Genomic DNA, 144,179 nt, shown 5'->3' on the forward strand with positions numbered 1-144,179 from the left:
GTTCGCTGAAACCAAGTTTCAGCGGACAGTTTTTCGGAATTTCCGAAAAACTTTGTTCAGCAGACTGTTCGCTGAAACTGTCCGCTGAAAGCCCACACACGGGCGGACTGTCCGCCGAAACACTGTTCAGCGGACAAAGTTGGGCGAACAGTCCCCGCGTGTGTACGCGGCCTTAAAGTGGTAGCAAAGGAGCTTTTGTTGATTTATACCTACAGGTAAGCTTATATAAGGCTTAACTGTGGGTACAGTAAATATCTCCTAAACGTGCGCCATTTAGAAGATGCTCGGCTGTCCACCGAGAGCAATGCGTGGGAGTGACGACATTGTGGCTTGGCCAATCAGATGGTCGTAGCTCGCAAACCCTGAAGGAAGACCAAGTGAGGATGGAAGCCTTGTCAGCAGTGACAGTGCGCCGCTGGAGGGCTTTGTTTTCAGGTAATTCTTTCATACTCTGCCAGTATGCATATGTATTATGAAATTAACTTGCAGGGACAAGATTTTTTATTTTTTTTGCAGTTTACTACCGCTTTAATCACAGGCTGATGGGTGCTACTGTACCCATCAAGTTGTGCTCCGTTTATTTAACCAGCTCTCAGCTTCAAAGTGAAACTGATGTGATGGCTGTATAGCCGCTGATCACTTTCACAGAGTGAGCAGCGTGGTGACAAAACACATTTATTTTACGACACTACACTCATCAAAATTTTTTTTTTTTTAAACATTCTCCCAAAATCTCAAGGAGAAAGTTTGATTTCTTTTTTTACAGCAAATGAGTTTAACACCTCTTATAATTATATCTTCCCCAGTATGCATTATTGCACCATTGGAAATAACCCTCCTAGTGATTTGCCAGGGAGACATATGTAACCATAAAACCCAATCTTAATGCTTGTATCTTAGGTTGGTTAGGTTAGTAAAGGGAAGAGGGAGGGCTGCCGATATGGCAGTAGAGTCAGCCTCCCTTTACCCTGCCTGGTGCCCATCAGTTCCGACTTATATCAATCCTCTGGGGCAGACCAGGACTTTATTTAATTGTTGGGAGATGCAGCATTGAGGATTTCTCTGCCCACTTGTAAGAGGGCAAACGGGTGGTACCTCTTCTATGTTCCCCTCCTTGTTGGGCACCAAGTAAGGGTCACATAAGAGGTCTACACCGGGGTGGGTTCTTCTGGGCTACTCTAGGTACGTTGGATAGGGTCACTGCTTTACACATGAGGTACCTTTACTTGAACAGATGACTGAACTTTAGGTAACTTCCTTGATGTTAAGATACAGAACCACAGTCAGTGTTGCATTTAGGGGGGGACACGCAGAGCTATAGCCCTCTCCACCTGCCTAGCATATTTCTGCTACCTCACTCCCAGTAATGGAATGGGGTCCCACCCTGCACCTAGCGTGGACTCCATGCATGCACTTCACGTAACACTTATTCTTCCATAGCTGTGCACAGGCTGAGGACCTCTGTGGTGCTGATCTGCTCTCGATGTTATGGGAACTCACACAAAGAGCCAACAACAACCCCTTCTGCAAGAGGCTGTCCTACCTGGCACATGTACACGTTTACAACAAGCTGCTAGAGAAACTTTTGTTACTCTTTGTAACCACTTGTATTTTCATACTGTAATAACTCTTGTACTGCTGTCTTCATACCCCAATGTGTTTAAAGTGGTTGTAAACGTTCAATTTATTTTTTACTTTAAAAAAAAAAAAAACATGCCTATACTTGCTATGTATAATAGTTTTGCACAGAGCAGCCCCGATCCTCTGGGGTTCCTCTCTGGTGCTCCTGGCCCCTCTTCATTGGATGCCCCTATGGAAAGCTGCTTTCCATGGGGGCACCTATGCAGACTTACTCCCGAATCTCGCAGCCCCGTCCATTGACGCAAACAGCGGGACTCCGCCCTGTCCCCCACTCCTGTGTCACAGTTTTTGATTGACAGCAGCAGGAGCCAATGGATCCTGTTGCTATCAATCTTTGCAATGAGGACAGCAACAGCGGCAGGAGCCGCTGCGCTTGTGCACATCGCTGGATCAGATCGGGAACAGGTAAGAAAAGGGGGGGGGGTCAGGAGGGCAGCTGCAGCACGGAAGGTTTTTCACCTTAAGGCTTTACAACCACTCTAACTGACCCAAGCTGTAGACTAAGTGCCCCTTTCAGGCAGGCTGTATGGGGGGCCCTGTCAAGCATGCTGTTTGGGGCCACACAATTTTTAATGATGACCCTGGAAAAAGGCATAGTTGTAGCCACCCATGGTAGCAAACTGTGCTTGGAAATCAGACACTGGAAGATGATAAGTCTTTAAAATTTTTATTGAAGTAGCCACCAAGGCTAACAAACCAGCTGCTGGCAATTTGTTGGAATCGCTAGCAGCAGGATAGCTAAGAGGTTGCTTGTTTGTCCCTATGGAATCACTCCGTCTGTAGCTGAGGCAGCAAGATGTTGCTTCTATTGAGATCAAGATTTAGCAGTGTTTGGGCCAATAACAGAGCAGCATCTTACTAGAGAGCGAGTGATTCCATAGACACACACAGACAGCCTCTTTAGTGATTCTGCTGCTGGCAATTTCTCTCTAGCAAGAAAGGTTGATTGCTGGGCCCTCGGTTGGCAATCAGGACACCCCAATTAAGGTGCCGCATCCTATTAATAGATTTGAAATGTGAATAGAAAAATGTACTTTTCAGGCACATAAAAAAAATATCAAAAATGCTTTAATAGTTCTCAATATAGAATATACACATCAAAATACAGATTAATTAGACAATAAAAAAATTATAATAACGAAAGAAAAATTTAAAAATAAAGAGGACCCATTGATCAACCCAAAAGAGGATAAAGCCACTTAATTATGCTTCCTGTGGGGTATTAGTATTTGAATCAAAGACACCTCCACTAGGGTGTGACATAGGTTGATGGGATGTTCATCGGTCCTAATGGTTAAACGACAGATGGATGCTCGACATGTTTCGCGATTTGCATATTATCGCTTCCTCAGGAACGTCTGTTTAATTGAGAATTTAAATTTTTTTTTTATTAAAAAACAAATACCAACAATATAGATATCACACATACAATGTACAACGTCAAGGTACATTTTTGTGTGCTTCTGGTGTTAACTGACCACACTTAGTGTTTAAAAAAGGCTCAACTTTACCCAGTCGACAAAATACTATCGCTACCACACCACAAGTCCTCCAGATGGACCAAAGGGGGTGACCTCAAGGATACGTGGGGTGCCCCCAAAAAATGTGTTTCTAGCAACAGAATCACCTGTCTGACATCAGCCTAACAGTGCTCCAGCTGCCCACTGAATCTTAGGCCTGATTCACATTTATGCTTTTTTAGTGCTTTTTGCATTTTGCAGATTTGCACTACAGTCCATTTAACATGGTTTCCTACGGAACACGTTCTGTAGTGCAAATCTGCAAAATGCAAAATGCACTAAAAATGCATAGGTGTGAATCCAGCCTTACATGACAAAATATTGACCTTTCATAACTTTTCAACAGGTAAAACATTTTTTTATTTTTTGTAACAGCACTTTGCTACATCAAACTACTAACAGTTTACAACCTTGTTATCAGGTCAACCCTAAGGAACTTGTGCACAATCTGCTAGACCATACATGGAACGAAATTCAGCCGCTCTCTGCAGAACCTACCAAATTCCGATCCATGTATGGCTTGCTTTACAAATATGCTTGATAATCAAAGTAAACATCAGGATATCTATGGTCACCTTGTGTTCTTGGTAAACTCCCTGGCTAATCAGTTGGGTAAGGGGCTTGTCTGTCAGCAGGTCTGGATTTACCTGATTGCTGTTCTGATAAATGTCTAAACCAGCTTACTCTCCATGTGTTGATGCTTGGAATACAATTCCAGCAGAGATAGTGAGTCAGTGAACAGTAAGTGGTTTAAAAAAATGCTTGGGAACAACATAGATCCAGGGGCGGACTGACAACTCACGGGGCCCCCGGGCAATAGGAGATTATGGGGGCCCCCAGGCAATCAGACATTATGGGGCCACACAGTATACACAAAGACACACACACAGTATACAATCACACAGTATACACAAACATGTTTCTATTGGCTGAGAGGGTACTGGAGAGGTGGGACAGCTATAATCTCGGGATTTTTAGACCAAAAGGATGTCGGTAAGGGACATTTCAGAGACAGATGTAAAAAAAAACAAAAAAATGATTTTTACATACTTTCCCTGGTTTTACTGAGGCTGGCAACCCTGATGGGGTCCCCTAGTGGCAGTGCCCGAGTGGCCCAATGGTCAGTCCGCCCATGCATAGATCTATACTCAAAAAAAATAAAAAAAAGGAATCATACATAACTGAAAAAAATGGGGAAGGGCTCGATGGACCACTTTGTCTTTTTTCTGCCGTCACTTTTCTATGTTTTTTATTTTCTCATAGAAGATACTCTGGTTGTCAAAATTTGAAACCACAAGTTGATAAAGACAGCTAGATTATGAAAAAAAATAATCCTTTATTGTAATCTTTTTAAAAGTAATGCAAGGCAGGTAAAAAAAATGAGGTGTTTCAACCGCCAAGTTTTTATAAAATCCATTGTTAACAACAAACAAATTAGGATAGGCACATCACCCGTATGGTACCATGTCCTGCTGTTTGAACCAGCCTATGAAAAATGCTAAAACATAGTAAACACGGTTCTGGCACCTCCATCACTGAATGTATGTAATGGCAAGAGGTGCTGAAGTGTGCTAGATGGTCTATTGATGTTAGCTGCTGGTGGTACAATCTATTATTGCTGGTGAGGGATCTATTGTTTATTGGGGGGGTCATTTTGCTAGGGGGATCTACTGTTGAGGGAGAGGTCTGTTGCAGGCTACTGGAGGGCTATTATTTCTGGCTGTTCGGTGATCTATTGTTGCTGGTGGACAAATCCTCTTGGAGGGTGTTTTTTGCTGGGGCTTGTTTTGTTGCAGGGGGTCTTTTATTTCTGGTGGTTATTTTGTTGCCCGGGGTCTATTGTTGCTGGGGTGGGTCTATTGCTGCTGGTGGAGAAATCCTCTTGGGGGTGTATTTTTTGTTGTGGTGTATCTGTTGTTGCTTGGGGGGGTTCTATTGTTACTGATGGGGTCTATTGTTGCTGGGGGAATCTAATGTTGATTGGGGATCTATTGTATCTGTTGCTGAGGGGTATTTTGTTGCAAGTAAAGCCGCGTACACACGGGCGGATTGTATGGCCTACTTAGTCCGTCATACAATCCGACGGACAGTCCGTCATACTTTCGAATGAACGGACTTGACCACACACGGATGCACAAACAGTCTGTCGAAAGCTTGCGCAATGACGTGTACAGCACGTACGACGGGACTAGAAATAGGAAGTCCAATACACAGCAATGCAACCTTCCGCCGTGTAAATCCTTTCTGAGCATGCGCCATTCTTAGTCCGTCGAACTAGCCTACTCACGAGCGGATTGTCCGCTGAAACCAAAGTATGACGGACAGAATTACGGAAATTCCGAAATACTTAGTACGCCAGACTGCACGCTGAAAAAGTCAGCTGAAGCCCACACACGAGCGGACTGTCCGCTGAAATGTGTTTCGGCGGACTAAGTAGGCCATACAGTCCGCCCGTGTGTACGCGGCCTAAGGCTTTTGTTGCGGGGGGGGGGGGCTATTGTTGTTGGCTATAGAGAATTTATTGTACTGCTTTTCTTGTTATCATTAACAAATTCAATACAAAGAACCACAAAATGATACTTGATTCTGTATTCTCTAAATGGGGCGATATTGGAAGGTGGACCAAGGAACGGTTCTTGGAGGTGGGTAGGAGGTGGAGACAATGGGTGACTCAGAAGGAGGGAGTACCTGCATTTATTCCTTGAGAAAAAAAGCCCTGGTAAATAGTAAACAAAGCAAGGAAGGACACTGGGGTTTTAAAACAAAACCCCGGGACTTTTAAGGTGCTAAACTGTAAAGTTAATTAAGGTCACATAAGCAATATGCTCAAACTAAAAAAAAGTTTTTTATTTACAAACATAAAAACAATAATATTATCTACATAATGAATACAGTCCATAATTTCACTAAAATGGTGAAACCATAAAACAACTGATCATTCCATAATATACCACTCTACATGTTTCGCTTGTTGAGCTTCTTCAGGAGTATTTACGGTATATGAATGAACTAGAAAATACATAAAAAAAAATTATAATCAATAAATATGATTACATTCATGCATACAAAGACATATGGGCAGTGTGTCAAGTACATAAATTGAATTATTAACACATAGAAAAATGATTACATCAACCACAAACAATACTACATAGAGAAATCTTTTTTGATATATTCATTAACAATTACTGTATAAACCCCACAAAAAATGGGTCAAGAGAAGACTACATATGTAGTAAATCTGCAAGGAATCTTACCAAAAATTGCCGCTGGCTAATTTTAACCAATGATCTGAACCAGCAAAAATGGTGGTCAGCAGATGGAATCCCAGTAACGGAGTCCCCAAACTAAAGTGCACGCTCACAAAGGTGGACCAATACCCAAGATGGCGCTTCTGGTGTTGAGAACTTGTGTTTTCTTCCTCTGACCTTTTGATGAGTCACTTCCTGTGTTGATTGACCCTGTAACAGCGTCATTTCCTGTGGGACTTGGCCACAGGAAGTGGGGGTGGTCATGTGGTGTTTATCCGCCCTTTTTTGCACCCGCAGTTCCAGTGGTGATGTCAGACACCACCTGACTGGGAGGGCTATATAAGTGCGGCTCATTTGCCGCTTGCTTTCTGGCCGGTCTGACAGCTATTCTGTTGGAGGGAACTTTTGTACTCCAGCAGCTCTTTGGTATCAAATGGACTCTATTCTGATTTAAAGGTATGTAGTGGGCTACACCTCTTCCGTTTGATCAACATTTGACTAGGAATATATTTTCATGTTTTTTTTTCTTTCCTCATTAGATTTTCATCTACAATTTGTCTATGATGCTGTTATCGGTACAAATCTGAGGATTTTATATCCTCATGAGTTTGATCTTTCTGATTCAATTCATACTATTCGGGGAATGTGAGGTAATTGTATGCCTCAGTTATACTCCAATAATTTTTATTTTGTTCCGTTGTTCGTTGGTTTTTATCCACTATTTTTCCTTCACTAGGTCTATTTATGTATCCATCTTATTAGCCCTCCTGTGGTCCACCTTTGTGAGTGTGCAATTTAGTTTGGGGATTCCGTTACTGGGATTCCATCTGCTGACCACCATTTTTGCTGGCTCAGATCATTGGTTAACATTAGCCAGCGGCAATTTTTGGTAAGATTCCTTGCAGATTTATTACATATGTAGTCTTCTCTTGACCAATTTTTTTGTGGGGTTTATACAGTAATTGTTAATGAATATATCAAAAAAGATTTCTCTATGTAGTATTGTTTGTGGTTGATGTAATCATTTTTCTATGTGTTAATAATTGAATGTATGTACTTTACACACTGTCCATATATCTTTGTATACATGAATGTAATCATATTTATTGATTATAAATTTTCTTATGTATTGTCTAGTTCATTCATATACCGTAAATACTCCTGAAGAAGCTGAACAAGCGAAACATGTAGAGTGGTATATTATGGAATGATCAGTTGTTTTATGGTTTCACCATTCTAGTGAAATTAGGAACTGTATTCATTATGTAGATAATATTATTGTTTTTATTGTTTGTAAATAAAAAAAATGTTTTTACTTTGAGCATATTGCTTATGTGACCTTAATTAACTTTACAGTTTAGCACCTTAAAAGTCCAGGGGTTTTGTTTTAAAACCCCAGTGTCCTTCCTTGCTTTGTTTAGTTTCTGGGATGTGGTGCTTTTTTGTCAGAGCTCTCCTCTCATTCCCTGGTAAATAGTGTTCAAACAGATGAACAGGAGGGGGAACCAATGTATCCCTGATTAACCCTTTAAAAATTGCTACAAAAGCAAATAAAATACATTTGAAAAAACTACCATAAGGAAAAGTACAAACAACATCAAACATAATAGTATCACCCTGTAATGAGACAACACCTGCTATTCCCAGGCAATCTCCAATCAACTAACCAGGCCCAACCCTGCTCTGCTTCCAAGCAGTGATGAGCGTAGGCATATTCTGACAAGCTGTCAAAGCCGACAGCCAATTATAGGTGGCAGAGGCATGCCACAACCAGCAGCCACATATACACACTCCCCTTGCATATCTTCGGTTGTGGGTTGGGAAATGCCTCCGCTGCCTATGATTGGCTGTTGGCTTTGACAGCCTCCAAGTAGGATAACTCACAGGGGTCCACATGGCTTAGCTTATCCCTGCTACCAAGATCAAATGAGATTTGACACCATCAGGGTAATATGCCCACTGAAACAAACCTCTTTGCTGGAAATGACTTAAAATGCATGCAAATATATATATCTAAACAGTCTTAGTGAAAATCAGGAAATGATTAACATCCTATTTGAAATTTAGTCTTTCTGGTTACTTTGTTTCAAAGCAAAAATTAAATACGTTTCTTGGCTAAATGTTTTTTGGCTCTGATATCGTCCCCTCTAGAATCCCTAACTACTTACATACCTCAGTACATTTTTCAATGGCGGATCAGTGGCCCTTTACTTACCCAGTGCCATTTATGAACAGCACTGAATAAAGAGCCATCAAGCGGCTGATCCGCTGAGTGATTGATGTGTGACCAATCGTCATTAGACAGCCGGGTACAGAGCGACACTGTACCCAGGCTGGATACCATGTGATGGCTGTGATTGGTCATCACAGTCATTACATGGTACTATTTACAGTGCTGATCCCATTCCCTTCCCATTTTAACAGGGAAAGAAGAGTGATTCAGTGTTTATGGGCACAGAATGAATGAATCAGTGGCTGCGGCTGCTGATCCATTTATTCTGTTGTAGTGACACAGGCTCTTTTTTTTAACCCTTTCCTGCCCCCTTCCTCTCATACACATACTATATATAATACTCCCCCCCATAATCAGTTAAATAACCCCTTACCTCCCTTATCCTGCCCGTCTCAACATTAACTCCTTCACCTCCACCCTGCCATGCCACTGTATGATTTCAGTACAGTAACCTATACATTAATGTATTACTTGCACCACTCTCAAGCTCCATGTTTAAACCAATCAGTACTCGCATGTTTCCTCATTTTCTGTGGCAAAAAATTAGACCACCTTGGGATGTCTTCTTTCCAGAAAAGGATAACTTCAGTTTTTTGTTTTTTTTACTATTCTGTTTTGTTTTTTTTTCAACATTTTTGTTCTATGTTTTTATAGGAAAGAATTATAGGAAAACAATTATAGGAAAAAAATAAAAAACCCAGAGGGTATTAAATAACACCAAAAGAATGGGACGTCTGTCTCGAAAAAGGATATAAAACGTATTTGGGTACAGTGTTGCATGACAGAATAATTGCCCGTCAAACTATCATAGTGCTGATAATGTTAAAATGGCCTGATAATGAAGAGGTACTACAGGCTGTTACTTAAAGCAGTATTAAACCCAAAAGCAAAATCGTTAGTGTTTTAAAGACCCACCCCTCCAGAATGAGAGTTCTCCTGTCACACCCAGCATGGCAAGTCTGTTTATGGCAAAATGGGAAGATGAAGTCGTTTTTACAAATACACCCACAGAACTTGTAATTTTTAAACGCTACATAGACAATATTTTTATCTTGTAGAAAGGAAACGAAACACTTTTGGCCCAATTTTTTGAAAATTTAAATATAAATAATAGGAACATTATGTTAACATGGGATATCAGCAAATATAATGTTACTTCTTTAGATCTAGGAAATTATACAGGAGGACCAAATGATTTGTACTAGAACACATTTTAAAAATGTGGACAAAACAGTTATTTATCTGTGGATAGCTGTCACCATCTGAATTGGCTCTGCAATATCCCAAAGGGACAATTGATGAGGTTACGAAGGAATTGCACAAAAAATCAAGACTTCCTCTCCGAAGAAGAAAAGATAAGCCAAAGATTTATTAATAAAGGCTACAAACAAAAATGTATTAAAGAAATAATACACGAAGTGGAAAGAATGGATAGAGCGACACTCATCAAGGACAAAGAGCAAGAAGCCACCAGAACAAACCTAGTACCAATTGTTCTTGATTATAATGCTCAATACAAAAATGTTGAGAAGATAATAAAACGCCATTGGTACATCCTATTGACCGACACACATCTAAGCCCTTGTACACATGGTCGGACATTCTGACAGCCAAATCGGTTGGATTTTGTCCGAAACTGTTGCATACACATGGTCGGACAAAGTTGTCGGAAAATCCGATTGTACATAACGTGATCACATTATTTCGTTACGACGGGACTACGTTCAGGCTAGTAGCCAATAGCTTTGGTCTAGGAATTTGATCTGAGCATGCGTGGCACTTTGTCTGTCGGAGTAGGCTACACATGATCGGAGTATGTCTGATTGGAGCATTTTGTCAGAAAACTTAACCGGCAAGTTGGAAAAGTTGGTCCGTCGGATATTCCGACGGAAACAGTCCGATGGAGACCACACACAGTCGGAATATCCGACAAAACGTTCCGATAGGACACATTCCGTCAGAATCTCCAACCGTGTGTATAAGGGCTAAGACATCTCCTTCCGCCAGTAGCTAAATTCGTATACAAAAGAGCCCCAACACTTAGGGATAAATTAGTCAAAAACATCCCAGACTCCCAAAAATAGGCCACGCATTCTTCACAGGAAAAGGGTTGTACCCATACAGAAGATGCTACGCCTGTACCAAATCCAAAAAACCAGCAGAAAAAATATTAAAGTTTTCTTCACCACAACCAGCAACACATATGAAATGAAGGACTTCATTTTCTGCAACACAGAGGGAGCCGTGTATGTCCTTGAGTGTAGCTGTGGTCTACAATATGTTGGACGAACAAAGGACCACTGAAAGTACGGATAAAGGAGCGCATACAAAATATTATTAAAGGCTTTGATAAGCACAGTGTTTCTAAACATTTCACTATATACACAAACAAGACCCCACACATTTGCGATTTTGGGGTATTGAACCATATAAAAAAAAACACTGGAGAGGCGGGCATAAAGTCAGAACTTTGAGTCAGCTCGAGTCCAAATGAATATTTGTTTTAGACACCTTTGCGCCCCATGGCCTGAATATAGAATTCGATCTTAATTGTTTTATCAGTGACTTTTAGATGTTTACTTAATTTTAGAATCATTCTCATTATACTCTATTTTTTTAGGCCAATTTAACTTTCCGTATCCTCCTACTTCACGCACAATAGTTATTGCCTACATGCCACAAGTTTGCATCAATTTATTTTATTGCTTTTATTTACAGTTTATAAGCTTTCTCCTCCAACATCCTTTCCAGAGTCCAGCATCATCCAAAATGTTTTTTATTCTTTATTTTTACTTGCTATAAATACTGTCTAAAACATCCTCATATCTTTGTATTCTCGTTTTAAGATTTTTAAATGTATGCATTTTTTACATTTGAGTTTTTTATTTGCATTGCACATTCCATTTATTCAAGATTTCCACCTTTTATATGTTCCGCAATACACTTTGATGCCTATCTGTCTTCATTTCACCACAACAAAATGGCCGCGGTTGTAGCCCATGAGGTAATCTCAGGAAAAATGGCCGCTGCTATTCTGACAATAGGCAGCCTCCGGAAAATGGCCGACTGCTGTTTTCTTAATAGACTATTTAAGACACTTCCTCTGTTATGTATCTCTGAAGAAGTCACGTGACAGTGGCGATACGTGTTAGACACCGGAAGTGACGTTCTTACCATCCAAGCTCGCTGCTCATTTGTGTACAATGCACTGTTGCTAGTTTTAAATGTGAATACCCTATTTTTTGCTTTATGTTGAATAAACTTACATTGATTGTTAAACATACTACACCAGAGAGCCTCTCCTATGTTTCTCTACTTTACCTGCTTGACACACTGGGAGCAAACCACTCTGCTGAGTACCTGTCCCTGGAAACAAGCTGTGAACCTTTAGGTGATCTACAACTGAGAAGAAAGGAAAGAGGCTCCTTCCTCTCTGCCCCAGAGTGACCCACTGGCTTTACTATATGCTGCTTACCTTGCAGCTGTAAGGTAATAAGTTAGTACACCTGTGGGTGACATTTCTCACCGAAGATTCAACTATAGTCATTGTGTCACCCTACTGATGCTACCCCACATCCTGCACCTTGCACTATAATACTAAGTGGAATCTATACCACTTGTTGCACCTTTGCACATTTGGACATTCTGAAGCTTCCCTATATTTATGGGGTGATTATTATTGGTTTATGAGTTGTAAAGGACTTTCAGCCATTTTATTTTGATGGCTTGCACCTTAATTTGTTTGTTTGCGCTTTGCATTATGTTGCACATTTGGACATTCTGAAGCTTCATTGTTATATTTATGCCATTTTTTATTATTTATTTCACTGTATTTATGCTAGATGTTAAGTACACTTTATTGTACTTAGCCCATTTTCACTCCTATTTTGCTTTTTTGCACATTATTGATCACGGTTTTTACTATTTTACCTATATATTTTTTTGTTCCATATCCGTGTCCATGTTGTAAGTGGGTATTTATATTATCACAGTTCCCATTGGAGCGCAACACCATCCCTTGATTGTTTCTGCAAATCTGCTGTCTGCTGCGCCCTCTGTGCTGCCTCATACGGAGTGGGGGGACTTTTGTAAAGGAAGTGTATTAATGGCCAGATCACCAGGTGAAAACAGGGGAAAAAAGGCATAAAAAATAAATAAATAAAATGAATGCAGCCACTGCATCTAATGATTGGTAAGCTGCAATATATTACATCATTATTTTGGGGTTTAATAATGCTTTAAAGCATTCATTTGAATCTGTGCCTACAGGTAAGCCTATAATAAGGCTAACATGTAGGTAACGTACAGTGAATGTCTCCTAAACTGGCAGTGTTTAGGAGATATTCACACTAGAGGAAGCCGGTTACGTCACTGATTCATGCGCTCTAAAGTGACAGCATGCTTGTGCCGTCCCTCCAGAGCTCTATGCTGTAAACAGTGACTCTGGTGCACATGTGCAGGAGTGACGTCATCGTGGCTTAGCCATTCAAAGGACCAGAGCCAGTGGACCTGGAAAGGAAGACCAGGAGAAGAAGGAAGCCCTGTTAGTGGTGACAGCGGGCCACTGAAAGGCTTTGTTCTAAGGTATGTTTTTCATAATGTGCTAGCACATGATGTCATTTTTTCTTTTTGAAAGGCCGTGGTTTAGTACCACCTAAAGTGGTTGAAACTCTGTCAATAAACCAACCTCTAAATGATGTCCAATCCCCACCATGTTCCACCAAAAGTGTTTTGAAACATTGGAAGTATTAGCTGATAGCTGCTAAACTCCCATAATAACAGAGGCACCAGAGACTTGTGCTAAGAACATCTTTATGCATTAATCTGATGAGGGACGAAACTGTTTAGTATGCACAATCCAAATGCTGTATAATGTCTATGATTATAGAGGAAGTAAACCCTGATGAGTTTACTTCCTCTTTCATTCCCTGCAAAGGTAAAGCATAATGGACTACTATGCATCGCATAGTAGTCCATTATGTGTCACTTACCTGACACAGGAGCCAGCGATGTCACCGCTGTCCCCTGTAGCCTGGCGCATCCATCTTCTCGTGGGTCTCGCTGCGCCGCCGCTGTCATTCGGCGAAGCTGCGATGACGTCACTCCCGCGCATGCGCACGGGAGCCGCCACGCGAGGCATATCGCCGTTGACGGATGCCGCGCTCAGTGCGCCTGCGCACCGCTGTCTACGGCGCATGCGCCATAGACAGCAGTGCCTGTCTTTCGCCAAATATCTCCTAAACCATGTAGGTTTAGGAGATATTTCTTGGACCTACAGGTAAGCCTTAATCTAGGCTTACCTGTAGGTCAAAGTGTGTTGTAAGGGTTTACAACCACTTTAATATAGGCTTACCTGTAGGTCAAAGTGGTCTGTAAGGGTTTACAACCACTTTAAGCTTAATTATTGCATTTGACATGACAACAATTTACGATATAATGTGATCTAATGTTAAATGCAGAAAATAATTGTTGTTCTTGTGTTATAGGGATTGCTTGAGGAATTGTCACCCAATCTAGCCTAGTGTCTCTATGGATAGATTTTCTTACCTGCCTTTTTGGATAAAACAGTCTCCATATACAGAAAGATATTATTGTCACAGCTACATTTCTATGGTGCATCATAGTATGGGGATACTATTGTCAACATATATAGCTTTCAGATGGTCTGCAATTACTTATGCCATCCAATGTGTGTCTTTAAACAGATATATGGATATAACCCAGAACATGGGGAGATCACTTGACATAAACAGAATAGTGGATCTACAAGATGGGTAAACAGGTATTAGTTCTGAATGATCAGCTCCCTGCGTGGATGGCCAGTCTTACATATGAGAGTCTAATAAAATAATCTGGCACGTTGCATACAAGAGAGGAATGTGGGATGTGTTAACTGTGTCAAGCAGCTTGGCTTGCTACTTATATAGACCAATAACAAATATTGAGGTATGTTTTGAGTTAATTATCATTTTTCCTTGCTACCTCACAGGAAGGGAGCAATTAGATAGGAATTTAAGATGATGCTGATGGTTCTGCGATCAACACACAAATAACGTATAATTACGGTAAGTATATCTGAATAGTGCCTTCAAGCCAAGCATTGTTAAATAAGGTAAAAGTACTGCATCACTGTGCTCCAAATACGTTGTAGGAATCTGAACTTAAAGCCCTACTTTGTGCAAACATAAAATGATCACAATTGCTTGTTAATGTTTAAGGGCCACAGCGGCCGAAACGCGTCCATGAGTTGCCGGCTTATATCTATCAAATATAAATCAGTGCAGCGCTTAAAGGCACCTATCTCAATAAGTGAAAATATATGTTTCAAGCGAACAAACAAATAGTAGTGATAAAAAAGTCCACTAGATATGTGTAAACAGTCCCAAAATTAATCATTCTGGTGCATCTGGAGCTTTGTTGGAGTCGTCAGATGGTATTCCAGGCTGAATAACTCGCAACGTTCTCAGACCTCAGAACCTCTTAAAAATTGATTTTAAGCAAGTTAAAGAAGGTAGGTACTCTTACCAGATGGGTTAGACACATCCACCTTATAGTTGTGTGTCTTACGAGCTTATGGGGGGGCTCCAGCCACTCACCCTATGCCTATGTACTCGCATATACCCCAGTCAAATTTTTTTTAATTTTGCTTTTTTGGTTTTATTATATATTTTTCTAGTTTTATTACACAACTTTTTGGGTCTTTACGTTGGTACACTTCCCATGTGGATGGGGAATTTTTTTCACAGGTTATCACAATTTGGGATATAATTTTGCACTATTCGCATACTGGTATATATAGAAAATTCACCTTACGTTATTCTTAGAAAAATAGGGGGAATAAGCTTTCCCCCTTGATATATAATAATTTTTGGGTTGAGGTTCACATAGAAACCACTCATTTGTGGATTGATGATTAAGGGATTGATTAAGTTAATCCACACTAGTTGATAGGGGTTGTGTTATGTACACATAGATATGGTCACTGGAATGTATAGAATAACTATATGATGTCTTTTTTGGAAATCAGCTAGTTCACACTTGTGAGGGGAAATTTGCACAACTGAGTGGAATCAAACATATTTAGTGTATTTACAGATTTTGTTTAAATTTATTATTGTTCCCTCTTATATCCAATTTTTGACTCAAAGTCCCCGATAGAATATATCACCCAATAATAGAGGCTACTACCTATGTGGATGGATATATATCAGTGAAGCCATCAATCTATGCATATAGGCAGTAGGGAAAGGGATACATCACTAATATAGATATACTTTAAGCCTGGGACTAACGGTATTTTTAATAATCTTAATAGTTTGAACATATATATTGGAGGTAGCGCCAATAGCCCATATTATTTATATATATATATATATATATATATATATATATATATATATATATATATATATATATATATATTTCATGCAGCTCGCCATACTGAAACCCCTGGATTCCTGAATTAGAGTGAATATAGGCTGCTAATGGTTCAATAGCGAGAGCAAACAAAAGAGGCGATAGAGGGCATCCGTGTCTTGTGCCTCTGAATAGGCTATAGTATGGAGATACTCTCCCTGATTGCTGCTCTGCGATATATTCCTTCCCTAGCCCAAATTTGTGAAGGATTGCCCAGAGATATGACCATTCAATACTATCAAAGGCCTCGTGGGTGTCAAGAGAGAGCAAGGCCCTATCCCCATGTTATCAGGCCTGGACTGTATATTGATAAATAGCCTGCGTAGTTTTATAGCCATAGATTTCTGAGGCATAAATCCTACTTGATCAGAATGAATTATGGAGGATATTACCTTGTTCAATCTTATGGCCAACATCTTCGCCAATATTTTCACATGTTTGAAAAGGGATATCGGCCTATAGGAGCTGGGTCCAAGGGGTCCTTTCTGGGCTTAAGGAGTAAGACTATAATGACTTTAGTCATAGAGGGTGGGAAGCCCCCATTTTTTTGGCTTCGTTGAACACCTCAAACAATTTAGGCAATAGGGTCTCGTCATGTTGCTTATACATTTCTGCAGGAATACCATCCTCCCCCAGTGCTTTAGAGCTAAGGAACATTCCGATCGCCACTTGAAGCTCCTCCAATGTCAGAGGGGCATCTAGTTGTTGCCTAGCATTATCCGACAAAGTCGGTAGCTCCACTTCTCCAAGATATGTGTGTAAGGAATCTTCCATGTAAGTCGGCTGAGATCGCAAAAAATCTGAGTAATAGGACACAAGCACCAACATAATTTCATCGGGTGAGTTTGTGGCTATACCAGTGGAAGTCCGTAGAGCTCCAATGGATTGGGATGTCTGCTGTGAGTGGGTAATTTTTGCTAAAAGGTGACTGGTATGCTCTCCCTCCTCTAAGAATGCTAGTTTGCTAAAAAATCGTTTCCCTTCTGCCGTAGTGGAAGTGAGACGACAGAGAGCATCCTGAGCTGACAGCCATGCCTCCCTTCATTACTCCATGGAATTAGAAATAAACTCAGCCTCCAGGACATTAACTAAACGTTCTACCAACCTCCCTTTGTACATTAGATGTCCTCTTAAAAGCTTTAATTTCCCTAATAAACAGGCCCATAGAAAGGCCTTGAAATCTTTCCACACCACCCCTGCGTCTGGATGCCCCACCTGATCCTGCCAAAAATCTGCAGTTTTCTTCAATATCTGTGTTTGAGCTGGAAAGAGATTAAGCCAAAAGGCATTCAGTTTCCATGGGACCCTAGAAAGTGTAGAGAGCGGGCACACCTCAAGAGTGAGAACCACTGGGGAGTAGTCTGAAATCCAAGGCACAGATCTATGCGTGATAATGATAAGTGGGACTTTGAAAAGCATGAAAATTGTCTTTCCCCAGGGTTTTTACTCCTCCATGGATCACACCATCCAACTTCCTCAACCAATTTTTTCAAGGCCGTGTGGCACACTCCTCTCCCATGCACCACCCGGGCGTGCTTGTATAATAAGGGGTCTAGGTAGCAATTGAAGTCACCCAGGATATACATTGGCACATTTGGATGACCCAGTGTACCACCCTCAACACCTGATGGCCATATGGAGGTGGAATATAAACAAATGCAAGAACACATTTCAAGGAAAATACAGTACAAGATGACATATCTCCCCTCCTCGTCCACCACACCGTCAAATTCCTGCTATTCAAGTGACTCGTGTATCAAAACACACACCCCTTGAGAAAAGGAGGTGTGGGGGGAGTGATAGATCTTAGCCACCCACCTATAATTCAGGCAAGACAGGGAATCAGGTGCAGTGGTGGCTGGTGCTCAAAATCTTTGGGGGAGGTGCAACCAAATTGAAAAATTCTGAAAAACCCTATCAATTGCAGCCTCACTGTGCCCATCAAATGCAGCCACTGTGCCATCAAACTCAGCCACTGTGCCATCACATGTCACCACTGTGCCCATCAAACACCGCCAATGTGCCATCAAATGCAGCCACTGTGCCATCAAACGCTGCCACTGTGCCATCAAATGCTGCCACTGTGCCCATCAATTGCTCCCACTGTTCCATCAAATGCTGCCACTGTGCCCATCAAATGCTGCACTGTGCCATTAAATGCTCCCACTGTGCCCATCGAATGCTCCCACTGTGCCCATCAAATTCTGCCACTGTGCCCATCAAATGCTGCCACTGTGCCCCCCACAGTCTGCCTGCCACTTACCCTATCTCGGTGGGGCAGCGGGTGACGGTGGCGGATGGCGAGCGGTGTCCTCCATGCAGGCTCCTCCATGTCCTCAATGTCTTCTCCTGTCCTCTCCTCCCATCCTCTTCTATGATTGGACTTTTGTTTTAGCCAATTAGGTGACGGGTAACAGACCCGAGCACCTGATTGTTGGAGAGGCGGTTCAGTGTTAGGAAAGTGAATATTCATTCGCTTTTCTAACACAGCTGGGTGAACTGCGAGCGCCAACCATGATGTTCATTTTTTTAATTTTTGGACGCCTATTAAAGCCCATGGCTTTTATCAGGTGCTTGAAAAACACCCCCGCTGCTGTAATTCAGGAGCCAATGACCTAAAAGGGGCCGAGCGCCTGAATAGGGGGTGGCAGCGGTGGCCATGGATAGATTCATGCAATGGATGAATCTATCTATTGGTGATAGAGGGGGTGGCTGGAGAGAGGGGGCGGCGCCCATGCGCCCTTATGGATGCATCACCACTGATCAGGTGTGGGGTGAGTCTACTGCAAAGCACAGATAGCAGGGAGATATTTGCGTAGAGACGTAATTACCATAGCCCGCTTGAGGGGGTTACCCAACCCTCTAACATTCCAATATACCACAGTTATTGTATTCTTTATCCCACATGAAAAATATGTACATCAGGATATATATTAGGCATCACATTGCATAGTACCAAATGCCATTCCCTCCCTCCCCAGTTTCACCAGCCTAGTGGCAGCAAGGTTGAGAGTATGCTGTGAAAAGCTCAAAGTGATTGTAGCGCTTTCAAAGAAATGGGCCTGACCTCTTGCAGTGATCTGAAGCCTTGCAGGGAATAGCATCTCATAAGGTGCCTGCAATTTCTGCAGCCTTTTTTTTCACCTCAGTGAAGCAGGCCTGGCGTTTCTGGACATCAGAGGAAAAGTCAGGGTAAGAGGAGATATATGCCCCATTGAACCATATATTTTGCCTCTCCTGGGCCAGGTGCAGGATGATCTCTCTACCTCTGTAATCTAGGTATCGGGTGAACATGTATACAAATCCTTTGAATCCTGAAATGTATTTATTTTGTGTATTTAAATGATTGCCTAGAGTTCAGCTTTAAAAACATCAAGGTGGAATTGCCCTACAAAGCCACTAAGTTGACGAACAAAGTAAAAATAACATAATGGCTGTCATAGGTGCTAATGGCAGGGTTATGATAATACTGGCATAATAACTATTCAGCTTTGCACTATTTGCATCCTAAATGAGAACATAACCACAGAGCAGTTAAAAAAAAAAAAAAATTCTGACAAAAAAACACTATTTATGGTGACTGTATGGCAACAGTCATACTCACAGGAAACATTTCTTACATCTATTGGGCAGTTCCCAGGCCTGCCCTTGCTACAGTCATTAAATGTTAGTTTAGCTTCAGAGTAACATAATCACACTTTACAACAGAATTATTCTCTTGCTTGCACTAAACCATGTAAAACCATTACTTCCATGTCAAGAAGTAAAGCTGGAACACCTAAATGGAAGAACTAGCAACTTTATGCCTTAACTTTCCAACCTACCACCAATCAAAAATGTCAATGTCGATAATGTTAGCAAAAAAAAGTAATTCAGCATTTGAAGGACTTCCAGAAATTGCTTTATAGGTGGACACCTGTATCCCATAACCATGACTGAATGCTTAGGCTGGCACTTGGCACTGTCTGCAACAATAAAGAACAAAATGATGAAAAATGAATGAATAATTGTATCTGTTAAAATTGCAAATTTTAGACAAACAGCATGAATGTAAGGAAAAAAGGGGGAAAGACGATAAAACGGAAGAAGAGAGGAGGAGATCTATAATAAAGCCATTTAACAATTGGCTTCAAGCATTTTGCATTTACTCTACTATATTATGTGAAAATGTCTGGAAAAAAACATGGGACTTTTCCAACATATAGATATCATCTTTGAGGCTTACCACGGTTTTGGAGGATTTGCATGGGTTTCATATGACAAGTCCTTCAGACAAAAACTGAACGTTCATCCTTCACTTAAATGGGGGATAAAGAATGTTGGGCTTTAGCTTAATATGTTTTTGCCCCCCAGACAGATTCCGATTAGTGATTAAGGATTGCAGGGTGTACAAACATAAAACAAACATGATAATCAACTTTTCCTCGTTATCTACCCCATACCCATGGTCCACCTACAGCTTTAAAACTCACACGAAACGTTGTTACAGTTTCAATTTGTTTTCAACTTATAGTAATACTACAGTTGAAAACAGTTCAAGGTAAAACTATCAGGTCCTGATATGAGGAAGATTCCCCTCCTCAGGGGACTAGCTTCGCTCACCACACTATGCGTGGCTCGTATATTCCAAGGGGGGAAAATTGGGATCAATAAACAAATATACCCGCAACCCATATGAGATTTATCATTTTGAGATAGTAGCAATAGTAGAAGATCGAGAAGAGATGGAGAGAGAAAAGAAGATAAAGACTAGAGAAAAGGTAGGGAAGGTGGTTCATAGGGAGAGGATGGGGGGGGAGGGGTGGTTGCAGGACTCCAGAAGGGCTGACGAGCCCACTCCCCAGAGTGATGTAAGACAGGGAATCAGGAGTAATTTGGCCTAGTATTTGAGTATCGGAAGAGACTCCATTGCATCCAGCAGGCACTGTGCTCCTCCTCTCGCTCTCTCGAGGCAGCTGTAGGTTGCTCCATCTGTTGTATGTCGCAAAAACCCTTGCAAACCACTGGGACACTGCCGGGGGGGACTGCTGTTTCCATGCACTAGGGACGCACGCTCTGCCCGTGCTCAGGAGGTGCCTCAACAATGATTTATGATACCATTTTCCCGATAGGGGAGTCAAGTTCAAGAGCACTGCGGTGGGGTTGTCCTGGAGAGCCACGTCAGTGAGTTTGTGAATGATCTGGAGAACTTGTCTCCAAAAAGGAGTCAAGAAGGGATATTCCCAGAAGATGTGCAGCAGGGTGCCTTTCTGTGTTCCACATCTCCAGCATAGTGGGCTGTGTCCCGGGAACATAACTGCCAACACCGTAAGCGTCCTATACCAGCGTGTCAATATTTTATAAGCGATCTCCTGGTATTTGCTACGATGAGAGGACTTATGAACGGAAGTAAGTATGCAGTGTTTTTGCTTCTCGTTAAACGTAATATTGAGATCTTGCTCCTACTTTCTCAAATAAGGTGGATCGTGGCAGGATGCATGATTAAGCAAAATGCTATGTGCAAAGGACAGGGACCTTCGCACAGGCCCCTCCCCAGGCACATCCCCTCAAACAAAGTCGGCTGTCTCTGAAAGCCCTCAACTTCTGGGAGGGACCTGAGGAAGTGACCAAGCTGCAACAATCTCCATCTAACCATGGTGGAGGCTCCAAGCCCAGGGTACATGTCTGAAGTATCACTCCATCTGGAGGTACTTAAAAAGGAAGAGGCTCTGATTAAATTCTGGTCCTGTTGGATCCTGAATGACCTGTCGGAGATGCCCGGCAAGAAGTTTGGATGGCCAATTATAGGAGTTAATGGTGAGGGGAAGTTAGGTGTGCCTGCCAATTTAAAGTATCTGTTCACTTCCTGTAGGGTGAGCTCGATTAACGGATGTTGTAAGGAAAATCTGGTGAAGCTGACTCCACTCCAAGGCAGCCCCTCCAAGGGGAATGGAATTGATTCTCGCTCCAAGCGGACCCACAATTTATAGGGTTGGTGTTTGCACCAGTCCACTACTCTAGTCATATGGGCTGCCATATAGTAGAGAGCTGGATCGGGGAGGCCCACCCCCCCTGGCATTAGATCACTGCAATAGGGATCTTCCAAGTCGTGGGGACTTGCCCTTCCATATGTATTTAGTGAAAGTTGCGCACAGTTCCCTAAAGAAAGTCTGTGGGATTCTGATTGGTAAGGCTTGTAAGAGGTAAAGCAACCTCAGCATGACATTCATTTTTAGCACGTTGCATCTACCGAACCATGACACCGCTAGGCCTCCCCACCTCTCCAGATCCGATGAGAAGACTCTCAAAAGGGGCTGAAAGTTCAGTTGATAGATAAGGTGCGGGTCTGCGGGAATCTTGGTACTTAAGTAATGGAAGGCTTGGGGCGCCCACCGGAAAGGGAAATTACTCCCAAGACGTTTCTGAAAACTGGGAGCAAGGGAAACATTCAGCGCCTCAGATTTCTGCAAGTTGATTTTAAAATCTGATAGGTCGCCATATTGGTGTATCACTGCCAGGAGGATTGGAAGGGATGTATGTGGTTCCGAAATATAGAACAATAAGTCATTTGCATACGCAGCAACTTTGTGGTGATATGAGTTGGACTCCAGTCCTCGAATATCCGGATGAAGCCTGATGTGTTGCAGAAGGGGCTCTAAAGTAAGGATAAAGAGAAGCGGGGAGAGCGGGCATCCCTGCCTCGTACCATTCCCAATCTTGAAGGGGCTGGATGCCACTCCGTTAACTCTGACCGAGGCAGTAGGGGATGAGTAAATGGAAAGTTACATTCCAGGATATAAATTTTAAAGACATGTCGAGTAAGTAGGGCCAAGGCGCCCAGCCCCACTAGAGCACCCACTGAGGAAGGATAAGGGGGATGGAAGGGGAGGGGGAAGAGGTTCGAGGTGGAAAGTAAAAATGAGACTGTAGGAAGCCGAAAAGGAGTAGAGTAGGAGAAAGAGGAGACTAGGAAAACAAGGGGGTGATTATTCTAGGGCTCCAATCGGAGGATTACTGTCAACCTGGGCAGTTGTGGCCTAATTGGGGAAGGGGTAAGGCACTTCAGAGGTCAGACCCCTGAGGTGCTGCGCCCCCCAGACAGCTCCCTGTCAAGTAAAGTCCCCTAAGGGGCCATATTGTAAATGTGTGTTTCCCATCAACCTGTAACATTAAATATACCATGTACAACTTAAACATTTAACTGCTCTATAGAAAAGAAGAATGATGCATTTGACAAGTAACATAACAATAGCGAAGAGACTGTCGTAAACCACAGTCTTGCAGAATTATAACATTTTCAATTAGTCCCGGTGCGCTTTCCCTTGGGGACAGAGCCCCTATCTGCCACATTCCCCAATGAATTCTTAGAACAACTATTATAACTGTAAAGCAGCCACTCTCAGCCACCTCCTCCGGGCACGCCCCCGGAGATCACTGCAAGCCCCAAGGGGTCCTATCTGGGTAATGATAAGGGCTGTATGTGGTTAGTAATAATTAATGTTTTTTCCAATGGTTTCATGCTGCCACAATTTGATGATAGTGGCTGCGTTACTATAGACAATCTTCCTTCGGTTACAAATTTGCCATTAATTGTTGAAGAAAAATTAAATAAAGAAATATCTTTGGGTAGAATAGCAGGCCCATTCTCAAGCCCCTCCACTTGATAATTTACGCATTTCCCCAATTGGTATAATACCAAAGAAAGACCCTAATGAATATAGATTAATTCAACACCTGTGTTATCCTTAAGGCACCTCGCTTAACGACCAAATTGATCCTTCAGTAACATCAGTGTCTTATGCCTCCTTTGAGACTGTGATTTTAAAACTTAGAATATTGGGTAGGGGATCTTTGTTGGCAAAAGCTGACATACGGTCAGCTTACCGGCTTCTCCCCATTCACCCCTATTGTTTCAATTCATTAGGCATTTATTTTAATAATAAATATAATGTGGATAAATGCTTACCAATGGGTTGCTCTTTAGCATGCTATTACTTTGAACAATTTTCAACATTCATAGAATGGGTAATTTCTAATGCCACACACACATGATCGAACTTTCCAGCAGACTAGGTCCGACGGACTTTCGGCGGGGGTCCGACAGACTTTATGAAGGAGTGGACTTGCGCACACACAAACAGACTTTACGGCAGACTAGGTCTGACGGACTTCCCGACGGACTTTCGGCGGAGTTCCGACAGACTTTCAGAATGAACGGACTTGCCCACACAAGGACTAAAGTCTGTTCATTTTGAATGTGACTCCAGGTATGACGGGACTACAAAGGGAAGTTAATCTCGCAGCTTTCATCCGCAAGATTGACACCCTCCGAGCTCTGTCGCCTGGTATGGATTTTAAGGGGAATCCCCTACACCAAAACATGGGGGGCTGGGTGCTTTGGGAAGCACCTTGTCCCCATGTTGATGAGGGCAAAGGCCTCTTCCCAACAACCCTGGCCGTTGGTTGTCGGGGTATGTGGGCAGGGGGCTTATCGGAATCTGGGAGCTCCTTTTAATAAGGGGGCCCCCATATCCCGGCCCCCCACCCTATATGAATAACTATGGGGTACATAGTACCCCAACCCATTCACCTGGGGGAAAAAGTGTCAATAAAAAAACACACTACACAGGTAGTTTTTTAAGCAGCTCCGGGGGTCTTCTTCTGACTTCGGTGGTCTCTTCCGACTTCTCATCGCTTTTCAGTTCTTCTCCCGCTCTCTGGCCTCTTCTCCCACCCTCTGGTTCTTCTGCTGGGGTCCTCTGCTATCTTCTGCTCTTTTGCCGCTCTTTTGCTAGCGGTGACCCGGCTTTCTACTTCGTCGTCGCCGTCTTCTTCTTCTTCCTTCTTCTGTTCTTTTGATATTGACACAACGCTCTCTCCCGCTGTCATGCCGTGGACACGGTGCTCAATGACTTATATAGGCATAAGAGGCGAGGTCACCGGGTGACACCCGGCGACCCCGTCCCTTATGCCTATATAAGTCCACAGCATTACAGCGGGAGAGAGCGTTGTGTCAACATCAGAAGTACAGAAGAAGGAAGAAGAAGAAGGCGGCGACGGCAACGACGAAGGAGAATGCCAGGCCACCGCTAGCAAAAGAGCGGTAAAGGAGCAGAAGATAGTGGAGGAGCTTGGCAGAAGAACCGGAGAGTGGGAGAAGAGGCCAGAGAGCGGGAGAAGAACCGGAAAGCACGGAGAAGTCGGAAAAGACCCCTGAAGTCAGAAGAAGACCCCAGGAGCTGCCTAATAAACTACTTTAAAAACCTGTGTAGTGTGTTTTTTTTATTGACACTCTTTCCCCCAGGTGAATTGGTAGGGGTATGATGTACCCCATACTTATCCACATAGGGTGGGGGGCTGGGATCTGGGGGCCCCCTTATTAAAGGGGGCTCCCGGATTCCGATAAGCCCCCCGCCCACAGACCCCGATAACCAATGGCCAGGGTTGTCAGGAAGAGGACCTTGTCCTCATCAACATGGGGACAAGGTGCTTTGGGGTGGGGGGCCGCAGGGCGACCCCTTCCCCAAAGCACCCAACCCCCCATGTTGGGGGCATGTGGCCTGGTATGGTTCAGGAGGGGGGCACTCGCTCGTCCCCATCCCCTTTCCTGACCAGCCTGGCTGCGTGCTCAGATAAGGGTCTGGTATGGATTTTGGGGGACCTCCACGCCATTTTTTTTCGGCGTAGAGGATTCCCCTTAAAATCCATACCAGACCTAAGGGACATTGCCACCTATCTCTCGCGCTCACTGCAATAGGAAAATGTGTTTTTCCTATTGCAGCAAGCGCGAGATGTACAGTATCCTGCAGCTGAGAACCAGATAGGATCGCGCTGGAAACATTCTCGCGTCGGACCAGCATACAGACGCACGGGCTTTCCGATAGGAACTGGGTCCGGCGGACTTCTAGCTGGAAGATTTAAAACATGTTTTATTTCTAGGTCCATCTGCCTTTTGGGAAGAAAAAGTCTGACGGAGCTCACACACGATCGAATTGTCCGACGGATTCCGGTCCACCAGACCAAGTCTGCTGGAAAGTCTGATCGTGTGTACGCGGCATTAAGAAACAGGTTCTAATTTTTTTTTACATTACTTGGGCGACTTTTTATTTTTGGGCCCTATGAATTCAGATCGCATTAATATGTTACATAATTTTAATAATATTTGCTCTTATTTGGAATACCATTAGCGAAGGGAAAAACTATAGGCCCCTGAACTTGCCTTGAATTTTTGGGTATAACCATAGACACAATGCACATGGAATTTAGGTTGCCTTTGGAACAAATGAATAAAATTTGGAAGTTATTGCCTACCTTTTTATCAGGAAAAAAAGTGACACCTAAAGAAATTCAGTCATTATTGGGTCTATTGGTTTTGCCACTAGGGTGCTTCCAATAGGAAGGGTTTTTTTCTAGACGTTTGTACTCCCTCATTTCAGGTTTAAAAAAATCCTTCCTCTCATCATGTTCAATTGGTGAGTGACATAAAGGAAGACTTATTAGTATGGCTGGATTTCCTTGAGCACTATAATGGTTGCACCATATGGCAAAGAGAATTCACAACAACAGAGGAGTTATATTTGTTCAGTAATACAGCTGGGTCTATAGGCTTTGCAGCAATATGGAAGAGACATTTGTGTACAGATCATTGGCCAAAAAAGTGGTACTTTAGGGGACTTTGTAAGAATGTAGTATTGTTGAAGCTATTTCCAATTATAGTAGCTGTTGAAATTTGGGGCAATGTTTTGAATAGGCGTTTACTGGTAAGTACAGATAACAAAGGAGTGCTATTCTCGATTAATTGCCTTTCATCAAAGTCCAACCCAGTTATTACGTTTTTGAGATACTTTGTTTTTTAAATGTTTATCATTAAACATTTGGTTAAAGGCTTGTTATGTTCCAGGAAAAGAGAATTTGTTGGCAGATTCACTTTCTCGCTTCCAGGTGGATCGATTCTTTTCTCTGATGCCAGAGGCAGATTTATGTGGAGTGCCTTGCCCTCAACATTTGTGGGAGCTGATTTAGTGTTGGCTAATATACAATGATCTATAGCTAAATCTACTTGGTTAAGTTACATATCTTCATGGTGGTTATAGTTATAATTTTTAAGAGATGATAACGTGGATGTTTATTTTTCAGAACACATAGTTTTACTGGTTCTTAATAGTTGAATTGCTAAAAGTTATTCCTGGTCTCACATTAATAAGACATTGGCCGGAGTTTCTTTCTTCCTCAGATTAAATTCCATGCCGGCTTGTTTAAAGCGGACCTCCACCCTAAAGTGGAAGGTCCGCTCATTGGAACCCTCCCCCCCTCCGGTGCCACAATTGGCACCTTTCAGGTGGGAGGGGGTGCAGATACCTGTATAAACCAGGTATCTGCACCCACTTCCGGAACAAGCTAGCCGCAGATAGCCGCAGATGCCCCGCCCCCCGTTGTGTTCTGGGAAACACACAGTTCCCAGGACACAGCAGGGACCAGTGGAGACGCGCAGCGCAACTCGCGCATGCGCAGTAGGGAACCAGGCAGTGAAGCCGCAATGCTTCACTTCCCGATTCTCTGACCGAAGATGGCGGTGGGGGCAGCCGAGAGATGAGCGATTGCTCGTCATCTGCTGCCGACATCGCTGGACCCTGGAACAGGTAAGTGTTCATTTATTAAAAGTCAGCAGCTGCAGTATTTGTAGCTGCTGACTTTTACATTTTTTTTGAAAGGTGCAGCTCCTCTTTAAGTTTATTTTCTGTTAAACAGGCTATGAAGGGTTTAAGGCTAACCTCTCACTTGATAACAAAGCCCCCATTACACCTGATATTTTAACAAAATTGTGCGTTATTACTCAAACAGTTTGTTTTTACGCTTTTGATTCAGTTATGTTCAGAGCAGTGTTCTCTTTATTATTTTTTGCGGCATTTTGATATGCTATATCATATTAGGGATATCATATCCCTAATAATTACAAAAATAATTATTAGGGATGGACAACTTAGAATATTCCTTCCCAAAAGTAAGAACCATTGATTTGGCAGAGGGTAACGGATTTCATTGAACTCTTGCCCCAATTCCAATATTTGCCCTGTTTTTCTGTTGCAACAATACTTGCTCAGTAGACCAACTACTCAGGAATTATTGTTTATCCACGAAAATGGATCACCGCTGACTAGATTCCAATTTAATTGCGGTTTGAAGAAATGTCTATCAGCATTAAACTGTCATCACATTCTTTTAGAATAGGTGCGGCTACTGAAGCAGCACAATTAGGATTTAGGGAGGAGAATATTAAGAAAATAGGTAGATGGAGATTGAATTTGTATAAGTTATATATTCATTCTAACCAGTTTGTTTAATATTTGCAGGTAATCTGTTTATAGCATGGATTCTCGGCCACTCTTACGTATTTTTGGGCTAAAAAGAGAGCAACTGCAAGAGTTTATACATCAAGCTTGAGTCTGGATCCTTCTTTGTTTCAAGTATTATGGAGTGGCCGGAGAGGAATGAGTTGGGATGACCTGAATTTTGAATTCAGCCTGATATTATCATTATTCATCTAGGTGGTAATGATATTGGTCAAGTTATGACATTAGATCTGATATTTAGTATCCAACATTCGATTCAACAGATACATTTATTGTCTCCTAACACAGTGATTATACAAAGACTTCCCTGGCTAGATTCATTCCATTTGAGACCTTTTGAAATTCAAAAGATAATCAATTGGAATGTTCATATATTTTTAGTCCCACAGGTAGGGTTTTCTTTTAGATATATGGAGCTGGAAGGAAGTCTGCCCGGTCTCTATCGAGATGATGGGGTAGACTTATCCAACAGAGAATTAGCTATCCTTATTACTAATTTTCATACTGCATTGAACAGGCCATGGGCTGGAGGCTAGGTGCCAGGCATTATGTTAATCATTCTGCCTGTCTTATGGGGGAAAGAAATAACGCTTGTTAAAAGTAATGAATTATTAGGCCTGATCCGTAGTGGCTGGGTCGTGTTGAAATATTCGGCACTTTAATAGGAGACTATTAAAAGTATTTATTGCTTATTTTTTTGGTAAATTGCAAAAAACAAATAATAAAGCCACTGCCGTTATTCATCCATTTCAGTGGTGTGGTTTTAAATTAATATATGGTAATTAAAGTTTTAATATTAGAGTTATTGTTGCCTACCGCTTACTATCCCATACATATATTTTTAAAGTGACTCTGCCAGTAAAAAAAAAGACATGCTGGTAGGTATAAAACATATACACCTAAAGGTGCCCACATAAGCAAAACAGAGAGTGCAAAGGTCTAATGCATTACCATGTTAATTTATTGAATAAAACAAATGTGTGCATACTCTCAAAAGCCAAGGTATAAAAGTGTAGAACAAATCCCAGGAAACAAAGGTGAGCTCCCTCCCTCCGGGGGGGGGGGGGGGGGGTTCAGAAAAGTTCTGTATTTAAAGCAGAGCTCCAGGCACCTGAGACATGTCATTAACCTTGTTAATCAATGCGAATTTCAGGAGGGTTGGTGGTTGGTGACAGCAGATGTCACCTCGCTGTACACCATTATACCTCCATTATACCACCAGTTGGGCTTCTCTGCATGTCATATTACCTGGACAAACAATCTGATTTGCTATCTACACAAAAGGGATTTATTTTGGACTTTGTGAACTTTGCAGCCACCCATATCTATTTCTGGTTTGGGGGAACTTTTTGCCATAGGTGTGGCTAAACATGCCCCCAGCTTGGCCAATTTATTTATGGCCAAGTGGGAGAAAGATGTCGTTTATGCTCAGTGTAGACCCGAATTGATTTTATGGGCTCGCTACATAGATGGCATCCTTCTCTTATGAAAAGATGATTCATTGCCCTTGCAAGAATATCAGGTATGTGGACTTATTAAATGCCGGGATAGGAACATTTTGGAGTTCTCTTCTAAGGTGACCTCCAAAATTTATACTATCAGACCCAGAATCACATGTACCTCCATACATGTGGTATATCTATTACAATGCCCCTGTGGGCTTCAATAAGTGGGCCGGACCATCCACGCATTGTAAGGTTAAAGAAGCGCATAAATAATATTACAAAAGATTTTAAAAATAATATGGCATTATGATGCAGAGCATGGAAGAGATCCGCTAGGGACCCTCGTTATAGGCATAGATAAGTTTATACCCCAAGTGCTGAAACTAGGGAGGTATCCAAAGAGACTAAGTTGATCTTTTTGCTCATATGGGTTAAATATAGACTGTGATGTTAATGCATTTATAGACAACTCTTGATTTTTTTTATACCCATGTGGTTTTATTGCTTCGATTTATGTTGATTTTCTGTATTTTTCTGTATTTTTTTTATAGATTTTGGTAATATTTGTTTTTATGCCAATTTTGTACCTAGCCTTGTGAATATCTCGATGCGCATGGTAGTTTTTCTCTTAGTTAGTAACGTTTACTTTGACTATGCCCAAAGTTATAACCGGAACTTGAATTTTTTCCCAGTACGGTGTTACAACCTGTGTTTTTCTCGTTGTGGGAGGAAGTGAGGCTAGAGAACACTATACAGGAAATTCAGTTTGCTACTTCTGCCATGGTGAACGAGGCCTGGTTGTCAAATATGCCCGCATTGATGGATTATGAAAGAATGGCTTGGAAGCATTGAGTGACATCGAGATCCAAACAAGGCATGGTTTTGATAATGGGTATTTAAGCGATGAGGTGACTTGGCGTCCTATAGTGATAAAATGTGTAGGGAAGAATGGCTTGGTCACATCATTGCCTCACCCGGAGGTGGAGGCATACACAATTTTTCTTGCCCGGGATTGAGTTTTCTCTTGATACATGTGCATGCATTTTTTACTAAATGTGAGTAGCATTTGTTTTTAATAAAGGATCTATCATAGGGTTTTACACTATCGAGTGGTTTTTATCCATTTGCATCTTTGGAGTCTGTGATTCCTTTCCTGAGACATATGCTGAGATACTGTTCGTATGACTGGTCATTATTGTCTGGAACATTTACACAGAGAGAAAGCCCCCAAATGGCTGTTTGACACACCTGCCCTCAGGGGGTCCAGGTGCTCTGGTAAGGAAGGAATTTCACCCATCTTTGCTTCCTAGATCACCTTTTTTTCCAACTTCAATTACAAGGGACTGATTTTATTTTTATTATCAGTATTATTATTATGAATTTTCATTGAATATGGTTGGAAGCGCAACACGTTGTATTTATATATAATGTTTAGTGAAAAATATCTCACTGGTGTGTTTGCAGCATTTTTTTAAATAAAATGTGACACAAACGCAAATTTTTGGGTGTATATTTTCCTCATCAGTGCTGTCAGTGTTGCCTATCAGTGTCCATCAGTGCTACCTATTAGTGTCTTTCAGTGCTGCATATTAGTGCCCACCAGTGCTGCCTCTCTGTGCCCATCAGTGGCACATATCAGTGCAGCCTCATCAGTGGACATCAGTTAAGGAGAAAAATTACCTGTTTGCAAAATTTTATAACAGAAATTTAGAACATTTTTGGTCTTTTTTCATTTGTTTAGCAAAAAAGAAAAAAAATTCAGTGATGATTAAATACCCTCAAAAGAAAGCTCCTTTTGTGTGAAAAAAAATTATAAAAAAGATCATATTGGTACAGTACTGCATGCCTGGCAATTGTCATTCAAAGTGTTACAGCGCTGAAAACTGAGAATTGGCCTGGGGAGGAAGGGGGTGAAAGTGCCCAGTAGGAAAGTGGTTAAAGGATAAATCATCCAACAATTTCAGGAGCAAAAATACTGCATTTATTGTCATAATTTATTAGGTGCCACACAGAGATTTTCTCTACTTATGCTCATTTGCTAGCTTTTAGTATTGCAAGACAGGCATAATAAACTAGTAGCAGATGTGTACATTGTAGGACCAGAATCGATGTTTTGTTGTAGGAGAAAACTATGACTAATTAATATTTTTGCTTAATGTTAAACTGAGGACCACCAGGTGGACCCACTTATAAAAATAATTAACTTAGGACAAAAAACACAGCATGTAGAAATCTTTAGAATATCCAGATTATTCTCAACGTTTAATTTAATGAGTATATCATTTTAATCACTTGTATTACTAAAATTCAAAAACAGTCAAGTCGTGTTATGTGACTTTGGCCCTGTTCGTTTCTAATGTATTAGGTGTGCAGCTTTCAGCTTTTCAGGTAGGTTAAGCTGCATACTATATACAGTATGTGCCTGTATGTTGGTGGAGGAAGACATGTTAAGACAGACAGCAGACAAGTCCAGACAGGTAACTGAAGTGGAAACTTTCAATCCTCACTTTACATTGTCCCTACAGTACCTGTTTAGTGGTTTTAGAATATCCTGGGATATATTTACCCATGGATTTAGGTTTGTAAATTTAAGCCACATTGATAATGCTATAATTATTAATACCTTTTTCTTGGTCTGCAGACTGATATATGAAACAATATATCTCATTGTCAATATAGTTTATTTTCTTGGACCAGGAACTCATCTCCTCTTCCTCAGTGGATCTGGAAAAAAATAATTTAATTTCTTTAGATGTAAACTATTCATGTCCTGTAAGGCACAGGTTAAAAAAAAAAAGTAACATTATCGTAAGTTGGTATAGATTTCCCATAACCGTCAATGATCCATCTCTACTGTCACTAACAGGTGTTGGTGATGTGTGTCTCACCCGCAAAGGAACAACGTCACATTATTACTGGGGATGTCCTTCAACATTTCTAAGGCAAGATTTCATCCAGGTGTCAAAATATCACTGAATTCTCAATCCCTTATTCTCTTATTATAACACATGTCTCAGTGCTCCCAGGCTCCATTAGCTCCTCTGAAAAGAGCATCTTATGCCACTTCTGCTAGATACACTATCCTCTGACACTGGTACACACCAAGTCCTCCATTCATGGCCAAATGAGATCAGGAACTGAACCATAAAATGCATATGGAGCAACTGGTGGCAGAAGACGAAGACTGTTTTGACAGCCCTACCCATCCAAAACCCTTTTTTGCAGTCAACATGTTGTGGGGTGGATGGGGTCTGGACCAACCCCTATCCAGTTACCCTCCACCTTACCCATTTCCCTGTACATCTGGGTAGGGATGAGCCGAACACCCCCCGGTTCGGTTCGCACCAGAACTCTCGAACGGACCCCGCGTTCGTAACGAACGTTAGAACCCCATTGAAGTCTATGGGACTCGAACGTTCGAAATGGAAAGTGCTAATTTTAACGGCTAATATGCAAGATATTGTCCTAAAAAGGGTTTGGGGACTCCTGCCTCAGGGGACATGGGTCAATGCAAAAAAAAGTTTTAAAAATGGCTGTTTTGGCGGGAGCACTGATTTTAATGACGATTAAAGTGAAAAAAAAAAAGTGAAATATTCCTTTAAATATGGTGCCTGGGGGGTGTCTGTAGTATGCCTGTGAAGTGCCACGTGTTTCCCGTGTTTAGAACAGTCCCTGCACAAAATGACATTAAACGGAAATAACACCATTTAAAACTGCTTGCGGTTTTAATGTTATATCTGGTTCCTGCAATATGGTTGAAAATCATTCAGAAAAATGGCATGGGTAGCCCTCCCTGCCCATTACCAGCCTATTTGGGTCTTGTACGCATATTAAGGGGAACCCCGTACCCATATTAAAAAAAGGAAATGCGTGTGGCCCCCAGGCCCTATATACTCAGAACAGCAGTATACAGGCGGTGCAAACAAGACAGGGACTGTGTAGGTTTGTTGTGTTAAGTTGAATCTGTTTGTAATTTTCAACTGGTACATTTTTAAAGTGTAGCTCCAGTCAAAAAAACTATTTTTAAGCTTTTTGGAAAACATAGGGAAGGGTTATCACCCCTGTATAATTTGTTTTGTCGTCCATCTTTTTTCATCTCACTTGCTGCTGTCTGATGTTTGTAAGTTGGATGTTTGAAAGTAGGGGCCTGCCCTATATTCTCTGCAGAAATGGCGGAACAAGGTGTTGGTTTTGCCACAACATTGTAAGCCCTCAAAGTGACTCTTGGTGGGCGCTGGAGCGCCCTGCTGTGAACGATTATATCAAGAATTGTAATTACATGCCATTGTTGAACAGTGGTAGAAAAATTGACCTATGGTGGTTGTGGTGCTGGTGCCACAACACTATAAGTCCTCACCGTTACTCTGGGTGGGCACAGGAAGGGGCCCTCCTGTGAAATATTATATCAAGAATTGTAATTACATGTCCCTGTTAAACAGGGGCAGAAAAATTGGGCCTTAGGCACTGGTGCCATCACACTGCAACCTCTGCCATATACTCTAGTTTTATTGCAGGAATTAGCCCTGCTGCAAAGCATTGCATCAAAAATTGTACTTAAACGCCCCTGTTAAACAGGGGCAGAAAAATTGGGCCTTAGGCACTGGTGCTGGTGCCATCACACTGCAACCTCTGCCATATACTCTAGTTTTATTGCAGGAATTAGCCCTGCTGCAAAGCATTGCATCAAAAATTGTAATTAAACGCCCCTGTTAAACAGGGGCAGAAAAATTGGGCTGCTGGCATCACCCAGAACCAAAAATGTTCTTCCAACATATCAGCGGAGGAGGAAGAGGATAGACAATCAACATAACAGGACAGTCACTCAGCATCAGCATAGGCAGTCTTGAAGGGATGTGGTATTTCAAAAAAAATTATTCGGTTACATCAGCTTCAGGTGCTTGGTAGCTGTGGGTGATCCAAGACTGATTCATCTTGATGAAGGTCAGTCGATCAACTGATTCGGTGGACAGGCGCACCCTGTGATCGGTAACAAAGTCACCAGCAGCACTGAAGGTGCGTTCCGAAAGAACGCTGGATGCAGGACAGGCCAGTAGCTCAATTGCATACTGTGCAAGCTCTGGCCAGTGATCCATCCTCAAGACCCAGTAAGCCAGAGGATTTTCAGTGGCAAAGGTGTCCAAGTCTGGCCTTGCCCCTAGGTATTCCTGCACCATGTAAATTAGACGCTGGCGATGGGTGCTGGAACCAATCATACCTTGGGGCTGCGGACTAAAAAATTGTCTGAAAGCATTAGTCAGACGGCCACCTTCTCCACCGCTCCTTCTGACTGATGCCTCAGCAACACGTTGTCCAGGACCAGGAGTTTGTGACCTCCCAGTCTCTGGGGACGCGTTGCACAGAGCTTTCTGCAAGGCCTTCCGGAGATGTCTCATCCTCTGCTCCCTCTGCGATGGCAAGATAAGGTCGGCAACCTTACCCTTGTACCGTGGATCAAGGAGAGTGGCCAGCCAGTAATGGTCCCTCTCCTTGATCCGAAGAATACGAGGATCCTTCCGCAGGCTTTGCAGGATCAGGGAGGCCATGCAGCGTAGGTTAGCTGAGGCATTCGGTCCGGAGTCCTCTGGGTCACTAAGGACAACATGATCCGCAGCTACCTCCTCCCAGCCACGTACAAGTCCACGTGTTTCTTGGGACTGTAAATCATCCCTATAAGACTGCTGCTGCTGATGCTGATGCTGAGTGCCAGCCTCCACCTCCATGCTGACACAATCATCCTCCTCCTCCTCTTCCTCCTCCTCACCCTCTTCCTGTGTGATGGGTGGCACAGCAGGAACACTGTCTGGATAAAGGGAACCTTGAGAGGCAAGGAAGTCCTCCTCTTCCTGCCTCTGTTCTGCCTCAAGTGCCCTGTCCATTATTCCACGCAGCGTATGCTCCAAGAGGTGGACAAGAGGTACAGTGTCACTGATGCATGCACTGTCACTGCTCACCATCCTTGTGGCCTCCTCAAACGGTGACAGGACAGTGCATGCATCCCTGATCATGCCCCACTGGCGTGGTGAGAAAAAACCAAGCTCCCCTGACCCTGTCCTGGTGCCGTAGTCGCACAGGTACTCATTGATGGCCCTCTGCTGCGTGTGCAGCCGCTGCAGCATGGCCAATGTTGAGTTCCATCTGGTGGGCATGTCACATATAAGGCGGTTCTTGGGCAGGTTCAACTCCTTTTGGAGCTCAGCCAGCCGAGCACAGGCATTAAATGATCGGCGGAAATGCACACAGACTTTCCTGGCCTGCTTCAGGACATCATGTAAGCCGGGGTACCTGCCCAAGAACCGCTGCACCACCAGGTTAAGGACGTGAGCTACACAGGGCACATGGGTCAGTTGTCCCTGTCGGAGGGCGGAGAGGAGGTTGGTGCCATTGTCGCAAACCACCATTCCTGGCTTAAGCTGGCGTGGCGTCAACCACCTCTCGGCCTGCCCCTGCAGAGCTGACAAAACATCCGCCCTAGTGTGGCTCCTGTCCCCCAAACAAACCAGCGCAAGCACGGCATGGCATCGTTTTGCCTGCGTACTTGCGTAGCCCCTGGAATGCCTACAGAGCACCGCTGGTTCTGAGGACAGAGCACTGGAAGAGGCCATGGAGGAAGAAGAAGAGGAGGGGGTGGAGGAGAGAGGTGTGTCACAACCAATAGTAGCATTTTGGAGGCGTGGTGGCGGAACAACCTCCAACACTACTGCACCTTGTCCTGCATCCTTCCCAGCAGCCAGAAGAGTGACCCAATGGGCCGTGAAAGCCAGGTAACGTCCCTGTCCATGCCTGCTGGACCATGAGTCAGCGGTAATATGCACCTTACCGCTGACCGCCCTGTCCAGCGAGGCAAGGACATTGCCTTCCACATGCCGGTAGAGAGCCGGAATCGCCTTCCGTGAGAAAAAGTGGCGTTTGGGGACCTGCCACTGAGGAACCGCACATTGCACAAACTCACGGAAGGGGGCCGAGTCTACCAACTGAAAAGGCAGCAGTTGAAGTGCTAGCAATTTAGCCAAGCTAGCATTCAACCGCTGGGCATGTGGATGGCTGGGAGTAAATTTCTTCCGCCGGTCCAGCAGCTGGGGCAGGGACATTTGCCCGCTATAATCGGACGTGGATGTACCACTAGCAGAGTTCCCAGGAGGACTTGGCTGTGACACACCTAATTCTACACCTTCATTCCTCTCAGAGCAGGTTTCAGAGAGGACTGAAGGTCTAGTGGGGTTGGAGATGTCAGCTGATGAGGAGCAAGGAGAGGTCCGCTTTGTTCTTTGGTGTGGGTCTTTGAGGTACGCTTGCCAACAAGCTGCATGGCAGGTCAACATATGTCTGGTCAAGCATGTGGTGCCCAAGCGGCTGATGTTTTGGCCACGTGAGATACGCTTGAGACATATGTTGCAAATAGCAGCGGTGCGATCTGATGCACTCGTCTCAAAAAAGGCCCACACCAAAGAACTTTTAGAATAACGCGCAGAGGAAGCGCTCTGCGCAGGCGGAGCTCTGCGGTGTGATTCAGTCGGTGTGCTGCCCCTAAGCTGGCCCCCGGAGGGCATCCTGCCTCGTTGGACATGTGCCTCCTCCTCCTCCTCCTCCTCCTCCTCCTCCTCCTCCTCCCTCCTTCCAGGCACCCACGTGGAGTCAGTGCCCTCATCATCCCCTCCCTCTTCATCGCTGTAGCAAACCTGGCAGTATGCTGCAGCTTGTGGAACATGACTGCCAGATTGCTGTGCTTCTTGAGCATCCTCTCTCTCTGCGCTCACGCTACTGCCTTCCTCTAGCTGAGTGTCATCATCAGAGCCCACCAAACACTGGGCATCCTCCTGGAGCATGTACCCAACACTGTGCTCAAAGAGTTCAGGAGACTCCTCAGGAGGACGTGGTGGGTCTAGGGAAGGAGTCACTGATGATGACATTGAGAGGAGGGAAGACGATGCGTTGGCAGCTGCTTTGCTACTACCCTGAGACTGGGTGAGAGAGGATGAGGAGGATGAAGAGGGCTTGGTCATCCACTCTACCTAGTCGTTGGCATGTTGCGGTTCAACATGTCCAGCTGCAGAAAAGAAGGACAAGCATGTCCCATGGCCACGTGCTGATGACAATGCACCGCGTCCACGACCAGCACTGTTGTCTCTAGACACAGAGCCTGCTTGCCCTCTTTTATCGGCTCGCGCCTGTCTGCCTCTCCTTGCTGGCCTTCCAGACATGGTAATGGCCTGAAGGGAGTTGGGTAAAACAGTAGTTGGGTAGTTTATATTGTGCTGTAGGCACACAACACCCACTAACTCCTGCAGATGCCTTTTTTATAGAACAGCAGAGTTAAAGGGGTATATACAGATGTATACTGTGCTGTGCTGGAAGCACACACAACTTCCAATAACTCCTGCAGATGACAATTGGGCCCAAATAGAGAACAGCTATGTAGGTGGATTATAGCGGTATGTACTGGGTACAGAGCACGCAGACAGCACGCACTATCTCCTGAGTGACACTACTGACTGCAAGCTCTATTGTTAAAGATGGACCACTAGCTATATAGGTGAGGTGAATATCACGGTGTATACTGCGGTCAGGGCACGCAGACAATAACCATAAAACAGCAGAGTTAAAGGGGTATATACAGATGTATACTGTACTGTGCTGTGCTGGAAGCACACACAACTTCCAATAACTCCTGCAGATGACAATTGGGCCCAAATAGAGAACAGCTATGTAGGTGGATTATAGCGGTATGTACTGGGTACAGAGCACGCAGACAGCACGCACTATCTCCTGAGTGACACTACTGACTGCAAGCGCTATTGTTAAAGATGGACCACTAGCTATATAGGTGAGGTGAATATCACGGTGTATACTGCGGTCAGGGCACGCAGACAATAACCAGAAAACAGCAGAGTTAAAGGGGTATATACAGATGTATACTGTGCTGTGCTGTGCTGGAAGCACACACAACTTCCAATAACTCCTGCAGATGACAATTGGGCCCAAATAGAGAACAGCTATGTAGGTGGATTATAGCGGTATGTACTGGGTACAGAGCACGCAGACAGCACGCACTATCTCCTGAGTGACACTACTGACTGCAAGCTCTATTGTTAAAGATGGACCACTAGCTATATAGGTGAGGTGAATATCACGGTGTATACTGCGGTCAGGGCACGCAGACAATAACCATAAAACAGCAGAGTTAAAGGGGTATATACAGATGTATACTGTACTGTGCTGTGCTGGAAGCACACACAACTTCCAATAACTCCTGCAGATGACAATTGGGCCCAAATAGAGAACAGCTATGTAGGTGGATTATAGCGGTATGTACTGGGTACAGAGCACGCAGACAGCACGCACTATCTCCTGAGTGACACTACTGACTGCAAGCGCTATTGTTAAAGATGGACCACTAGCTATATAGGTGAGGTGAATATCACGGTGTATACTGCGGTCAGGGCACGCAGACAATAACCAGAAAACAGCAGAGTTAAAGGGGTATATACAGATGTATACTGTGCTGCGCTGTGCTGGAAGCACACACAACTTCCAATAACTCCTGCAGATGACAATTGGGCCCAAATAGAGAACAGCTATGTAGGTGGATTATAGCGGTATGTACTGGGTACAGAGCACGCAGACAGCACGCACTATCTCCTGAGTGACACTACTGACTGCAAGCGCTATTGTTAAAGATGGACCACTAGCTATATAGGTGAGGTGAATATCACGGTGTATACTGCGGTCAGGGCACGCAGACAATAACCAGAAAACAGCAGAGTTAAAGGGGTATATACAGATGTATACTGTGCTGTGCTGTGCTGGAAGCACACACAACTTCCAATAACTCCTGCAGATGGCAATTGGGCTCAAATAGAGAACAGCTATGTAGGTGGATATAGTGGTATGTACTGGGTACAGAGCACGCAGACAGCACGCACTAACACTACTGACTGCAAGCTCTATTATTAAAGCTAGATCACTAGCTATATAGGTGAGGTGAATATAGTGGTGTATACTGCGGTCAGGGCACAGACAGTAACCACTACACAAGAGCAAGATAGTAAATCAGCCAAAAACGATTGGTGTGTAACTGTGTTGAAGGTACACAGAACACCCACTGCTTCAGATGCTAACTAACACACTACACGAGGCCGCCTCAAAGGCGGCCTTATATAGTGTGGGGCGTGCACTACACAGCCTGAGCTATGATTGGCCACAGGCAGGATGCCTGTGGCCAACCATGGCTCTCCTCGCTGCTGGCGCTGCGATTGGCCAAGCATGCGGGGTCACAGTGCATGCTTGGCCAATCGTGAGCCAGCAATGCATTGCGCCATCGCAGTGCATTGTGGGCCACACGAATTTTGCCGCGAACGGCCCAAACGTTCGGAATTCGGCGAACGCACGAACGACCAATGTTCGAGTCGAACTTACGTTCGACTCGAACACGAAGCTCATCCCTACATCTGGGTGTCTTCTGTACACAGTGTACAGAATGGCAAGAGGTTACCATAGTTGCAAAAAAGCATTGTTTGCATTTTACTGCAGTTTTAGCAAATCAGAACTGGTTACAGAGGGAAATGGAAAAGGTATTTTTTTTAATACCGTTCCTTCAAAACTTGAAAATATATTGGTTATTTAATGGAATTGGAGTTTTACATTAAGGACTGATAGAAACTGGATGTATGACATTTACTGTATGAGCTTTTGTAAAAAGATGAGATCTGCACCGCAATACAATAGTAGCTCTTCTTCCTATTTTAATCAACTATCAGTAAAGCAAGCACATTCTTAGTATCTCAACCTGAAAACCTGCACTTCCTTTACGTGTTTTAACACCATAGGCTTGCTCACAAGGACCTTGTGTATGAAATGTTGGCACTGACCACCACCTTAGTGTTGCAGTACAAAGAAGGCAGACCTATGATGTGTTCTATGACACTTCATATACCCTGTATACTTGTGTGTCAGAGTCAGCTGAATGTGTGGGTTGCACGATCTGTCATTTTCTTACAGCTGAACATTTGTTTTTCCCTGCAAACAAATGTGTGTTATTTAGGCATGAGAGGTAATGCTTGTGTTTTAATTACTGTGTAGGCATTGCATTTCATCAGTTTCTGTGGTATAAAGAAGTGTTGGAAAGTTATCTTCCACACTTTTATGTTTGTACCACTAAATGAATAGAAAATCATTACCATACCAGTATAGCCAGTTTTGATTTTATAAAGCTTATTGATGCTCACTAAAATGGATCTAGATTTAGTTTGTGATGGTGTGTCATTCTGCTGATATTTTTTTATTTGTTAATGATATTTTACTGTAAAATATTTATTTTTTAAAGTAATTTACTTTTCTTTTTTTTAAATCCAACATGTAAATATGAAATAATAGTATTTTGTATCTATTACCATAGACCCGGAGTCTGCTGATTTATTCACTGGAATTATAGTAGGATTTCCAGCTTTCTTCTATAGCAGGGGTGCCCAACCTTTTGAAGAGCGAGGGCCACCTAAGCGACTTAGTAACCAGTCGTGGGCCACAATAAGCAGATGTCAGTTCTGCGTCCACTTTGCATATGCAAAGCGGACACAGACACAGCCCACTCTACTCTACTCTACGAGCCCTCACATCTGATCAAATTGAAGGGGACAGATCCACTTTCCATTTTTTAGCAGATCGGATTGGAAGGAGGCAGGTGTAAATGGACTCAAGTCTGTTTACATCTGCTGCTCCATGGAGGTGAATGGAGGGTCCGATTGGGTCAGACAGATCATGTTAAAGGGGCCTAAGGCTACTTTTACACAGGATGGTCTGTGGTCTACCCGCACCTGTGGCTTTCCTGCAGGCTAACTGTACTTTGCCATAGAATTTCTTTCTGAAAGTGCACTAAACTCACAGGTAAGACGAGAAGTCTATGGCTCAGTGCAGGTAAGCCGCAGGTACACTGCCCTACACCTGCGAATCAGTTTAAAAGCAGCCCAGTAACCTGGTATTTGGTATTACTCTACCTATGACAGGAGCCAGTGCTATACAGGAAGCATTGGCTTATGCAGCTCTGCTCCACAGCTGCTTGCTTCCTCTACCACTGGCTTCATTCACAACGCTGATGCTCTGGCATGGCGGGTAGACAACTTGCAATCTGGGCTTGCCAACCCACCATCCCAGAGCAGGAGGTCGCGGGCCACATCAGAGGGCTCCGCGGGCCACATGTAGCCCCCCGGGCCACTGGTTGGGCACCCCTGTTCTATAGTTAGGAGTAAAGCTGTATATTAAACATACACTCTTTGCTATATACTTGAGGCAGCACTGTGTCTGCCGACTGCAAATAACTGTATAATCAACAAACAATTTAAACTGAAGTTTAGGTATCCATATTTTTGCATAGTTACATTGGTCCAGCTTGGACCAATGTAGGTATGCATGTGTCATACCTGGAAGATCCCAGTGGTAGCTGGAAATCACTGTAGTAGGCACTACTTCAGTATACTGTACATTTTCCATGGCTGATCCCCGTGGAAGCATAAAATCACTGTGGATTCTTGCTGTCTTCCATGTCCTACCCTGCTGCATAGTAACCACTGGGGGTCTCTGTTTCAGCAGGGACATCATTCAGAGAACACCTTTTATTTTTTTCAGAGAGACAAACTGGAGAGGTGGGGTGGTGATGTCCACCAGATGAAGATCTTACACCCACGTTAGATCATGGCAGGGAGAGCCATGAGCAATCACCTCCAAGGAATATACCTTAATATAGTGAGCTACTCCACAAAGGACTTTCAGAGAAAAACAGTGCTAAAATATGTCTGTCAAAAGTATTTCCTCTGGAATCAATAAAACAATTGTTATTTAACAAGCGGTCATTCATTAATTTGCTACTTCAGCTCCGACCTGTTTTTTGTAAAGGGAGAATTGTTGCCCCACACCCTGTACACATGTGCTGGCACAGTATAAATTACAGGAAGAATTGTCCCATTATCAGTGTAGCCACCCTGACCTAGGAAGGAATCTTTGTCTAAATTTAGTGGGGTAAAGCTGCAGACAATATGTCTTATCACTTAGAGAATGCCAACAAGACCTCCAAAAACTTAGATTCTAAAGTCTTGACCTAAGCCGAAGCACAGCTAGAGATTCATCCCTTAAGACCCAAGCTGATACAGTTGACAGCTCAAGCATTGCAGAGTAGTGATGGACGAACTTCCGACGGGACGTTTCGCGAACGCGAAACGCGAACGGACACAAACGTTCGCGAAAACGACCGTTCGCCGCGGGCTCCATTGACTTCAATGGGAGGCGAATTTCGCAAACCTTTAGGTCGAATTTGCGGCCACGGGGTAATTATTAGGGGGTAGCACGTAGTCCCACCACCTGGACAATAGCATAATACATGTATGAGGTGAATTTGGGATCGATAACTACAAGCATTTTTTTTTTATTTGGGAAATTGTTCTGACAATTCAGGACTATGGAGCTAATGAAGGCAATGGAGGAGAGGGAAGGTCAGGGACCAGGGTAGGCAAACAAGAGGGTGCAGGAGATACAGAGCACTGACAGCAGCACCGTAATACAGAGCACTGACATCAGCACCGTGACATACAGCGCTGACAGCAGCTCCGTGACATACAGCGCTGACAGCAGCTCCGTGACATACAGCGCTGACAGCAGCTCCGTGACATACAGCGCTGACAGCAGCTCCGTGACATACAGCGCTGACAGCAGCTCCGTGACATACAGCGCTGACAGCAGCACCGTGACATACAGCGCTGACAGCAGCTCCGTGACATACAGCGCTGACAGCAGCTCCGTGACATACAGCGCTGACAGCAGCTCCGTGACATACAGCACTGACAGCAGCTCCGTGACATACAGCGCTGACAGCAGCTCCGTGACATACAGCGCTGACAGCAGCACCGTGACATACAGCGCTGACAGCAGCTCCGTGACATACAGCGCTGACAGCAGCTCCGTGACATACAGCGCTGACAGCAGCTCCGTGACATACAGCGCTGACAGCAGCTCCGTGACATACAGCGCTGACAGCAGCTCCGTGACATACAGCGCTGACAGCAGCACCGTGACATACAGCGCTGACAGCAGCTCCGTGACATACAGCGCTGACAGCAGCTCCGTGACATACAGCGCTGACAGCAGCTCCGTGACATACAGCACTGACAGCAGCTCCGTGACATACAGCGCTGACAGCAGCTCCGTGACATACAGCGCTGACAGCAGCACCGTGACATACAGCGCTGACAGCAGCTCCGTGACATACAGCGCTGACAGCAGCTCCGTGACATACAGCGCTGACAGCAGCTCCGTGACATACAGCGCTGACAGCAGCTCCGTGACATACAGCGCTGACAGCAGCTCCGTGACATACAGCGCTGACAGCAGCTCCGTGACATACAGCGCTGACAGCAGCTCCGTGACATACAGCGCTGACAGCAGCTCCGTGACATACAGCGCTGACAGCAGCTCCGTGACATACAGCGCTGACAGCAGCTCCGTGACATACAGCGCTGACAGCAGCTCCGTGACATACAGCGCTGACAGCAGCTCCGTGACATACAGCGCTGACAGCAGCACCGTAAGCAGCCCCAGGAGGAAGTCAGCACAGCACAGGGATGGTGTGATCCCCTCATAATAAGAACCCCCAGGAGGAAGTCAGCACAGCACAGGGATGGTGGGAGCCCCTCATAATAAGAACACCCAGGAGGAAGTCAGCACAGCACAGGGATGGTGGGAACCCCTCATAATAAGCAGCCCCAGTAGAAATATGACACCGCTCAACCTCTTCAAAGAGGAGGGTAGGGGCATATAGTACGGTGTGCTTTTTTGGGTCAGGGAAGTGAGCCAAATGAATTAAGAAGGTCTGTGTGCTTGATTCCAAAAATTGTTTATAGACATATACATGGTCTACTGATCACATGTGTTGAATTCCTCCGAGATCCATGCCTCATTCATTTTTAGAAATGTGAGGTAGTTAACACTGTGGTGAGCTAGGCGAGTACGCTTATCGGTCACAATCCCCCCTGCTGCGCTGAACGTCCTTTCGGACAGGACACTGGATGAGGGGCAAGCCAACAGTTCGATTGCAAATTGGGCAAGCTCTGGCCAGAGGTCAAGCCTGCCCACCCAGTAGTCTAGGGGTTCATCACTCCTCAGAGCGTCCACATCGGCCGTTAACCCAATGTAGTCGGACACCTGACGGTCTAGGCGTTCCCTGATGCTGGATCCGGATGACACCTGTCGATGGGTCGGCTGAAAGAATGACCTCATATCCGAAGTCACCAACACATCTTCAAACCGGCCTCTTCTTGCAGGCGCTGTTGGATTGGTACCCGCAAATCCTTCTCTGGGAGTGGGAATTGCTCCTCTGCCAGCGCACGCAAAAGCAGAATGCAGCATTTCTCGAAGCAAGGCCTGGAAGTGCTGCATTCTGACAGCCCTCTGCGACGGCGGTAACATTTCCGCCATTTTGTGTTTGTACCGGGGGTCTAAGTACGTTGCCACCCAGTACTGGTCCTTGACCCTCATGCTTTTTATACGGGGGTCCCTATTAAAACACTGGAGCATGAAGGCCCCCATTTGCACTAAAGTGGAAGCGGTGTGGTGGCCTGGCTCCTGCTCATCATCCAGGATAATGTCGTCCTCTTCATTCTCCTCTCCCCATCCTCGCACAACAGGGATCCCAGAAAGGTTTAAAGCATGCTCTTCTTGCTCCTGCTCATCCGCCCCGGCACCATCCTCCTCTGACTCCTCATCAGACTCCTGTTGTTGACTTGTCTCAGATAGAGTAGCCCCCCCTGGGAATTCATCCAGCATTGCGACTTCCTCATCTTCCCGCTCCTGCTCCTCCACAGCCTGATCAATGACACGACGCAATGCACGCTCCAGAAAGAAGGCATAAGGTACCATGTCACTGATGGCGCCATGGCTGCGACTGACCAGTTTGGTGATCTCCTCAAATGGCCGCAGAAGTCTGCATGTGTCGCGCATGAGCAGCCACTGGCGCGGTGAAAAAAAACCCAGCTCCCCAGAACCGTTTCTTTCGCAGAGTTCATACAGGTAGACGTTAACTGCACGTTTCTGCTGGAGCAGCCTATCAAGCATATAGAAGGTTGAGTTCCATCGCGTCGGGCAATCGCAAATAAGACGTCTGACCGGCAGATGGTGTCGCCGCTGAATGTCAGCAAGGCGAGCCATGGCCGTGTAAGATCTTCTGAAATGGGCCGAGATTTTCCTTGCCTGCCGCAAGATGTCCTGGACCCCAGGGTATTTGACAAGGAATCGCTGCACGACCAAGTTTAAGACGTGTGCCATGCACGGCACGTGCGTGATTTTGCCCTGTTTCAATGCGCTAAGCAGATTGGCACCGTTGTCACACACCACTTTACCAACTGTCAAATTGAGCGGTGTTAGCCACTCATCTGCCTGTGAACGCAAAGCTGAAAGGAGTGCCGGGCCAGTGTGGCTCTTTGCTTCCAGGCACAACAGACGCAGCACGGCATGGCAACGTCTCACCTGGCATGTGGAATAGGTTCTGGGGAGCTTGGGCGGTGCAGTGGAAGAGACGCTAGCAGCGGAAAAGGAGGAGGCAGCTGAGGAGGAGAGGGAGGAGGATGGAGTAGGAGGAGGAGAAGAAGAGTCAGGCCTGCATGCAATCCGTGGCGGTAAAACCAAATCTACACGGGTGCCACGGGTTACATGCTTGACGGCCGTCAGAAGGTTCACCCAGTGGGCAGTAAAACTGATATACCTTCCCTGCCCGTGTTTGCTAGACCACGTGTCTGTGGTCAGATGTATCTTGGCACCGACACTGTGTGCCAGAGATACATTCACTTGCCGCTGAACATGGCCATATAGCTCTGGGATGCCCTTCTCTGAGAAATACTTCCTTCCTGGGACCTTCCATTGTGGTGTTCCAATGGCCACAAATTTGCGAAAGGCCTCCGAGTCCACCAGTTTATATGGCAGTAGTTGGCGGGCTATGAGTTCTGACAAGCCAGCCGCCAACCGTTGGGCAAGAGGGTTATCCGGCGTCATCATTTTTTTACGCTCAAACATTAGGCCCACGGAAGCCTGCCTTTTTGCAGAAAAATGTGAGCTTGGCGTGATGGAAGGTGGAGTGGAGGACAATTGTGAGGAGAGAGGAGAAGGAGAAGTAGAAGACGAGGCTGGACGGTGAGAGCCTGCAGTGTGGCTTTGTGTGTTCCGTTGCTCCCACTGGGCTCGGTGATGGCTGCTCATGTGCCTTCTTAAGGCGGTCGTCCCTAGGTGAGTATTGGGCTTACCGCGACTAACGCGTTGACTGCAAAGATTGCAGATGGCAACGCTATTGTCAGCAGCGGACACGTTAAAAAAAGCCCACACTGCGGAGCCATGTGCCGGTGTCCTGGGAGCGCCAGATGTGACCGTACATGGTCGATGACTCGCTCCTGATACATTTGCAGTCTGCTTTGTCCCTGCTGTGCAATGTAAGTCATTGCTGCTTCTCCTCCCTATCTGCTGGTCCATATCTCCCTCTGAACTCCCCTCCTCTTCCTCTCTTGTGGGCACCCACGTGACATCACTAGACACGTCATCATCAACGTCACCTTCCCCACCGCTATAAGTAGAGTAGGCAGCAACACCGGGGACCAACCTCCTCCTTGGGCTGATCTGGGTACTGGCGTCAGACTGCTGAGTAGCGCTTGTTGCTACCTCCTCTTCCTGATCCAATACCAAGAGTGGCTGCGCATCAGAAATGTCCTCTTGATATGGATCGGAAAATAATTCCAGTGACTCAAGCGGAAGGTATGTGGTGGTGGTGGTGGTGGTCGTGTTGTTGGTGGTAGTGTCTTTGGGGGTGCACATAGCAGAGAGTGAAGAAGAGGGTGCAGATCGAGAGGATGAGGAGGGTGCAGAAGAGTAAGGCTGAGCGAGCCACTCAACCAAGTCTGGTGCATCCTTTAAAGTAATTGAACGCACCTTCTGCAACTTCCCACTTTGGCTCAAGCCTGTTGCTCCTGCCCTACCCCTACCACCCCTGCGGAAGGGCCTGCCTCTTCCTCTGCATGTCATTTTTTAAATGACCCTGTGACAAAACTCTTAGTCCCTATACCGCTGAAGGACTGCTGCAGTATAGGTGAGCGGTCAGCAGTGGTGCACGTCAACCCTATCTATTGTGGACCTATAGCGGTCCTTACAGAACAGCAGACTGTACCGCACTCAAGCCTATGTACCGTAGCACCCTATACCAAGTTACCAGTCCTTATAAGAACTTTTGTGGACCAAGCAGGTTGTGTATTAGTGTTTAGCAGACTGTACGTCAGTCCCTATACCGCTGAAGGACTGCTGCAGTATAGGGCAGCGGTCAGCAGTGGTGCACGTCAACCCTATCTATTGTGGACCGATAGCGGTCCTTACAGAACAGCAGACTGTACCGCACTCAAGCCTATGTACCGTAGCACCCTATACCAAGTTACCAGTCCTTATAAGAACTTTTGTGGACCAAGCAGGTTGTGTATTAGTGTTTAGCAGACTGTACGTCAGTCCCTATACCGCTGAAGGACTGCTGCAGTATAGGGCAGCGGTCAGCAGTGGTGCACGTCAACCCTATCTATTGTGGACCGATAGCGGTCCTTACAGAACAGCAGACTGTACCGCACTCAAGCCTATGTACCGTAGCACCCTATACCAAGTTACCAGTCCTTATAAGAACTTTTGTGGAACAAGCAGGTTGTGTGTTAGTGATTAGCAGACTGTACGTCAGTCCCTATACCAATGAAGGACTGCTGCAGTATAGGGCAGCGGTCAGCAGTAGTGCACGGCAACCCTATGTATTGTGGACCGATAGCGGTCCTTACAGAACAGCAGACTGTACCGCACTCAAGCCTATGTACCGTAGCACCCTATACCAAGTTACCAGTCCTTATAAGAACTTTTGTGGACCAAGCAGGTTGTGTATTAGTGTTTAGCAGACTGTACGTCAGTCCCTATACCGCTGAAGGACTGCTGCAGTATAGGGCAGCGGTCAGCAGTGGTGCACGTCAACCCTATCTATTGTGGACCGATAGCGGTCCTTACAGAACAGCAGACTGTACCGCACTCAAGCCTATGTACCGTAGCACCCTATACCAAGTTACCAGTCCTTATAAGAACTTTTGTGGACCAAGCAGGTTGTGTATTAGTGTTTAGCAGACTGTACGTCAGTCCCTATACCGCTGAAGGACTGCTGCAGTATAGGGCAGCGGTCAGCAGTGGTGCACGTCAACCCTATCTATTGTGGACCGATAGCGGTCCTTACAGAACAGCAGACTGTACCGCACTCAAGCCTATGTACCGTAGCACCCTATACCAAGTTACCAGTCCTTATAAGAACTTTTGTGGAACAAGCAGGTTGTGTGTTAGTGATTAGCAGACTGTACGTCAGTCCCTATACCAATGAAGGACTGCTGCAGTATAGGGCAGCGGTCAGCAGTAGTGCACGGCAACCCTATGTATTGTGGACCGATAGCGGTCCTTACAGAACAGCAGACTGTACCGCACTCAAGCCTATGTACCGTAGCACCCTATACCAAGTTACCAGTCCTTATAAGAACTTTTGTGGACCAAGCAGGTTGTGTATTAGTGTTTAGCAGACTGTACGTCAGTCCCTATACCGCTGAAGGACTGCTGCAGTATAGGGCAGCGGTCAGCAGTGGTGCACGTCAACCCTATGTATTGTGGACCGATAGCGGTCCTTACAGAACAGCAGACTGTAACGCACTCAGGCCTATGTACCGTAGCACCCTATACCAAGTTACCAGTCCTTATAAGAACTTTTGTGGACCAAGCAGGTTGTGTGTTAGTGATTAGCAGACTGTACGTCAGTCCCTATACCAATGAAGGACTGCTGCAGTATAGGGCAGCGGTCAGCAGTAGTGCACGGCAACCCTATGTATTGTGGACCGATAGCGGTCCTTACAGAACAGCAGACTGTAACGCACTCAGGCCTATGTACCGTAGCACCCTATACCAAGTTACCAGTCCTTATAAAAACTTTTGTGGACCAAGCAGGTTGTGTGTTAGTGTTTAGCAGACTGTGCGTCAGTCCCTATACCGCTGAAGGACTGCTGCAGTATAGGGCAGCGGTCAGCAGTGGTGCACGTCAACCCTATCTATTGTGGACCGATAGCGGTCCTTACAGAACAGCAGACTGTACCGCACTCAAGCCTATGTACCGTAGCACCCTATACCAAGTTACCAGTCCTTATAAGAACTTTTGTGGACCAAGCAGGTTGTGTATTAGTGTTTAGCAGACTGTACGTCAGTCCCTATACCGCTGAAGGACTGCTGCAGTATAGGGCAGCGGTCAGCAGTGGTGCACGTCAACCCTATGTATTGTGGACCGATAGCGGTCCTTACAGAACAGCAGACTGTAACGCACTCAGGCCTATGTACCGTAGCACCCTATACCAAGTTACCAGTCCTTATAAGAACTTTTGTGGACCAAGCAGGTTGTGTGTTAGTGATTAGCAGACTGTACGTCAGTCCCTATACCAATGAAGGACTGCTGCAGTATAGGGCAGCGGTCAGCAGTAGTGCACGGCAACCCTATGTATTGTGGACCGATAGCGGTCCTTACAGAACAGCAGACTGTACTGCACTCAGGCCTATGTACCGTAGCACCCTATACCAAGTTACCAGTCCTTATAAAAACTTTTGTGGACCAAGCAGGTTGTGTGTTAGTGTTTAGCAGACTGTGCGTCAGTCCCTATACCGCTGAAGGACTGCTGCAGTATAGGGCAGCGGTCAGCAGTAGTGCACGGCAACCCTATGTATTGTGGACCGATAGCGGTCCTTACAGAACAGCAGACTGTAACGCACTCAGGCCTATGTACCGTAGCACCCTATACCAAGTTACCAGTCCTTATAAGAACTTTTGTGGACCAAGCAGGTTGTGTGTTAGTGATTAGCAGACTGTACGTCAGTCCCTATACCAATGAAGGACTGCTGCAGTATAGGGCAGCGGTCAGCAGTAGTGCACGGCAACCCTATGTATTGTGGACCGATAGCGGTCCTTACAGAACAGCAGACTGTACCGCACCCAAGCCTATGTACCGTAGCACCCTAGACAGACCAAGTTACCAGTCCTGATAAAGAGCTTTGTGGAACAAGTGAGTTGTGAATGATTAGCAGACTGCAGCAGAAGGGCAGCAGTCAAGTATAATATTCTTTCTATATTTGGAAGAAAGAATATTATACGTGTACAAGCCTATTACCGTACCACTGATACCAGTCCTGAAAAGAACCTTTGTGGAACTAATAGTAACAGCAAGTCTTTAAAATTATCCTCACTGCCTGACACACTGCTTCCTGCCTGTCCCTATACAAATTGGCAAAAAAGAGTAGGCTGGAACGATTAGCTGGAACAGCTCTTTTGTGGACCTGATAGTAACAGCTAATGATGATGATGATGATGATGATGAAGAAAGACTAATCTGGCTGAGCTGTCCCTAAAATAGCAGCATACAGCGCTCTGTCCCTTTATCTAAACTGACAAAAGAAACTCAGGCTGCTGACCTAACACCTATACCAGTCCTGAAAAGAACTTTTGTGTACCAAATAGCTAGCGTTTTCTCTGTCCCTACTCCACACAGGATCCTTTCCCTACAGTGACAGAAGAAAGAATGTAAAATGGCCACCGGATCGGGTGTATTTATAGGTTAGGGGGAATGTCCAAGTGTCCATGAGCTGTCATGTCTCAATTGGTTGTCCTGTAACACATGATAAACGTGTCACGAAAGGTTAAAGTTCTTGTATACATTAAACACGTAAGTCCGCCGGGGCGAACGACGGAAAAAGGCGTTCGAACCCGCGGACGGCGAAAGTCGGAAATTCGCCGCGAAACGACCGCCGGGCGAACCGTTCGGCCATCACTATTGCAGAGGAACCATGCTAACAATGAAAGGCGTAAGAAGTTCATCAGAATCATTTACACCAGTCATTGTGCAGGAACATCCATTTATTTGCAATTCGGAGCCGAGTCTCCTAAAGATAGAAAGATTGATGAGAGGTTCCTTCAACCAACTAGAAAAACTGCCCCATGTTCACCTGCAAGGGGCTTGACAAGTCTTTGCACTCTTAGAGGATTGACCTAATGCTCCACAGACTGTTCTAGCTAGCAATGCTGATATATAAGAAAAAAGTAAAATGTCAAAGCTTCTATGGCTATGTACATATACTGTATATATACATATATATATATATTTATATATATATATATATATATATATATATATATATATATATTCGTAGCGCCGACTCCTGAAGAGCACGCGCTATGTTTTTTTTTTATTTAAGGTTACAGTTTGGTTTGGGTAAAATTGTTTAAATTTGGACCTCAGCATCAGTCTGACTGGACTATGGGATGTTCGGCCTGGCCACAGGGAGCACTGTCCCTTCTGGCAGGCACGGAACTATGGTCTGGTTGGGTGCTTTAAGATTACTCTCTCTCGGAGCCCGCCCAGTGGGAGAGGGTACTTAAGATGCGGATGTCACGTGGTTCGGGGTTCCGGTCCAGAAGGATGTGTTGACTTCATGGTCCTGGTCCTCCAGCCCTGACCAGCCCCCAGGAAGGCTATGGCACCCGACTTGTTGTCTCGGGGCTGGCTAGCCAGAGGCAAGGAAACTAAAGGAGCATTCTGAGGTGGTTGGGTGCCGTCTCCGGTTTGGGAGAGACCCAGTAGCTTCATAGCATTCCATAGCTATTCTCTGGATGCAGTCAAAGTAAGCAAGTCCTTCATTTTTGACTTTGACAATAAGAGTATTTGATCTTTCTTCCTGACCCTGTGATCCCAGTTTAAGAGACTGTTCGTTGTCTACATTTTGAAAATAAAAATCCCTTTATGCGGATTCTGTCATCAGTCTCTCAAGTTACTGGGCCATCTACCACGGGAACCCCTAGACACAGATTGAGCAGGAGAAGGTAACGGTAAGCCCAATTCAAACCAGTAGCTTCTTTGGGGGTTAGTGCTACATATATATGTAGCGCCCACCACCTTTAGGTGGGTGCTAATAGGTAAGAGTTAGGTAAAATTGCCAGTGCTTTACCCTTTTTTGTTTATGCCTGGTTGTGGATTTGGTTTGGGAGGAGTAATGGAATAGAAGGGGGTGTGATCACCTGTACTCTGCCCTGGAAAAACCTCCCTTGCTTTCCTTAAGAAATGTTCTGGAAAGGAAGTGGGTCAGGGCCTGGAGTGCAGGCAGTGTATATAGCCCTGACCCAATCATTAATTTATGTGGGCAGGGGCGGGACTGATATATATACTGAGGTCACATGTTTCCTAGAGGAGGATGGGAAGAAACTGAGTCCAGAGAAGAAGCCAAAATGTAACTCTAAGGAGCAGGCTTGAAGGCCTGGGCTTTCAGAGGCCCCAGCGCTGGGGAGCAGGAACCAAAACCTGAAGGCCTGAGGGTTCAGAGACCTCAGTGCCAGATGGTTCAAGCACACCAAGTCATCCGAGAAACCCTGGGGATAAAACCAGGCATCCCGGCTGGAATGGTTCTATTCACAAAAAGCAGGAAGTAGCTACAAAGAGGATGGAGCAGACCGGGATGTTATCTGGACTTTCCTGAACTGGCCTGGGGAGGATCGCAGGAGGCAAGATGGGCAGGTGAGGCCTGGGACTTCCAGAATCCAATTACCAAGGTGCTTTTCAGATGGGCACTGGTCAGGGAAAGGGTCTTAGCTACTCAAAGAGGAATCAGAAGAACCTGGGCCTTCCGGGCAGCAACATGTGGAGGGGCCCAGCTTGAGACAGGTATAGCATTGTTGAACATATTTCTTGTCGTACATTTAATGATGGTAACTAGATGTTAATATTGATCAGTAAGTTGTAATTTAACAAAGTAGTTTACATCTCAATAGACAGTAGTGACCAAAAATGTTTGGGACAAGCATGAAAAATGCTGGGCTCAGAATGATAGTATGTTCTATTTGGTAACATTTAATTTGCAACAGTCATGAGCACAAAATTGTGTGATTGATGAGCAAAAAACTAAAACTATGTCCCATTTTCATACACAGGAAGACCTCAGCCGGGGGGAGGTTGTGGCAAGTGGCAGCCAGGAGGTCGACCATCGACGTCCTTCTCCTCCTCCTACCACAACTACAGGAGCCGAGCCACAGCCTCGAAGGATGCCTGACGGGAAGTGCCTAAGGAAGACGAGAGAGTGATGGCCTGGGTTCAGTCTGGTCTGACAGAAGATGCAGCCTCTTGAAGAACCACATCCTGGGGACATAGATGGCATCTGCTCTTCCTGATCTCTAGGACTTCTGGACCAGACTTCTCTCCCTGAGATATGTACTCCTCAGGCCACCAATTTTGCATTTTCGAATTAGTTCATGTCTGCCCTGGGGGCAAAAGGCTTCGCCAAATTGACAAGTTTCTCCAGCGTTGCCTCCCTCTTTAGTTGTTTGACACCTAAATAAAGTTTTTTTTTGTTTTAAGAAATACTTGCGTTTGTGTTTTACTTAGAAAAAGGACAGTTTATTTGTAAGCAGGCAGGTACATTTCAAAAATACAAAGTGAAATGAATAACAAGGGGCACCAACACCAAACAACCTCCTGTAGATTAAAAAAGAAAAACAAAATACAAAAAAGATAATAATGGTGTTGTGGTAAGTTGACACACAAAACACACCCAAAAAAATGCAAAGATGAACAAACTGTCAAAAAAGGAGATGTTGATTAAAAAAACCAACCACAAAATAAAAAAAATAAAAAAAAACAACAAAAAAGATTGTGTAGATGTGACGATTTAAAATATTGTATTGCTGAAATTAGTAAAAAGACTAAAGAAATACGTTCGGGAGAAGTGTGTGTGAATATGAGCATCAAAACAAGTTCATTCTTGCAGCATTGTAAAGAACAAGAGAATGTGCTGCATGAAAGAATTTTTAACATTGCAGCGTGACGAATGTGCTATATCAATTACGAGCAGTAGTTTTACCTGAGCGAGCGCTTCCGTGTCCGAATTGGATTGTGAGCATGCGTGGCACCTTGTCCGTCGGAGTAGGCTACACATGATCGGACTATGTCCGATCGGAGCATGTTGTTGGAAAATTTTATAGACAAGTTGGAAAACTTGGTCTGTCGGATACTCCGATGGAGACCACACACAGTCGGATTATCCGACAACACGGTCCTATCGGACATTGTCCATTGGAATGTCCGACCGTGTGTACAAGGGCTAAGACTTTATCACTGACCTGTCTGATATGTTCCTTGGCCTTCGTGATGCTGTTTGCTCACTACGGTTCTCTAACAAACCTCCGAGGGCTTCACAGAACAGTTGTATTTATACTGAGATAAAAATTTCACACAGGTTGGACTCTATTATCTAATTAGGTGACTTCTGAAGGCAATTGGTTCCGCTAGATTTTAGTTAGGGGTATCAGAGTAAAGGGGGCTGAAAACAAATACATTTCACACTTTTCATATATTTATTTGTAAACATTTTTTAAAACCATTTATCATTTTCTTTCAACTTCACAATTATGTGCCACTTTGTGTTGGTCTATCACATAAAATCCCAATAAAATACATTTACATTTTTGGTTGTAACATGACAAAATGTGGAAAATTTCAAGGGATATGAATACTTTTTCAAGGCACTGTATCATCATCCCTGCGGGTGTTATTGACCACCCTACCGTCTCATTGCTTGCTTCAGATAATCTTATGTAGAATTAGCACAACGTCTGTTGGACCTTTTGTTGGCTGTTGACTACCCCTTTGTGGGACTGCTTTTGGATGTCACTACTGTTTAAAAATTTCTTGTTCAATATTTTTATTAAAAAATTTTCATCAATATAACAAAACAATGGAGTAATAAATATCCCAAACCGGGAGCCAACATAGCCATTCAGTAGGGTTTATCAAAAACAAAATTTAAGAAGATAACAGCCATGTTAATGTAACAACATTTCATAAAAACATTTCAGATTTCCTGTTTCCCTAAAAAAAAAGATTTTATAGTAAGTACAAAGTACAGTTTTGGATAGTAGTAGTAAATTGGAGTAGGGAACGGTTAACATTAACACTGTCAGTTGTTTTTCTTGTCACATTGGGAAGATTTACACTTTATGTCCCAGAGATATGAGGGAATCTCTCGAAAATGAGGGTAAATCCTCTCATTAGTGTCCCCATTGGATTATATTTCCTCTATTACCGTTACAATGACAACTGTAAATTGTTTTATTTCCAAGCCTTATGGTGTCTCCACTCTCTACATTACCTAAGGCACCATGGAAATTTAAAGCTTTCTGGTTAAAGCTTTTTCAGTCTCATGCAGAGATAGAACGGAGCATGCATGAGTAATTTGAGTGAGTAATTTGCCCAGGAGAACCCTATAGATTCTCCCCTAGTCCAATGGAAGGCGTTTAAAGCATATTTGAGGGTTCTCCTTATAGTGGCAATTAACAAGGTTAAAAGGGCCTCTTCGGATCTGAGGGAGCAGGTTGAGTCTCAGGTTCATACACTGGAACAAAGATATGTCAGTGAACCTACTGACTCCGCTAGGAAGGCTTGGCAGTTTGCTTAGTCAGCTTATGAGCATTTACTCTCCCCGGCGGAGAAAAAAAGGTTATTTTCTAGGTCTGCCTTCTTTGAAGAAGGGGTGAGTACTGGGTGCCTACTGGCGAGGATTGCTAATTCAATGCTTGTCGGCCATTGGAGCGATTACATCCCAGAGGAGTCGCCTAGTGCACTCCCTAGATTTCATTCTGAAAGAATTGGCACTATACTATGAAAATCTGTACCTTCCCACTGCAGAGTATACTTCCTTAGACTTGACAAAGTATTTGAATAATGTTATATTCCCATGTCTTTCTCAAGCCCAGCAAAATGAATTAGATTCTTCTATCACCTTAGAAGAATTGCAGTTGGCAGTTAGTTCCTTTCCAAATTGTAAGGCTCCTGGGGAGGACAGGCTCCCTATGGAAATATATAAACAATATTCTGAGGTGTAGAAATGGAAATTATTTGACGGGATTTTAGGGGGTGCCAACAAAGAAAGAAAGTCATTACAATGCTCCACAGTAAGTGTGAAATTACAAGATTTTTATTGTTACATACAAAACATAATTAGAAATGTTCAATATAAATTATGCACATATGTTCAAGGATACATCTAGAAATTTAAAACAGATGATAAAATATAATCACTCAGTAATAACTAGATTGATTGTCCCGACATGACATGTTTCGCCACTCTGGGCTCATCAGGGGATGTTTAAAAGCAATTAGATGTAACACTGCATAAAACAGAACAAAATAAAAAGCATTACATTGACTTAATGTATAATACAAAATAATAGAGTAATAAAGTAAAAGTGCTATAGGGTATACTGTCGGCCGCCAGGCCCATCATCAAAATGCTCACGCACATGCAGATCTTATCCGAAACAAGGGAAACCTTCACTGAGTAGTGCACATAAAAAGTGCCGAAGGAAGCCCAGAAGAGCTTGTCAGCTGGAACCTAGCCAGAAGTGATACAATTGTGAGTGATAATTGAATTAAAAATGTATATTCTACTAAAAAAAATATATAGTAGGTAAAATGAAAAAGTAGTAAGTAGAAGTAAAAAAAATGACAAGGGGAAAGGGAAGGGGGGTGGGGGAGGGAGGGAAGGGGGGTGGGGGAGGGGGGAAAGTGTTGTTGTCACACGTGTTGAGGATTTTCAATGCCTCCAGGGACCATAATAGTCTGCCTCCACCCATGTCTAAGGTCAATATTATTCTTTTACTGAAAATGGGCAAAGAAGCGACGGATCCTTGATCATATAGACCAATTTTGTTATTGCAAAGCAACATTAAACTTTTGCCTAAGGTCCTGGCACTAAGGTTAAATAGGGCTGTGCATTCCGTTCAAGCTGGCTTCATGCCAAATAATTCACCTCTGAAAATCTGAGGAGGCTCTTTCCTAATATGCAATCCCAGGTAGATAATGTAGGTCACAGGGCATTGCTCTTGCTTGATGTAATGAAGGCCTTCAACAGCGTTGAGTGGCCTTATTTTGGGAGGTATTGTCGAAATTTGGTTTTGGGTAAGTATACATTTGCTGGGTGCTCCAATATAGTCAATCATAGGTGGAAAATTAGGGCATCAAGCAGAACGTCTCACACTTTCCACTTGGGGAGGGGCAAGCGACAGGGATGCCCATTGTCACCCTTGCTGTTTGCCCTAGCTATTGAGCCAATGGCTATACTGATAAGAGATAATCCGGGTATCACTGGCTTCTGTTATGGTGATAAGCAGGAAAAAGTGATGTTATATGCGGATGACACAATGATAATGTTCAGAGGTATGAATGATTCCTTGTGGGAGACTATGGCCACTATCACAGAATATGGGCAATTTTCAAGACTTAAGATAAATTGGTCCAAATCAGCTTTAAAGCTGATTGATAGTGAAGGCATGTCTCAGGGTATGGCAGATGATCCTATTCCAACCACCACCTCTATTAAATATCTTGGGATGCAGATCTCACCATGTATCTGTGATTTTTGTGGGCTAAAAATCTCCCCACTTCCTTAACAGTTTCGGGACCGGATCGGTGTCTGGAAAGGTAAGTTTAATTAAGATGATTCTTCTTACCCAGTTGCTGTATTTCCTCCACAACGCTCCAGCCATGATCCCATTGAAAACTTTCAGAATTTGTTAACTCCATTTTTCGCACATTAATCTAAAAGGATCGTACTCCTAGAAAAAATTTAGAACACCTACAGCACCCAAAAGATGACAGAGGATTGGCATTGCCCAATTCTTGGTTATACTATTTATTGGCTTAGTTGCAACACTTGATTGGTACGATGACTAGAGCGGAAGAGCAGAAGGATCCTAAGTCCTGCTTTTCTATAGCAATGATGCTCTATACGGTTGGAAGGGAATCTATCCCGACAGCTCTCGAGGCTCAGGCATTTGGTAAACCAAATAAATCCTACTGACGTATAATCTAATTCAGAGAATATGGAATAAGACTAAATATCTTCAAAAGGTAACTGGATATACAGAGTTCAGTCCCATATGGCATAATGGTACATATCTTGAATTGGCCAAATTACAACATGGTTTGACGTGGACAGTGTATGGTGTACAGTTTCTCAGCCAAATCTTCCATAATGGAGTACTGCTATCCTTTAAAGCTTTGCAGGAGAAGTTTCACTTACCTTCCTCTATGTACTTTTACTACCTACAGCTTAGGCAGACAGTTGTGACACAAGATAGATCATCTGAATGGACGCAATCCCCAACTCTCCTGTTCAATTTAATAATCCTCCAAAGGGTTCATATTACAGTGCTATGCTAGGCTGACCCAGTCGTTCCTTACTAAATACCCTTTTGGGGTGCTGGCTAAATGGGAGGGGGATGTGGGTCAACTCACAGGAAATCAATGGGAGGAAGCTTTTCAATTGTGACATCATGCTCGTTAAATGTGGCGTAGAAGCTGACCCAGCTATATATTCTGTTGCGGGTATACTATACCCCTCATAGGTTGCATGTCATGGGTCTGAGGCCGATACCTGAGTGCACTAGATTAAACAAGATCATGGCAATTTGATGCATATGCTCTAGAGATACCCAAAATTGCATAGGTATTGGCGTGCAGTGGTCAATACGGTGAATAGGGTATCCCAGGTATCCTCTGAGCAAGCACTAAAAAGTGCTTGCTCAGTCTGTTGGATGAATTTGAATGGGAAAACCATACTGGAGAGGCCATAGTAGAGGTTCTATTCTTGGCTCAAAAGCTAATAATGGTACATTGGAAGGCAGAGGACCCTCCTACAGTTTGTGAATGAATAGCTACATTATGAATGGAAAAAGTTATATATCAACAGAGAGGTTGTCCACATAAATATGCAAAGTTTTGGGCTCCACGGTTAGAGGTCCCTGGGCTAGCCCCGGCAGACCTGATCATGGATAGACTATTGAGGCTTAATGTTGGGTGATGAAGTTTATTATGAAATGGGAGTGGGATGTCTCACAAAGCACTGATTGCTATACGTACATAATGCAAAGTGAACTGTTTGGCTTTGTTATTTTATGCTTTACTTAAAAAAGTATTTTTCTGGATTAAAAAAAAAATTGTTTTATTTCCCATCACTTTCTCTCCCAATGACAGAAAGTGTTACCAGAATATGTAGAGCAGGTAAAGGTCTCCAGTGAGGTCACAGACAGCAGCGAAAATCTGGCAGGGGTTTTAAACCCTAAAAAAAAAACCTTCCCCTCAGCAGTCCATCTCCCCATCAGCTATTGCTCAATAGTCTGAGGGATTAGTAGTGCATATTCTTAACATCGGATTACCTGGATTGCTGTATCATTCCGAATGCAAAAGAAACTGTTTTATGTTTTCTGTAACGTTTGTCAAACACTGGATTCTCTTTATGTACTCTCCGGTTTAGGAGGGGGAGTTTTTATTCTCTTCTTGTTTTGAACTTGTTTGAAATCTCAATAAAAATATTGAAAATAAAAAAAACCTGTTTTGGCTTTAGAAGAACATTGAGACCTAAAGGCAGACTGCTTCTTTTGTGCTTTCTATGCAGAAAACACACAGTACTCTGGGAAATGTCAGGAGTTCTATACTTTATATCAGTGTTCTGCTGCAGAATAATCATGTAGGCAAGTGCAGTCTACTTCTCCACTGCAGGTGGTGCTATCTGCAGTGGCACTGCAGTTGAGGAGGAAGTCAGGAGGTACATGGTTTCCTGGGTCACTGGGGAAGCAATCCAATAGGGATGAGCTTCGTGTTCGAGTCGAACATACGTTCGACTCGAACATCGGCTGTTCGCCCGTTCGGCGAATTCCAAACGTTATGGGCCGTTCGCGCCAAATTCGTGTGGTGCTCACGGCCCACAATGCACTGCGATGGCTCATGATTGGCCAAGCATGCACTGTGACCCCGCATGCTTGGCCAATCACAGCGCCGGCAGCGAGGAGAGCCATTATTGGCCACAGGCAGGATGCCTATGGCCAATCATAGCTCAGGCTGTGTAGTACACGCCCCACACTATATAAGGCCGCCAGCGCGGCGGCCTTGTGTAGTGTGTTGGCGTCTGAAGCAGTTAGTGGGTGTTCTGTGTACCTTCAACACAGTATACACCGATCGTTATCGGCCGATTTTTCGATCTTGCTCTTCTGTAGTGGTTGTTGTCTGCGTGCCCTGACCGCAGTATACACCGCTATATTTACCTCACCTATATAGCTAGCGATATATCTATCTTTTATAATAGAGCTTGCAGTCAGTGTTAGGAGCTTGTGCGTGCTGTCTGCGTGCTCTGTACCCAGTACACACCGCTAGATCCACCTACATAGCTCTTCTCTATTTGAGCCATCTGCAGGAGTTATTGGAAGTTGTGTGTGCCTCCAGCACAACACAGTATACATCTGTATTTACCCTTTATTGCTGGTGTTCTATAATAAAGGCATCTGCAGGAGTTAGTGGGTGTTGTGTGCCTCCAGCACAATATACACTACCCAATTGCTGTTTTTCCCAACTCCCTTCAGGCCATTACCATGTCTGGAAGGCCAGCAAGGAGAGGCAGACAGGCGCGAGCTGACAAAAGAGGGCAAGCAGGCTCTGTATCTAGAGACAACAGTGCTGGTCGTGGACGCGGTGCATCGTCATCATCAGCAGCACGTGGCCATGGGACACGCTTGTCCTTTTTGGCAGCTGGACATGTTGAACCGCAACATGCCAACGACTTGGTAGAGTGGATGACCAAGCCCTCTTCATCCTCCTCATCCTCTCTCAGCCAGTCTCAGGGTACCAGCAAAGCAGCTGCCAACGCATCGTCTTCCCTCCTCTCAATGTCATCATCCGTGACTCCTTCCCTAGACCCACCACGTCCTCCTGAGGAGTCTCCTGAACTCTTTGAGCACAGTGTTGGGTACATGCTCCAGGAGGATGCCCAGTGTTTTGTAGGCTCTGATGATGATACTCAGCTAGAGGAAGGCAGTAGCGTGAATGCAGAGAGAGGAGATGCTCAAGAAGGACAGCAATCTGGCAGTCATGTTCCACAAGCTGCAGCATACTGCCAGGTTTGCTACAGCGATGAAGAGGGAGGGGATGATGAGGGCACTGACTCCACGTGGGTGCCTGGTAGGAGAGAGGAGGAGGAGGAGGAGGAAGAGGCACATGTCCAACGAGGCAGGATACCCTCCGGGGGCCAGCTTAGGGGCAGCACACCGACTGAATCACACCGCAGAGCTCCGCCTGTGCAGGGCGCTGCCTCTGCGCGTTATTCTAAAAGTTCTTTGGTGTGGGCCTTTTTTGAGATGAGTGCATCAGATCGCACCGCTGCTATTTGCAACATATGTCTCAAGCGTATCTCGCGTGGCCAAAACATCAGCCGCTTGGGCACCACATGCTTGACCAGACATATGTTGACCTGCCATGCAGCTCGTTGGCAAGTGTACCTCAAAGACCCACACCAAAGAACAAAGCGGACCTCTCCTTGCTCCTCATCAGCTGGCATCTCCAACCCCACTAGACCTTCAGTCCTCTCTGAAACCTGCTCTGAGAGGAATGAAGGTGTAGAATTAGGTGTGTCACAGCCAAGTGCTTCCGGGCACTTTGCTAGCAGTACACCCACGTCCGATTATAGCAGGCAAATGTCCCTGCTCCAGCTGCTGGACCGGCGAAAGAAGTTCACTCCCAGCCATCCACATGCCCAGCGGTTGAATGCTAGCTTGGCTAAATTGCTAGTACTTCAACTGCTGCCTTTTCAGTTGGTAGACTCGGCCCCCTTCCGTGAGTTTGTACAATGTGCGGTTCCTCAGTGGCAGGTCCCCAAACGCCACTGTTTCTCACAGAAGGCGATTCCGGCTCTCTACCGGCATGTGGAAGGCAATGTCCTTGCCTCGCTGGACAGGGCGGTCAGTGGTAAGGTGCATATTACCGCTGACTCATGGTCCAGCAGACATGGACAGGGAAGTTACCTGTCTTTCACGGCCCATTGGGTCACTCTTCTGGCAGCTGGGAAGGTTGCAGGACAAGGTGCAGTAGTGTTGGAGGTTGTTTCGCCACCACGCCTCCAAAATGCTACTATTGGTTGTGACACACCTCTCTCCTCCACCCCCTCCTCTTCTTCTTCCTCCATGGCCTCTTCCAGTGCTCTGTCCTCAGAACCAGCGGTGCTCCGTAGGCGTTCCAGGGGCTACGCAAGTACGCAGGCAAAACGATGCCATGCCATGCAGGCCAGGAAAGTCTGTGTGCATTTCCGCTGATCATTTAATGCCTGTGCTCCGCTGGCTGAGCTCCAAAAGGAGTTGAACCTGGCCAAGAACCGCCTTATATGTGACATGCCCACCAGGTGGAACTCAACGTTGGCCATGCTGCAGCGGCTGCACACGCAGCAGAGGGCCATCAATGAGTACCTGTGCGACTACGGCACCAGGACAGGGTCAGGGGAGCTCGTTTTTTTCTCACCACGCCAGCGGGGCATGATCAGGGATGCATGCACTGTCCTGTCACCCTTTGAGGAGGCCACAAGGATGGTGAGCAGTGGCAGTACATGCATCAGTGACACTGTACCTCTTGTCCACCTGTTGGAGCATACGCTGCGTGGAATAATGGACAGGGCACTTGAGGCAGAACAGAGGCAGGAAGAGGAGGACTTCCTTGCCTCTCAAGGCCCCCTTTATCCAGACAGTGTTCCTGCTGTGCCACCCATCACACAGGAAGAGGATGAGGAGGAGGAAGAGGAGGAGGAGGATGATTGTGTCAGCATGGAGGTGGAGGCTGGCACACAGCATCAGCAGCAGTCTTGTAGGGATGATTTACAGTCCCAAGAAACCCGTGGACTTGTACGTGGCTGGGAGGAGGTAGCTGCGGATCATGTTGTCCTTAGTGACCCAGAGGACTCCGGACCGAATGCCTCAGCTAACCTACGCTGCATGGCTTTCCCTGATCCTGCAAAGCCTGCGGAAGGATCCTCGTATTCTTCGGATCAAGGAGAGGGACCATTACTGGCTGGCCAGTCTCCTTGATCCACGGTACAAGGGTAAGGTTGCCGACCTTATCTTGCCATCGCAGAGGGAGCAGAGGATGAGACATCTCCGGGAGGCCTTGCAGAAAGGTCTGTGCAACGCGTTCCCAGAGACTGGGAGGTTACAAACTCCTGGTCCTGGACAACGTGTTGCTGAGGCATCGGTCAGAAGGAGCGGTGGAGAAGGTGGCCGTCTGACTGATGCTTTCAGACAATTTTTTAGTTCGCAGCCCCAAGGTATGATCGGTTCCAGCAACCATCGCCAGCGTCTGATTTACATGGTGCAGGAATACCTAGGGGCAAAGTCAGACTTGGACACCTTTCCCACCGAAAATCCTCTGCCTTACTGGGTCTTGAGGATGGATCACTGGCCAGAGCTTGCACAGTATGCAATTGAGCTACTGGCCTGTCCTGCATCCAGCGTTCTTTCGGAACGCACCTTCAGTGCTGCTGGTGGCTTTGTTACCGATCACAGGGTGCGCCTGTCCACCGAATCAGTTGATCGACTGACCTTCATCAAGATGAATCAGTCTTGGATCACCCACAGCTACCAAGCACCTGAAGCTGATGTAAACGAATAATTTTTTTTGAAATATCACATCCCTTCAAGACTGCCTATGCTGATGCTGAGTGACTGTCCTGTTATGTTGATTGTCTATCCTCTTCCTCCTCCGCTGATATGTTGGAAGAACATTTCTGGTTCTGGGTGATGCCATCAGCCCAATTTTTCTGCCCCTGTTTAACAGGGGCGTTTAATTACAATTTTTGATGCAATGCTTTGCAGCAGGGCTAATTTCTGCAATAAAACTAGAGTATATGGGAGAGGTTGCAGTGTGGTGGCACCAGCACCAGTGCCTAAGGCCCAATTTTTCTGCCCCTGTTTAACAGGGACATGTAATTACAATTCTTGATATAATATTTCACAGGAGGGCCCGTTCCTGTGCCCACCCAGAGTAACTGTGAGGACTTATAGTGTTGTGGCACCAGCACCACAACCACCAAAGGTCAATTTTTCTACCACTGTTCAACAATGGCATGTAATTACAATTCTTGATATATTCGTTCACAGCAGGGCGCTCCAGCGCCCACCAAGAGTCACTTTGAGGGCTTACAATGTTGTGGCAAAACCAACACCTTGTTCCGCCATTTCTGCAGAGCATATAGGACAGGCCCCTACTTTCAAACATCCAACTTACAAACATCTCCTACTTGCAAATGGAAGGAGACAACAGCAAGTGAGATGAAAAAAGATGGACGACAAAACAAATTATACAGGGGTGATAACCCTTCCCTATGTTTTCCAAAAAAGCTTAAAAATAGTTTTTTTGACTGGAGCTACACTTTAAAAATGTACCAGTTGAAAATTACAAACAGATTCAACTTAACACAACAAACCTACACAGTCCCTGTCTTGTTTGCACCGCCTGTATACTGCTGTTCTCAGTATATAGGGCCTGGGGGCCACACGCATTTCCTTTTTTTAATATGGGTACGGGGTTCCCCTTAATATGCGTACAAGACCCAAAGGGGCTGGTAATGGGCAGGGAGGGCTACCCATGCCATTTTTCTCAATGATTTTCAACCATATTGCAGGAACCAGATATAACATTAAAACCGCAAGCAGTTTTAAATGATGTTATTTCCGTTTAATGTCATTTTGTGCAGGGACTGTTCTAAACACGGGAAACACGTGGCACTTCACAGGCATACTACAAACTAGGGATGAGCCGAACACCCCCCGGTTCGGTTCGCACCAGAACTTTCGAATGGACCCCAAATTCGTACGAACGTTAGAACCCCATTGAAGTCTATGGGACTCAAACGTTCGAAATTAAAAGTGCTAATTTTAACCGCTAATATGCAAGATACTGTCCTAAAAAGGGTTTGGGGACCTGGCTCCTGCCCCAGGGGACATGGGTCAATGCAAAAAAAACTTTTAAAAATGTCCGTTTTGGCGGGAGCACTGATTTTAATGACGATTAATGTAAAAAAAAAGTGAAATATTCCTTTAAATATCGTGCCTGGGGGGTGTCTGTAGTATGCCTGTGAAGTGCCACGTGTTTCCCGTGTTTAGAACAGTCCCTGCACAAAATGACATTTAACAGAAATAACGTCATTTAAAACTGCTTGCGGTTTTAATGTTATATCTGGTTCCTGCAATATGGTTGAAAATCATTGAGAAAAATGGCATGGGTAGCCCTCCCTGCCCATTACCAGCCCCTTTGGGTCTTGTATGCATATTAAGGGGAACCCCGTACCCATATTAAAAAAAGGAAATACGTGTGGCCCCCAGGCCCTATATACTCAGAACAGCAGTATACAGGTGGTGCAAACAAGACAGGGACTGTGTAGGTTTGTTGTGTTAAGTTGAATCTGTTTGTAATTTTCAACTGGTACATTTTTAAAGTGTAGCTTTTTGGAAAACATAGGGAAGGGTTATCACCCCTGTATAATTTGTTTTGCCGTCCGTCTTTTTCAGAGCACGCAGACAGCACGCACAATCTCCTACCGCTGACTGCAAGCTCTATTTAAAATGAGCAAGATATTTAGCTATAAAGGTGTATATAGCGGTGTATACTGTGTTCAGAGCACGCAGACAGCACGCACAATCTCCTAACACTGACTGAAAGCTCTATTTAAAACGAGCAAGATAGTTAGCTATATAGGTGGATATAGCGGTGTATACTGCGTTCAGAGCACGCAGACAGCACACACAATCTCCTAACACTGACTGAAAGCTCTATTTAAAACGAGCAAGATATTTAGCTATATAGGTGGATATAGCGGTGTATACTGCGTTCAGAGCACGCAGACAGCACGTACAATCTCCTAACACTGACTGAAAGCTCTATTTAAAACAAGCAAGATATTTAGCTATATAGGTGGATATAGCGGTGTATACTGCGTTCAGAGCACGCAGACAGCACGCACAATCTCCTAACACTGACTGAAAGCTCTATTTAAAACGAGCAAGATAGTTAGCTATATAGGTGGATATAGCGGTGCATACTGGGTTCAGAGCACGCAGACAGCACGCACAAGCTCCTAACACTGACTGCAAGCTCTATTATAAAAGATAGATATATCGCTAGCTATATAGGTGAATATAGCGGTGTATACTGCGGTCAGGGCACGCAGACAACAACCACTACAGAAGAGCAAGAACGAAAAATCAGCCGATAACGATCGGTGTATACTGTGTTGAAGGTACACAGAACACCCACTAACTGCTACAGATGCCAACGCACTACACAACGCCACCGCGCTGGCGGCCTCATATAGTGTGGGGCGTGTACTACACAGCCTGAGCTATGATTGGCCACAGGCATCCTGCCTGTGGCCAATCATGGCTCTCCTCGCTGCCGGCGCTGTGATTGGCCAAGCATGCGGGGTCACAGTGCATGCTTGGCCAATCATGAGCCAGCAATGCACTGCGCCATGGCAGTGCATTGTGGGCCGTGAGCGCCACTCGAATTTGGCGCGAACGGCCCATAACGTTCGGAATTCGTCGAACGTGCGAACAGCCAATGTTCGAGTCAAGGCGACCACCTTGGACCAGGTAGCACGTATTTAAGGCCCTTGCTCCCAGGCTTGGCATGCTTCTGGCGAATTAGTAGAGTAGGGACAGGTACACCGCCTGTAAGGGACAGAACTGGTGCTGGGGAAAGGTTCTTGAGGAGGAGGGAAAGCGTAGGGTCGGACATCTTCTCGATTGGACGCGAGACAGTCAGGCCACATTCTTCTCCCTTTCTACAGATGTTGTCAGTCCAGCTGGAAACTTTTTCTTTACGTTGGAAACTGTGAGTGTACCCGGCTGGATATCATTACCACTGGGCTTGTTGAGAACTGTTGCTGCATTATTTCAATACAAGTTTTACATTGCAACAGACTGTGTGAATTATTGCTGTTGCCCACACTGGACTACACCTACAAACTGTTTACCAATCAACCACAAAGAATGCCATGACATGCTAATTTAGCATGGTATTCTTTCTGGTTCATTGTTCCTTGCTCTCTCAGCATAGTAGCACCAAAGTAGTCCCATGTTATCAAATTAAAGCGGGAGTCCACCGGGAGTCCGCGTTTTTTTTTTTTTTAAAAGCCAGCAGCTACAAACACTGCAGCTGCTGACTTTTAAAATAGTGACACTTACCTGTCCAGCGCGCCCGCGATGTCGGCACCCGAAGCCGATCTCTCGATCGTCTCTCGGGTGCTGCCGCCGCCATCTTGGGTATGGGAATCAGGAAGTGGAGCCTTTCGGCATTAATTTCCCGGTTCCCTACTGCGCATGCGCAAGTCGCGCTGCGCAATAAGGATGGACCCGCTGCCTCTGGGATCTGTGTGTTTCCCAGCAGGCAGCGGGGGACTTTCGGAAAGGGGCGTAATCTACGCCCCTTTCCGCAGAGAGCTATCCCGGAAGTGGGTGCAGATACCTGTACTGTACAGGTACCTGCACCCCCCTCCCCCCTGAAAGGTGCCAATTGTGGCGCCGGAGGGGGGGGGGATTCCAATGAGCGGAAGGTCCACTTTAGGGTGGACCTCCACTTTAACTATACCATTCTTGAACAAAGGCATCAAACACTCCTTCAGCATTCTTTTATATGTTCTACATCTCATAAACGAAATATTCTCTTCCCTAATCCAAAAATCCAAAATTAGATATCCATCCATAATCCTCATTGCCAGTTTATCCACCAACCAATATCTGTGTTGTTCTGTTCATTTTTGACTTTTTTTATTTGCCAGTTTCTAAAGAGTGTGAAAATGTCTTCCATTTGCACTTTGTTTGGTTTTTCAGGTATTTCCTTTGAAGAAAAGGTGCACATATGTATTATTAAATAAATAAAAAAAAAATAGAATGGAATGACTACATCTTATACCAGACGTGTCCAACCTGCAGCCCACAGGCCGCATACGGTCCAAGGCGGCTATGAAAATTGTTAAACTAAGTCTGAGTTCACACTAGCTTTGGCAGCGGCTCACTACAGGGGTCTGGTGCGTCCCTGTACACTGTTTCAGGAGCAAATCAGGTCTGAATTTTTGGCTGAATTCACACCTGAAATAGAGCCAAAGACACACAGGACCCTTTTCCAGTGCACGCTGGGGCTGTGTGAACTGGCTCCATTGAGAGCCGGTCACAGTCTCCTGCCATGCAAATAGGATGCAGGGAAACCCAGCCTACCTTTAAAATGTTGATTTTTTTTTTTAAAGATTTTGTAAAAGCGAACACAAGTGGTCGAAAATACATTTGACAGTGTCTCTTTACTGGACTTTTATACGTTTTATCTTCCCAAAAAATTCATGTCATCTGTTTTCAGTGGTACCTATATTTGTGAGCAACTATTTTCAAGGATGAAGCACACGAAGGGCAAAATTAGAAGCAAAATATCTGATAAGCACCTTGAGAATTCATTGAGAATTGCTACTACAAATTGCTACTACATCCATCAAACCAGATATTGATGCATTCGTTTATCAAAAACAGTGTTAAATATCGCACTAGTTTTTTTTATTTTTTTTATTTAGTTTTATTACTCAGATAGGCACATTATCTATATCAGTGATTATTCACTTGTGATCTGCCTGACTTTTTCTGCTCATCAGCTATCCTTAAGCCTGGTACACACTATGAATTTTTCTATATTTAACCCAGTGGATTTAGCTAAAAAAACTGTCAGCTCCAGTCAAAGCCACTGTACAAACTATGCAAAGTTAGTACAGCGTTCTCTCCCTCTGTTGTGTTCTGACAGGGCGGCAGCCCCCCGCAAGAACACTCCAATTAACGATCTAAGCCATTGGCTTAGAGCACTGATCGGGAGTCAGACAGACTGGTTTTTCAGTATGCTCATCTGACAGAAGCCGGCAAATGGCCAGCTTCTGACGGACAGGGTGGCATACACACGGGTCGAAAGTAGGCCTTTTTTTTTTGACTGGGCCGATGTCTCCTGACATTTGGCCTGTGTATATTATGTGTGACCCAAGACAATTTTTCTTTTTCCAGTGTGGCCCAGGAAGGTCAAAAAGTTGGACAGTCTGAGACCCAATAATTGTTTGTGTTTTTTTTATTTGGTTCATGATGCCTAGATTATTAAAATGAACCTGTTATGCCACATGCACACGATCGGACTATCCAGCGGACAAACCGCCGGACTTTGTAGCGGTGGTCCCCTGGACTTTCCGAACGAATGGACCTGCCCATAAACGACCAGACTTTTCCAGCGGACTAGGTCCAGCGGACAATCCACCGGACTATGGCGGGAGTCCGCCGGACTTTTGAAATGAACGGACTTGCCCACACACAGAGAAAAGTCCGTTAATTTTGAACGTGACCCCAGGTAGCCATGACTAGCGAAGGAAGTCAGTGTCGCCGCCTTCATCGGTGAGATTGACACCTCGCTGGCCCCGTCACCTGGTATGGACTTAAAGGGGAAGCCCTACGCCGCAAAAACAGCGTGCGGGTCCCTCCAAAGTCCATATCAGACCTTTATCCTGAGCACGCAGCCCGGCCGGTCAGGAAAGGGGGTGGGGACGAGCGAAGGGGCCCCCCACCCCAAAGCACCTTGTCCCTGGCCATTGGTTGTCGGGGTCTGTCAGAATCTGGGAGCCCCCTTTAATAAGGGGGCCCCCAGATACTGGCCCCACACTCTATGTGAATGAGTATTGTGGTACCATGTACCCCTACCCATTCACCTGGTGAAAAAAGTGTAAAGAAAAAAACACAACACGTTTTTAAAATAATTTATTGGACAATTCCGGTGGTCTTCCATCTTGGGGGGTCTTCTCGCTGGACTCCTCTGCTATCTTCTGCTCTTTTGCTAGCTCTTTTACTAGCGGAGGAGCCTGGCTTTCTTCTTCGTCGTCCCCGCCGCCTTCCGGGGGTCTTCTTCTGACTTCGGGGGTCTTGTCCCCCTCTTCGGGGGTCTTGTCCCCCTCTTCAGTTCTTCTTGCCGGGCCTCCACTATCTTCTTATAGCTCTTTTACTAGCGGTGGCCGGTCTTCTGTCGCCGCAGGATAGTCTGATCACGTGTATGTGGCATTAGGTTCATCAATGTGTAGAAAATAAAACTACTGATTAGGAGCAGTTACCAGTACCTGTGCATGTGTTAAGATTGGTTCTTTTGTGTCTAGCGAGAACCATTGATCCTAGCTGTACACAGGGCTTTGACTTTTCTGAAAGCCAAAATCAAGCCCAACCCTACTATTGTTATGTCTTTTTCCCTTCATTCAAATGTCAGAACATTTGTATTGCCAGTTTTGCATTAACCACTGCTTTCCAGAACTACATGCAGTTTTACTTTGTTTTCTTAGTGGTTTGTATTGCAAAAATATTATGTTCTATGGTTAACCAATATTAGGAGGCTCCTGAAAAGCTTTTGTCTCATCTTTTTATACTTTCGTGATCATGTGTGAGCAGTATTCATTTATAATTGAGGATGTTCCTTCTAGTGACGTGCATGATTTACAGCTATACTATTATTGTCCATGACAAAACTCTTCACCCACCCAACCTGTTTTGTCTAAAATATCCTTATGAAAGGAAGTGAACATAATACTTATTATTTTATCATTACTCACTTCACTGACAAGAATGTTCAGTGTAATGCAGATTGGTTGATGCTTCAACCTTTCATTATTTCATGAAGAGTAAAAACTTTTGAGAGACTAAAGCAGCCTATAGATGAGTCAGTTTTTTCCATTCAATCAGTAGGTTGAATAAAAAAAACTGACCAGATTCCCCAAAGGTACCACAAAGTTTAAAGTTGGGGTTCACATTTAAAGTTGGGGTTCACATAACTGAAATCTGATGCTGGCTTGGATAATTGCACAATTGTCAAATATGCCTTCGATGCCCCTGACTTGTAGATTCTCTGCACACGTCACTGTAATTTACAGACCTTGTGGTGTGCTGAAGAATAGCTGCTCACTGCACATACAAAGGACGCATCTAAAATCGAATAGGCGACTCTAAAACTGGGCATATATGGGTCAGTTTTTTTTCAGTCAGCCGGTGGGCTAATCGTAAAAAAACTGAACGGATTTCCCCATCCACGCAATTGAGGTGGATGGAGGAATCCTCCCCGCTGTCTCATTGTATTCTGATAGCTGGGACTCCTGTGTTGTCAGAATACACTGACCAGTGCTGCAGCCAATTGACTACAGCGCTGGTCATACAAATTTTTTCCAACAAGCCTGTAAGGGGGTAGGATGACAGGTTGGTTGTCACATCCTACATGTTTTCCCTCCCTCCCGCCAAGCGAGGGTCACATGAGAGACCTACCCCGGAGTGGGTTCTTTGGGTTAGGTCAGGCATTAAACAGGGTCATTGAACAGGGTCATTGACTCTTGCATGTGGGGTAACACTTCATCTGAAGGCGTGCTCACCATTGACAGAGACCAGGCGGGAGCCATGGTCATGTGAAGAATCAAACATTATGACGGCTTCCCAACTCAGAGATGAGCCACATGTATGCAGTACCCAAAGTGTGAAGTTTCTCCATTAGCTGCTTTGTCCAGAGGGACAGGCTGAACCTCCGCCCACTTCACCAGTCAGCGTACCTTTTTTTACCTCAGTAACAGAATGGGGTCCCACCGAGCACATAGCACAGACCTCATGTGTGTTCTTACTTAACTCTTCTCTTCTCTTCCCTCTTACTACCGGTGACTGGTGGAGACAGACAGCTAGGGGGGAGTCAAAGCACCACCCCCTCGCTACCGGAGAACCTGTCACCTAACCAGGTACCATGCCAATGACTGGTTGCATTTTTTTAGGGCTGTGGATATTAAAGATTAATTCCTTGATTAATCAATTAATTTTTTTGATCGAACAAAATTCTTTTGATCGGTAGTCACCTCTCCTCCGGCTTCCGGGTCTTCAGGAAGTTCCGATGGAGATCCAGTGACATCACGGACATCAATATCACTGGACTCCTCCCCCCTTCCCCAAGTGCCTCCGTCTGCTAATGAAGGTAAGGGGGGAGGAGTCCGGTGATGTTGAAGTTCTGATTGAACGTGACTCGTACGGGGGAGGAGCTACGCATGAAGTCACCCGCTGCTGCCTTACGGAACTAACACGATTGTTGGCTTTACATGCTGTGTTTTTATCATCTTTATGTGAGAAGTTTGTGTTTGAACAAAGCACTTAGATCTTTTCTTTCTACCCATGACCTGGCGTCCTTGCTGAGATCTAAGGAGACGTGAAAGAAGTTTATGGTCCATGTTAACCCTTTTGATACCTGCTTGCATGACCACGTATTTGCACAGGGGTCCATGCCATAAAGTGAGAGTGATTAGTTAGACCAGAGGTGGAGGGATTGTCACGCTACTGTGGAAAAAAAAATGACTTACGTCAGTGCAACAGTTTGAATTTGAAACGTATTTGTGTGAACTGTGAAGTTAAGTCATGGATTGTGGAACTAGTGTCGGGTCATTGTATATAGTGTATACCACATTTACCACTGACTAATGCAGAGTTTCAATGCAAGGAGATCAGCTAAAAGTAGTTTGATCTGTATGCGTTATAATTAATCGAAATTAGTCGATTAATCGATTAAAAAGAATTCAAAGACGAAAATTTTAATCAGTAACAGCCCTAGTTTTTTTCTTGCAACTATTCATGGTAACTACCTCATTTTTGTCTTGTTGAATGAATTTCTGGCATAGTGATGTTACACATACTCCCTGATTGTTGTTCTGGACCCAAGTTTTTTAATGATATGCCAAGACCTGACATGCAGGGCAGGACTTACCATTGGGCTTGACTGGGCTCAAGCCCATGGGCCCCACCAAATAGGGGGCCCCCCGCCGAGATACATAGCCGAGTGTACTCGGCTCGGCTCCGCTCACAGTCACGCCCAGTCCCACCCTATGATGGACTTAACACAGGCACTGGGTGTGACCGTGAGCCAAGCTGAGTACACTCGGCTACTCTCTGCTCCGCTCGGGACTGCGACAGGACCTGAGAGCCGAAGAGAGGACCCGAGAGCCACCAAGATAAACAGGACTCTGTATCTCGGCGGCGCCATTTTTAAACTTCAAGACTGCAATGACAAGGCTGCAAATGACAAGGTTACACTGACAAGGCTGCAAATGACACTGGACAAGGCTGCAGATGGATGGGCAAGGCTGCAGATGGACACTGATAAGGGTGCATTGATGGGCATTTAAGTTTTTTTTCCTTAAACTTCCCTCCTAAAAGTTTTTTTCCTTAAAATCCCCTCCTAAACTTCGAGTGCGTGTTATACCTTGGTGCGTACACTGATAAATCCGATAATGTATAGAAGGTAGGGCCCGAAAGTGACTCAAGCCCAGGGGCCCCCACCACCCTAAGTCCTGCCCTGCTGACATGCATCTCTTAAATAACTTCAGGCCGGGAATACTTCATTATAAGTTGCATAACATGCAATAACGAACCTAGTTGTGGCTTCCCCAGGTTCAATGTGATGCTCTACACAGAGAAGTCCATAAGTCCATGTTCCAGGGATCTCCCGATGAATCGGCATTTCATAGAGTACCACAGGTCCCAGCAAGTCTTTTGTTGTGCATTCCTCATGCATTTTTCCAACTGTTCCCTGAAGCTCCCCCCCCCAGGACCTGGACCTGGACCTCTTCACTTTTATAGAGCATGGGAGGGAGGCTACTCCAGTAAAAGCCCACAAACACACCTGAGAAAAACAACAAAACATTAACCCTTTCCCTCTGACCTGAGCAGGTGGGTCAATCTCTCACCAACTGGAACAGCCATAGATGGATCAAAATTAATTTGACCCTTCTGAAATGGCCAAATTTCAAACCATATATGGCCAGCTTAAAGCGAGAGTAAACTCGCTGACTTTTTTTTTTTTTTTACACCTGTAAGGGAAAAGGCATAATGAGCTAGTATGCACCGCATACTAGCTCATTATGAAATACTTACCTTAGAATGAGGTGCCAGCATCTCACTCGGTCCACAGCAAGGAAGCTGACATGTTCCCTCGGCGTGTCTTCTGGGTATCGCGGCTCCAGGGCTGTGAGTGGCTGGAGCCATGATGTTGTCACTCCCACGCATTCATGTGGGAATTTTCTTCCTGGCAGGGTCTGGCGTCTGATGGACTTTCAGCCGAGAATCCCCGGTGCACATGCGCTGCTGAAGTCAGCGGCTCATTGTGAGTGGAATATCTCCTAAACCGTACAAACCGTGTTGCTGGTGGAGAATCTTGACCTCACTAAGAAGAAGCTGGTAATCACTGGTCTCCAGTAGCAGAAGAATCCATGCTGCGGAGGGTTGCACAACAGCAGATTCAGGTAAGTGATTCTGAGACTTTTCAAATACAGAATGGTTAGGTGAAATTAAGTGGAAACAGGGCTTTATTTTTTGCCTGGAGTTCGTGAGACATAACGGCGTGCAACACTTATGCCCCGTACACACGATCGGACATTGATTGGACATTCCGACAACAAAATCCATGGATTTTTTATGACGGATGTTGGCTCAAACTTGTCTTGCATACACACGGTCACACAAAGTTGGTCGAAAAATTGCGAATGCAAAGAACATGGTGATGTACAACACATACGACGAATCGAGAAAAATGAAGTTCAATAGCCAGTGCGGCTCTTCTGCTTATTTCCGAGCCTGCGTGGAACTATGTGCGTTGGAATTGTGTACACACGATCGGAATTTCCGACAACGGATTTTGTTGTCTGAAAATTTGAGATCCAGATCTCAAATTTTGTGTGGTGGAAATTCTGATGGAAAATGTCCGATGGAGTCTACACGGTCGGAATTTCCGACAAAAAGCTCCCATCGAACATTTTCCGTCGGAAAATCCGACCGTGTGTACAGGGCATTAAAGTGGAAGTAAACTCCTATGCATAATTTGTACCTATTGGTAAGCCTATAATAAGACTTACCTATAGGTACTGTAAATATCTCCTATACATGCACATTGAGGAGATATTTACTGTACAGTCTGCCAGTTACATCACTGGCGCATGCGTTCTGAAGGAATGGCCACCTGGGCCGTTTCTTCAGACTCCTGTGTGGTAAACGGCGGCTCCGGTGCGCATGCGCAGGAGTGACGTCATCACGGCTCCGGCCACTCACACAGCTGGAATCCGCAAACCTAGAAGGAAGACAGCGTGTCGCTGGAGGAGCTTCGTTTTAAGGTAAGTTTCACATAATGTGCTAGTAAGCAATGCATACTAGCACATTATGGCTTTACCTTGCAGGTTCCAGAAAAAAACAACACACACATATAGCGGTTTACTACCACTTTAAAGCGGAGGTCCACCCTAAAATGGACCTTCCGCTCATCGGAATCCTCCCCCCCTCCGGCGCCACAATTGGCACCTTTCAGGGGGGAGGGGGGTGCAGTTACCTGGATAATCCAGGTAACTGCACCCACTTCCGGGCTAGCTCTCTGCGGAAAGGGGCGTAGATTACGCCCCTTTCCGCAAGTGCCCACCCCCTTCCGCAAGTGCCCCGTTGCCTGCTGGGAAACACACAGATCCCAGAGGCAGCGGGGACCGTCCTCATTGCGCAGCGCGGCTCGCGCATGCGCAGTAGGGAACCGGGAAATGAAGCCGAAAGGCTCCATTTCCTGATTCCCATACCCAAGATGGCGGCGGCAGCACTCGAGTGACGATCTAGAGATCGGCTTCGGGTGCCGACATCGCGGGCGCGCTGGACAGGTAAGTGTCAATATTTTAAAAGTCAGCAGCTGCAGTATTTGTAGCTGCTGACTTTAAAAAAAAAAAAAAAACGCGGAGTCCCGGCGGACTCCCGCTTTAAGTAATATGTGATATTAATTCATGTGAATTGAAAGCTGAGATGAGATTTTTTTTGTGAGATAATATTACAAACAGCACAAAATAACTCATACAGCTTAGAGAAATGACCCCTATATGTGATGATCTTATCAATAAAGTTATTGTATATTAATAGACCACTATTGCTTTTCATTAGAAAGCTATGCAATTCTGTGCAAAAAAAAATAAAAAAAAATTAACAAGTAAAAAAAGTATACTTTGGCAGCTGTGAGATCATATCCTTGCTTTATTAGCTTTGCTTTACATCCGCTATTTAATAATGGTTCAGGTTAAAATTACCAGCGTACCTGAATTTTGCCTGAGGATTTGCAGATGGGATTTGACCTACTAGATGAAGCAGTGACATTTATCTCAGCTCTTATCTTAGTCATCTCCTCTGGAATGGTACCAACATGCTTTTGCAATTCAACAGCGATACCTCTGTAACCAAACAGTATTAATACATTTAGTTCAGATATTTAATTAGGATCCTCAAAGATCATCTAACATTCCCAGAAATGTAGTGTAGATCTTAAAGCAGAACTTCCTTCATTTTTTCATCTATTAAATCTTCTGCCCTTGTTGTGTTAACTTTGGATAGTAAAACATGTTTTTCTGCCTGTAAATACCTTATACAGCCCACTTCCTGTTTCTTGTCTATAAAAATGCTTAGGTGTATGACATCATACACAGCTTTCTCTCTCTCCTGAGAGTTTTCCAAGAACGAAGGGGGGGGGGGGGGGGGTGAGTCATAAGAGGGCCAATGAGAGCTGCAGAGCTGGAGGTGTGCCTCTGTGTGTCTGTGTAAATCCAGGAAGTGAACAGGCAGCAGCTTCAGTTGCCCACAGTTAAAATGATTGCAGTCAGACTCAGTGGAGGGAGATTTCTGCAGCATATTTGGGAAGTACAGAATCACAGTATATATACATAAATATGCAAAGTGGTTGGAAGGAAGCTTCAGAATGGCAAAGATGTTTTTATTACAAATGATGTGAGCAGACTGCAGGTCCTCTTTAAGTCAATATGGACAATACTACAACAAAAATCTTATCATGTTCTACTGTATGTCAGTTATTATTCATTTTGTGAGTTTAACTATAGTGTATACCAGGAGTCTCAAAACTTTCTAAACAAAGGGCCAATTTACTGTCCTTTAGACTTTAGGGGGGCCGGACTGTGGCCATCGGGAGTAAACAAGCCCTCATCAATGGGTAGAACTGTGCCCCATCACTGGTGTCATTGGGAAGAGTTGTGCCCCATCACTTCTGTCATTGGGAAGAATTGTGCCCCATCACTTCTGTCATTGGGAAGAATTGTGCCCCATCACTTCTGTCATTGGGAAGAATTGTGCCCCATCACTTCTGTCATTGGGAAGAATTGTGCCCCATCACTGGTGTCATTGGAAAGAATTGTGTCTCATCATTGGTGTCATTGAAAGGAATTGTGCCCCATCATTGGTGTCATTGGGAATAATTGTGCCCCATCACTTCTCTCATTGGGAAGAGTTGTGCCCCATCACTTCTGTCATTGGGAAGAGTTGCGCCCCATCACTTCTGCCATTAGGAAGAATTGTAGCCCATCACTTCTGTCATTGGGAAGAATTGTGCCCCATCACTTCTGTCATTGGGAAGAATTGTGCCCCATCACTGGTGTCATTGGAAAGAATTGTGTCTCATCATTGGTGTCATTGAAAGGAATTGTGCCCCATCATTGGTGTCATTGGGAATAATTGTGCCCCATCACTTCTCTCATTGGGAAGAGTTGTGCCCCATCACTTCTGTCATTGGAAAGAGTTGTGCCCCATCACTTCTGCCATTAGGAAGAATTGTAGCCCATCATTTCTGTCATTGGGAAGAATTGTGCCCCATAACTGGTGTCATTGGAAAGAATTGTGTCTCATCATTGGTGTCATTGAAAGGAATTGTGTCTCATCATTGGTGTCATTTAAAGGAATTGTGCCCCATCATTGGTGTCAGTGGGAAGAATTGTGCCCCATCATTGGTGTCAGTGGGAAGAATTGTGCCCCATCACTTCTGTCATTGGGAAGAGTTGTGCCCCATCACTTCTGTCATTGGGAAGAGTTGTGCCCCATCACTTCTGTCATTGGAAAGAATTGTGTCTCATAATTGGTGTCATTGAAAAGAATTGTGCCCCATCATTGGTGTCAGTGGGAAGAATTATGCCCCATCACTGGTGTCATTGGGAAGAATTGTGCCCCATTACTGGTGTCATTGGGAACAATTGTGCGTCGTCATTGGTGTCATTGGGAAGAATTGTGCCTTGTCATTGGTGTCATTGGGAATAATTGTGCCCCATCACTGGTGTAATTTGAAAGAACTGTGCCTCATCATTGTTGCCATTGAGAGTAATTGTGCCCCATCACTGGTGTCAGTGGAAAGAATTGTGCCCCATCACTGTTGTCATTGGGAAGAATTGTGCCCAATCACTGTTCTCATTGGGAAGAATTGTGCCCCATTACTGGTGTCATTGGGAAGAATTGTGCCTCGTCATTGGTGTCAGTGGGAAGAATTGTGTCCCATCACTGGTGTCATTGAGAAGAATTGTGCCCCATCACTGGTGTCATTGGTAAGAATTGTGCCCCATCACTGGTGTCATTGAGAAGAATTGTGCCCCATCACTGGTTTCATTAGGAAGAATTGTGCGCCATCACTGGTGTCATTGGGAAGAATTGTGCCTCATCACTGGTGTCATTGGGAAGAATTTTGCCTCATCACTGGTGTCATTGGTAAGAATTGTGCCCCATCACTGGTGTCATTGGTAAGAATTGTGCCCCATCACTGGTGTCATTGGGAAGAATTTTGTCTCATCATTGGTTTCATTCAGAGGAATTATGCCCCATTATTGGTGTCATTGGAACCCATTGTAGGTGTCAGTGAATGTATCAGTGCCCCAAGGGCCAGGTAAAAGAAAGCAAAAGGCCACATCCGGCCCCCAGGCCGCAGTATGGAGACCACTGCTGTATACAGACAAGCTTTAGAAACAAACATTATATTATACCCCTCAGTTTTTAAAAAACTTTCAGCCGCTAATTGAATCACTAAGCCCCGGTCAAAGGCACATGACAAGTCATGCCCCATCAACGGCAATGGAACAGTTTTGATAGGTGCGACTCAAGTCGATCCAACTTGGAAAAAGGTTCCTACACTACTTTGGAGTGACTTCAACACGACTTGCATTGACTTCTGTTGCCACGATGAAGTCACACAGGGATATTAGCTTCAAAGTTGCGCAACTTTGAAGCCGTGCTGGTGTGAACCGGCACTTACAGTACTGAGGATGCAGCTTCTTTTAATCCTTTATTATGTTCCAATTTAATAAACTGGTGCCATGGCTGCTGCCCCAGGTTTGCTCCTTTCTCTTGCAGCATCCTATGGAGCCACCTTTGCATGGAGGGACCAGAATTGTGTCTCCTTACTCTGTGTGCATCAAACACACATCCCTATAGCTTAGGATGGCAAGGTACTCCCTTGCTCCTCCTCTTTCATTCTTCAAGCTAACATACTGGCTTAGAGACTGCTCTGTCCACTGTTAACGCTTTCCTGTGAAGACCGGAAGTTCAGGGAAGCAAAAACCAGCGCCAGTAAAAGTTGAAAACTGCAAGTGCTGGGGTAAGGATTTTAACAATTCTATTCTGTACACACGACCGGACTTTCCGTCAGAAAAGGTCCGATAGTCTTCCCGACGGACTTACGAACGAACGGACTTACCCACACGCGAACGTGATGACGTACAATGGGACTAGAAAAGGAAGTTCAATAGCAAGTAGACAATAGCTGCCCTTCCGTCGGACCAGCATACAGACGAACGGTTTTCCCGATAGAAATCGATTCCATCGCACAGATTTGAAACATGTTCTATTTCTAGGTCCGTCTGAATTTTTGAAGAAAAAAGTCCAATGAAGCTCACACACGATCGTAATATCCGACGGAATGATTCTGTCTGACCTTTTCTGACGGAAAGTTCGGTCGTGTGTACGCAGCATAACACGTCAAATTTTACAGTTTACTGGTGAATGTTTATTTTATTATATTCAATATGTTAACCTAAAAAAACCCCGGAGGGTTTAAAACTACTTTAAAGTGGAACTTTCTTTACTACAGGAAGTTTGGTTGATTGTCCTCCTCCCCACCTCCTCTTCAAACCCCTTATGGCCCACAACCTCCTGGGACACATCACCGGTCTCAGGAGGCTGTGGTACTGTTTACAAAATGGAGCGTGGCTCACACTTGCGGAGTGGGAGGCCGACTGTGAAGCTGCAGGGAGTCACAGCTAGCTTCCCACAGTCAACATGGCGGTGCTGGAGACCTGAATACTGTTGGAAAAAAACACAGGACCACTATAGTGTAGTACCTCAAGTAACCCAACTTATTATAGAAGAAAATCTACTCACAAAATCTATTATTTACGGAGACAGACTTGTAAAGCAAACAAAATATTTGGAGGGGACACCCTAAAGAAAAGGCATAAAGATGCTTCAATAAGAACATAAAACAGAACAAAACTATTACAGCGCACACATGCAAAACTAACATTTACCTCCAGCAAGGCTTTTTTAAAAACCTAGACATTTTCAAAAAATATTATCAAAAAATATGGGGATTTGGTCACACCATATTGCTATACGGTGCTTAAGCCCACTTACTGCGACAAAGTACCCCATAATTAGTGGGTCCTCCCTCAGTAAGTACCTCTCATTAGTGACCACCTGTGTCATGGTGGAGACCTATATTATAAAATAGTGTAGCGCTAAAAGGAAAGGTGACCTTATCTACCACCTATCAATGTTCTCATAGTATTATATAAATGTCAAAACAGGATTACATAACATTCATGTGAAAAATAATACTCATCAGTATACACAATGTGTGCACAAGTGTATAAAAAATATAAAATGGTACAAAAAAAGTCCAAAAGAGGTACAGAGTCTCTTATAAATAATAATCCAATCCACGTATGAGGTAGAAATCACCATCCACCTTCTCTGTATAGACAAGACATGCAGACACCACGTGACGTTCCCATCACCAATCACGATGTAGGCTTACCAGATATACTGGATCCAAACGAATATACATTCGAAGGATCACACAGGCTTATGCACTTTTATGCAGATTTTTCAAAGATGAACTCTCCAGGGAACTTTCAAACATAACTATTCCATTCGTGTACTGGGCAATAAATTATCTCCAGCAATGTAATCCAGCTCACATTGTCGAACACATGCAAAAGGAAATAGGGGCCAAAATAGTGTAATTCCGTTTTAAAAGAAAATTGAATAAAAAAGGTAATGAACTCACATGTATACAATGAATCAAGCGCTTTTTTCAATAAAAACACAGCTGCAGTAGAGTCCCGATGCGTTTCGTCTTCGTAGATGTCATCTGGGGTGGAGACCTCATGTTCTCCCATATAGAGGAGTATAGCTCCCATAATTCAGAGAAGCAGGGATCTCCTAGTCTATGGATAGTGTAGGACCCACTAATCATGGGGTACTTTGTCGCAGTAAGTGGGCTTAAGCATTGTATAGCAATATGGTGTGACCAAATCCCCATATTTTTTGAAAATGTCTAGGTGTTTGCTGACCGCCAGCCAGGCAGCACACCTATTGTGGCAGGAGACCGTCATATGACGTCCTCCCGTTTAAACATGGAATGCGTGCGATTGTGCATGCGCACATCCCTGTTCCTTCGGTGGCGGCGTGTCACGGAGACATTGGGCATGGCTGTTTACCACATGATTGGCCGTGATGAAGTCACGGCCGATCACAGATGGTTACACCCCCACTGTGCACGTCGGTGACGGTGTATTCCTGGGAACACTGCTTGTCACCGACGCTGGTAAACTGCCATTGGCTGGCTGTTTACCCACGTGATCGGCTGTGATCCTTTCACAGGCCATCAGAGTACCCGAGTACCTGTCACCAGGCCATCAGAGTACTCAAGTACCTGTCACCAGCCCATCAGAGAACCTGTCACCAGGCCATCAGAGTACCCGAGTACCTATTTGCAGCCCTTAATATACGTTGGGGTTTTTGCTTTCCAAAATGGGATCATTGTGTGGGTAATTTCACTGTCCTGGTGCTCCAGGACCTTCAAAATTGTTAAGGTTAGGAATGAAATGAGATGTGTCGTTTATGGTCCTAGAACGCCTGAAGGTACTACTTCAGTGTTCGGCCTCTTTATGTGGCCAGGCTGTGTAAAAGTCCTACACATGTGATATCACCATACTCGGGAGGAGTAGCAGAATGTGTTTTGGGGTGTAATTTTTGCTATATACATGCTATGTGTTAGAAATATCTTATAAATTGACAACTTTGTGTAAAAAAAAAAAAGAGTTTTAATTTTTTTCCACATTTTCCAAAAACTTCTGGAAAAAAATGAACCATTTAAAAGACTCATTATGCCTCACAGATTATACGTTGGGGTGTTTGCTTTCCAAAATGGGGTCATTTTATGGGCAATTCCATTGTCCTGGTACTCCAGGGCCTTCAAAAGTGTAATAGGTGGCTGTCAAATGAGATGTGTCATTTTTGCTCGTAGAACGTCTGAAGGTGCCACTTCAATGTTGGTGCTCTGTATGTGGCCAAGCTGTGTAAAAGTCTCACACATGTGGTATCGCCATACTCGGGAAGAGTAGCAGAATGTATTTTGGGGTGTAATTTGTTGTATGCATATGCTGTGTGTGAGAAATAACCTGATAATATGACAATTTTGTAAAAAAATAATAATAAAAAAAAAATCTTAATTTTGCAAAGAATTGTGGGAAAAAATTACAACTTAAAAAAAACTCACCATGCTACTTACTTAATACCTTGGAATGTCTACTTTCTAAAAAGGGGTCATTTGGGGGTATTTGTACTTTCCTGACTTGTTAGTGTCTCAAGAATTTATATACACCTGATGTACTGAAGGCCTGATCACATGTGATCAATTTTCAGTGATTGACACCATAGTTTGTAGACTCTATAACTTTCACAAGGACCAAATAATATACACTAATGTGGGTTATTTTTACCAAAGATATGTAGCAGTATAAATTTTGGCCAAAATGTATGAAGAAAAATTACTAATTAGCAAAATTTTATGACAGAAACAAAGAAAAAGGCATTTTTTCACAAAATGTACGTTTTTTTTTTTATTTATAGCATAAAAAACACACTAGTGATTAAATACAACTAAAAGAAAGCTTTATTTGTGTGGAAAAAAGGACGCAACTTTCACATGGGTACAGTGTTGCATGACTAATTGTCATTCAAACTGTGAGAGCGCTGAAAGCTGAAAATTGGTCTGGTCAGGAAGGGGGTGTAAGTGCCCTGTATTGAGGTGGTTAAAAAAGCCTTACTGGAGGTAAATGTTAGTTTTGCATGTGTGCACTGTAATAGACTTGTAAAGCAAACACCTCTCAGCTGAGAGGGCGTGATGATGTCAGCGCTAGCTCTGCCCTATGTGTTTACCATAGGGGATGTAGTCCTGGAGCTGGTGAATGAACGGCCCCAGGACAATGTTGATTGTGATGAAATGCGTAGAGCAGAGCTAGCGTTTAGATCATCAGTCTGTCTCTATATGAATTTTGTTAGTACCCTTTCTTCTATAATAAAGGCACCACACCTACCAAACATATCCCAGGTATGGGCATGCAGGATGACAAAAGCACTCCATTGTGCTTTGAATGAAGGGGATCACAATAAGCTGGTTTACACTGCAGTCAGGTTTTCTTGAAAATAATTAGGTAGGAAAAGCATAAAGGTGTAAAACTGTTATGCTTGTCTATGTCTTTGATAATTATTTACTTTGCATTGTGCCCAGAGTTCAGTTCATCATCTCTTGGAGAAGCGTCAATGAAATCCTGGTCAGGCCAGCTTTTCAAGCCATTATTGCACGTGCAGAGCTGACACAATAGGCCAGTTAACTTCAGGTTACCTTGGTGGAATGCCAACATAATTATATATGTCATCTATTTATATTTTTATTTCAGCTTTAGTGTTTGTATACCAACCGAACCTAACCATTTGTACTTTTCTGTTGCTCCCATTCGTTTACTGTAAGACAGACACATCCTTTGCTATTACATACTTATGTCATATATGGGCAATATAGCATTGCAAAACCTTTCTTCTGTTGTGAATGGCAATCAGGCGACCAGAGAAGAAAGCTACAAGCATCTGATTTCGATATATAGAGTGTAAATGGAGTGCTTCTATTTCAAGTGTAAGAGAACTAGATGCTGGGAAATCAAGGGCAGCTCCAAGAAGAAGAAGCTTTTCAGCCAAATTCCAGTAACATGCAATAGGCATTTAATTATTTTTTACTATGACTACATACTTCCATCTGTCATCATTTTAATTTATAATTTACGTTAATTTTATTTTGAAAAACAAAAAGTCTGCACTCCGTTTTAAATGTGTTTTCTATATCTGAATAGAATAGGCCACCTGCCAAACACAAGGCCCGCGTGTTAAATCCAGCCCCCCAGGCCATTTCCTGTCAGGACCCCCCAGTCCTGCCACCTCCAGAAGATTTTTGTGTTTACAAGGACAGCTTTCCTTTTTTCAGCTCTCACTGATCCCTGCCTGCCCTGCACTCACGGCGGTGACAAAGGAGATGCAGGTACAAGTGCAGTGTGGGATGAGGCATCATGTGGTAAGCTGCACTGTGCCCAGCGCACAGATGCCGAACAATGATGAGAGAGAGAGGAGTCACTTACACCGCTGGGAGGTACTAAAGTCGTGCTGGGTAAGTGGCATGCGAGAAAGCTTTGGGGGGGGGGGGGAGTTAAGGCTGTGAAGTCAATGGGAGCAGAGGTAGGGGATGGGGGAAAGTGGTACAGAGATCAGAGCCAAGGAGAGGTGGAAGTGAAATGTGGACAGCCTGTGAAAGAGAGCTGAACCTTGAACACTCCTCAACCCTGCACTATGTACACAGCACACTCCTGAAACTGCACTCTGTACTTTATACTCAATATGTTAACTGAAAAAAATGGAGGGTTTAAAACTACTTTAACGTGGAACTTTCCTTACTACAGGAAGTTTGGTTGATTGTCCTCCTCCCCACCTCCTCTGCAAACTTCATATCGCCCACAACCTCTTGGGTCACATCACAGGTCTCAGGAGGCTGCTGGACTATTTACATAATGCAGTGAGGCTCACACATTCGCAGTGGGAGGCCGACTGTGAAGCTGCAGGGAGTCACAGCTAGCTTCCCACAGTCAACATGGTGGTGCTGGGGACCTGAAAACTGGTGGAAAAAAAAACAGGACCACTATAGTGTAGTACCTCAAGTAACCCAACTTATTATAGAAGAAAATCTACTCACAAAATCTATTATTTATGGAGACAGACTTGTAAAGCAAACACCTCTGAGCTGAGCGGGCGTGATGATGTCAGCGCTAGCTCTGCCCTATGTGTTTATCACAATGGATGTAGTCCTGGGGCTGGTGAATGGATGGCCCCAGGACAATGTTGATTGTGATGAAATGTGTACAGTGGAGCTAGCGCTTACATCATCAGTCTGTCTCTATATCAATTTTGTGAGTACCTTTTCTTCTATAATAAAGGCACTACACCTACTAAATGTATCCCAGATATGGGCATACAGGATGATAAAAGTACTCCATTGTGCTTTCCTTGAAGGGCTTTATACACAAGCACTGGAAATCTTGAATGAAAGGGATCACAATAAGGTGGTTTACACTGCTATCAGGTTTTCTTGAAAATAATTAGATAGGAAAAGAATAAAGGTGTAAAACTGTTATGCTTGTCTACGGGGGTAATTTACGAAAAGCAAATCCACTTTGCACTGCAAGTGCATATGAAAGTGCACTGGAAGTGCACTTGGAAGTACAGTCATTCTAAATCTAAGGGGTAGATCTAAGCCCTTGTACACATGGTCAGACATTCCGACAACCAAATCCGTCGGATTTTGCCCGTCGGATTTTGTCCGAAACTGTTGCATACACACGGTCGGACAAAGTTGTCGGAAAATCCGATCGTTCAGAACGTGATGACGTTATTACGTTACGACGGGACTACGTTCAGGCTAGTAGCCAATAGTTTTGATGTAGGAATTTGATCTGAGCATGCGTGGCACTTTGTCCGATCGGAATTCTCTACACATGATCGGAGAATGTCCGATCGAAGCATTTTGACGGAAAATTTTACCAACAAGTTGGAAAACTTGGTCCGTTGGATACTCTGACGGAAACAGTCCGATGGAGACCACACACAGTCGGAATATCCGACAAAACGGTCCGATCGGACACATTCTGTCGGAATCTCCGACCGTGTGTACAAGGACTAAAATGAGTGGATGATTTTATCATCCAATCATGTGCAAGCTAAAATGCTGTTTTTTTATTTTCCTCGCATGTCCCCCTCGGATCTACAGCAACTTTACTTCCAAGTGCACTTGCAGTGCAAAGTGGATTTTTCGCTTTAGTAACTAACCCCCTATGTCGTTGATAATTATTTACTTTGCATTGTGCCCAGAGTTCAGTTCAAAATACATTTCTAGTATCTAAGTTCTTTGGATTTTTTTTCCTCCTTGGATTGATTAATATTAGCACTGTTATACCTATGACATCATCATCTCTTGGAAGAGCTTCAATGAAATCCTGGTCAGGCCTGTTTCTCAAGCCATTATTGCACGTGCAGAGCTGACACAATAAGCCAGTTAACTTCAGGTTACATTGGTGGAATGCCGACATAATTATATATGTCATCTATTTATATTTTTATTTCAGCTGTAGTATTTGTATACCCACTGAACCTAACCATTTGTTTTCTGTTACTCATATTAGTTTACTGTAATGCCGCGTACATACCACCAGTTTTCCTGCTGGAAAAAACTCAGAAGGTTTTTCCAACGGAGTTCCGCTGAAACTGTCATGCGTACACATGATCACACCAAAGTCCTATCATTAAGAGTGCGGTGACGTACAACACTCACGACGGGACTAGAAAAAGGAAGTTCAATAGCCAGTAGCCAATAGCTTTTCGTCTCATACTTGCTTCAGAGCATGCGTCGTTTTTGGTCCGTTGGGACAGCATAGAGGCGAGTGGTTTTCCCGATAGGAATTGGTTCCATTGGAAATATTTAAAGCATGTTCTATTTGTAGTCCGTCAGAATTTTCGTAAAAAAAAAAAGTCAGATGAGGCTTACACACGATTGGAATTTATGATGAAAAGCTTCCGTCTGACTTTTTCTGTCGGACATTCCACTCGTGTGTACACTGCATAAGACAGACACATCCTTTGCTATTACATATATATACCATACATGGGCAATATGGCATTAAAAACCTTTCTTCTGTTGTGAATGGCAATCAGGGGACCAGAGAAGAAAGCTACAAGCATCTGATTTCGATATATAGAGTGTAAATGTTATAGAGTGTAAATGGAGTGCTTCTATTTCAAGTGTAAGAGAACTAGATGTTGGGAAATCAAGGGCAGCCCCAAGAAGCAAAATTCCAGTAACATGCAATAGGCATTTAATTCATTTTTACTGACAACATATTTCCTAAAATTTAAATATAAAGAGGCCAGCAAAGGATAAGTGAGCACTATGCGTCATCATTTTAATTTGTTAATTTGCGTTAACATTTTTGAAAAACAAAAAGTCTGCACTGTGTTTTATATATTTGAATAGAATAGGGCACGTGTCAAATACAAGGCCCATGGGCTGAATCCGGCCCCCCCCCCCCGGCCATTTCATGTGGCTTTTTTCAGCCAGAACAAGGCAGAACTGAGTTCTGCCACCTCTGGCTCTTGTCCTCCACTCCCCGCACTGTCACTTATAAACACAGAAGACTTTTGTGTTTACAAGGAAAGCTTTCCTTTTGGCAGCTCTCACTGATCCCTTCCTACCCTGCATTCAAGGCGGCAACCAGGGAGCTGCAGGCGCAAGTGCTGTGTGGGATGAGGCATCATGTGGTAAGCTGCACTGTGCCCTGGCGCACAGATGCCAACCAATGATGAGAGAGAGAGGAGTCACATACACTGCCGGGAGGTACTAAAGTCGTGCTGGGTAAGTGAGATGCGAGAAAGCTTTTGGGGGGGGGGGTGAAGGCTGTGAAGACAATGGGGGTAGAGGTAGGGGATGGGGGAAAGTGGTACAGAGATCAGAGCCGAGGAGAGGTGGGAGTGGAATGTGGACAGCCTGTGATAGAGAGCTGAACCCTGCACACTCCTCAACCCTGCACTCTGTACACAGCACACCCCTTAGCTCTACACTCTGTGCACAGGGCACCCCTGAAACTGCACTCTGTACATAATGTACCCCTGAAGACTGCACACTGTACAATGCACACCCCTGAGGCCTGCACTCTGTACAATGCGTATCCCTGGGCTCTGCACATAATGCACTCTTGGTATTTATTGCCCCTTTAGGATCCTCCCACTGTTTTGTGCAATTTGGCCACACCCTATATTTGCTGGGGGGGGGGTTGAGTTCCTGCACCTATTTTCTGAGAAAAAAAGCTCTGGCAACCATAATGCTGATGTGGCCTGCTATGAAATTGAGTTTGACATCCTTCGAATAGGGAATGGTCAGAACTTTTCTAAGGTTTTTTTCTTCTGCTATTTGTGTTTCTATTGGAAAGCTTTTCCCTGCCTTCCTGTTCTAGAGACTCTCCAGGAAGCGAGATGAGTTTTCCCCAGAGCAAAGGGAATTTCCTTCTTTGCCAGGTGTCACTAAAATAGGAGACCCTATTGGGGAATTTCCCCTCTACTGCTCTAGTAAACTGACAGGACCAGGAAAGAAAGATAGAGGAAATCTGGCAAATGGGAATACAGACAGAAATGAAAACCTTATAGAGGTTCTAACCCTTCAATAGAAACAAGTGTATTTACTCAAGCTCAATTCATGAAGGGTTTGGTTAATCTTGTTAATGTTTAGCAAATCTGACCTTAGCACTGAATCCCACTGAAGTGCATGGAGCTAAATCCTGTTAGTAAATCTGGGCCATTTGTATGACTAATGGCAAGCTAATGTAAAAGAAAAAGAAAGTAAGGCTTAATTTTATCAGTAGCATAGGCTTTTTCATCAAATAGTGTGGCTTGACTGGCATATAGAAATTGGCCAGTTGTTTGCTGAGACTGCTCTTGTTCTTGCTGATACAAATCTGTCGTGCACTGCTTAATTTCTAATTTTAGATCCAAAACATACTGCTCGCTAGGTGCATTTTCTTTATAGGTGCACACTCCCCAGGTCCATCACATTCACAACAAATTCAATTGATAATGAAAAAACACACCATAGGTATAGCAGTTTATTATAGAAAGGAAGTCAGCACCACCCCACAATAGATTGGTCAGCACTGGTGTGTTCCTTTATTTTCACTTCCTGGGTTATTGGCCACAAGCTGGTTGCAGATTGTAGCTTGATTTTCTTTTCTTTTTCAAAATGTGCAAAAGTTATCAGTTTTGCCTTTAAAGGAATTGTGTAAAAGTGTTGTCACCAGTAATCACTCCCAGGGGTGTAACTACAGATAATGGGACTAAAAGTGACCACCCAAATGTCATTGATCCTAAAATGTTTTTCTAAATTCAAGTCAGGCAGCCAAATGCTCTATCCTCAAGCATGGTATTTTTTTGTTCAACCTGTGGGTTTAATGATATACAGTGACAGATCCCCACCTCTACATAAGTGATGCAGGGAGATCCCCCTCTGTGAAATTGTAATTTGACAAAGGGGGCCCCCTCATCTGAATACACAGATCAGCGATGTAGCTGTTGGCTGCAAGCGCCGATCGAATGCTGTTTTTCGAGTTGTTAGGCCGCCTTCTGTTGAACAGACAGCGGTTCACACGTAGCCAATTTGGTCAGTTCCTGCAGAACTGGCCGAATGTCTAATGTGCATACGCAGCTTCAGTTGCTTACCAGATTTCCTTGAATTCCTTCCACCCCTCCACCCTTCCACTACAGCAAGCAAGGGCTCAAAAAAGCTGGCATAGTATTAGGAAAAAAAGTTGTAGTAGCAATAATAATGACCATTTTATATTATGTCATAATATGTACACAATTACGGCCTAAGATACATTTCATGAAACTGTGGGTTTTTTATGACGAATTACAGCTGCCGGGGGTTGTGTCAAAAATACTGTCCCCCATCGGATAGTGTTTGCCCTGTACTGCGCTTGCGCAGTAAGGAGGACAAGGAGACGCCAAAGGTCTCCGAAGATAAACGGCACCTGCCCCGTGAGTCCAGGTTCAAGCCCCACCATCCAAGTTACAATAAAAAAATAGCAGAGCGAAGCGAGGCCGTGACTGAAGCGTGGTGCGCGAAGCCCTCTTACTAACTGCTATCGTATGTCCACTTGGATGGTGGGGCTTGACCCTGGTCTCCTTGTACTCCCTACTGCGCAAGCAGTAAGAGGCGAACACTATACGATGGGGGGGGACAGATTTTGGCAGAACACCGGTTCTTAGCGGAGGAAACATGTTGGGGTTTTCATAGTCTGAGGAAGCCTGCATTGGCCATACAGGGTTAATTTCAGTGCTGGTCTGGATGACTAGAAACTCTGTGGGCAATACATATACACTGCTAAGATAGCTAAATAAATTCTTCTTAGTGCACAGACTACAAAAGAGAGTTCTGTGACTAGTGGCAGTTATTCTCAGGTCTCCAGTATGTCTGACATCCCCCTGTTCTTCTTTTTGGAAATGTCGAAAGAGTACAGGTTCAGTGTAAACAGCACATTCTGCAATACTTAAGTATTTGTGTAATCTTCGCACGCAGACAGATTTTGTATATTTAAATTGCCTCAATAGCCTCCCCCCCATCCCCCCATTGTAGGTTCCTTTTCCACCTTCAAGCCTCCTAGCAACTACTTGGACTGCCATGGGTCTTGATATGCCCCAGGTCCCTCCCCTCTTTAATTTACATGATACTTTTATAAGTATGAAAACAAACAAGCACAGCATTTTAGAAGTCACAATTGCTGTGTTGTTTACCTTTAACTGGAATTCCTCATTCTTATTGTCTTCCTCGTCACCCTCATGTCTAGACAGTGAGTGGGTCGTCTTCATCCTGAAATGCATTATGAGCACTCCTCCTTGAATTTTGTCTTTCTCTTTCTTCTAAGCAGCATTCTACATCTGTATAGGTCCCTGATTTTGGTGAATTAGACAGTTATGTTTTCTTAAAAAAAGTATTCATATCCCTTGAAATTTTCCTCATTTTGTCATGTTACATTTACTTTGAGTGCAGCAAACTCACTCCAGAAGTTCAGCGAGGATCTCTGAATGATCCAATGTTGTCCTAAATGAGTGATGGTGATAAATAGAATCCACCTGTGTGTAATCAAGTCTCTGTATAAATGCACCTGCTCTGTGATAGTCTCAGGGTTCTGTTGAAAGCGCAGAGAGCATAATGAAGACCAAGGAACACACCAGGCAGGTCCGTAATACTGTTGTGGAGAAGTTTAAAGCCGGATTTGGATACAAAAGATTTCCCAAGCTTTAAACATCCCAAGGAGCACTGTGCAAGCGATCATTTTGAAATGGAATGAGTATCAGACTAGTGATGGACGAACTTCCGACGGGACGTTTCGCGAACGCGAAACGCGAACGGACACAAACGTTCGCGAAAACGACCGTTCGCCGCGGGCTCCATTGACTTCAATGGGAGGCGAATTTCGCAAACCTTTAGGTCGAATTTGCGGCCACGGGGTAATTATTAGGGGGTAGCACGTAGTCCCACCACCTGGACAATAGCATAATACATGTATGAGGTGAATTTGGGATCGATAACTACAAGCATTTTTTTTTTATTTGGGAAATTGTTCTGACAATTCAGGACTATGGAGCTAATGAAGGCAATGGAGGAGAGGGAAGGTCAGGGACCAGGGTAGGCAAACAAGAGGGTGCAGGAGATACAGAGCACTGACAGCAGCACCGTAATACAGAGCACTGACATCAGCACCGTGACATACAGCGCTGACAGCAGCTCCGTGACATACAGCGCTGACAGCAGCTCCGTGACATACAGCGCTGACAGCAGCTCCGTGACATACAGCGCTGACAGCAGCTCCGTGACATACAGCGCTGACAGCAGCTCCGTGACATACAGCGCTGACAGCAGCACCGTGACATACAGCGCTGACAGCAGCTCCGTGACATACAGCGCTGACAGCAGCTCCGTGACATACAGCGCTGACAGCAGCTCCGTGACATACAGCACTGACAGCAGCTCCGTGACATACAGCGCTGACAGCAGCTCCGTGACATACAGCGCTGACAGCAGCACCGTGACATACAGCGCTGACAGCAGCTCCGTGACATACAGCGCTGACAGCAGCTCCGTGACATACAGCGCTGACAGCAGCTCCGTGACATACAGCGCTGACAGCAGCTCCGTGACATACAGCGCTGACAGCAGCTCCGTGACATACAGCGCTGACAGCAGCTCCGTGACATACAGCGCTGACAGCAGCTCCGTGACATACAGCGCTGACAGCAGCTCCGTGACATACAGCGCTGACAGCAGCTCCGTGACATACAGCGCTGACAGCAGCTCCGTGACATACAGCGCTGACAGCAGCACCGTAAGCAGCCCCAGGAGGAAGTCAGCACAGCACAGGGATGGTGTGATCCCCTCATAATAAGAACCCCCAGGAGGAAGTCAGCACAGCACAGGGATGGTGGGAGCCCCTCATAATAAGAACACCCAGGAGGAAGTCAGCACAGCACAGGGATGGTGGGAACCCCTCATAATAAGCAGCCCCAGTAGAAATATGACACCGCTCAACCTCTTCAAAGAGGAGGGTAGGGGCATATAGTACGGTGTGCTTTTTTGGGTCAGGGAAGTGAGCCAAATGAATTAAGAAGGTCTGTGTGCTTGATTCCAAAAATTGTTTATAGACATATACATGGTCTACTGATCACATGTGTTGAATTCCTCCGAGATCCATGCCTCATTCATTTTTAGAAATGTGAGGTAGTTAACACTGTGGTGAGCTAGGCGAGTACGCTTATCGGTCACAATCCCCCCTGCTGCGCTGAACGTCCTTTCGGACAGGACACTGGATGAGGGGCAAGCCAACAGTTCGATTGCAAATTGGGCAAGCTCTGGCCAGAGGTCAAGCCTGCCCACCCAGTAGTCTAGGGGTTCATCACTCCTCAGAGCGTCCACATCGGCCGTTAACCCAATGTAGTCGGACACCTGACGGTCTAGGCGTTCCCTGATGCTGGATCCGGATGACACCTGTCGATGGGTCGGCTGAAAGAATGACCTCATATCCGAAGTCACCAACACATCTTCAAACCGGCCTCTTCTTGCAGGCGCTGTTGGATTGGTACCCGCAAATCCTTCTCTGGGAGTGGGAATTGCTCCTCTGCCAGCGCACGCAAAAGCAGAATGCAGCATTTCTCGAAGCAAGGCCTGGAAGTGCTGCATTCTGACAGCCCTCTGCGACGGCGGTAACATTTCCGCCATTTTGTGTTTGTACCGGGGGTCTAAGTACGTTGCCACCCAGTACTGGTCCTTGACCCTCATGCTTTTTATACGGGGGTCCCTATTAAAACACTGGAGCATGAAGGCCCCCATTTGCACTAAAGTGGAAGCGGTGTGGTGGCCTGGCTCCTGCTCATCATCCAGGATAATGTCGTCCTCTTCATTCTCCTCTCCCCATCCTCGCACAACAGGGATCCCAGAAAGGTTTAAAGCATGCTCTTCTTGCTCCTGCTCATCCGCCCCGGCACCATCCTCCTCTGACTCCTCATCAGACTCCTGTTGTTGACTTGTCTCAGATAGAGTAGCCCCCCCTGGGAATTCATCCAGCATTGCGACTTCCTCATCTTCCCGCTCCTGCTCCTCCACAGCCTGATCAATGACACGACGCAATGCACGCTCCAGAAAGAAGGCATAAGGTACCATGTCACTGATGGCGCCATGGCTGCGACTGACCAGTTTGGTGATCTCCTCAAATGGCCGCAGAAGTCTGCATGTGTCGCGCATGAGCAGCCACTGGCGCGGTGAAAAAAAACCCAGCTCCCCAGAACCGTTTCTTTCGCAGAGTTCATACAGGTAGACGTTAACTGCACGTTTCTGCTGGAGCAGCCTATCAAGCATATAGAAGGTTGAGTTCCATCGCGTCGGGCAATCGCAAATAAGACGTCTGACCGGCAGATGGTGTCGCCGCTGAATGTCAGCAAGGCGAGCCATGGCCGTGTAAGATCTTCTGAAATGGGCCGAGATTTTCCTTGCCTGCCGCAAGATGTCCTGGACCCCAGGGTATTTGACAAGGAATCGCTGCACGACCAAGTTTAAGACGTGTGCCATGCACGGCACGTGCGTGATTTTGCCCTGTTTCAATGCGCTAAGCAGATTGGCACCGTTGTCACACACCACTTTACCAACTGTCAAATTGAGCGGTGTTAGCCACTCATCTGCCTGTGAACGCAAAGCTGAAAGGAGTGCCGGGCCAGTGTGGCTCTTTGCTTCCAGGCACAACAGACGCAGCACGGCATGGCAACGTCTCACCTGGCATGTGGAATAGGTTCTGGGGAGCTTGGGCGGTGCAGTGGAAGAGACGCTAGCAGCGGAAAAGGAGGAGGCAGCTGAGGAGGAGAGGGAGGAGGATGGAGTAGGAGGAGGAGAAGAAGAGTCAGGCCTGCATGCAATCCGTGGCGGTAAAACCAAATCTACACGGGTGCCACGGGTTACATGCTTGACGGCCGTCAGAAGGTTCACCCAGTGGGCAGTAAAACTGATATACCTTCCCTGCCCGTGTTTGCTAGACCACGTGTCTGTGGTCAGATGTATCTTGGCACCGACACTGTGTGCCAGAGATACATTCACTTGCCGCTGAACATGGCCATATAGCTCTGGGATGCCCTTCTCTGAGAAATACTTCCTTCCTGGGACCTTCCATTGTGGTGTTCCAATGGCCACAAATTTGCGAAAGGCCTCCGAGTCCACCAGTTTATATGGCAGTAGTTGGCGGGCTATGAGTTCTGACAAGCCAGCCGCCAACCGTTGGGCAAGAGGGTTATCCGGCGTCATCATTTTTTTACGCTCAAACATTAGGCCCACGGAAGCCTGCCTTTTTGCAGAAAAATGTGAGCTTGGCGTGATGGAAGGTGGAGTGGAGGACAATTGTGAGGAGAGAGGAGAAGGAGAAGTAGAAGACGAGGCTGGACGGTGAGAGCCTGCAGTGTGGCTTTGTGTGTTCCGTTGCTCCCACTGGGCTCGGTGATGGCTGCTCATGTGCCTTCTTAAGGCGGTCGTCCCTAGGTGAGTATTGGGCTTACCGCGACTAACGCGTTGACTGCAAAGATTGCAGATGGCAACGCTATTGTCAGCAGCGGACACGTTAAAAAAAGCCCACACTGCGGAGCCATGTGCCGGTGTCCTGGGAGCGCCAGATGTGACCGTACATGGTCGATGACTCGCTCCTGATACATTTGCAGTCTGCTTTGTCCCTGCTGTGCAATGTAAGTCATTGCTGCTTCTCCTCCCTATCTGCTGGTCCATATCTCCCTCTGAACTCCCCTCCTCTTCCTCTCTTGTGGGCACCCACGTGACATCACTAGACACGTCATCATCAACGTCACCTTCCCCACCGCTATAAGTAGAGTAGGCAGCAACACCGGGGACCAACCTCCTCCTTGGGCTGATCTGGGTACTGGCGTCAGACTGCTGAGTAGCGCTTGTTGCTACCTCCTCTTCCTGATCCAATACCAAGAGTGGCTGCGCATCAGAAATGTCCTCTTGATATGGATCGGAAAATAATTCCAGTGACTCAAGCGGAAGGTATGTGGTGGTGGTGGTGGTGGTCGTGTTGTTGGTGGTAGTGTCTTTGGGGGTGCACATAGCAGAGAGTGAAGAAGAGGGTGCAGATCGAGAGGATGAGGAGGGTGCAGAAGAGTAAGGCTGAGCGAGCCACTCAACCAAGTCTGGTGCATCCTTTAAAGTAATTGAACGCACCTTCTGCAACTTCCCACTTTGGCTCAAGCCTGTTGCTCCTGCCCTACCCCTACCACCCCTGCGGAAGGGCCTGCCTCTTCCTCTGCATGTCATTTTTTAAATGACCCTGTGACAAAACTCTTAGTCCCTATACCGCTGAAGGACTGCTGCAGTATAGGTGAGCGGTCAGCAGTGGTGCACGTCAACCCTATCTATTGTGGACCTATAGCGGTCCTTACAGAACAGCAGACTGTACCGCACTCAAGCCTATGTACCGTAGCACCCTATACCAAGTTACCAGTCCTTATAAGAACTTTTGTGGACCAAGCAGGTTGTGTATTAGTGTTTAGCAGACTGTACGTCAGTCCCTATACCGCTGAAGGACTGCTGCAGTATAGGGCAGCGGTCAGCAGTGGTGCACGTCAACCCTATCTATTGTGGACCGATAGCGGTCCTTACAGAACAGCAGACTGTACCGCACTCAAGCCTATGTACCGTAGCACCCTATACCAAGTTACCAGTCCTTATAAGAACTTTTGTGGACCAAGCAGGTTGTGTGTTAGTGTTTAGCAGACTGTGCGTCAGTCCCTATACCGCTGAAGGACTGCTGCAGTATAGGGCAGCGGTCAGCAGTAGTGCACGGCAACCCTATGTATTGTGGACCGATAGCGGTCCTTACAGAACAGCAGACTGTAACGCACTCAGGCCTATGTACCGTAGCACCCTATACCAAGTTACCAGTCCTTATAAGAACTTTTGTGGACCAAGCAGGTTGTGTGTTAGTGATTAGCAGACTGTACGTCAGTCCCTATACCAATGAAGGACTGCTGCAGTATAGGGCAGCGGTCAGCAGTAGTGCACGGCAACCCTATGTATTGTGGACCGATAGCGGTCCTTACAGAACAGCAGACTGTAACGCACTCAGGCCTATGTACCGTAGCACCCTATACCAAGTTACCAGTCCTTATAAAAACTTTTGTGGACCAAGCAGGTTGTGTGTTAGTGTTTAGCAGACTGTGCGTCAGTCCCTATACCGCTGAAGGACTGCTGCAGTATAGGGCAGCGGTCAGCAGTGGTGCACGTCAACCCTATCTATTGTGGACCGATAGCGGTCCTTACAGAACAGCAGACTGTACCGCACTCAAGCCTATGTACCGTAGCACCCTATACCAAGTTACCAGTCCTTATAAGAACTTTTGTGGAACAAGCAGGTTGTGTGTTAGTGATTAGCAGACTGTACGTCAGTCCCTATACCAATGAAGGACTGCTGCAGTATAGGGCAGCGGTCAGCAGTAGTGCACGGCAACCCTATGTATTGTGGACCGATAGCGGTCCTTACAGAACAGCAGACTGTACTGCACTCAGGCCTATGTACCGTAGCACCCTATACCAAGTTACCAGTCCTTATAAAAACTTTTGTGGACCAAGCAGGTTGTGTGTTAGTGTTTAGCAGACTGTGCGTCAGTCCCTATACCGCTGAAGGACTGCTGCAGTATAGGGCAGCGGTCAGCAGTAGTGCACGGCAACCCTATGTATTGTGGACCGATAGCGGTCCTTACAGAACAGCAGACTGTACTGCACTCAGGCCTATGTACCGTAGCACCCTATACCAAGTTACCAGTCCTTATAAGAACTTTTGTGGACCAAGCAGGTTGTGTGTTAGTGATTAGCAGACTGTACGTCAGTCCCTATACCAATGAAGGACTGCTGCAGTATAGGGCAGCGGTCAGCAGTAGTGCACGGCAACCCTATGTATTGTGGACCGATAGCGGTCCTTACAGAACAGCAGACTGTAACGCACTCAGGCCTATGTACCGTAGCACCCTATACCAAGTTACCAGTCCTTATAAAAACTTTTGTGGACCAAGCAGGTTGTGTGTTAGTGTTTAGCAGACTGTGCGTCAGTCCCTATACCGCTGAAGGACTGCTGCAGTATAGGGCAGCGGTCAGCAGTAGTGCACGGCAACCCTATGTATTGTGGACCGATAGCGGTCCTTACAGAACAGCAGACTGTAACGCACTCAGGCCTATGTACCGTAGCACCCTATACCAAGTTACCAGTCCTTATAAGAACTTTTGTGGACCAAGCAGGTTGTGTGTTAGTGATTAGCAGACTGTACGTCAGTCCCTATACCAATGAAGGACTGCTGCAGTATAGGGCAGCGGTCAGCAGTAGTGCACGGCAACCCTATGTATTGTGGACCGATAGCGGTCCTTACAGAACAGCAGACTGTAACGCACTCAGGCCTATGTACCGTAGCACCCTATACCAAGTTACCAGTCCTTATAAGAACTTTTGTGGAACAAGCAGGTTGTGTGTTAGTGATTAGCAGACTGTACGTCAGTCCCTATACCAATGAAGGACTGCTGCAGTATAGGGCAGCGGTCAGCAGTAGTGCACGGCAACCCTATGTATTGTGGACCGATAGCGGTCCTTACAGAACAGCAGACTGTAACGCACTCAGGCCTATGTACCGTAGCACCCTATACCAAGTTACCAGTCCTTATAAGAACTTTTGTGGACCAAGCAGGTTGTGTGTTAGTGATTAGCAGACTGTACGTCAGTCCCTATACCAATGAAGGACTGCTGCAGTATAGGGCAGCGGTCAGCAGTAGTGCACGGCAACCCTATGTATTGTGGACCGATAGCGGTCCTTACAGAACAGCAGACTGTACTGCACTCAGGCCTATGTACCGTAGCACCCTATACCAAGTTACCAGTCCTTATAAAAACTTTTGTGGACCAAGCAGGTTGTGTGTTAGTGTTTAGCAGACTGTGCGTCAGTCCCTATACCGCTGAAGGACTGCTGCAGTATAGGGCAGCGGTCAGCAGTAGTGCACGGCAACCCTATGTATTGTGGACCGATAGCGGTCCTTACAGAACAGCAGACTGTAACGCACTCAGGCCTATGTACCGTAGCACCCTATACCAAGTTACCAGTCCTTATAAGAACTTTTGTGGACCAAGCAGGTTGTGTGTTAGTGATTAGCAGACTGTACGTCAGTCCCTATACCAATGAAGGACTGCTGCAGTATAGGGCAGCGGTCAGCAGTAGTGCACGGCAACCCTATGTATTGTGGACCGATAGCGGTCCTTACAGAACAGCAGACTGTACCGCACCCAAGCCTATGTACCGTAGCACCCTAGACAGACCAAGTTACCAGTCCTGATAAAGAGCTTTGTGGAACAAGTGAGTTGTGAATGATTAGCAGACTGCAGCAGAAGGGCAGCAGTCAAGTATAATATTCTTTCTATATTTGGAAGAAAGAATATTATACGTGTACAAGCCTATTACCGTACCACTGATACCAGTCCTGAAAAGAACCTTTGTGGAACTAATAGTAACAGCAAGTCTTTAAAATTATCCTCACTGCCTGACACACTGCTTCCTGCCTGTCCCTATACAAATTGGCAAAAAAGAGTAGGCTGGAACGATTAGCTGGAACAGCTCTTTTGTGGACCTGATAGTAACAGCTAATGATGATGATGATGATGATGATGAAGAAAGACTAATCTGGCTGAGCTGTCCCTAAAATAGCAGCATACAGCGCTCTGTCCCTTTATCTAAACTGACAAAAGAAACTCAGGCTGCTGACCTAACACCTATACCAGTCCTGAAAAGAACTTTTGTGTACCAAATAGCTAGCGTTTTCTCTGTCCCTACTCCACACAGGATCCTTTCCCTACAGTGACAGAAGAAAGAATGTAAAATGGCCACCGGATCGGGTGTATTTATAGGTTAGGGGGAATGTCCAAGTGTCCATGAGCTGTCATGTCTCAATTGGTTGTCCTGTAACACATGATAAACGTGTCACGAAAGGTTAAAGTTCTTGTATACATTAAACACGTAAGTCCGCCGGGGCGAACGACGGAAAAAGGCGTTCGAACCCGCGGACGGCGAAAGTCGGAAATTCGCCGCGAAACGACCGCCGGGCGAACCGTTCGGCCATCACTATATCAGACCACTGCAAATCTACCAAGACCTGGCCGTCCCTCTAAAATTTCAGCTCAGACAGGGAGAAGACTGATCAGAGATGCAGCCAAGAGGCCCATGATCACTCTGGATGAACTGCAGAGAACTACAGCTGAGGTGGGAGAGTCTGTCCATAGGACAACAATCAGTCGTACACTGCACAAATCTGGCCTTTATGGAAGAGTGGCAAGAAGAAAGCCATTTCTCAAAGATATCCATAAAAAGTCTTGTCTAAAGTTTGCCACAAGCCACCTGGGAGACACACCAAACATGTGGAAGAAGGTGCTCTGGTCAGATGAAACCAAAATCCAACTTTTTGCCGACAATGCAAAACGATATGTTTGGCGTAAAAGCAACACAGCTCATCACCCTCAACACACCATCCCCACTGTCAAACATGGTGGTGGCAGCATCATGGTTTGGGCCTGCTTTTCTTCAGCAGGGACAGGGAAGATGTTTAAAATTGAGGGGAAGATGGATGCAGCCAAATAGAGGAACATTCTGGATGAAAACCTGTTGGAGTCTGCAAAAGACCTGAAACTGGGACAGAGATTTATCTTCAAACAAGTCAATGATCCCAAACATACAGCAAAATCTACAAAGGAGTGGTTCACAAATAAACGTATCCAGGTGTTAGAATGGCCAAGTCAAAGTCCAGACCTGAATCCAATCGAGAATCTGTGGAAAGAGCTGAAAACTGCTGTTCACAAACGCTCTCCATCCAACCTCACTGAGCTCGAGCTGTTTTGCAAGGAAGAATGGGCAAGAATTTCAGTCTCTCGATGTGCAAAACTGATAGAGACATACCCCAAGCGACTTGCAGCTGTAATCGGAGCAAAAGTTGGCTGTACAAAGTATTAACGCAAGGGGGCCGAATAATTTTGCACGCCCCACTTTTCATTTTTTTATTAGTTAAAAAAGTTTAAAATATCCAATAGATTTCGTTCCACTTTACAATTGTATCCCACTTGTTGGTGATTGTTCACAAAAAATTAAAATTTTCTATCTTTATGTTTGAAGCCTGAAATGTGGCAAAAGGTTGAAAAGTTCAAAGGGGCCGAATACTTTTGCAAAGCACTGTAGATAGTAAATAGAGTCCACCTGTGTGTAATTTAATCTTAGTATAAATACAGCTGTTCTATGAAGCTCTCAGAGGTTTGTTAGAGAACCTTAGTGAATAAACAGCATCATGAAGTCAAAGGAACACACCATATAGGTCAGGGATTACATTATGGAGAAGTTTAAAGCAGGGTTAGGTTATAAAAAAAAATTCCCAAGCTTTGAACATCTCACAGAGCACTGTTCAATCCATCATCCAAAAATGCTAAGAGTATGGCACAATTGCAAACCTACCAAGACATGGCCGTCCACCTAAACTGACAGGTTGGGCAAGGAGAGCGTTAAACAGAGAGTCAGCCAAGAGTCCCATGGTAAATCTGGAGGAGCTGCAGAGATCCAAAGCCATAAGAAGCCCTGTTTGCAGTTTGCGAGAAGACATGTGGGAGACACAGCAAACATGTGGAAGAAGATGCTCTGGTCAGATGACACCAAAATTGAACTTTTTGACCTAAAAGCTTGGTGGAAAACTAACACTGCACATCACCCTGAACACACCATCCCCACCGTGAAACATGGTGGTGGCAGCATTATGTTGTGGGGATGCTTTTTTCAGCCAGGACATGGAAGCTGGTCAGAGTTGATGGGAAGATGGATGGAGCCAAATGCAGGGCAATCTTAGCCCCTGTACACACGGTCAGAGATTTCGACAACCAAATCCGTCGGATCTTGTCCGTCGGATTTTGCCCGTCGGATCTTGTCCGAAACTGTTGCATACACACGGTCGGACTAAGTTGTCGAAAAATCCAATCATTCAGAACGTGATGACGTAATTTCGTTACAATGGGACAATGTTCAGGCTAGTAGCCAATAGCTTTGATGTAGGAATTTGATCTGAGCATGCGTGGCACTTGGTCCGATCAAAATTCTCTACACATGATCGGAGTATGGAAAATTGGGTCCGACGGATTTTCCGACGGAATCAGTCCGATGCATACCACACACAGTCAGATTATCCGACAACACGGTCCGATAGGACACATTCCGACGGATTCTCTGACTGTGTGCACAGGGGCTTAGAAGAAAACCAGTTAGAGTCTGCAAAAGACTTGAGACTGGGGCAGAGGTTTCACCTTCCAGCAAGACAACAACCCAAAACATACAGCCGGAGCTACAATAGAATAGTTTCGATCAAAGCATATTCATGTGTTAGAATTGCCCAGTCAAGGTCCAGACTTAAATCTACTTGAGAATCTGTGTCAAGACTTGAAAATTGCTGTTCACAGATGCTGGGATGCCATCCGATCTGACAGAGCTTGAGCTATTTTGCAAAGAAGAATGGGCAAGGTTTTGCTATCTAGATGTGCAAAGCTGGAAGAGACATACCCAAAAAGACTTGCAGCTGTAATTGCAGTGAAAGGTGGTTCTACAAAGTATTGACTCAGGGGGGCTGAATACAAATGTACACCACACTTTTCAGATATTTATTTGTAAAAAAATGTGAAAATTATTTATCATTTTCCTTCCACTTCACAATTTTTGTGCCACTTTGTGTTGGTTTAATCCCCCAAAAATACATTTAAGTTTTTAACATGACAAAATGTGAAACATTTCAAGGGGTATGAATACTATTTCAAGGCACTGTACACACATGGTGAATGTGCCCCATTGTACGGTCCTTTTGGCAGGACATTTTCTCAATTAATTCTTTCTTCGCTGTTTGTCTATTTCCCCTGATCCACGAATAGCCCTGAGTGCTGACCAGTAACCAGTGTTGTCTCCTCTTTTTTTTTTTATCACGAGTGTGGCAAAACAGACTATAGCTAAAGCCTGGAAGACCCCGGTACTTTGCATAGTAGCTACAAAGAATCGTGTCACTCAAGTGATGATACATGCAAAGATTGAGGCAACGCTTCAGGACAGAGTGAAATGGTACACTAAAATTTGGGAACTTTGGGTTGACCACTTTTTATCTTCTGATTTTGACGCCTCCCTTATGGAGCCTTGATTTACTTTACACTTTTGCGTTTTTGAAACCGTTGCCAGTTCAACTCACCATTTCTTTCCCTTAACCACCCCCCTGTTTTTATTCCTACCATCTTCCCCTCCCCCTCTTTTATTGACTTGAACTTTGCTGATTTACTGATATTTCCTGGTCCCCACTTCTACCTGGGCCCATAGCTGGGATGAACCATCCAACTATCGGCTTTCTAGCTACCTTTATCTTTAAATTGTACAATATGTTGCTGTGTGCCATCATCTGTCAGATTTTCACTACCCATCTATCAATCGGCCCCCTGAATTGGGGTTACTGTGTGATCCTACTTGTTAACAATGTTTATTCCTGTATTTCTCCTTGCATGGAGCCAATCCTCACTAGCAATAGATGGTAGTTTGTACTTGTGATGGCTTTTGCATTGCTCAATAAAATATTTAAATATGAAATATGAGAGGTGTAACATTGTTCATACTGTAGATGTTCCTACTGATGGACATTGTAGCATCTTTGATCAGCTGCTACTGTCCAACTTATTGACTGCTTTGCCATGCCTATAGCATACCTCCCAACATTTTGAGATGGTAATGAGGGACACCTACCAGCAAAAGTATGAAGGCATAGGACACACCCCTTGTCACGCCCCCTTTCAAGGAGAAATGTACAGAAAAAACAAGATTGGTTAAACCCACAAGTGCTTTTTTTTTTACCACTACTATTCCTTTATATTGGCTTTTGAAATTTACAAATTATTATTATTATTATACAGGATTTATATAGCGCCAACAGTTTACGCAGCGCTTTACAATATAAAAGGGAGACAATACAGTTATAATACAATCATATACAAGAAGATTGAGAGGGCCCTGCTCAGAAGAGCTTACAATCTAATAGGGTGGGGCAGGTGGTACAAAAGGTTGTAACTGTGAGGAATGAGCTGATGGAAGTGGTAGAAGATTAGTTGGGGACGTGATAGGCTTTCCTGAAGAGATGAGTTTTCAGGGATCGCCTGAAGGTAGCAAGAGTAGGGGATAGCCGGACAGGTGGAGGTAGCGAGTTCCAGAGGAAGGGAGAGGCTCTGGATAAATCCTGGAGACGAGCATGAGAGGAGGAGACAAGAGAGCTTGAATAGGAGGTCTTTAGAAGAGTGGAGAGGACGATTTGGGTGATATTTGGAGACAAGATTTGTGATGTAGTTCGGGGCAGAATTGTGAATGGTTTTGTATGTTGTGGTTAGTATTTTGAATTTAATTCGCTGGGTGATTGGGAGCCAGAGTAGGGATTGGAAGAGAGGGTTGGCAGACACTGAGCGGTTGGTAAGATGTATAAGCATTCATGATAGACTGTAGAGGGGATAACCTATGGAGAGGCAGGCCAATGAGAAGGGAGTTACAATAGTCAAGGTGAGAGATAACAAGGGAGTGAATGAGGAGCTTGGTGGTTTCATTTGTTAAAAAGAGGCGAATTTTAGGGATGTTACGGAGGTGAATTCTACAAACGTTTGACAACAATTGGATTTGAGGCTGAAATGACAAGTCAGAGTCTAGGATTACACCTAGTACCCTGGCGTGAGTGAGGGGAGGGACTGATGGTTGCATTGTTGATTTTGATGGAAAAGTCATGGAGGGGGGCATGGGCGGGGGGGGGGGGGATATTAATAGCTCAGTTTCAGAGAGATTTAGTTTAAGGAAGTGGTGCGACATCCATGCTGATATGTCAGTTAGTAAGTTAGTAATGCGAGAGGAAACTGAAGGAGTGAGGTGAGGAGTCAGATAGATTTGGGTGTCATCAGCGTATAAGTGGTATTGGAAGCCATGGGTGGTTAGGGAGGAGGTGTAGATAGAGAAGAGAAGGGGTCCAAGAACAGAGCCTTGGAAGACCTCCACAGAAAGGGGCAATGGAGAGGAGGAGACAGAGTTGTAGGTGACACTGAAGGAGCGCTGTGTTAAATAGACAGAGAACCAGGATAGAGCAGAAACTTGGAGGCCAAAGGAATGTAGTTTATTGAGAAGGAGCAGGTGTATCAAAGGCCGCAGAGAGGTCAATTAGTAGGAGTATGGATGCAAATGCATCAATTTAAAAATCAGATGAAAGGTTTAGCACTAGGAAACACTTTTTGATAGATAAAAAGTGCATTTTATATACATCTATTTAGATTAGACCAAAATGAGGGACAAATGAAACACAGCTTACACAGGAAACACAGTTTACTATGCTTCATTGACGAATGGACACAGGAGTGATTCACTCACTGTGTTCATTCATGAATGGAAGAGGCCAGTAAATTACATATTTACCGATCCCTTCATCCTGAAACATCCCCCTGTGTGCCCACAGCAGCTTCCGACAGAAGAGGAGAGGGGTGAAACTGGCTTGCTTTATGGGAAAGAGGCACACAGAGGGGCCCAGACAGCAGATGGAAGCATGTGCAAGAATCAGTCCCCCTGCAGAGCAACCAGAGGAGAAGCTGGCAGCGCTGCAAGAGAATTGGTGTTAGGGACCAGTGAGACCAGAAATGTGTGGACTGTGATAGGAACCAAGCGCTTGTAAAGTATAAGTGATTTATTGAAGGATAATTAATAAAAAAAGTAAACGCACCTCTAATATGGCAAACAATAAAATAAACCAGCAACCAACCACAGTGACACACAACAATAACTATCCAAACCAAACTTTTATACAGGTGTAAGTTACAATCATAATCGTAAACAAAGCCAGGGTCATACACGGGAGATCAAGCAAATAGAGCTGGGAGCAAGACAGGACAGGGAGAGGGTAACAGGAGACAGGGAGGGCAGACGGAAGGGATCAGGCTGCAGGGCAGGGGTCCAGGAATAGATACAGGGTTCAGGGTCAGATACAGGGTTCAGGGTCAGATATAGGGTTCAGGGTCACATGATACAGGAACATAGCGAACACAGGTCAGGGCACAAGGAGACAATACCAAGGCAATGTGTACAAGAATCTGCCAGGTATAAGTACACCTCCCACAATCAGTACCAGGTGATGCCTGATTGCAGAAGATGATGTTGGCTGTACACTGCCGGGAGACACCTGCTGGCGGATGTCGGAACTGCGGCCCATAGATCTAGGAGTGACAGTGCCACCAGCAGGTAAAATCTTTCCTGACAATTGGTATCTACAATAAGACAGTACAGCTGGACCTCCTTCTAAGCAGGTGCCCGGGCTCCCTTTTTGAACTGATGGGGTCTGGGCCCAGTACAGGAGGGCTGGCTGTACTGCTTTATCAGCGATTCTGTTCCTGTGAGGAAAGTTTGTGAATATTATCTGTACACCCCTGCGTGTCCCTCCCAGCACTGGGCCTAATAGGACAGCCACAGAAGCAGGGGGGGAGTAACGGCAATTTCTCTAGGAGGGTGACTGAACAGCAAGTGATCAGCATCAATTCCATCGCAGTTTGTGTTATCATTATGATAATAGTGTTATTAATAATATTGTCATCATCACAAAAGAAAAAAATACACAGTGCCTGAGATCTCTTTTATTTACTTCATGTATCTTCAGTGCTGACATATTCCACAGTGCCGTACAAAGTAATAAACACCAATGCTAATGTATTTTTGCTACTAAAAACAAATTTGAATTAGTTTTTTTCCACTGATTTAACTTCTTGAGATCCGCGCTATAGCCAAATGACGGCTACAGCGTGGACCTGCTTTGCCGGGACTACGTCTATTGATGTCGTCCCTTGCACGAGCGGCCTCCGCGCCCCCTGAGGGGCACGTGCGGCGCGCTCTGTGATCAGAGAGTCTATGAGATCCCGACCCCTTACCACGTTATCAGCTGTCAGCCAATGACAGCTGATCATGTGATCACAACAGAGCCGGTAATCGGCTGTTTTTCCTGATCACCGGCGGCCGTGATCGGGACATCAGTCCCAATCACGGCGAGCTGGGGACAGCTCATCAGTGCCCACCTGCCCCCTGCCAGTGCCACCTAAAATATGGCAAAAAGTGCCACCCATCAGTGCCCACAGTGCCACACATCAGTGCCCACAGTGCCACCTATCAGTGCCCACAATCTGTCTCGCACACACAGTGCTGCACCTCAGTGCCACATATCTGTGCCCATCAGTGTCATGTACCAGTGCCCATCAGTGACGCCCATCAGTGCCCAGCAGTGCCACCTATCAGAGCCACCTATCAGTGCCCATCAGTCCCATCTATCAGTGGTACCTATCAGTGCCCATCCGTGCCACCCATCCGTGTCACCCATCTGTGTCACCCATCAGTGCCATCTTATCTGTGCCCATCTTTGCCCATCTTTACCCATCAGTGCCACCTTATCTGTGCCCATCAGTACTGCCTTATTTGTGCCTATCGGTGCCACCTTATCTGTGCCTATTAGTGCCGCCTTAACTGTGCCTATCAGTGTCCACCAGCTCCGCCTATCAGTGCCCACCAGCGCCGCCTCATCAGTGCATTTCAATGAAGGAGAAAAATTACCTGTTTGCAAAATTTTATAACAAACTATTAAACATGATTTTTTTTTTTTGCATTTTTTTTGTTTGTTTAGCAAAAAATAAAACTCCGAGCTGTAAGTAAATACCACCAAAAGAAAGCTCTATTTATGGGAAAAAAATGATAAAAATTTCATTTGGGTACAGTGTTGTATGCCCGCGCAATTGTCATTCAAAGTGCATCAGCGCTGAAAGATGAAAATTGGTCTGGGCAGGAGGGGGGTTTAAGTGCTCAGTAAGCAAGTGGTTAAATATTTGTGCAGCAAAAACAAGCCTCAATGTTAATATTTAGTCTTCTATTTATTATATCTTCAACTCACTGATTGAGCTAATGTACTGTGAGCTGTAGATCTGAAAATAATTTCAAGGGTTCCCCAAGACCTGAAAGCCAAGGGTCCCCCTAAGGATAAAAGGGTGATAAAGGCTTTTATAGGGGCACATGTTATGTATTCCACATAGAGAGCAATGCTAACCGGTGACAGCACAGGACAGTATCAACTCACTGGATTTCTGTAAGAAGGAACAGCTATTTTTTGCTGTTATTGAACAGATTTACCAAAACAATTTCTATTGCAGATTTCACACACCAACAGGGAGCTAATAAGAGATGTTCATTGTTAAAATGTTTAAATTATTGGAAAATACTAGAAAAGGGGCACATTTTTGAATCTGTAATGATAAGTGAGGTTGCATTGTATTGTTGTTTCTTAAAATTAAAACTGGAGTTGTCTCCCCTATATAAAAAATAACTTGAAATGTACTGTGCATCAAGTCAGTGAATTTCAGAAAGTATAAGTCATAGTTGTTAAATGAATAGGCTGGGTTCCATTTAAATGGTAACAGTCTACCCTCTAGTGGTGCTAATGGATATTGCAGAGCTTATTTTGCTCTTTTTTTTTTCAACTAAATGTATTTATTTATCTTTGGGATCAGTATGTTTTTTTTTTTTTTTTTAATGGACAGGGAATGGGATTGTTAAATTAATAGTAAGGTTTAAATATGCAGTTTAAATTAGGAATTAGTGGATTAAGCGTTAGGTTACATTTTAGGGTTAAAGCTGTACTCCTGGAAAATGGCAAACATTGTGGAAATACAAGAATGGTCAGGAATAGAGAGTATTAAATTAATAGAAAGGGTTAAAGATGCAGTTTAAATTAGGATCTATGGGGTTGAGTGTTTAAATTTTAGGGTCCAAGTTGTATTCTTAGCAAAAATCAAATATTGTGGGAATACAAGAGTCATGTGAATTCTTCTTGGTGTGCTTTGTGCATTTCTACCATATCTGTGCATAAATTAATTGTGAAACGTTCCCCCTGTGCAGGAACTTCCTGTAATAAAGACTGCTCACTGCTGTTCTCTCTCCTTGTGCAGGGTGACCGGTCTTGTCTCCGCCCCTCCTGTAGTTTTCTGCAGGTAGCCTGTGGTGGGTGGGGCCTGCTGGGTCAGAACAGGCTATGTACAGCACAATGATGATGTCACCACTCCTTTTACAAGGTAATATCTTGGTTTGTAAAGGTGTTTAGTGTACACAAATTGGATTTATATCTATTGTGTCTATTGAGGAATATATTTGAATAAAATGTTTGTGCCTGAAGTTAAGTTTCAAACGTTCATTTTTAATGGTAGGGTTACAATTGGGTTGCAGTTAATGTGTATGTAAACTTCAACAACATATTTTACTTATTCCCCTCCCCCCCCCTCTTTGGTCTGTTAAATTTACCATTGAAAGTGTTTTATTATATGTAGACAAGCGCAAACAAAATAGTATTTTTGGCATTTTGCCGAGAAAAGGGTGCCGATAATGGCGCCAAAAATGCCATGATTTTACTGTGCTTATGGTGTGTTTTTCTTAGGTCATGTAACGCAAAAACTGCATAAAAAAAATAACACAGGTTCATTATTGATGCGTTCTTGCTGTGTTTTCAATGCTTTTCAACAGGGAGGTGTGTTTTTGGTGCATTTTTTTTAAACGGACCAAAATGCAGCAAGCAAGATTATTGACACCATACCGGAAGCATAACGGACCAGTGTGAAGACATTCATAGAATTTAAAGGAATGCATTTTTCTTATGCCTTTCTTGCGCTAAAGGTGTGGACAATGGCCCGCAATAAATTCATATTAATTTAAATATTATGATATTAATTAAAATGTTGAATATAATACAACTATATATAAAATATATATATATTTTTAAAAAACTGTCATTTTCAGTTTCGTTTTCGGCCAAATGCATCCTGAATTTTTGTTTTTGGTACCAAAATTTTTATTTCAGCGCACCTTTAGTGATAACTATGCTCAGTGCCCTAGGACAGGAACTGAGTTAATGGCAGGATTAACAAGACAACATAAAAGCCTAAAGCCTTGTACACACTAATAGTTGGGTTAACCTCCCTGGCGGTATTCCCGAGTTTGGCGCAGGAGGATTTTCAGCACCAAAAGCGATAACCCTGAGCCACACTCGGGATTACATTGCAGGATCCAGGTACAGCAAATTTACCTTGTCGCCAGGATCCTGCGATGTTCCTCCCCACTCTGTGTGCGAGTTGTCCTCCGCTTTATCTATCACAGAGCCGAGCTCTGATCCCTGCGAGCATGGGGAGGGAGACCGGTGCCAAATTCAAAAAGTAAAAAACACAATACATACAGTACACTGTAATCTTACAGATTACATTACTGTATCAATTTATTTCACATCCCTTTTGTCCCTAGTGGTCTGCCAAGTGCCCTGCATGCTGTTTTATATTATAAATACTGTTCTTTCTGCCTGGAAAATGGAGATTGTCCATGGCAACCAAAACTGTACCTTTACATCAAAAGTTGTTTTAGACCAGTTAGAAAACAGCGATAATAAATTAGAATCACTTGCAGAATTGAGCGATAGTGATTTGTGGGGAAATCCGTCATCAAACACTGAAAGTAATGACGGCGACAATTCTGCAATTGACCAAATTTCAGTGTTTTTGATTTGTTTACATTATTGAATAATTTGTATTATTATTTGTTATAATTATTTATAGTTATTTATTATATTATAATTTATGATTTTGTTCTTCAAACTTTATCATACCCGGGATGTTCACTAGACTCTTGTTTGGACAGATTTAAGTGAGTTATTCCTAAGGCCGCGTACACACGCGGGGACTGTCTGCCGAAACTAAGTTCGTCAAACAGTCCGCTCAAACTTTTGAATGAACGAACACGCCCACACACGGCACTTTTTGAGCGGACAAATACGGCAAACTTTGTTCGTCGTACTAAGTCCGCGCAACTTTTGAAATGAACGGACTCGCCCACACACGAGGCAACAGTCCGCTCATTTCGAGCGCGTGTGCAGGTAGGCGGGGCCCGCGACGGAGACGTCGCGGGCTCCGCCGCCTGCAATGTACTTAAAGGGGAACCCCAACGCCGAAAAAAATCCCCCAAAGTCCACAACAGACCCTTGTCCGAGCACGCTACCCGGCCGGCCAGGAAAGGGGGGCGAGCGAGCGCGCCCCCCCCTCCGAGCCGTACCAGGCCGCGTGCCCTCAACATGGGGGGTGCCTTGGGGAAGGGGGGGCCGCGCGGCCCCCCCACCCCAAAGCACCTTGTCCCCATGTTGATGAGGACAAGGGCCTCTTCCCGACAACCCTGGCCGTTGGTTGTCGGGGTCTGCGGGCGGGGGGCTTATCGGAATCCGGGAGCCCCCTTTAATAAGGGGGCCCCCGGATACCGGCCCCCCACCCTATGTGAATGAGTATGGGGTACAATGTACCCCTACCCATTCACCTGTAAAATAAAAGTACCCAAAAAAAAAAACACAACACACGAGATAAAATATTTTATTGCACAGCTCCGGGGGTCTTCCGTCTTCGGGGGTCTTCTCGCCGGACTCCTCCGCTATCTTCTTGTAGCTCTTTTGCTAGCGGAGGAGTCCGGCTTTCTTCCTCCCCGCCGCCGGCCTCTTCTCCCGACTTCGGGGGTCTTGTCCCCCTCTTCGGTTCTTCTGCCGGGCCACCGCGCCTTCTTATAGCTCTTTTGCAGGCGGTGGCCCGGTCTTCTGTCGCCGCTGTCGTCGTCGCCGCCGCCGCCTTCCGTTCTTCTTCTTCTTCATCTTCTTCTTCTTCTTCTCCAGGAGATGTTGACACGTTGCTCTCTCCGGCCGGAATGCCAGAGCCGCGCTGTGCGGCCACTTATATAGTGACAATGGGGCGGTGTCACATGGTATATGTCACATGGGTTGGTCACATGGGTTGATGTCACATGGGGACTATGACATCGTAAGGGGGCGGGGTCACCATGTGACCAACCCATGTGACATATACCATGTGACACCGCCCCATTGTCACTATATAAGTGGCCGCACAGCGCGGCTCTGGCATTCCGGCCGGAGAGAGCGACGTGTCAACATCACCTGGAGAAGAAGATGAAGATGAAGAAGAAGAAGAACGGAAGGCGGCAGCGGCGACGACGACAGCGGCGACAGCGGCGACAGAAGACCGGGCCACCGCCTGCAAAAGAGCTATAAGAAGGCGCGGTGGCCCGGCAGAAGAACCGAAGAGGGGGACAAGACCCCCGAAGTCGGGAGAAGAGGCCGGCGGCGGGGAGGAAGAAAGCCGGACTCCTCCGCTAGCAAAAGAGCTACAAGAAGATAGCGGAGGAGTCCGGCGAGAAGACCCCCGAAGACGGAAGACCCCCGGGGCTGTGCAATAAAATATTTTATCTCGTGTGTTGTGTTTTTTTTTTTTGGGTACTTTTATTTTACAGGTGAATGGGTAGGGGTACATTGTACCCCATACTCATTCACATAGGGTGGGGGGCCGGTATCCGGGGGCCCCCTTATTAAAGGGGGCTCCCGGATTCCGATAAGCCCCCCGCCCGCAGACCCCGACAACCAACGGCCAGGGTTGTCGGGAAGAGGCCCTTGTCCTCATCAACATGGGGACAAGGTGCTTTGGGGTGGGGGGGCCGCGCGGCCCCCCCTTCCCCAAGGCACCCCCCATGTTGAGGGCACGCGGCCTGGTACGGCTAGGGAGGGGGGTGCGCGCTCGCTCGCCCCCCTTTCCTGGCCGGCCGGGTAGCGTGCTCGGACAAGGGTCTGTTGTGGACTTTGGGGGGACCCCCACGCCGATTTTTTTCGGCGTTGGGGTTCCCCTTTAAGTCCATACCAGGCGGCGGGGCCCGCGACGTCTCCTTCGCGGGCCCCGCCTACCTGGAGACGCGCTCGAAATGAGCAGACTTTCCTCCGAGCGGGAACAGTTTGCTCATTTCGAAAATGGCCTACACACGGGCGGACTGTCCGCTCAAACCAAGTTTCAGCGGACAGTTTTTCGGAATTTCCGAAAAACTTTGTTCGTCAAACTGTCCGCTGAAACTGTCCGCTGAAGCCCCACACACGAGCAGACTGTCCGCTGAAACACTGTTCAGTGGACAAAGTTGAGCGAACAGTCCGCCCGTGTGTACGCGGCCTAAGAATTACAGTCCTACAATATAAACTGCCAAATTTCCATGCAAAATAATTGTAACGCTTTCAGCATCAAAAATCTGAAATAATCATACCGCCAGGGAGGTTAAACAAACAAAAACTGACAGCTCCAAGCTACTGTACTAACGATCTAATGTGAGCACATCGATCTTCCCCGCTGAGCTGTTGTGTTCTGACAAGGGCTGTTGTGTTCTGACAATGGCTGTTGTGTTCTGACACCAGTTTCACTCCATTCAGCGTTCTCCACCATTGGTGGAGAGCGCTGATCGGGAGCCAGTCGGCTGCTGGTTTTCCAGCATACTCGTCGGACAGAAGCCAGCCAAATGGTCAGCTTCTGTCGGACTGGCTGACATACACGTGGGCCAAATGTCACCCAGTATTCAGCCCATGTGTACTAGGCATAAGGCTGCTGGTCCCTGATGTACTTGAAATTGTCCACTATCGATCTCCCTACCACCACCCCAGCTATTGATATCTTCTGGTGCAGTGCGGATTAAGTCCTCATGCACATGGTAACAATTGAAATATGCTGGAATTTTTTCTGAAATGGGCAAAAAATGGCTCTAATGTTGTGTATGTAAGTGCATATTGTGTTCAGCATAAAAGCATTCTACCGGCCAGCATCTACATGTTTAGATGTAGATGTGTAAAAACCCTCATAACCTGCGCTTTTTATTGCTGCTCACAAATAGGTGCATAAACGCCTGCATGTGCATGACCAGCTTGAATAACATACAGCTGTGTTCATGGGCAGAAAAAAAATGCCAGACACCCTTAGCAGCGGCATTTATTATGCCCATGTACATGAGGTCTAATAGAACTGTGGGAGCTGTCATTTGCATTCATTCAGAGTGCCCGACTATGATTGCCCTTTCCACCCAGGTCCTTTATTCATAGAAGCTGTCCTACAGGTTCTATGAATTAAATGTGATCTATGAATGGAGGGGACGGAACTATCAATCATGCACTCATCCTCCATTCATAGAAGGTTTAGTATGGCATCTGTGAATAGAGGAGCTGGGTGGTAAGAGTGGACATAGTCGGGCACTCTGAGCACACATGCCACGTGGTTTGTCTATGCACATGCTACCCCCTAAGTATCAAGATCCTTAAAAGCATGTTGCAGTCAAAATGAAAAGTGAAGGCTAAATATTGCATACAGGGGGTGTGGTTTACTAGCTCAGGGATTTTGATTTTCATCCAGATATTGCAAAAGTGCACTGGTTTATCCTGTTCCCTTTTATTGGTCACTCCCCCTTTCTCTTACTAGGTCAAAATGCAGGAGACATATTCACAAAAAGACTCACTGCCAGCTCCTTTCTTCTGTCTCATACAAAAACTCTGGTGTGTGTTACAAGATGTCATTGCTAAGAACTTCCCCACAGCCACCAAGCAGATTCCTACCATTCTTGTGAGTTTGACGCTTACTGGCAATAAAGATAAGTGTATTGGCAGAGGTGAAGGCTCCACCAGGCAAAAATTTGCTTCATTGGGCATATTAATAAACTGGAAAAAGTGCCCCCCTTGCTACCTAGTTCACTTTGAAGTGGCAATGGTTTCATAAACAGCAAGGATCTGGTCCACTGTCGGAATCCAATGAGATGTTCATGTTTGACATAAGAGCCCTAATAGGGAAGCAATATACCTTTTTACAGAAAATAGCCAATACAGTTGAGGGGCCCTAGTAGGTTAATAATTCATCTGTCATACCTGTAGGCCATTTGGGTCCCCTGGAAGCCTAGATGCTGCAGCTTACACTTACCTCCCCATTGCGCTCCTGCTGCTCTATTTGTGATAGAAATCTGGTGTTTGTGAGTATATGGGATTAGGCAACTAACCCCCTTCCTTCCAAGTGACAGCGCTGGCGTTTTGCAATTGATTTCTCAGCTAACTAGTGCTGTCACATGATGATGGGGCTCATACTGGCTTTTCTCTTTGTTCTTGTGGATGAATGAAGTACAGAGAAGGTCAGTATAGGCTACTGAAGAAAAAAGGGAATATTTGGGACTTTAAATGAGACGCAACAGGGAATATTTCGCCTCCAGCCCTGGTTGCTTTTGCAAAAAAGAGGGGGGGGGGGGGGGTTTGGTGGGACTTTAAATGAGGTGCGTGGGGTAGAGCCAGACACAACCATATACATACGTAAAAATGTATATTCTTTATTAGACCAAAGATAGGGCATGGATTAACCCATATAAACGCATAATAGCACATTGGTATATAAAATACAAAGTATCAACATACATATTGAGGATAGTCACCAACATGACACAGAAAGTAAATATTGTACATCACAGTCCCCCAAATGGAGTAGGCATAACATTATATCAGGGTGGTAAAGCAATAAAAATCATCTAGAATCATAAATATGACATGGATGCATCAAAATAAGCTCAACGACGTTTCGTGGACTTCTATCCACTCATCAGGAGCAAGTGCATCCATATACTAAAAAGGGGATAGAAAAAAAAATCACCATTATAGTTTGATATAACCACAGACTGGAGGGGTAGAGGGATTAAGGATGATGATGAACAGATAAACGGCCATAACGGAAAGTACTCACATAAGAGCTGATACTAGGTCATGCCACCTGCCGGAGGTCAGTCAGCTAAATATGTCCAGTATAGACTACTGTGTCAACCAGTGCTTTGCCCATGCAGTAGCAAGAAAGTAAAAGGAAGGTTAGTATGTTATGCAAATGGGGTCGGAATTAAACTAAACCTGTTGGGTTTGCTTTGCCATAGCAGAGGATTTCCACTGGAACAAGTTTAGGATAGTCAAGGCAAAGTATTAATTAGACATGTGCGATTAGTTTCATATGAATCTCAAATTCGTACGAGTTTCCCAAAATTGGTACGTTCGGGAGGATCCGAAATACGAATTGCCATGCGTCCGAATTTTGTACGAAATACGAACTTTTGTTTACGAATCCTCAGGAGGAAGTCAGCACAACACAGGGATGGTGGGAGCCCCTCATCTAACAAAATTCGTATTTCGGATAGGAAATTCTTCAACGGAATTTCGTATTTTGGATAAAAACCAAACTTCCATCAGCATCGACTGTCATATTGAGGTATATTTTTGCCTTTAAATTCATTGTAAAGAACATTCGTACAAGTTAACAAACCTAACGACAATTCGTATTTCGTAGGAATTGAAATTGAATTTCGGACACGAAATATGAAGTACAAATTAATTCTAATACGAACCGGAACGGAACGGAATGAAACAAATTTATCGAAGGCGCCCGTGTCTAGTATTAATATGACATTCTGCAGAGGATGAAGTTAGAGGCGTAAACTAGAACCTTCAGGATCCTGGTGCAAGAAACCATGACCATGAAGGACCCCCAGCCGGGGGCCCTTACCTCTGAGTCCAGTGGCAGAATGCCAGGGCCTAGTTGTGAGTGCAACCTTTGCGGCCCTGGTAGTTTTGTCACTGGTGTCAGTAGTTTTTTATTTTATTATTTTTACAATAATATATATATATATTTTTTTTTAATTTTTAGGTGCCCGGTTGGGGGGCTTTGGTGAGATATCAGGGGTCTAAACAGACCTCTGATATTTCATCATTGAGACACAGACAGGAGATTGAAGACACAGCCTTCAATCTCCTTCTCTGTAGCCTCAGCTGCACAGAAAGAATAGATAGGAATAGCTCTGTACAGAACTTGCTGTCCATTCATAAACTGAAGCATAGTGGACACAGTTTACTACACTTCAGTTATGAATGAACTGAGTCATTGGTACCGATCACTGACTCTATCATTTCAGACAATGAAGAAACCCCTTCCCTGCTTTGCATCCTGAAACATCCCCCGCACATCCGGCCGGAGAGGGGAGGGGGGAACCTGGTAGGTCTGCGGGGGGAGGAGGGGGGGCAAGAGACAGTATCGGAGGGAATGGAGAAGAGCATGGGAACGTCAGAAGAGCAGAGGGGGCGGGGGGGGGGGGAGCGGGAGAGAGCAGGGGCACTGGAACCAATTCTAACTCCATGAATGTTTAGCCAGTTTATTGAAGCTTGGTGATTCAGAGGTCTGTGGATGTCGTGGCTGCAGAACAGAACAAAACTTATGAGATATAACACTGTTTAGGTGTAACCTATTTTGTAATAACCTAATGTGGCAAATTCGTAAAAGCAGACTGGCATAGCTCCTAACTGTCCCTGATTTCGAGGCACTGTCCCTGATTTGGAACAAAATACCTCTGTCCCTCTTTCCCCCTCATTTTGGTCTAATCTATATGTGTATAAAATGCACTTTTTATCTTTCAAAAATAGTTTCCCAGTGCTAAACCTTTTATCCAATTTCTAAATTACTGCATTTGTAAATTTCAAAAGCCAATATAAAGGAATAGTAATGGTAAAAAAAGCACTCGTTAGTTTAATCATTTGTTGTATAACTCTCCTTTAAGGATTCCTGGCAGGGGTGTGTCCTATGCCTACACGCTTTTGGTAATAGGTGTCCCTCATTCCCATCTCAAAAAATTGGGAGGTATGGATTGATCAGGGAATGTGCCATTAGTCAGGTCCAGGAACAAAGACCTTTAAATGAGTGTAGGGAATCCCTCCCTAGATGTTGAATTGCAGCTCATGGAAACTTTAAAAAGGTTGTATAACTCTCTGCATTCTCACTATAAAATACATATTTAAAGTGTCATTAAACGCACATCATTAAAAACTATCAATAAATGCTGTATTACATGCTTTTCATACTAACTTAGTCACTATTGGATTCAATTTCTGTATTTTGCAAAAAAACTGGTTGATCCTCCTGGTCTCTATGTAGCGCTATCCCACCCTACATAGCCATGCATGCGTTTCTTGACTGCAGACAAACTTCAGTGAATAAATAGTCCTTGTACTTTGTTTTGTTTTATTTTCTAGAATAGAACTTGGAAGGGCATACGGCATACGGCGCATATGGAATGCCCACTTGATTAAAGATAAGAAATTTAGGGACTGAACTATATACACCACTGGTATATACAAGGTCTTCTCTTCTCCTCCAACACATACACTTGCTTGCAGACTATCACTCCTGAGAGCAACTAGCGCTTTGCTTGGGGCCTGACACTGACTCAGCTAGGCCCAAAGCAAATGCCCCCTTGCAGACAGGGACCGAGGGGCCCCTAAAAAAAGGTAGTAGTTCTTAGTGCTCTCTGTCCTACATGTAGCTACTGCTCCCAGTACCACCTCTTCAGGCCCTGCTAGCCCTCCTGGCTTTAGCTGTCTCTTTCCACTGCCCGTGCCACCACAGTCCTCCTGACTGGCTCTACACCCATCCCAGACTGCTCCATCCTGGTCCTCTCAGGTGTGCCCCCCAGTCCTTCTGACTGTGTGTCACTCACCAGGCCTCCTGGCTGTTCCTGTTGCTCCTGGAGACTTGCCCGGCAGTGTTCTTCCACTGTCCTCTCCCACTGTACTCTCCTTGCTCCCAGTGCCTCCTGTCCAGGACACCTCCTTGGTTTTAGGAAGGTCCCGTCTGCACCCGAGCCCTGGCCCAAGGTTGCCCCCCCCAGACTGGGGAGCTTCCTCAAAGGCCACGACAGCCTAACACTCCATCTCCAGCTACCACCTGAACACAACTCCACCCCAGCTGGGCTAATGTTCAGCCAGTCCCTTGGCTGGGGGAATTCAGCAAAATGGGCCCAGGAGCATGGGCATCCCATATAAATACAGTTTTGGAAGGGGAACAGGGAACAATCTGGGACAGGGCTATATTACAAATAAATATCAGTAGAAAAAAAATCGATATTTTGTTGATTGAATATCATAACAGTATATTCGCATATTTGAAAGTAGTAGAGTAAATCTTTATCCCAATGGCACCACAGTGATTCACATCAAGAAGTGCACCGCTACCTTAAGAAAAACTTGCTTACCAGATAGCAAGCAAAATAGGCATTTGGCTATAGCCCAGCCAAGGCCTTTAACTTGCACGGAAGATCTTTAGGAACGATTATCACAGGATGAATGCCTGTAATGTCTCTCACATACTGGCACACTGTGAAGTCCGTGACCATCTCTTTCAGCAGAGGACCCAAAAAGAAAGACTGGCCACAGTGTAATATTGTCAGATTTTTTTATTAATAAAAAAGGTAATGCACTTACATTTAGTAGGTATTAAAATATGTGTGTATGTATAAAAAACAGAGTCGGTTGGCTCGCAACAAGCCCTCGTCCTCCTAGTAAGACAACATGGTGACATCAACACGTACCCTCCTCCAGATGCATTTCGTCATACATGATGCTGTCCAGGGCACCCGTGATGTCCTCACCCGAAGCCGACCCATCCATCGGCTCCGGGGGAGGCGCTGGTACCTTAAGTAAGAGAATCAGGAAGTGAAGCCTTGCGGCTTCACAGCCTGGTTCCCTACTGCGCATGTAAGAGTCTCGCTGCGCGTTCTGAGTGGTCCCAGCTATCTTCTTGGACCTGTGTGTCTCCCAGAAGACAGCGGTGGGGAGTGGCCAGACATGGCGAAGATCGCCGCGGATACTGTGGCGACCTTTCGTTGGAAGTGGGAGCAAATACCTGTATTAGACAGGTATCTGCTCCTCCCTCCCCCCTGAAAGATGGAGGGAGGAATCCAGACAGTGGAAGTTCCATTTCTGTGTGGAACTCCGCTTTAACCACTTGCCGACCAGCCGCCGCAGTTTTACTGCGGCAGAATGGCACGGCTGGGCGAAACAACGTTATGTAACATCACTTCGCCCTGTGGCCACTGCTCATCCCCGGAGCCGATGCTCCCGCAATAGCTCGTGACACACGGAGAACCGGGATCTGTGTGTGTAAACATACAGATCCCGGTTCTCTGAGGGGAGAAGAGACTGATCATGTGTTCATACAAAGTATGAACAGCGATCTGTCATCTCCCCTAGACAGTCCCATCCCCCCTTCAGTTTGAACACAGAGAGGGAACACGGTTAACCCCTTGATCGCCCCCTTGTGTTAACCCCTGACATTTTTACAGTAATCGGTGCATTTTTATAGCTCTGATGGCTGTATAAATGCCAGTGGTCCCAAAAATGTGTCAAAAGTGTCCGATGTGTCCGCCATAATGTCGCAGTCCTGACACAAATCACAGATCTCTGCCATTACTAGTAAAAAAAATAATAATAAAAATGCTATAAATCTATGCTCTATTTTGTAGACGATATAACTTTTGCAAAAACCAATCAATATACGCTTATTGCGATTTTATTACCAAAAATATGTAGAAGAATACATATTGACCTAAACTGAGAAAAAATTTGCTTTTTTAAAAAATAAAATGGGGATATTTATTATAGCAAAAAGTACAAAATATTGTGTTTTTTTCAAAATTGTCGCTCTTTTTTTGTCTATAGCGCAAAAAAATAAATTAAAACCTTCGGATCAAGGAGAGGGACCATTACTGGCTGGCCACTCTCCTTGATCCACGGTACAAGGGTAAGGTTGCCAACCTTATCTTGCCGTCGCAGAGGGAGCAGAGGATGAGACATCCGGGAGGCCTTGCAGAAAGGTCTGTGCAACGCGTTCCCAGAGACTGGGAGGTTACAAACTCCTGGTCCTGGACAATGTGTTGCTGAGGCATCGGTCAGAAGGAGCGGTGGAGAAGGTGGCCGTCTGACCGATGCTTTCAGACAATTTTAATTACAATTTTTGATGCAATGCTTTGCAGCAGGGCTCATTCCTGCACTACAACTAGAGTATATGGTAGAGGTTGGAGTGTTGTGACACCAGCACCAGTGCCTAAGGCCCAATTTTTCAGCCCCTGTTTAACAGGGGCATGTAATTACAATTCTTGATATAATATTTCACAGGAGGGCCCGTTCCTGTGCCCACCCAGAGTAACTGTGAGGACTTATAGTGTTGTGGCACCAGCACCAGCACCACAACCACCAAAGGCCCAATTTTTCTACCACTGTTCAACAATGGCATGTAATTACAATTCTTGATATAATCGTTCACAGCAGGGCGCACCAAGAGTCACTTTGAGGGCTTACAATGTTGTGGCAAAACCAACACCTTGTTCCGCCATTTCTGCAGAGCATATAGGGCAGGCACCTACTTTCAAACATCCAACTTACAAACATCTCCTACTTGCAAACGGAAGGAGACAACAGCAAGTGAGATGAAAAAAGACGGATGGCAAAACAAATTACAGGGGTGATAACCCTTCCCTATGTTTTCCAAAAAGCTTAAAAATAGATTTTTTGACTGGAGCTACACTTTAAAAATGTACCAGTTGAAAATTACAAACAGATTCTACTTAACACAACAAACCTACACAGTCCCTGTGTTTGCACCGCTTGTATACTGCTGTTCTGAGTATATAGGGCCTGGGGGCCACACATATTTCCTTTTTTTAATATGGGTACGGGGTTCCCCTTAATATCCATACAAGACCCAAAGGGGCTGGTAATGGGCAGGGAGGGAGGGCTACCCATGCCATTTTTCTCAATGATTTTCAAACATGTTGCAGGAACCAGATATAACATTAAAACCGCAAGCAGTTTTAAATGACGTTATTTCCGTTAAATGTCATTTTGTGCAGGGACTGTTCTAAACACGGGAAACACGTGGCACTTCACAGGCATACTATAGACACCCCCCAGGCACGATATTTAAAGGAATATTTCACTTTTTTTTTCACTTTAATCGTCATTAAAATCAGTGCTCCCGCCAAAACGGGAGCCAGGTCCCCAAACCCTTTTTAGGACAGTATTTTGCATATTAGCAGTTAAAATTAGCACTTTTAATTCGAACGTTCGAGTCCCATAGACTTCAATGGGGTTCTAATGTTCGTACGAATTTGGGGTCCGTTCGAAAGTTCTGGTGCGAACCGAACCGGGGGGTGTTCGGCTCATCCCTAGAGAGCACTGACACCAGCACTGAGATAGAGAGCACTGACACCAGAACCGAGCTAGAGAGCACTGAAACCACACCAGCACCGTGATGGTATAGGTGTACAGTATATAGGGTTGTACACGTATAATATACTTTCTTCCAAATATAGAAAGTATATTATACTTAACTGCTGCCCGATTCTGCAGCTGTCTTTTATCAGTGTAGGGACTGAGGGACAGTCTGCAAATCACTAGCTACTAGGTCCACAAAGGTCCTTTTAAGGACTTGTATAGGTGTACAATATATAGGGTTGTGGTGCACTGCTGCTGACTGCTGCCCTATTCTGCAGCAGTCTTTTATCAGTGTAGGGACTGAGGGACAGTCTGCAAATCACTAGGTCCACAAAGTCCACAGTTCGCCTGCCATTGAAGTCAATGGGGCCCGCCGCGAACTTTGCGGTTCGCAAACTTTTGCCCGCGTTCGCGAAACGTCCTGTCGGAAGTTCGTCCATCTCTATCCTGTACCCCATGATGAATGTGTCATCATGGGTCAAAGTTCTTTCACAATGTAAATGCATATGTCCGCTGCGCGAACAGCTCCAGAAGTCCGCCGGTTTGGCGAATCACGCAAAATTTGCCGCAAACTGACCGCCGGGCGAACCGCAAGGCCATCCCTAACTATTAGGTCCACAAAGGTCCTTTTAAGGACTGGTATAGGTGTACAGTATATAGGGTTGTACATGTATAATATACTTTCTTTCAAATATAGAAAGCCTATTATACTTGACTGCTGACCGATTCTGCAGCTGTCTTTTATCAGTGTAGGGACTGAGGGACAGTCTGCAAATCACTAGCTACTAGGTCCACAAAGGTCCTTTTAAGGACTGGTATAGGTGTACGATTTGGTGTGCAGTATATAGGGGTGTAATACACGTATAATATATATATAAATCATAGTATAGTGCATTTCCACTGTGCAGCATTGTGACTGCTGAGCGATTCTGCAGCGATACTACAAAGAGTGACAAACGCAATTAAAAAAAAGTATTATAACTGGTGTGAATTACTCATTCAGCTTCTTAATAAAGGGTTAAGGGGGGAGCTTATCAGGGAAGTAATTTGGATCAAGCTTACCATCTCCCTGCGCAAAGACGCACACAAATTCGCCATGGATTGGCGCTCCGGCGCACGCACATTCGCGGCCCTACTGAGCGGCAGGCGCGAGTGCGCACAAGCACACGCATAACGTGAATTCCCTGACCAGCCTATAAGAGGAGCCTTAGCAGACAGACAAGTTGCTGGTTTGACTCAGCTCACCTGTGTTCCTTTGCTGCCTGTTTCTGTTTACCACTTACTGTTGTGACCTGGATTGCCTGAATACTACACTGATTCTCTCCTGACCCGACCCCTGGCTTGTTTAACGGACTTCCTGCCCTTAGCATTGCTGGCTCCCGGACTGATACCTGTGTTTGACCCTCGGCCTGCCTCTGGATTAACCTCGGTCTGCTGCACTTAGCCTTGCTGGCTCTCGGACTGATACCTGTGTTTGACCCTTGGCTTGCCTCTGGATTATCCTCTGTCTCCTGCACTTAGCCTTGCTGGCTCCCAGACTGATACCTGTGTTTGACCCTCGCCCTGCCTCTGGATTATCCTCTGCACTCAGCCTTGCTGGCTCCTGGACTGATTACTTGTGTTTGACCCTCGGCCTGTTTCTGCACTTTTCTTACCTGTTTTACAGACTTGCTGCCTACTTACCTTCTGGTCCGGTCCATCCTGCACGAGCCCTCTTTCAGACCTTCACACAAGTCAGGTATCCCGCTGGAGGCTTTTGCCTCTTGGTGCAACCCACTCTCTGTATCACCTCCAGGGGTGGTGTGCACTGAGTCGCAACAGCCACCGCTCTCTGCATCTTGGCCTCAGTGAGTATCTCTTTGCTGATAGAGCTGACCACAAATACTCACTTAGCTGAGCACAAAACCACACACACCCAATCATCGCTACCTCAACAAATGCATCAGTGGCACTTTCCATTAGACATGTGCAAAAGGAAAAAATTTGTTTAGTTTAGTTTCGTTTTAATTTGTTAATTAATTAATTTCATTTAGTTATATTAGTTAAATTAGTAAATTCGTTTTTGGATTTCGTTTCGTTTTCTACAGAATTCGAAAAATCGGTCGCATTGGAAAATATTTCAACCAAATTCGAAAATATTTCTACCGGATTCGAAATGATTTCAACATGATTCGAAATTATTTCAACTGCATTGGAAACTATTTCAACCGGATTCGAAAATATTTTGCGACCCGAATTTAGGGCCATGTATCTCGGGTTCTCTTGGTGCTAGAAACCCCAAATTTTTAGATGTTGTAGTGCTAGGTCTATTGTGTTTGTATACCAAATTTGGTGTTTCTGGTGTCTCTGGTATCTGTAAGTGACCCCGAGATACGTGGCCCCAAAGTCGGCTCACAAAATGTCTTTCTCTGCTGCAGAAAAATTACATTTTGCGACCCGACTTTGGAGCCCTGTAACTCGGGGTCACTTGGAGCTAGATACGTGGCCCCAAATTCGGGTCGAAAAATGTAATTTTTCAAATTTCGTTTGAATTCGTTAGCATTGTAATTTGGTAATTCGGATGCATCCGAATGTCCGAATAATGAAAATTCGTCCGTATTTGGAATCGGAACGAAACGAAATGCACATGTCTACTTTCCATACACACAGCAGGATCATCCACAAAGCAACTGGGGACATGATTATCAGTACACATCTTTGTGAATCACATACATTTGGTTTAAAAGATGTTATCTTTGCCAGTTTGACATGTTATGAACTAGTTTGAGTTTACTGTTATGTTTAGAGCTTCAAAATTCAAAGTTTAACAAAGCAATCTATACAGTGTTTGAGTTTGAAAACTAAAAGCACTGTGTTTTAAAAGTAGTACAGGAACCTTTTTTTAAAGTCGGAGCTACTGCAGTAGCGTATATTAAGACAGCTCCATTGACTCACATTCATTTTCCTACAGCGCGACTTGGAGGCGACTTGAGGCGACCTAGAGCGACCTGAAGTCGGATCGCAGTCGCCCCCTGTGTGAACCGAGCCTTAAGTATTTGTCTTGCATGATTCTTATGATGGCTTGGCAGGTCTCAGGTATGATGCGGCTAAGCGACTGGGCAGAGATTCCAGTGGTGAATTTGAGGTCTTCAAAACTTTGTCCAGTTGCCACAAAACTAAGTGTTGCTACCAGTCTTTGCTCCACTGTGATGCTAGGTCTTAAGACTGTGTCCTTTTTTGTTATGAGGGGGTGACACTTTACTCAGTAGCAGCTGAAAGGACTCATCAGGCATCCTCAGATAGTTCCGATAATCTTCGGGATTGTTTTCCTTCAGCTCTCCAACCAATCTCATATGAGAGAAGTCATCACGGTTCTTCAGCCACTCTTTACTCCATAAGCTTTGCCTTTTGCTTCTGGGCTCCTCTGCTTGCTGTATAACCATCACTCCAAGCATTACTATGGCAATGGTCCTCTCATCCACATCCATATTGAAGGTGGTGCAGTAGATCTCTACTACGCACAGGGTTCATTATGACGAACGTACGTTGCTCCTCTGTGCATATAAGTGAACCACAGGAAGCCACAATGCAGAGGTCAAACACATTTTGACACTTCCTATTTATATGCAAAAACTGCACGAAAAAAATGACACATTGATGTTCATAAACAATTTATTTTTTGAAAATCGTTACTTACCTGATGGCATGATCGTTTGCTCCCACAAACGTATGTTCGTTTTTCGAAAGTGCACTCGGCCAATTTTTCGTATAGTGTATGGCCAGCATTAGATGCAATGGCTGCATTTGTTTTCTTTTTTTTTAGACTTGATTTCCTTTATTTTCACCTGGTGAACTAATCAGTAAGTCTGTTGTTTTTCAACAGAACAAGCTGTCCTGCAGATGTAGTTTACCACTAACGGGTGCTTACAATGATCAGCTTTTTTTCATTTTTTATAAAACCTTTGTACCAAAGGGAATAAAACACTGTTGTAACTGGTTACAAAGTAATAACTGGAGTTTGGCTTATGTGTTATGTGTTTGTTTATTGTATCTAAATCTGCTAGTACATCTAACACCCACCTCCCCAAATTACAATGCTTCTATCCAAAGGGTGTGTTACTGGCCAGATCACCAGGTGAAAACAGAGGGAAGAAAGCCTAATGATTGGTAAGCTGCAATATATTACATTTTTGGTTTTGGATTTAATACCACAACATCTTTGGGAGTGTTACCTGTTCTGCTGCTGGGGAAAGCTTTGAGATGTGGAAAGATTTTGCAAGCAGGTGATGGAGGAATGGACCTGCTCAAAGGAAAAGAAAGACAGTGCATTATGAAATGTCTGAGACAGCCAGCATCTCTTATGCCCCGTACACATGATCAGAAATTCCGCCAGCAAAAGTCAGATGAGAGCTTTTGGTTGGAAAATGTGTATACTCCATCGGACTTTTGCTGGCGGAATTTCGGTCAGCAAAAGATTGAGAGCATGTTCTCAATTTTACAGTTGGAAAAAGTTCTGATCGGACATTCCGATCGTCTGTACAAATTCCGACCCGCAAAATTCCTATGCATGCTCAGAAACAATTCGACGCATGCTCGGAAGCATTGAACTTCATTGTCTCGGCTCGTCATACTGTTGTACATCACCGCGTTCTCAATGGTCGAAAGTTCAGAGAACTTTTGTGTGACCGTGTCTATGCAAGACAGCTTGAGCGGAATCCCGTCAGAAAAACCATCAGAGCTTTTTCTGACCAAAATTCCAATCGTGTGTACACGGCATAAGAGTCAGAGCCTATAGGGACGCTCACGTGTATACCACTGCTGAAGACTATACTGATGTTTTGACAGATGCTTATGGACTGCACCGTGATCCTGTTCAGATGTTTGCTGATTTTAAACAGACAAAACATAAAGAGGGAGACTTTGAGTCTGAAGTAGATACTTTGTACACCACGACAAAAATGTGCACCTCCGCCACATAGATTATGCGCTTACCAGACAGCAAGCTTAAGAAAGCTTGTGGCTAGTACCCAGCCAGGTCCTTTTTCTGAGGGAGAATCTGATGTCGGGTCACAGACGGACCTCAATCCAAACCAGGTAAAGCCAGGCAGACATCCTTAAACTCTTATATGGACCAGGAATCAGCTCTGTAGTCAATGTGCATCAGTATCAGTGAAGCCAAAGTGACCCAAAAAGAAAAAGCTCGCCATAGTGTAAAAACCAACTATAACTTTAATAGTAAAAAGGTAATGCACTTATAGCAAGGAGTAGAATAAAAAGCATTGGTTAAAAGCTGGCTGGCTTGCATAGAGCACCTGTCCTTCCGGGATCATAGCAACGCTGTGACATCAGCATGTCCCTCCTACCAACACGTTTTATTCCAAGCTGCCATCGTCCTGGGGCACGTGATGTTGGGAGAAGGGACGTGCTGACGTCACCGCGTTGCTACAATCCCAGAAGGACAGGTTGTCTATGCAAACCGGCCGGCTTTTAACCAAAACTTTCTTAAGCTTGCCGCCTGGTAATCGCATAATCTATGCGGTGGAGGTGCACACTTTTGTCGTGGTGTACAAAGTATCTACTTTACTGTCACGGGGAATTAAAGGAACCACTCATATTCCGTTTTTTACCTTGATGGACTGATCACAATGACTACCAATTCACTTTGTGTCTTACTATAATTTTTATTTTTTTATTTTATTTAGGTTAGCGCAGCTCCATTTAGTTTTTTTGTATTTTCTGTGTGTATCTCACGGCAGAGCTGCTGCTTTGTGTTACATGTATTTAGCGATGTATATTTTATACACAAGCGAAATGTCCAAGAGAAAAAGTCAGACGGAAGCTTTTCATCGTATATTCCGATCATGTGTATGCCTCTTCTGACTTTTTTTTCCGAAAATTCTGACGGACCTAGAAATAGAACATGTTTTAAATATTTCTGACGGAACCAATTCCTATCGGGAAAAAACGATCGTCTGTATGCTGTTCCGATGGACCAAAAACGAAGGCATGCTCTGAAGCAAGTATGAGACAGAAGCTATTGGCTACTGGCTATTGAACTTCCTTTTTCTAGTCCAGTTGTACATGCTGTACGCCACCGTGTTTTTTAACGATCAGACTTTGGTGTGATCGTGTGTACGCACGACAGTTTCAGTGGAACTCCGTTGGAAACACCTTCAGAGTTTATTCCAACAGGAAAACCGGTCATGTGTACACGGCATAAGGCTTTATGTTCACAGGACGTTTGAAAACCTCTTCTGAACGCTGGAACGTGACAGCTAGTAACCGACGGTTAAAAACGTCCGTTTTGACACTTTTACATGCTGTGTTTATACGCCTTTGGGGTATTCATGAGGGTTTGCGTTTAGAAGCGTTTTTGACCGATAACAGATATATAACAGATATCAGAGATCAGTAGACCCTCGCAAATGTCTTCAATGCAGGAAAAAACAGTCTCTTCTCTCTCTTTATTATAGCAAAATGTAAAAAAGAGTGCGTTTTTTTTTTCAAAATTGTCACTCTTTTTTGGTTTTTAGCTCAAAAATAAAAACCGCAGGGGTGATCAAATACCACCAAAAGAAAGCTCTATTTGTGGGAAAAAAAGGACGTCAATTTTGTTTGGGAGCCACGACCGCACAATTGTCAGTTAAAGCGACGTAGTGCCGAATCGCAAAAAGTGCTCTAGTCAGGAAAGAGGTAAAATCTTCCGGGGCTGAAGCAGTTAATTCTTACCCTGCCAAAGTTGATTTATGATTTATACTTTCACCTGGATGATCCTGATATACAGTATATAGAGAAAGAGAGAGATCCAGACAAATATCTTCCAAGGATTTGAATGATGTTGGAGACTGCCTGCAAAAGATGAAAGATCATTGTTAAGTAAGCTCCAGTGCATCCCAGTAGTGGTGGTCAGTAAGAAAAATAGTGAAGTACGAATACGTGTTGATTGCAGAACCCCTAGCCAGAGTACTGTTGGAGATCAATATACTTGTAATACCCACATTGAGAAAGCTCTTGATGCCCAGCAAGGCAGCAAATCGTTCAGGGTAATGGGCTTGAGATTTAGGTACTACCCAGTACCTATGAGTGAGGGAGATCACCAAAATAATTTTTTTTTGCCCATTAGAGTTTTTTCAGTTTGCTCACATGCCCCGGGGTATTACTTGTGCATCTGCAACCTCTCAGACACTGAGTGATCTTTGTTCCACTCAGTGCATTGCCAACCTAGATGGCATATTTGTTTTTGGTTCTACCCTGGTAAAAGAAACTGACCTACCTGCCTGTTCGCAGCCTTCTTCGGAATGTACACTAAGCTGCGCAGTTGCAGCTCGGTTTAAATCCCGGCATAGCATCTCTTGTGCATGGATTAACTGTAAAAAAATACTGGTTAAACAGGGAAGTTGAGCTACTAAATACTCAAATGCTGTTTATATTAAATTTGGTGTAAGTTTTGTCACCCCATAACTATTTCATGTATATGGGCTGCTATTGTATCCAAAGGTGTAGAGCAGTAAGAGAGTGTTTTAATATATCTTTTTTGGCCCCCCTATTCTTAAAGTGGAACTTCAGTCATTTTTTCAAAGTTCCATCTATTAAATCTTCTGCCCTTGTTTTAATTTTGGATAGTAAAACATTTTTATTTTTTTTTGCCAGTAAATACCTTATACAGCCCACTTCCTGTTTCTTGTCTGGTGAAAAGCCTAGGCTTATGACATCATGCACAGCTCTCTCTCTCACTCTACTGAGAGTTTGCCAGGAAGGAAGGGGGGGGGGGCGAGTCCTAAGAGGGCCAATGATAGCTGCAGAGCTGGAGGTGTGCCTCAGTGTATCTGTGTAAATCCAGGAAGTGAAAAGACAGCAGCTTTAGCTGCCCACAGTTAAAATGGTTACAGCCAGACTCAGTGGAGGGAGCTTTCTGCAACATATCTTTTTCAGTAGTTTGGTTTTGTTTTCACTTAACACCCCTTTTGCCCTATCCTCAGTGCACCTCACATCATGCATTTTCACCTCACCCACCACATCTCCACACCCTATCCCTCACCCACCTTTTCTCACTGTCAGCTAATTCCTCTTACAATTAATATAACTAATGAAGAAACTACGCCATGTTATATATAACTGGTTTAATTCCTTTACAATATGAATTCATTAATTACCAAGTAATTAGCCTATAACTGCCTAGCACTTCTATATACTCCCTCTAATATTCAATGATGACCTACAAAAAGTTTTTTGCATGTCCATCTGCAGGTGTTTTACCCCCCATCCTCCTCTCTGGGTCCCATAACATGGCCCCCTGTAAGCTCAGCGGACTATGCACCCACCCAGAGGGCGCGAGGGGAACATGTGGCAGCGATGGGATCACTGGATGGCTATAATCCTGTAATGCCGGTTCATGCGACACGTCCTCATGTCCTCATACACCCATTGGTAACTATATCTCTATATGCATGGAGACATATTTTTGCTTAATTTGAAATATTATACTTTGTAAGGGATCTTCCCGGGGTAGGGTGTGTTTGGACACAGTTCACAGCAGACTTGGAATTTATAAAGCAGATCTTGGCGTTTATTCGTGGTACAAACAGTCCAGCAAACAAAATATACAGCAACACCGTGCTTTCTAAGTACAACAAATATAAAAGTCCTAGCCCGGCTGGGCGCTTACTAACAGGTTCTGCTCACCTATCTGACACTTACAAACACAGCGTCTTTCGCCTGGATATCGCAGGGTGAGTTTTAGCTCCAGCAGTGGCTGTGCTTGCAGCTTCCTTCAACACACAGATTGTTCATTCCCTGGCTGAGAGCAATCACCTGCAGACTCTGCAGAGCCTTTAGCTTCCCAGGCTAATTAGGATCAAAGCTCACCTGATCCCAAACCCAGGACTGGATCGGGGGATGTGGAATGACAGGTCCCTCTACCAAACCTACCTGCCATTCCATATAAACCCAGGCCCGGCAAAATTAAATAACAACTCAGCAGCATATCGCTGCTGAGAAACTGATCCATCCTGGATTTACCATCTCACACTGTGTTGCAACCTAGGTGAGATGTACACCCCCTCGATCACTTCTCCAGTGACATGTCTACATATCCCCCCCCTCTTTTTCAGACCGGAGGGCTGAGCCTTTTGTCCCCACAGACAACTTACCCTTGACAATGCGTCAGCATTTGCCTGTAATTTCCCTGGCCTGTGTTCCACAGTGAAATTAAAGTTTTGTAGGGAGAGAAACCATCTAGTCACTCTTGCATTTCTCTCCTTGTTTAACTTCATCCATGTTAGGGGGGCATGGTCTGTCACCAACTTGAATTTCCTGCCTAGCAAGTAATACTTTAACGATTCTAGGGCCCACTTCACTGCCAAACATTCTCGCTCCACAATGGCATAATTTTTCTCGGCCGGGGTTAGTTTTCTACTCAAGTAAGTCACTGGATGCTCCTCACCATTCACTACTTGTGAGAGTACTGCACCTAAGCCTGTGTTAGAGGCATCTGTCTGGACCAGAAATTCTCGCCTGAAATCGGGGGTAACTAAGACAGGTGGTTGGCACAAGGCAGACTTAAGGCTTTGGAAAGCCTTCTCGGCCTCTGGGGTCCACGTGACCATTGCTGTCTTTCCGCCCTTTGTCAAGTCAGTTAGTGGAGCAGCAACTGAGGCAAAGTTCGGCACAAATCTACGGTAATACCCCGTAATACCCAGGAAAGCTCTAACCTGTTTCCTTGTCAGGGGTCTAGGCCAATTCTGTATTGCCTCAATTTTATTTAGCTGTGGCTTAATCAACCCTCTCCCAATAATGTAGCCTAGATATTTGGCCTCTTCTAGGGCTAGAGCACACTTCTCGGCATTTATGGTCAACCCCGCATCACTTATGGCATCCAACACGGCCTGTACCTTACAGAGGTGACTTTCCCAATCAGGGCTAAAAATGACCACATCATCGAGGTAGGCAGCTGAGTAATCACGATGTGGTCGCAGAATCAAGTCCATCAACCTCTGGAAAGTTGCAGGCGCTCCATGTAACCCGAATGGCATCACTACATACTGGAATAGCCCATCAGGGGTGGAGAATGCAGTTTTCTCTTTAGCCTCACCAGAAAGTGGAATCTGCCAGTAGCCCTTTGTGAGATCGAGGGTGGTTATGTACCTGGCGTTACCCAACTTCTCAATCAACTCATCTACCCTGGGCATAGGATACGCATCGAACTTGGAGATCTCATTCAACTTTCTGAAATCGTTACAGAACCTCCAAGTTCCATTGGGCTTTGGGATTAGCACAATTGGGCTGGACCATTCACTCTGTGACACCTCAATTACCCCCAGAGCAAGCATACGTTTTACCTCGGCAGATACGGCTTCCCTACGTGCCTCGGGTATCCTATAGGGCTTAAGGTTTACTCTGCTTCTAGGCTCAGTTTCAATGTGATGATGGATGAGGTGTGTACGCCCTGGGAGGTCAGAGAACTTGTTTTTGTTTTTCTGTAAAAATTCCTGAGCCTCCTGTTTCTGTGACACTGATAGAGTATCACCTACCTTGACTGGAGGGATTGGTGGTGACAAATTATTAACAGTATTTGTCGCCACCAAGGATTCCCTGTCTTTCCAGGGCTTGATCAAGTTTATGTGATAAACTTGGAAAGGCTTCCTTCTACCTGGTTGGTGCACCTTGTAGTTCACCTCACTGACCTTTTCAACAATTTCATAGGGACCTTGCCACTTCGCCAAGAATTTACTCTCAACAGTGGGGACTAGTATAAGGACCCTATCGCCTGGGTTGAATGTCCTGATTCTTGCGGACCGGTTGTAAATTCTACTTTGGGCCTCTTGAGCCCTCTGGAGGTGTTCCCTTACCAGGGGCATTACAGTGGCTATACGGTCCTGCATTTGTGCTACATGCTCAATAACACTCTTGTATGGGGTGGACTCATTCTCCCATGTCTCTTTTGCAATGTCTAGTAGACCCCTAGGGTGATGACCATAGACCAACTCGAATGGTGAGAACCCTGTGGACGCTTGGGGCACCTCCCTAATAGCAAACATGAGGTAGGGTAATAAATGATCCCAGTCACGACCATCTTTTGCCACCACTTTCTTCAACATATGTTTCAAAGTTTTATTAAATCTCTCCACCAATCCGTCCGTCTGGGGGTGGTATACAGAGGTACGGATGTGTGAGATTTTAAATAGTCTGCATAATTCCTTCATTACTTTCGACATAAATGGCGTACCTTGGTCAGTTAGGATTTCTTTGGGGATCCCAGTCCTAGAGAACATATAAAACAACTCACGTGCAATTGTTTTAGATGCAGTGTTTCTTAAGGGTACAGCCTCAGGATAGCGGGTCGCATAATCCAGGACTACCAAAATATACTGGTGTCCTCTAGCTGACTTTACAATGGGACCCACTAAATCCATGGCAATACGCTCAAAAGGCACCTTTATAATAGGGAGCGAAACCAAAGGACTGCGAAAATGTGACACTGGGGCACTAACCTGACATGTGGGGCACGACTCACAGTATTTTTTAATGTCATCATATATGGCCGGCCAAAAAAACCTCTGGAGAACCCTCTCTCGCGTTTTGTCAGTCCCCAAGTGTCCCCCAAGAACATGGTTATGTGCCATGTCAAGCACCTGACGCCGGTACGGCTTAGGTACCAGAAGCTGTTCCACAATCTCATCCTTAATCTTATTGACTCTATAGAAAAGATCATTAGTCACCGAAAAATGTGGAAACCTTTTTTCAGCATCTGGTTCCTGAGGTACCCCATTCATTACAGCAACCTGCTCTCTCGCATTTTTGAGAGTGGGGTCCTGTAATTGTGCAGCCCCAAAATTATCCCTAGACACCTCTAAGTCTAGTATATTTTGCTCAGTGGGAGGAGCCTCCTCCTCCCCAGCCAGGACCTGTAAAGGAAAACAATCATTTTCATCCTGCATACTTTTATCATTCACAGTGGACAAGGCAACCACCTTAGAGGTATCCTCACTCCTTTTGGGGATTTTTCTTTTTTCCCAGAGAGCCCAGAATAAAGGAAAATCGCGCCCCAATATTACATTATGCATGAGGTTTTTAACCACACCCACTTCATATTGTACTGTGCCTTGTTCAGTCCCGACTTTAGCCAGCACTATAGGGTACACTTTTGTATCACCATGTATACACACAACGCTCATATGCTTTTTAGACTCTAAGTCCCCAGTCACCAGGCTAGCATGCACCAAGGTTACAAGGCTTCCTGAGTCCATTAACGCTTTAACAGGAAAGTCATTGATTGTGATGTTGCAGATTTGCGGTTCAGTCTCTAGTCCAGGAACTGCAGCACAAGATGGTTCCGCAAATAGTGACTGACGCCGGCTAGCGTCACATTCCATGGGTTCAGAGGTAAGAGGGCAATGGGCCGACACGTGTCCCGCCTCATGGCATCTCCAACACTGGATAGGGCCTGGTCTCTTTGCCAAGGAGTCCTTTTCAGAGCCCCTTAGCCACCCGGGACCATCACCAGTCTTTTGTCCCTGAGACACCATTTGAGCCCTTTTCCCTCTATCAGCACCCCTCCACACTCCCCCAATAGATGGAAGTCTCTTACCAGCTGACGGCACAGATCTGGCGCTCCGGGGAGGTGAAGATGCTGCTGGAACATCACGGAGGTAGTCCTCAGTCGCCTGGAACCTCTCCACAAGGTTGACAAGTTCGTTTGCATTCTTAGGATCACCTTGTCCCACCCAGCGTTGCAGGTCAGTAGGAAGCGCTCGGAGGTAGCGATCCATCACGATCTTCTCTAGGATTTGTGCAGGAGTAGAAGTGTCTGGCTCCAACCACTTTCTTGCCAAATGGATTAGGTCATACATCTGGGACCTCGCTGATTTGTCCAGACTGTAGCTCCAGTTGCGTACCCTCCGGGCACGGACTGCAGTAGTAACTCCTAGTCGGGCAAGTATCTCCTCTTTTAGCCGAGTATAGTCCTTAACCTCTTGCTCACTGAGGTCATAGTAGGCCTTTTGGGGTTCACCTGTTAAATAGGGCGCAATTACCTCTGCCCACTCAGCGGCTGGTAACTTCTCTCGCTCAGCCAGGCGCTCAAATACTGTTAGATAGGCTTCAACATCGTCCTCAGCAGTCATCTTTTGCAGCGCTTTCTGCACAGTCCTTCTCCCAAAAAAAATCTCTGGAGCGGCTCCCATCACTATGGGTGGATTAGTAACCACAGGCGCCTCACGATTTACTATCAGGTGCTCGATAAGTTGTTGTTGGCTTTGGCGCAAAGCTTGCAACTCTTCCTTATGCATCTGCTGTTGTGCCGCCATGGACTGTTCATGTCGTCTATTGGCCTCTGTCTGAGCCTGCTGTTGTTGCAAACTCACTTGCATAAACTGCTTCAGCATCTCCTCCATGTTGCTGGACTGTTCTTGGAGTGTAGTTGCAGCTTTCACCCAGGACATCAGCAGCTGTAGCCAAGTCTGTCCACACCGTTGCCCCTAGCAACCGTGTTGCCCGCTACCTCCACCAATTGTAAGGGATCTTCCCGGGGTAGGGTGTGTTTGGACACAGTTCACAGCAGACTTGGAATTTATAAAGCAGATCTTGGCGTTTATTCGTGGTACAAACAGTCCAGCAAACAAAATATACAGCAACACCGTGCTTTCTAAGTACAACAAAAATAAAAGTCCTAGCCCGGCTGGGCGCTTACTAACAGGTTCTGCTCACCTATCTGACACTTACAAACACAGCGTCTTTCACCTGGATATCGCAGGGTGAGTTTTAGCTCCAGCAGTGGCTGTGCTTGCAGCTTCCTTCAACACACAGATTGTTCATTCCCTGGCTGAGAGCAATCACCTGCAGACTCTGCAGAGCCTTTAGCTTCCCAGGCTAATTAGGATCAAAGCTCACCTGATCCCAAACCCAGGACTGGATCGGGGGATGTGGAATGACAGGTCCCTCTACCAAACCTACCTGCCATTCCATATAAACCCAGGCCCGGCAAAATTAAATAACAACTCAGCAGCATATCGCTGCTGAGAAACTGATCCATCCTGGATTTACCATCTCACACTGTGTAGCAACCTAGGTGAGATGTACACCCCCTCGATCACTTCTCCAGTGACATGTCTACAACTTATATATATTTTTATATTGTCCAAAGTCTTTAATTCGATATTTTGACATTCCCCTAGAATATAAATCCCCCTGAAGAGACCGGAAATCGCAAGGGTCGAAATGCATCGGGGTTTTTCATGTGGATATATATGTTACGAATTCAATTGGCAAACCATGCTTGTACATAGAGTCTTTTGCTATGAGTGATGTTCCATGTTTGTATTTGTCGCACTACCTATATGGATGATGTATTATTGTTCATTTGGAATTACTATTGTCTGTCAAATAAATTATTCTTTTACATCAACTATTTTCATACCAACTCTCTGCTGCTAAAAAACCCCTGGGGAAACCTTTCTATGTTTTTTTGTTGTATACTTATGGGTTATGCAGCTTTGGGGGCTCCCTCATTGTGTTATTTTTCCTTTTTACATATACCAATTGGGTGGTTAAACACCCGCTTCCCCCTTTTAACACATGTGAGCCCTAATACGAGCCAAGACATACTGCCAATTTTTGGAGAAATCATAATGCAGGTATTTTTCCTTTAGCCACCCTTGAGGTGACAAAGGGACGCATACAAAGCGCAATAGCCTATAATGAAAGGCACCTGCATTTGAGCTCAGACAAGTGAAATCACTGTTTGAGCATAGGAGTATATCCTTTTCCTTGGGGTGCAAAAAGTTATCCTCTTTTCTCCCCCCCCCCCCCCTCCATCTTCTGTATGTAACTGATGGCATTGTATATGCCTTTGGCTCTTTATACCAAAAATATACCTATATTAACATATGATCATCTGTAAATCATTTATTTGTACTACTTTGCATGCATTGCAGTGTTTATTTCTCTCCATCCCCTTGGTGCAAACCGCTCTGTTCGGCCTCGCGCCATTGGGTGGGGTGCCTCTTTTGCGCCCTGCTTCCCGGCACGGTGGGGAGACGCAGATGTTATCTGCGATTCTCCCCAATGTGTTTTTCCTACAGTTGAGTCCTTTTTGGGCCACTGTGGGGGGCTATCTCCGTGCCGGCAGCATTCCGTGATCGCCACCGGACTGTCAGGGACGTCACGCTTTTGCGTCGGAGGCGATGGTTTAGGCCAGGGCTTATGCCTTCCGGAACGCCGAGGGGACCATGCGGACGACGCCCTTTTGGTGTTGTAGACCTGTGGGAGGGTGGATTGGGTGGGGTCCTACACCTGCAGACAATGGACAAATCATGCAGATACTTTAAAAATTCCACAGCTCCCAGGAGATCCTGAGGCGTTCCCTGGTAGTGCTGTCATACATCTATACAAGACTGATGGAGTGCTTGGTAAGTGTAGCTTTTGGAATGATTATGACTGGGCAATCCTTGTACTTATGTGATACCCATTCATTTTGTAACATTACTATTTAACCTACACAATATTATTTCTTAGTAACATAATCCCAATCCTATTCCCTCACTTTATGCAGACAGCATTCAGTGTCATATCTCTCATGCCTGGCACCTTGATCCCTCTCACTTTCACTATTCAAGTTTCCACTTCTTTCTTTCTTTGCCTTCTCACACACACATACACGCATGCATCATTCTTTTCACACTTTTTTAATTTTGTTGTTTCAGTTTTCTTTTTCAGTAGTTTGGTTTTGTTTTCACTTAACACCCCTTTTGCCCTATCCTCAGTGCACCTCACATCATGCATTTTCACCTCACCCACCACATCTCCACACCCTATCCCTCACCCACCTTTTCTCACTGTCAGCTAATTCCTCTTACAATTAATATAACTAATGAAGAAACTACGCCATGTTATATATAACTGGTTTAATTCCTTTACAATATGAATTCATTAATTACCAAGTAATTAGCCTATAACTGCCTAGCACTTCTATATACTCCCTCTAATATTCAATGATGACCTACAAAAAGTTTTTTGCATGTCCATCTGCAGGTGTTTTACCCCCCATCCTCCTCTCTGGGTCCCATAACATGGCCCCCTGTAAGCTCAGCGGACTATGCACCCACCCAGAGGCAGGGGCGGATCCAGAGTCTAGTCTCGGGAGGGGCACTGCTATAAAATATGTTTTTTTGGGGGCAATTTATATGGGAAATGGCTGGTATTTGCGCTTCAATCATTACGGCACCATGGTTGTTATGGTGTCAGGATGATTGAAGCGCATTATTTCTATTAATACATTGTAATATAAAATTAAATGGTTCATCTCACCATAATGCAGAATCAGTGGGAGCCCTGAGGATGTCACTTGCCATGTCGCCTGCCACCAAATGTGGATTGTCACTTGCCACGTCACCTGCCACACATTGCGGATTGTCACTTGCCACGTAGCCTGCCACCAAATGTGGATTGTCACTTGCCACATCACCTGCCACACATTGCGGATTGTCACTTGCCACGTAGCCTGCCACACATTGCGGATTGCCACTTGCAAGGTAGCCTGCCACACATTGCGGATTGTCACTTGCCACGTCACCTGCCACACATTGCGGATTGTCACTTGCCACGTCGCCTGCCACCAGATGCGGATTGCCACGTAGCCTGCCACACATTGCGGATTGCCACGTCACCTGCCACACATTGCGGATTGTCACTTGCCACGTCACCTGCCACACATTGGGGATTGTCACTTGCCACGTCACCTGCCACACATTGCGGATTGTCACTTGCCACGTCACCTGCCACACATTGCGGATTGTCACTTGCCACGTCACCTGCCACACATTGGGGATTGTCACTTGCCACGTCACCTGCCACACATTGCGGATTGTCACTTGCCACGTTGCCTGCCACACATTGCGGATTGCAACTTGCCACGTCACCTGCCACACATTGTGGATTGTCACTTGCCACGTTGCCTGCCACACATTGCGGATTGCCACTTGCCACGTCACCTGCCACACATTGCGAATTGCCACTTGCCACGTAGTCTGCCACACATTGTGGATTGCCACTTGCCACGTAGTCTGCCACACATTGCGGATTGCCACTTGCCACGTAGTCTGCCACACATTGCGGATTGCCACTTGCCACGTAGTCTGCCACACATTGTGGATTGCCACTTGCCACGTAGTCTGCCACACATTGTGGATTGCCACTTGCCACGTAGTCTGCCACACATTGCGGATTGTCACCTACTGTGTCACTTTTCTGCTAAGGTGGTCTTTTGTTGGGTCCCAGAGTGAAGATAGGCTAAGATGATGCAATCTCTCTGCTGCACACAGCTTCCTACACAGTGAGGGCAGGACTGGAGGGATGCAGGGCAGTGAGAGATGATGTCATCTCCCTGCTCCCCTGCCTGCTGGCTGCCTGATTGGCCAGCAGCCCTCCTAAACTGCCCAGCTGCCCCCCCTCACCCATCCACTCAGCGCGGGTACCCGCGGAACCGGCCGCGATTGGACCCGCGGAACCGGCCGCGATTGGACCCGCGGAACCGGCCCGCTGGTACCCGCGGAACCGGCCGCGATTGGACCCGCGGAACCGGCCCGCGGGTACCCGCGGAACCGGCCGCGATTGGACCCGTGGAACCGGCTTTGCCGGTATTCTCGGAGGGGGCAATTGACCCGTTGCCCCCCCCCCTGGATCCGCCCCTGCCCAGAGGGCGCGAGGGGAACATGTGGCAGCGATGGGATCACTGGATAGCTATAATCCTGTAATGCCGGTTCATGCGACACGTCCTCATGTCCTCATACACCCATTGGTAACTATATCTCTATATGCATGGAGACATATTTTTGCTTAATTTGAAATATTATACTTATATATATTTTTATATTGTCCAAAGTCTTTAATTCGATATTTTGACATTCCCCTAGAATATAAATCCCCCTGAAGAGACCGGAAATCGCAAGGGTCGAAATGCATCGGGGTTTTTCATGTGGATATATATGTTACGAATACAATTGGCAAACCATGCTTGTACATAGAGTCTTTTGCTATGAGTGATGTTCCATGTTTGTATTTGTCGCACTACCTATATGGATGATGTATTATTGTTCATTTGGAATTACTATTGTCTGTCAAATAAATTATTCTTTTACATCAACTATTTTCATACCAACTCTCTGCTGCTAAAAAACCCATTGGGAAAACCTTTCTATGTTTTTTTGTTGTATACTTATGGGTTATGCAGCTTTGGGGGCTCCCTCATTGTGTTATTTTTCCTTTTTACGTGTGCCTCAGTGTATCTGTGTAAATCCAGGAAGTGAAAAGACAGCAGCTTTAGCTGCCCACAGTTAAAATGGTTACAGCCAGACTCAGTGGAGGGAGATTTCTGCAGCATATTTGGCAAGTACAGAATCACAGTATATATATATAAAATAATATGCAAAGTGGTTCAAGGGAAGCTTCAGTATTGCAAAGATGTTTTATTACAAATTATGTGAACAGACTGCACTTCCTCTTTAAGTTAGTGAAAGTTTTTGTTAGCTTCTGTAAATATGATAATAAAATATGACCTCAGTTGTCCTTGCCACCTATTACATAATATTTATTTGGATGGGATATTATTAGGAGAAATTGTATAGCTGAGGGCAAGTTAAAAAAAAAAAAACATGCAATTTAAAAATAAATCAAGGACTTAATAATTAAATATAAAAATAAAGTTATTATAAATATGGGACAAAAATTAAAAAATATATATATAAATTAATGAAAAGTGGAGATATATTCTTAGATTTTTAACCACATTAGTAAAGTGTAGAGTTGTAGGGGACAGGGAGATGTATGATGGTTTTTACCTTGTCAACATATTTTATTATATATTTAAAGGTAAATTATACAAGTATACAATATAATCTGTTATCAATCAAATTAATGAAGCTGAGTTATTTAAATGCAAAGAATAGTATAGATTGCTATTATATATTATTAAATAAAAGTAATACAGTTAGAAGCAACTGTTGATCTGTATTTGAATTAAATATCTTAATTTATACAGTTACAATTTTAACTGTAAAAATTCTATATGATCATAGGTAGCATATGTGGGAGCTTCCAAATTCAAGAAGTAAATATGGATATAAATAAACATAAGAAGGGAAGAAGGATAGAAGGAAAGAGAGGGATGTATAGAGAAAGGGTAATGAGTTTAGCAGGGTTCGGTCGGGAGCCACCACAACGTCCTTGAACAACCATATTTGAAACAAAACCTATCAAATTTACTACCATGGTAATAGTACTCTGTTATCAAATGTTGATGGCAAAAAATGTTCTATCCAAGGTTGCCATATTTTTTCGTATTTAGGGATTTGATCCGTTTCAAGAGCTAACATTTTTGCTTGTATCATAGTATTATACATTCTATTCACAGTCTCATTGACTTCTAAAGTTGAGGATCTCCACGCTTTCGCCAGCGTTTGTGTATGATGGTTTTTAAAGCAAACTCCAAAATCCCTGACCAATTGAAGTGTCAGTCAATTCAAAAATATTTCAGTTTGAGGTAGATACAGGCAGTTGCAAGCACCCTCTTGCTTCCTTTGTGTGCACGGGCAAATATAGCATAGAATACTAGAGTACTAATCTTGTGTATGTACTAACAAAACTTCTGGATAGGTGCAGTATACTTTTTAAAGGCATTACATATAGGATGTCAGAAACTATTCTAGTTTTTAAAAGCACGCTTCCCTAAGACTAAGCGACCCTTAGCAACTACAGCCCATAACTACGTTCAGATATCTGAACTATTCTTGCAAATGCTAGAGCTGCCAGATGGATAGTTTAGGCCTTTGTCATATGAGTCACACAACATTTGAAGATATGGAAAATTCTGATACTCTGTTCAAATGTTTTGCCTTTGCAGCTATGCAGTTTTCTAGTTCTTAATGAAAAATCTAATTTTTGTTTGTTTTATGTTTTTTTTGGCTCTGATTAATATATGCTAATTTGCTATATTGCTTCACATTGTTCTGAAAGCAAGATCTTATTGTCTCTAATTATGATTCAATTTTGGCCATTCTTTGTGCTACCTAGAAGATTACACATTCACATTCACTTGAACCCAATCACGGTGTTGTCTTTCCTCTTAACAAATGCATCCCAGGATGCTCCTTCTGTCTCACAGCCAAGATTTCAGCTGCAGCTAGAAAGCCATTGGTATTCTTGTCATGAGCCAGCATGGAGATTTGTTCCTTTGCAGTATGTCAGAAGTCTTCTCCTCTCCTCAATGAGTTTCATGCATCATACTGATGGAGATTTTCAATGTGCGTTCACCCCACAGTACATTGTTTTAGAGGGGCTATATTACATTTTTACCCACACATTTTTTAAGAGAATCTTTTACTGCTAAATCATTAAAGCCGTCGCTCTTATGATGGGGGTACCTGCAATGTCACATAAACAGTTAAAAGTGACCATATAAATAAATTAAAATGGCCTACCAATCACCCCTGACCATGATCGTGACAAAAGTATTTTGTTCCAAGCCATTAGACCTGGCAACAAGCAGAATCCAAGGTTGTCCTTTAACTCTGAGCTATACATCATGGTGTTAAGAACCTTTAGTCCGGTTGGAAAACATTAAGCATCATATGATGTAGGGTGGACAGATCAGGAAGAAATTGAACTATCTTTGCCAGTGATATACTGCACTTTGTCTCCAGCCCAGTGGAGGACATCCCACAAATTGTAGACACTGTCAAAACATACGGACCCTGCTAAGGATTTACTGTAAACTTTCACACTGAAATTTAAAAAGAAAAATCCCCATAGAGAACAGGCTGTGGGTAATGTTTCGTGGGCAAAAATAAATTAACCTGTGTTGTTATAAGTTGCAGAGCAATCTGACAGCAGAATGGTTTTGTTATTAGAAGGGAACAAATGGATTGTAGTTATTTGTACAAGGTTTAGGAAGAAGGATTGTTTCTTTAAGAGTAAAATTCGTATGTTGTGGCTCACTGAATTCTATGGATGCTCCCAGAAAAGAAACCTAAACTCACTGTTGTCTTAAATAGGAAGTAAACCCTGATGGGTTTACTTCCTCTTTGTTTCCCTGCAAAGGTAAATCATAATGGGCTACTATGCATCGCATAGTAGCCCATTATGTGCCACTTACCTGACACAGGAGCCAGCGATGTCACCGCTGTCCCCTCTTCCATGGAGTGTCCATCTTCTTCCGGGTATTGCTGTTCCGGCCACTCACAGCACCGGAGCAGCGATGATGTCACTCCCGCCGCTGCCAATGGCGATAATGCGCCTGCGCACAGCTGTCTACGGTGCATACGCCGTAGACAGCGGTGCCTCTCTTTTTGTAAATGTCTCCTAAACCGTATAGGTTTAGGAGGTATCTCTTGGACCTACAGGTAAGCCTTAATCTAAGGCTTACCTGTAGGTCAAAGTGGTTTGTAAGGGTTTACAACCACTTTAAGCCATTATGTTGGTTATGCTGCAAAAATAATATACACTCACTGGCCACTTTATTGGGTTCACCTAGTATCAGGTTAGACCCCCTTTTGCCTTTAGAACTGTCTTCATTCTTCATGGCATAGATTCAACAAGGTGTTGGAAACATTCCTCAGAGATTTTGGTCCATATTGACATGATAGCATCACGCAGTTGCTGCAGATTTGTCGGCTGCACATCCAGGATGTGAATCTTCCACCACATCACAACGGTGATCTATTGGATTGAGATATGGTGACTGTGGAGGCCATTGGAGCACAGTGACCTCCTTGTCATGTTCAAGAAACCAGTGGTGAGATGATTTAA

The sequence above is a fragment of the Lithobates pipiens genome, unplaced genomic scaffold, assembly GCF_037356315.1.
Source record: "Lithobates pipiens isolate NorthernLeopardFrog02 unplaced genomic scaffold, aLitPip1_a1.2 Scaffold_8, whole genome shotgun sequence".
Lineage (NCBI taxonomy): Eukaryota > Metazoa > Chordata > Amphibia > Anura > Ranidae > Lithobates > Lithobates pipiens.